At 43.3% G+C, this 138,254-nt stretch overlaps 2 protein-coding genes across 2 annotated transcripts; both read right to left on the reverse strand.

Annotated features, from left to right (window-relative positions):
- Positions 1–255: 255 nt before the first annotated feature.
- tmtopsa (teleost multiple tissue opsin a) lies at positions 256–68,438 on the reverse strand. The gene is made up of 4 exons (XM_071514426.1): positions 68,066–68,438; positions 59,003–59,331; positions 13,706–13,939; positions 256–543 (listed from the first exon to the last, which is right to left on the reverse strand). The coding sequence occupies exons 1-4, from the start codon at positions 68,436–68,438 to the stop codon at positions 256–258; spliced, it is 1,224 nt and encodes a 407-aa protein (XP_071370527.1).
- A 55,839-nt stretch (positions 68,439–124,277) lies between these two features.
- LOC139640252 (activated CDC42 kinase 1-like) lies at positions 124,278–136,202 on the reverse strand (the record flags this gene model as incomplete). The annotated part of the gene is made up of 14 exons (XM_071514439.1): positions 124,278–124,330; positions 125,137–125,267; positions 126,567–126,662; positions 128,905–130,125; positions 130,360–130,793; positions 131,713–131,804; positions 132,046–132,240; positions 132,492–132,586; positions 133,054–133,200; positions 133,406–133,532; positions 133,711–133,830; positions 134,231–134,394; positions 134,937–135,089; positions 135,933–136,202. Coding segments are annotated over 14 exons (3,252 nt in total), but the record flags the coding sequence as incomplete, so codon positions are not given.
- Positions 136,203–138,254: the final 2,052 nt, after the last annotated feature.

A 138,254-nucleotide genomic window follows, 5' to 3' on the forward strand; every position in this document is an offset into this window, starting at 1 on the left:
CTCTTTCCCTCCAGAGAGACAGAACCACAGACTACCGGCTTCTGCAGGTTTACCACCTCTGATTTCTGCTCATATAGTCCGGAGGCAGTCCAAGATTTCCCTTTGTAACCCGTCTATCACCTAGCTGGGGAAGAGCTGATGCAACGGCAGCACTAAATCCGCCAGGCTGCTGCTCTCTAAGCCTCAATAACGCCGCCTCTCTCATTATTAATGACTTCCTGGTTGGGGGCTTTGTGAATCCTTGGCTATAGCCAATCATGAGCCGTTATACTCGGCCACTAGTGACACCACGGCAGGTTTGTCGATGTCAGAGGAAGGGCCTTCGGTGGCGTCACCGTCTGCTGGGGTGTCCAGTTGGGGCACCGTGGTGGCCGGTTGGCCCAGGGAGGCCACCATAACCTGTAGGTTGTTGTCATTGGTGTGGCGGGGACCGGCGGCCGCCCCGCCCCGGACCGCCTTGGTGACGACCTTGGAGGAGCTCTTTAAGCTGGAGCCTCGCCGGGGAGCCTCGCAGCGCAGCAGGGCCTGGAAACATCTGTAGAACTGGAGCAAGCACAAGCACATTTGCAAAATTAGACCGTCACTTTACGGATGAAAGAGGAGCGAGGGGAGAGAGATCATGAATAGGACAGCAGAGGAGGAGTGCTGTAATCTGTTGGTGGACCTTGTTCCACAACAGAAAATAGTAACTCCATAACAGATATCACCTGATTTTGCCCAATCTAATGGTGTCTGACAAGCGATGTTCATTCAAGTTGCCCCATCTTGCAAGGGAAATTAATTTGCCACATAATTTGCTCCATCTAGCTCTCTTTCTCTCTGTCTCTTTCTTTCTCTACTGAAGCTCCTGGATAATTGCAAATAATTACATCTGATTGGAGCTCTCCTCTCTCTCTCCATCCCTGCCTCCCTCCCCCAGCACCACTCTATCGGCGGGGTTGTTGTGTTGTCTGCCTTTTCATGTAGAACAATATGCTGAGAGACACTAATTATTTATAAATTTCCCAAATGATATTAAATGTTCAACTAATTACATTCTCAATCATGAGTGGGGACCATTGCTGCATTTTCAATTGGATAAGTGATTTGCTAATGTGTTTCCAAAAAGAGCGGCTAGTTGATGGGACCTGCAGTCCCATCTCTTTCACCCACATATTCTCTCATGTGAATATACAACAGATGATTTTCATTTGTACATTTCAGAGTGTCATTTTTATGTCTCGAAGGGCTCTTTGCTTGTTCTAAATCTAAGAGTTTGGAGTTAAAGCTGCTATGTGCAGAACATTTGCTCAATTCTGAAATTAATTTTGATAGCAGTATATTGGCTGTGGAAAAATGAGACCGTCACAGAGAAAACTGGTTTATTCTGTGTCCACAGGTAGGATTTCTTGCAAAATGTGCAGGATGGACCAACCCGCATGGACTTACGGTGCAAAGGAGGACCCTCAACCAGACCAGGAAGAGGACTGCCTCACTTTGAATGAACAGCGTGAAGCTACTCAGAATGGCAGATGGTGGAACCCTTGAAAAAACACCACTCCCAACAGCTGTATCCTCTTCAATGAAATGCAAAATGAAGCCCTTGAAGGAGGAGGCAGAAAGTGCGAAGAGGAGAGTGACAGAGCCGAGTGGGACCGGGGAAGACCAGAGTGAACTTTGGATGGCCGTTCACTCTTTGGAGAGAGCTCCGCTAGAGGAAGGGGTTCAAGACTGAAGTGGCTTTCTTTCTACTGGTTAGTGATAACAATAAGTCTATTACCAAAGCTTTTTAATCAGTGCTTTCCAGAACACTGTGGCTCTGGGTTGTAGTCTATGCACAATTGCGTAGGTAGCATGGTTACTCAGTCAGCTATTAAGCTGTCTAACCTAATTATTTGGCACATCACAGCCAGGGAAAAAGGCAGTCGCTAAGTTCTCTCTTGCCTTAGACAATAGCAAGGTAGCATTAGCTGTTAGCTCGCTAACGTCACCATTAGCTAGGCCTATGAGTTGAAACAAATCCAGTATTTAAAAAAACTAGTAAACTAGTAAGCTGAATAGTAATGCCAGGCCTAGTTAGCTAGCATTAGCCTGTGAGCTAGCATTATCGTTTTCCATCAGTAGCAGCAACTAGCAAGTGGCGAGTCGTCTTTGTGACAGTGATGTAAAACACTGTCAATACTGCACTAAGGGACTCAAGGGGTTGCTAAAATCATCAAATTTAAAATTCTTGATTCAAATTCTTCTTCCCTTCATGACAAGCATGTCCTTTATACATTTTATCAAACTTGGAACATTCTTGTACAAATTCCTTCCACATAATCCATCACACCCACAAATATTGTATTCCAACCAGCTCCAGGAATCCTGCGTCAGAACACATCAAAACACTTTCTGGAAAAAAGGACAGGCGCTGTCTCCCAGGCGCAGAGGAAAAGCATTGAAATGTATACGGCAGCTGTCAAGGTAGAATAAATAGTGAATGGACCCCTGGATAAATTTTTCACTCCAAGAAACGGATTTGGAAGTCCCAGGATTCTGATCTCATGCAGATCTTCCTGTTTCACGCCAACCTCAACACAACTTAGAGTTCCTGTGTTGCCCAGCTCAAAGTCCAGGTATCCAGTCTTGTTGATAGACAGATAGAAAGATACTGAATAATTGAGGACACCGGGAGCAGGTTGAAAGCATAACAATGCAATCAGGGCATTTGGCTATAGTTTAAATTCTAGGCATTCCCACACACGCCCACACCGACAAAAACACATATGAACGCACACACACATGCACACACACACACAGACACAAGGACATTGTTTGAACAGAGACCACAAGTTAATTACCCTTCCCCAACTCCTGTCAGTGTGCACTCTGAAGTCGCCTCCCTTGAGTAAACGTAGTGTACTTAGTATACTTCACAAGTTTCATGTATACTTATAGTCTACTACATTTTCTCAGGAGATGCAAGAGACGATGAAACCCAAGTCCCCTTTCTCAGCCTGTCTCGTCGAAGTGGGGATACCGCGCTAATCAAACGCACACTTTGAAAGCATTTCAAAGCTGAACAAGGTTTAATACACACTGACAGATAATGAGAGAGAGGGAGACAAAGAGAAGATAGATAGATAGAGAGAGAGAGAGAGAGAGAGAGAGAAAGACAGTCGAGATAAGGTTGAAGATGAATAAGTAGAACGTGATGGGACCCAGCAAACATTTTGACATTGAACAGATGTTGATACAATGGCCTGTACCGATGTTGAAAACAAATATATAGTGCCAAATTGAAAGTAGAGAGGATGTCCCTAGTCGTCTATACAGCAGCTCCTACCTGCATCGTTTTGTTAAACAGGGAATCAGTGAAATCAGTTCAAAACAGTTTCCAAAGATGTTCTGATATGGTTTTGAAACTGTAAAAATTCTGTGCACGTTTGAATTGACGTTGAACTTGGCCACCTCCTGCGTGTCACTGTCCGTCAAATGCTTGCCGGGAGAGAGATGCCTCAGGTCATAACCCAAACTTCTCCTCCCAATGTAGCTATAAGAAATACACACATCAGCCCATAAGGTCGTCCAGGAGTCAAGGTTAGCAGGAGGTGTGAAGAAACAAGACGATCAACACTCCTCTGCGGTGCTGATGCACACTCCCTGCTCCCCTCAGCTGTCCAAACAACACACTGCGGAAGACTGGAAAGATGGAAGAGAGGGGGAGAGAGAGAGAGGGAGAGAGAGTAGACAAATGGTGGATGGAGGATGAAGTTGGTTAAGACATAGAGGCATCAAGACTAAGGTCGAGAGAGAGGCGGAGGGAGTGACAGATAAATGGATGAAGCATGACAGAGGGATGGAGAGAGAGGTTGGAGATGACTCTGGGAGGGTCATCTCAGACCGGTCACATCAGGTTTGGGTGATGCTTCCAGGATCTGGGCTGATGCTCTATGGGTTGTGGATGACGACAGGAGGGTCAAAGGTCATGCGTCATCTCAAACAATGAGGCATTCATCTATTTTTTAAAGCAGAGGCTGTCTGCCGGGATTCGGTATGTTTTTTTTTCTGCTTTTATGCGACTCTACACAATGAGACTTTCATCAGCATTTCAATCACGTTGGTTTTTTTTTCGCAAAGGGAGGCATCGCTTTTGTTTGTCATATAAAAGTCCAGCTCAATTTAACATAATTGCAGAATAGAGGGTCGGCAATTTTTCATATTCAATCAGTGGTTATGTATATCCAGACTGCAGAGTTGGGTCTAGATGCTGAAATGAAGAGGAACTACTCTTTTAATTGAGTTCTTTGTGACACTAATATTCAAAACTTTTGCAGCGTTGTCACCAGGGGCTTGAGAGTATTTTAATTGTCGACACTGAAGCACTTCAGTTATATCCAATTTAAGGGATCGAAATTAAGGGAGTCAATAGCAAGAAGCACTGAGCTTCCTTTACAGGCATCAGCAGTCAACCCGCTACTTTTTCATTTGACACTCATGCAACCTAATTTGATTTAATAAACTCCCCAATGTTATGAAGTATCTGCAGACCGCGGAGCATAATATAAAAATTAATAGGTCTGAGAGATTTACCCAGAAAAATAATGATTCTCACGCACGAACATGTGAACAGAATGACAATCATCTCTGCCCCCTTTGGGATTCCCTCACACATTCTCCATTTGGCGAAGACTGCACTGTGTGTGTGTGTGTGTGTGTGTGTGTGTGTGTGTGTGTGTGTATGTGTATATCAGTAATTTCCTCATGCTGCAGCCAATAGCTAGTACAGTCAAGTCCTACATACAGTGTATATTCTAGATTTCCTGCAGCATGGTCTAATTTCCCTGATGAGGAAAGCTATTGACACTAATCTCTTTCTAATAGATTGGTTGATTCCCGCAAACTTTACAGGCTTCAGCAAACACATCTATCCATGTTCCTGGAGTGGCTAAATGCCCGCGGGACAACAGACTGGTTGTGGTTCTGCTTGTCAGTCTGGTTAAATGGTCTCCTTCAAACCAAACATGAAGCTAGTGATTTTGCTGTTGGACTTGACAAAGCTTCGGTTGCAATCTTAGTTTGCATCACAGGTGCTGAAGATACATGTTTCATCAGCGTTATTTTGTTACTTTTAGCTAGGTGTATTTTGACACATAATATGGTGTTTTCCCACAGAATTGTTTTCCACAATTATTTCAGAAGGTACCAAAAGGTTTAGGTACCAGACCTGGGAAGAACATCCTGGGGAGTTTTCTTCTTCCCTTGGCCCCCTATTTTCTAAGCCTGAATCACAACTTTTCCATATGCACCATGCTGTGTTTGCAAGATTACACTGAAAGTAATGCATGTTGCATTAAAGTTAGTTGGCTCCTGTACTCATTGGGGAATTAAGCAAAAAGACCAATATATTTTACATAGTCTAGCTGCTACGCCTTATTTACACAGTCACCCATGTACATTGCAGTTAGGGCTCTATTTTCATGAATCAATGGCGCACGGTGCAAAGAATAGTCAGAGGTGCACAGCACGAGCACACAGGGTGTGACAACTGATTTTTGGTAATGTGGTGACCAGAGGCACATGGCGCACCTGCGGAGCAGTTGGATTAGGAGGAATACATTATCAGTAGGTGTGTTGGGCCTGGCTTCAATCATGACCAATCAAATTACCTGTTTTCCTTCCCTTTAAAAGCAGTGCGCTCTGTGCCACGGCACTCTGACAATTTGCTGATGGAACAGAACAGTCCAGATAACTGTGGATATATGGCACCTTAAATAAGCCACAGAAGGCTGATGATGTTAAATTAGCTTGGGAGAAGATAACACTTTTGGTTAACCTGTTGCTCTGGTCCAAGGAGAACCGTTGCCCAATGTAAATGATTCAATGATATTAGGCAAAGAGCGTAACAGAAGTTGCAGGGACCTCAGGGACAGTTTGGCTCCAGGAAGGAGCATCCACCAGCCAGTCCCTCAGATCTATATAGAATGCGGCTGCCTGCACAATCCGCACACTGACAGTTCTATGTTGGATGACAATCATTCACATCACAGCCACATGTGTATATAGTTCAATGAAAAATGTTATATCTTATTTTTTCCTGCTTGAGGAACTTATGTCAAAGTCAAATTGGCCTACATATCATCCACAAAAAGCTGTTTGTGAGCTTTTGAGTAGGATCTGTTCATGCACACATCGCAGGCGAGAAAAAAAAGACAAAAAAGCCACTTGGATGGCGCAAAGCCATGCCATCTGCCATGCACTGTCACAAAAAATAGAGCCCTTAATGTCAGTGTCCTCTGGAGCATGGGTGTGGGAGAGATCTGCAGTGATGGTTCCTGCTCTTCAGTAAGACAAGAGTTCTCACTGGTCTAAGAGGCTTGAACAAATGCTGCGGGGTTGGCTCAAACACAAGAGTGACAAGCAAAAAAGCTATTGAGGCATTCCGTGGCCTCAATAGCCTCAAATACTCATAGCAGTAGGAACAATAGTTAATTCAATACTACTACGACTATTAATTTAGCCCTTTATTGCTTCTAGTTCACTGAAAATGTTTGTACAATATGCATCTAGTCTGACAGATGAGTTACTACAAATAGATGGAAGCAGTGTAACAATAGTGCATACACTGTATTATGTTTATGCCAAGGGGTAAATTAAAATATGTGTTGTGGTGGGTAATATTTGATTTTCCAATTAAAAAGCCAATCACATAAAAATAATATAAGCCATTGCAACTATCAACTAAGTCTGCCTAAATGCCCCCAAAATTATGTCACAAATGCCTTTTCCATTTAGGTCAAGCCTTGATTGGAGTTCTGAAAACTAGTTTATAAACGGCAGAACCGCCCTGACTGTCCTGTCAGAAGATTAGTATGAAAATGAACACAATGATGACATTGTACCATAAAGTGGAAAAAATGCTGATCTCAAAGAGAGCATTGGTTACCAGCAATTATCTACCAGCATCATGACCTGAAAGACGATTAGGCGAGGACAGGAAATGATTGAGTTTATTCCCAACTGCACCCCCAGGATCCTTTTTTTTTATTAAGTAGCCTATAAAACAATATGAGCAGCACGACAGCATGTTGTAGCCCAAGTGATTCACTGACTCTACATCAGTCACCTACTTTGATGAATGCTATAAATGAGTGTGTTGGCCACAGCAGCCACAGCAACACATCTATGGGGGCTTGGTTTGTTCCCATTTTAATTTACCTGTGATGTAAAACACATACACATTAAATGTAGCCCATGCCTCTTAATGCTACAAATCAAATTAATTAAATTATATGAGGAGATGTGCTCTATTTAGTCTATTCTATACTCGTTTTGATAATGAAATTAAACAGCGGTTAGTTGTATAGTTGCCTGCCATACAGGCACTGTGATTGGTCAAGAGGCACTCCAACCAAAATGTTACTGTGTTTAGCATCATGGGTGCTTCATCACTACAAGTGTATTCATAAGCTTGAAGGGTTCTAGTCTAAAATGATATATATTCTGAGGGGAAAAAAAGATATTAGCTGAAGTTCATCATTTAATATCTCTAAGAAATAGCATCCGATCTGAAAAAGCATTTCAGCAAAAAAATAAATAAAAAGAAAGTACTTGAAAAAGCATTTCATTTTCATTGCCCACTATCCTTTGAAATGACTATAATTTGTCATTTTTAAAGGGTAGCAGTTAATTTAAAATTTTGTACTATCAATCATTGTGTAAGAGTATCAGTTTGTGAGAGTGTCATTTTTTCAAGTAGTGGACATTTCATTTTGGAACAAAACACTTCATCTATCCACTGTCCAGTACCAAATCCAGTATTAAAATATCAAGCAAAAAATGATACAACACTATAAAACAGCATCCCATCCTCTCTAATTGAGACACTGTAGATTCATCCTATTTGCCCAAATTGTTGTTATTATTTTGTTTGGGTATGGTCACTGGCAGGAAATCTTGTCTGCGCACAAAAAGTGACAAATCAACATTTAAGAGCGCTATCTTGCCAATTTTGTGATTTTGTGATTAAAGTTATTGCAAAGTTTGTGAATCACCAACTAGCACATGCAAACTTGGAGGATTGAGTGATGAAATAGTATATTGATTTATAATTTTTTTGACCAGTCCCATACCTTAAAATGTTCTCAGCATGATGGTCTGGATGTTCAATGATAATGAGACATTTCAAAGGTGAAAGTGATGAGGCACGGCTGAACATGATACCAGCCTCTGAGTTCACTGCTGACTGTCATGAACTCATTAGAGGTGCCTCCCATTTAATGCTGAAGCACTTGATCAATCAGATCGCATGGGAAGAGACTCTCAATTTGTGGAATTCTTAATTAAGCATGGTAATGGGTGAGGTAAGGTAAATGGGAAAAAATTCTGCTCCATTAACTCCATGTAAAATTTAAGGCTGTTTATTCCTCAGCCTTGGGGGAAACTAGCCGAAATCCACTGAGAGATGGCAAATGAACATGCAGTTTATGGGGCAACAATAATGTTTTATCAGTCCCGTTTGCCCTTTAAGTTCCCACACATTTATTTATTTTTTATTTGCGACCGTTTTTTTAGCAAGAATGTAATCTCAGCAGACAAAAAAAAAGTACACATTCAGTCCAGACTTACCCATAATGCCCAGCCTTGTGGGTCCTGCGGGCCGAGTTAGGCCTCCTCCGTTGGCTGTTACGTCCGCTGATCGTTGACGGGACAAACACACACCAGCTGCTACTTGTATCTGTACAGCATTTTTAGTCTTCAACTCGCCTCAACTCACAGTTTCCATAGTAACGGGCTGGGAGGAATTGAAGACTGAAAATGACATACAGGACATTTGGTGTCTCTCTCTCCCCCTTTTCTCTATCTCTCTCTCTCGCTCTGTCTCTCTCTCTCTCGCACTCACTGATGAGGACGATGATGAGTGGGCTAAAAAGGTCTCTGTAAGGTCAGTGGTTTGAGCAGGAGCGGAGTGTGAGACTGAAACAGGCAGGACAGGAGCGGAGGCCTTCGCACCTCCAGCGGACAGAGCCTGATCTGGAACGACCCAAAATTTCATGATGATTTCCAACTCCACAAGGAAACGCCCACTGTACCTCTGAGAGGAAAGTTAGAACTGCAAAGCAAAATATTCCACTTGACCGGCTTTAGGGACAATAACTTGATAAGATTTCCTCTCTCATATTTACAGTCCGCCTCTATACAGCCCATGAAATCCATTCGAATCTGAAGTGAATGTCTGTAAAGCCTTACGCAGCATTTTGTGCTTCACTTAATAGAACAGAAAGAGATGATACAGATTACATTGAGGAAAGAGTTTTAGAAAACTATCAGTCTGCCCATGCAGGTCCCAACAGGAATCCAAGAAGATACTTTCATTCTTCCTGAAAACACCCGTGCAAGTAAAACTATGATCATATCTTCTGTTCTTTTTTGTCATAATGATGAACAATGTTTCAAAGAAGAACAAAACATCTTAAATCTTAAGACTTACAATGTCTGAACTTGATAATGTCCTGAACAAAAAGTTTGAGACAGGAACTTGATAAGGAAAGTATATAAAGTTGAATTTGAAGAATTCATTTCCAAAATACAATATATCCATTTTGAAGTTCAACATCATTGCCTCTTAAAATATAAAGAGTCCCAGTCTGTAAAAGTACTGTATCATCATTTGTCAACCAAGGACATAAGTTGCCTACAGAACTATCCTTAAGAAAATGTGTGCTATTAATCATTTTGTAAGCTGTATCATTTTTTTTTTCAAATGCTGAAAAGAGATTACAGTTGAAAATTGTGTGATCAGCTGAAAAACTTCAGTAACATCAGTAAAAAGGACAGCAATATGTTAAAGTCAGAATTAATGCTGCGATAAGCCTACTCTTGATCATCTGGATGGCAGAAATATTGCATCTAAATGATGCTGCAGAGCATGAATAATTTCAGAAAGGGCACAAAGCAACAAGGCCATTAGTGGGGGTGAGTTGCAACATTTGTATCTTTATTCAATTGTTTGGAAGACATGTTTGTTTTTGGGGTTTTTTCTGTTGAAGGACCACCACAAGGTCACAAAGTGGAGTCCATTAATATTGTTTAACAGAGACCTCAGGCTGTATTATCCCACTTAAACCATGGCCATTTGCTAAAGATTAAAAATTTAGGAGTGTTTATCCTTTGTGGAGGTAAGCTGTTTACGTTTGTTGCTGCTGCACTTTTCTCTTTGCATTGCTTTGAGGATACTTAACCAATACTTCATAAGTTAACGTTTACCAAAACTTGCCCTCAGTCTACATATGATTGTCCTTCTGGGGCCAAACTGGGAATGCAAGATTTTCTTCTAAAATACCAGGAAGACTTTTTTTTTTTGGGGGGGGGGGGGGGGGGGGGGGGGGGGGGGGGGCAATTATTTCTTTCATTTGCTAGAATTGTATTGTTTTCTGTCTGAAGCTCCATCTTGGCTGATCTGCAGCTTTTGTCCATTAACTGCTGATATTCTTAGTACTGCCATTGTCATATCTGCAAAAGTACAAGTACTGGTTGCTAACAATTTAGCAATTTATCTCATTATTTCTGATTGAACCACAGGACTTTGCTGTGAATAGCCTAATGTTATTTTCAACAAAGAGAACCTTGGATCCATTTTGAGCATCGCTCTGGACACAAACCTCTGTCTTCGCTGCACCCGAAACTCCTAAATGAAAAGCCTCTGACAGAATGATTCAACAAAAAAACACTCTTGTTTCCATCGGTCTGTGGAAGGAATGAATTAAATAACAAACAAGCGAGATGTGCATGATATACATGACACTACTTCAAGGTCTGCCGTGATGAATTATTTGGATAAAAAGGCTTTGGGTCCCCCTGGTCTTGAATCAATTATTTGGTGTTATACAGTTGTGGCCAAAAATATAGGCACCCTTGCAATATTTCAAAACTCTCATTTTCTTTTAGAAATAAGTTGAAAGACGAAATATTTTGGTGTCCACATGTTTATTTCTTTGCTTTGTATTGGAGCAAAACAGAAAAACTGGAAAAAAATAATTAAATCTTCGCTTTTTCCTCAGAAGTCCTAAAATGGCCTGGACAATATTACTGGCGTGTTAGAAATCATCTGATTTCAGTCAGGTGCTTCTCATTTACTGTGGAATTGAACTCACCTGTGGTGACTTGCAGATGCCTACAATATAAAAAACACTAATTTAACCACTTAAAAATAGAAAAGAGCTCATACTGCTGTGTTGTGTCACTCTTTGTACAGCAATGAGCGTGGATAAAAGAAAGCAGACCAGAGAATTGTCTGAGCAGGTCAGACACAAAATTATAACCAAGCACAAACAATCTCAAGGCTACAAGTCCATCTCCTGAGACTTGGGAGTTCCTGTATCCACAGTGTGCAATGTAATTAGAAAGTTTAAGGCCCATGGAACTGTAGCCAACCTCCCAGGACGTGGCCGCAAAAGAAAACTTGATCGAAGATCACAGAGGAGGATTTCTAGAATGGTGGAGAAAGAACCTCAATCAACTGCCAAACACATTCAAGCTGACCTTCAGGCACAGGGTACAGTGGTTTCAACCCACACCATCCGTCGCCAACTCAATAAAAGAGGGCTGTATGGTAGGAAGCCCAGAAGGACCCCATTTCTGAAAGAGAGACACAAGAAAGCTAGACTGGATTTTGCCAGAACACACCTGGACAAGCCAAAGTCCTTCTGGGAGAATGTTCTGTGGACAGATGAGACCAAAGTACAACTTTTTGGTAGAGCACGTCACCTCTATGTTTACAGAAAACCAGGTGAAGCGTTCAAAGAGAAGTCAAACATGGAGGTGGTTCACTGATGTTTTGGGTTTGCTTTGCTGCTTCTGGCACTGGGTGCATTGAATTGCAGCGCTGTTGAAAGAAGTGTCAGAAAGTTGAGTCTTTGTCGAAGGTCATGGGTTTTCCAGCATGACAATGACCCAAAACACACTTCAAAAAGCACCAAGGACTGGATCAACAACTGTCCTGGAGTGGCCAGCAATGAGTCCAGATCTAAATCCCATTGAAAACCTGTGGAGAGATCTGAAAGTAGCTGCTGGGAGAAGGAACCCTTCCAATGTGCGAGAACTGGAGCAGTTTGCACAAGAAGAGTGGGCCAAATTGCCAGTAGAGAGTTGCCAGAAGCTAATACATGGTTATAGGAAGCGCTTGACCGAAGTTATTTTGAACAAAGGCTGTGCTACCAAATATTAAGTCTAGGGTGTCAGTAATTTTGTCAGTGCCATTTTTATTCATTTTTGGATTTACAAGGATGTATTAAGTTCTAATTCAAAAACAAGAGATTTGTAATATTGATCATGAAATTAAAATAATGCTTGAACCATTTTTTTTTGATCAGTTTCAAGTTTTTTCAGATAAAATTTTGAGTTATTTGAAGTAATTGCAAGGGTGCCTATATTTTTGGCCACAACTGTATGTTCGGAGATTTGGTACATCACATCCCAGCCGCTAGAGGCATAGCACGGGGAATGACTGATGAAACAAGTCTGATGTGAGGATCCGCTTCCCAAACCCAGTTGCCTCTGGGCTTTCATCCCGGCTCCCGTCTCTCTGGCCCTCCGGCCAAAAGAGCATGAGAAGGGCCTGCGCTGCATGGTGCTGGTTCAGTAGTCCACGGTCTACAAAGTCTGTCTCTCTTTTCCATTCAACATGTAACAGAGTTCTATTCAACAGCCATGCATTTATACCGCATTTCTCTTCACTGCAATGTTGAACTTTCAAGAGTGCGTGACCATGAATTTAATGAATAAGAGTGAGATAATAAGCGTTGCAGAGGCGTAATACTTTAGGCGGGTGCATAATCAAAATAAAACGTTCTGAATTTTAAGCTCAGCAGCTATAGTGGTCAAAGCAGAAGTGCTAATAGTAGTAGGAACAGCTCTAGTTGACCTTGAGAGGTTCTAATTGTTCATCTTCTGACTGGAAACTTAAAATGAAATATAATAAAGTAAAAAACAACTCACAAGCAATCCCAAAGTGATTTATCATCTTGTCTGAAGTGAGCCTGGTCCAAGGTTCATTTGGACCTAATTATCCAAGTTTCAAACAATGGATGCATTCAAGACATTGTGAATACCCCCTCTGGGTTTACAAGCAACACAGTAAAGTACCTGGAAATGGTTAGAATCACATGAATGGGAAGGTCTAGGTGATTACAACGTATATTAGATTTGTCCGGCCTGACCTGAAATATGCTGAAATGGAAACTTGGATAAAATAGAGGAAATATCAAGGCACTGCAATAGTAGACAGACTACTCTGTCTCTGTCTACTATTGCAGGGTTGACGTCACTCCATGGTTGATTATTGGACCTTGCCACATTTATAAGGACAAAAATCCATCAAACAATCATCATTTGATCATAAATTTTCCAAGTCCAAAATGTTGCACTGAATAAATGATCATTAATCAACTATTTCAGTGTGAAATTGCATTGCGTAGCTTTATTTTTTTTCTATGATCCTGCCACAAATAGCTGGATTCAGGTGTGCAAACCTCCTCTTTATTCATTCAGAGTCACATTCATCACGGTTCGTCACACATGCCAAGTACATGATTCAGATTATGCGCTGTCAAGGAGGCGGACACCGGAATAACAGCTGGTAGGACCGCCAAACACAGGCTCATCGCCCTTGTATCAAATCGCCTTGAAAACAGTGGAGAAGACTGTGACGCTGGAAGATAAAAGGCCCCGACCCTCCCTCTCTCACCTGTTTATTCATGAAGATGTAGATGACCGGGTTGATGAACGTGCTCGTCTTGGCCAGGATGGAGGGGATGATGCTGGCCTCGGGCGTCACCAGGCCCGGGGGCCCGAAGGTGGCCAGCAGGGCCATGATGCCGTACGGCAGCCAGCACATCAGGTAGCAGGTCACCATGATCACCACCATGAAGAGCACACGCTGCTCCCGCTTCCTGCTCATCGACGTGTTGATCCCACTCACCTGGGGGGGGGACATGGAGGCAAAAGACAGAGGGAGGGGGAAGAGGGGGGTGAGGAGAATTTGAAAGCTGGCATAATAGAATCTCCTGTGATGAGACGATGTGTTCAGAAATATCCACGTGTTTTAACCCAGCAATGTGGTCGGCTCCAAAAAGACTCCAAACCCGACCCGACTCCATGCAAGTCAATGGGACCACAACCCAACTTCTCACTCAAAATATAAAGTCAATAGATTTTTTCGACAAGAGGTTATGGTCTCGGGAGCTAATTTCACTTCTTCTAATGTGTGCACTTATGGGGATTTTCAAAATAATTGTGTCATTAACGGGATATAACGGTTATAAAACAGGGTTGTTTTCCTAGTGATTGACAGGTCGGCGATTATGGACCAATAGTAGACTCTCAGGCTCGCTTTGGCTGCACTGGCTCCAGAAAAAGTCAACATGGCGGCGCTCGTAAACCCAGTCTATTGGCTTCAACAAGGCCCTTCAGAAACCTATGGGTGACATCCATCTTTTTTTTTCTTGTACCGGAGCGAGCGAGCCATTAGAGGAGGAGGAGATGGGATGGTCGGAAATAAAATGCAGGAGATGAAAGAGAAGAGGAGAGGTCCTAGAGGTTGAAGAGGATGACAGAGAAATTGAAAGGGGTCCAGAGAGGTGGAGGGAGAGGCAGACGGAGAGAGGACGAGGCACAGAAACTCATCACAACATCTGCAGAAGTGTCCTCCTCAATCCAGAGTGAGGCACACGGGCAGAGGCAGCAGGAGGGGAAGATGACAGGCAACACAGAGAGCGCTCTGTTATCACTGATCACTTGATTTCCAGGGAAATCTTGTGCTCACACACGCACACTCACACACACACACACACACACACAGACAATCATTTTCTGGCAAACGCGCACACACATACACACACACACACACAGGCACGCAAACGATCCAGCGAACCCACAGATAAACATGGACGCACACATTCGCGTTCAACCACACACACACACACAATTTTGTCCTGACACACACACACATACACACACATACATGTGGACAGACACATGTACACACACATACAAACAAACACACACACACACACACGAATGCTGGGACAAACACACACACAAACATATACTATCACATTGTAAGACACACACAGATGCATGCATGCACACACACATGCACAGACACACACCCACACACACACACAAAATCACGTTCTAACAAAAACATACACATGAACATTGGCAGATGCAAGCACACACACACTAACATGGGCAAAGTATGCATGCATACACACAGATACAAACACAAAGATACACAAAATCATGTCCTGACAAACACACACATGAACATGGACAGATACAGGCATGCAACACGCGCACACACACACACACACACACACACACACACACACACACACACACACACACACACAATGGCATCCCTTTAGCTTGCTGTGTGAGTTAAATTTGCTCATTTTGTGGATGTTTTGTCAGTAAACAGTGTCAGTAGCTCCGTGTCTCAGTGGGGAGGCATGGCACTGCCGTCACCCGTTACACCCAGTACACACTCGGAAACTGTCGACATAAATGCTTGCGTGCGCACACACACACACACACACACACTAAGACACTCTCGACTCACAAACGCAGGTGCATGCACCCACCCCAGCACACTGACACGCACCTTCGCTCTCCACAAACATGAGCTGTCTCTATTTGTCTGTCTGCCTGATGGCCACATGTCGTCTGCTGTCGCTCAACCTCATCGCCATGGAGACAGACACTGACAGGGAGCCGCTTTCAAAAAAGGCTACAGCGGTGACATGAGGAAGAGGGGGGGGGGGGGGGGGGGGGGGGGGTGTTACTCTGACATGCACATAGATATACTGTGCAGATAGTCACACACACACACGAGTAACAGTGGAAAAACAACATAACTAAAACATTAAGAGAAGAAAACTTCATAGGTCGAGCCATCAATCATTACTCTCATGACAGCTAATCATGGAGAGAAGATTCTTCCTCCTGCTCTCTCTCTGTTTCTCTCCCCCCTCTCTCTCTCTCTCTGTCTCTCTCCATCTATCAATCTATCTTCCACATTTGCAGACACACACCCATACTGTAATATACACCTTATGCTTAAACATATACTACATACATATGCAGGTGTTTATGCACGCACTAAGGGTCTAGTAAATACGGCCCTCTGCATTATTCAGCTCACATTGTACCGAGAATGCGGCGAACTGACACATTACTGTAGATTCAAATGCTGTCACTCACACTGCGGCATTTGCATGAATATACACATTAATATATCACTCGGCTATCACATGACAGGCAGACTGTTTGTACTACTGCCACAATGCGATACACGGCATATAAATGGTTTTCCATTGTGACGGACTAATCAAGCCATGCCGCTGATTGACAGCCTCTTTACGTTTGGCTCATTTCCAATGGGACTCAGCTAATGGGAACTTAAGGCACACTTAGAGCAGTCTGGAGGGTTTGCTTGGACAGGTGAGGACAGCAGCATTCAAAAATGCCTGAAAATGTGGGTCTCAGTCCTCAGAACATGAAAAACCAGAAAACACAAAGTTTTATGAGTACATATTTTGGAAAGCCTAGCATAATAAAATGAACTGAGGGCAGTGAGCCAAACCACAGTCTGAACTGATGCTCATATTCAGCTATTTCTTCATGTGTTCTTAAGAAGGTGAATTACAGCCAACGAGTGTAGACAAGTCCATCATGCTTAGGTTTAGTTACAAGGGCTAGAATTGGATTTGTTTTGTCTTCCCTCCTGCCACCAATCTCTAACCTGGCGGTATGACAACATACCAAAATAAACCAATAAATGAGCTACTTGTGAGACCACTTGACTTTTATTTACCAGCCTTGGTTCACTTGTAATTGGGCAGCGTGACCCTAAATGAACCAAATACAAAAAACTTGGTCCTGGTTGGGTCCCAACAAAACAAACCGTGCGTGTGATCGCACCCTTAAAAGGTGCTTTGGGGTCAGCCGACCCCCGCCTGCAACAAAACGGACGGCGCCTGCCCCACACTCAGCAGTAAATGGGACAGCAGGGTGGCCCTGTGGTAAGGGTTAGAGAGGCCGTGCCAGAACATAGGAAGGAAATAGGTTTGATTCACACAACAACTGTTGTCTGTCCATAAATTGCCACGCATCCTGCCAAGAGTTGAGCGAGAGTTCAGGACCATCTGTACCATCCGAGCTCTCCTGACATGGTCGCTGAGCTGTCACTTGGCACGCTCGCTTGGATTTCTGTCTTTTTACAGTCCTCTCATATAAAGACGCTTATTCCTTGTTTAAACCTAAAGGTCACCAAGCATTTTGGCTCCATAAAAGTTTCAATTTCAGTTCCAGTTTGTTGCTCAGCTTCCATCACTTAGACTTTCTCACGTTGTCAGCTCTGGCAAATGGACGGCAAATGGTTTCAGTCTCAGCGCTGATTGGATAAATAAAGTGGCAGAGTTCACAGACAAATTGGGGAAATAGAGAGTAAGTGTTGAATGATTGCAATCAAAGGCTGGGAGGCTGGTGAAAAGAGCTGGCCTTACAGGGAATCTGTTTCAAATGCTAAGCAACAATCCCCAAAGCTGTATAATTAATAGTTGTGAGTCATGTCTGTATTCATTGTCGGTGGCAGAAATCAGTTCATGCAGCCTTTTGTCAAAATGTTGAAAACAAGCTCAGTAATGAGCATCAAAATAGCCGTAGGTTTTTGATTATGAACAACATGATAACACTAAATAGGCAGTTAGTGAACTGAAAACAATGGCCCCTTTCTTTTTAGTTCAATATCATGGAATAGAGCTGTAGATGATGGGCAGCGGTCCAAGAACGCTGCACAGAGGGAAGAAAGACGGGTGGGAGAGGTTTGTCAAGAGAAAGATCTTCACAGCCCGCACTGAATTAAGTGAATATCCCATGGCTAGAAGGCGCACTGTCTCCGCTGAAGCTCTGGCAGGCTGTCAGTCACTCACTCACACAGATCACTCAGCCAGAGATGCTGTGCTGCAGTGTTCAAATAAGTTTTGAACCAGACTCAAAGGCATCACCTGGAAATGAGATGAAGTTTGGGGTGTGGGTGCATGTCTTACAGTTTCCCTGTCTGTCTGTGCATGCATGTCTTTGATCTGCATGAGTTTGTACAGTAAATGTGCGTCTGTGTGTGAGTGTGTGCGTGCCAGGGTCAGAAATGAACATTGGCTTGGACAAAAAAATCCCTTGAAAGTTAATAAAATGCTTGTGAAATTAAAAGTGCCCTTTATTGCATTTCACCCTGTTCACATTTTATTTGTGGTGTCATCAAATCTTCTCGCATGAATGCGACCGCTGTCCCTTGTGGGCCACCGTAGATGATTTGTCGGAGTCTATGACCGTGGAATTCCTTCTGGTGCATTCTGGCTATTGTGGAACGGCTACAGTATACAGCCTGAAACGGTAGAAAATGTTGGCACCATGTAGCCAGCAGTAGAGGAAAATGCCGACCCCACACAAATCACTGCATCAAAAAAAACGAAAACAGCGAATACTGAAAGAAACTCAGCATTCAAAGGGCAGAATACAGACTGGTTGGGGACAGAGAGGGGGAAATGGCACCTTCCTCTTCTGTAAGGCTTACTGCCAGCTTCCAGCAATATAAACCAAGTGTGGGACGTGTGGTATATTATAAAATAAAACAAATCATAGTGGTACAAATGTAGTGTTTGTCTGCCAATATGCAATGCAAAGGTATTATTTCATACAGACAAAAATGGCTCTAAAAATCAGATCAAAGAGGCCAAAAATGTCGAAAAAATGCAATTATTGCACATGCACGCCCATGTGTGTGCCTGCATGAATATATGAAAGATGTGTATGAGAGTGACTGTGTGTGTGTTCCTTCCTTCATGCCTGTCTGAATGCTTTGAATTGCATGTGTGTTTTTTTTTTGTGTTTTTTTTTAAATCTGCTATATACAGGTCTTGCTGTCCCTCCAGATGACACAGAAATGGCACTAAGGGCCAACTATCAGCATGCGTCAACCTGTTGGCCCTTCCTGGGAAAAGAGAGTCTGTCAGTGGTCTTCTGCTGCCACACTGACATCTGTAATTTCCCTGTCCGCACACAAAGCCATCTATTTATTCTAATGGCGGCATGTCACATGTAAGAGGATGAATGACAGCGTGCGACGGGAGGGAGACAAGATAAATTGGACTGTATGCTATGTTGCATATGTGACTGCACTTATGAGGCGTTTTGAAAGTGCATTTTACGGTAGGCATTTAGCCGAGGCTCTTATGGAGAGCAACATAGAGGAGGAAGATGTGGAAGTGGGGATATGAGTCAGCGGAGAGAGGTGCACTTGAAGAGTTTTCAGCTTACGACAGAAAACGGGGAGTGACTCAGCCCGCTCTGACTGGACCAAGAAGGTCATTCCGCCACTGGGGAGGTGGGGAGGGAGGGAGAGCTAAGTAGCCGGACGTGGCAGAATGCAGGGTGCTGGACGGGGCGTAGGGGCCCGGGTCGTGGCCCTGGGGGGGGTACGGGGGGGGGTGCAGCTCCATTAGCCGCCTCGAACGCCAGCGTCAGGGTTTTGACACTGGAGGAAGGGTGGGAGAGGCACGACACGGGAGAATTCGGGGAGGTCGATCGAGCTGCCGGGCCGGGAAAGTTGGAAGTCCAGACGGGAGAGATGATTAAAGTTCAAGAGTCCCTGTTGAGGAAAGAGCTGATTTGACGGATGCTGTAGAGAGTAAAAACCTGCGGGGATCGGGTCTCGGCTTCATGACATTCACGTGATAGGTGCTTGTCTAGAATCACACCAAGACTCTTGCTGGTCTAGGCAGGATTGGGAGATATCCAAAATTGAATATCGCAATGCTGTCCCTCCAAAATATCGCGATATACGATATTATCGCAGAGGATTTTTTTTATTTTAAATTTTTTTTTTTAGGTTTTTTTCAGTTTTTTAATTGTTCTTTTTTTGTATTTCATTTTATTTCTTCTAAATTCCATTAAATTTCTAGGCTATACATTTGATCTTACTATCATAATATTGTGATATATGATATTATCAAATATTAATATTATCAAATATCAGCCCAAGCCAAGGCAGGAGTCTCTGAGGCCTCAGTGTTGATGGAGAGGTGTAGTAGAAGGCAGAATTTGCTAAGCCAAAAGAGCAGCACAGTCTTGTCACGTCCATTTGTTTTTGAGTACTGTGAGTTTGGTTTTCAGGCAGAGTGCACTCAATCTGCTGATAGATTCTCTTGATGGAGACAATGGGGAAGCGGAGATGGAGAAATCAAAGATGCAGCTGTTCTGCAGCCAGAGATCAAACCCTGGCTCTTGCTCATTCAGCGGACGATCAGAGATGGCTGAGCACATTCAGAGGGATACATGGATGGGGAATAGTGAAGTGAACAATTATATTGGACAAGCTAAATCAATCGCAGAAAACTAGCAAAGGGGATTTTTAAAAACTTGGTGACCTAAGTCAGATGCCTGGCCTACTTTTATCTACACTGCCCTGTGGAGTCATAAAACTTGGTTTACGAGGACCGGGTGCAAGGACAAACTAGGACACCAGGAAAGCTATATTAACAGGAAAATATTGCCTCTAAAACTGGCCTCTACAATTTACTGTATAGATTATGAGGAGCCTATTTGAGATTAACTACCATAATTTACACAAAAAGCTCACATCCATATCTTAATGACTCCGGAAAGTGCCATTGAAAGAAATTAATTCTATCTTATTCTCATGAAGTCATTATTTACAGAGAAGAGTGAAACTGTTATTGATGTCTTTTTCACACGAGCACAGAGGTGTTGGTGCACACCATTACCCAAACAAGATGGGTAAAAAACACATCAAAATACAGCTTAATAATAAATGCAGGGATACAAGTTTGGAAGTTTTGGAACAAACAAAAGCCGACATTATGCCAAATAAAAAAAAACAGGAAAGTTAACTTCCAAATCTGTTGATCAGATAGTATCTCTGCTCATATGGGATATGCTGTCATGGTTCAACAGCTAATTTTTCAGGTTTGAATTCTCCCAAAGCCAGACGGGCTTATTTAAAGGCATGTGTGTGAGGAGGAAAACAACAACAGCGTATTTCAAGGCATGCATGAAAAGCTAAAATTATGGGATTGGCTGAGTGGAACAGCATGCCCAGTTTGTTGTTGCATATATTTGTGTTGCCGTACTAGTCTTACCTGAGGCTGTATGACATACTGGTGGGATCAGTTGTTTTGTTTTTTTATTTTCCACATTCTTATCAAATAGTCCCATCAGTTTAACATTGGTGTATAGAGCTGTCCTTAGTTGCTCTTCAAGGATAAATAAACTGTCCGTGTGATTTCTTTCAAGTATTTTCAGATTTGAAACACAAAATTACTACCATCATTTGAGTTCTTCTAATGATTAAATCATTATTATGGTCCGAGCATCAAAAGACACACTGCTCATCTCTGTTTCCCCAAACACATATATGATACATATGATAACACACCACCTTTGCTGAAGGTTAGCTGTTTAACTTTCCCTAAGCCTGAATGAAGGATAGATGCAGAGGGTAAAGTGTGGGTGGGAGTTTTTTTTTTTGGGGGGGGGGAGAAACAGGGAGAGGCTCCAGCTGGGTTTCAGTGCAAGGCCAGCAGGAGTGTTTGTGTGTGTGTGTGTGTGTGTGTGTGTGTGTGTTGTGTGTGTGTGTGTGTGTGTGGTCCCCGGTGTGTAGGATAAGTCACCTACAGCATGTTCCAAACACACATCAAATCGGTCTGCGGGTGGATAGAGGAGACCGACTGAAGTATGCTGACGCTGTGCTCAGGGCAAGGCTGAAATAAATCAACACGACTCGCACTGTGTTTCCATTTCAGAAACCAGCCGCTCACTCAAGCACTGTACAGTCATTACACATCAGACTTTGTTTTCACTCGCTCATTCTCTCCTGCGTGCGTCTGTCTCTTTATCTCTCTCTCTCTCTCTCTCTCTATTTCTATTACTTTCACTCTGTCGTCCACTCTTCTAGTTTCATCCACAATTTCTCTTTCCTCTCCGGCCCCAGATGCTCCTTCTCATTTCCCTCTCTTTCTCTCCACAGCCTCTCTCTCTCTCTCACTCCAACTAGAGGATTTTCTGGCTTGTCTCCACCTCTGTCTTTTCTTCCCGCGTAAGCCCCCCCCCCCGCACTAATTTAGCATATTAAACACATAAATATCCATAACGGCACAGGGAAAAGCGGAGGGGAAACAAAACAATAACAACATTCAACACTGTGGCGTAACGCCGAAATAAATCTCCTTGTTCACGCTGCTTGCGAGGAACACAGAATTACACCACCACCTCTAAGTGTTGTTAATTAATCCATGTGATCAGTTCATTTGGAGTCTATAGACCGGCTAAATGGATTACGGGGGTTGTAACGGGGCCCCAGCCGCCGTGCCCCGCCCCGCCTGCTGACAATCCCCTCTGCTTTGGGAGGCTGGGGGGGGGGGGGTCGATACCTCCTGCGCCTTCCCCAGCTGCTGTCTGCCCTCCTCCCGGCCCGCGGCAACATCCAGACACCCTGGCTATTAGACTGGAAGATTGGTGGCCGGTGGGATAGAGAGAGCGGCCGAGAGCCAAAGAAACAGAGAGGGAGCGTAACAGAAAGGGAGCGGAGAGAGCAGAGATACGGTAGAGAGAGAGAGAGAGAGAGAGAGAGAGAGAGAGATACGCCATACGGGAGGATATGAGGGGAAGGAGTGGAGCGGCACGGCGGAGGGAGAAGAGAGAGGCGTGTTGGCGGGGAGAGAGACAGAGAGGGAGAGAGAGAGAGGAGTGAATTTTCCCATAAGGGGGTGAGATGCGGGAAGATTTATGGCTGATTTGTGTTGACTGTGACCCCGTGGGCCCAATCTATGTTAAATTGTGTGGCAAATCAGCGGGGAGAGAGAGTGAGGCGCTGTTGTGAAACATTCGGTAAGTTCTCCCTCTCTCCCCGCCTCCGTCTTTCTATCCCTATTTCGGGCGACTGCTGTGGGAGTCTGTCCGATGCTCGTAACGAGCAGGTGAGGCTTCTCGCTCGGCCAGCGTTGACCTGGCTGGCAGACAAGTGCGGAATCCACCTTAAAGGAATAGTTCACCCAAAAATGAAAATTCTGTCATCATCTACTCACCCTCATGCCAAATGAAACACAGGTGAAATTTGTTAGTCCATATAACACACAGGGAGGTTGGCAGCACAACTCGGTAGCAGCCTTCTCCAAAACAACTGAAGTCAATGGGGACCTGTTCTTTAGAGTTCCAAAACAAAAACAGCCAAACAATCACACTGTGAATAGAAAGACCTATATACCATTATTTGTTGCAAATCAATCAGCTGTAGTTGGCTCTAGTGGATCCAGAAACCAGGCTTCGACCAATATTGATTTTTGAAGGCCGATACCGATACCAATATTTTTGTGCTGATATTCAATTTCTTTCAATTTGACCATCTTCATGCCCTAAAATTACAAGGAATCAGTGTTTATCACAGAGTTTTATTCATGTCAGGGTGTAAATATACTGTAGGTCTTTTTGGAACTCTGAAGAACTGGTCCCCACTGACTTCATTTGTTTTGGAGAAGGCTGCTATGGAGTTGTGCTGGCAACCTCCCTGTGTGTTATATGGACAAACTTCACCTGTGTTTCAGCTGGCATGAGGGTGAGGAGATGATGACAGAATTTTCATTTTTGGATGAACTATTCCTTTAAGGGAGAAGCCCGTCGTCTAAGCGCACTTTGCTATACAAACCACCACAAGCCTCTCTTCCACTGTCTTCGTCATGAGCACGCCATGAGAGATGCTCCGCGAAAACGAACAACCTAAGCCAAATCACTTGAAGCGAGTTAGCATCTACCCCACTGGGGGAATTTTTTTTGTGAGAAAGCACTGTCAACACTTCTGCAAACTCCAGAGAGAGGCGAGCCGGAACAGCTTTGCAACACTGCCCCATTCCCCCCTCACTTAGAAAAGGAAAAGATTAGAACCAATTTTCCGAGCGCTGTTAGAGTCAATTCTAACTCCGTATCTCCTTCGATCTTTTATAGAAACTTTTTTTTTTTTTTCCATTTCCATGTCCGTAAGTCAGCTGCATCTAACTTTGAGATGCTGAGAGCCAAAAACTTATCTTGTGACTACTGGAGGTGAAAGTTAGCTGAAGAGCAGCAAAATAGAAAATTTGTGATTGTACTGTGGCACAGCAGTAATGCAGTAAAACTTCCTCTGGTCAGCTTTTTGCTTAATGTACTGCAGTGTTGGGGGCAAACTCTCTGAAACTACATTACAGTTCTTGTAACTCTGAGAAACATCACACTTATCAAAAACCGTGACCAATCAGTCAGAGCGTCTCAAGAACCACATAACTGATAGAGAGGGCTTTGTTTTTTTATTATATCTGATCATTTATTAAACACGAACATATCTCGTGTCACCATCGGAAAACCCAGATTTCTGACTTCCGACTGAAAATATTTCAACTTTTACAAAGACCTGCGGGGATCGTGAATGCAACTTATGAAATCAAAGTGAGCCATTTTGTTTCAGGCGTCGTTCCAATAGCTGGAAATTGAAAAGGCTAAAAAGCACAACCTTGTTGGTGTTCGGCATGAAAATCCCTTTGTGTTATTTCCCCGTCGGCGGGGCTTTTGACAGCCTGCGACTGTGCGTTGATATCAAAGCGTCAAGTCGATTCCCGGGCGCCAGAACACGGCGCGCGCCTCAGAACGCTACACCTCACCGATCTGAATCGCGCTTCTCTCCCTTCCATCATCTTCCCTCCGTTCTGCCAGGAGGGGAAGGGGGGATGGGGGGGGGGGGGGGGGACGATGGCAGTCAGAGAGACAAAGACGTCCCCGCTAATGCCGAGAGTCACATGAAAACGCGTCAGCCGTTTGCGAGAGCGACGTCTCGCCTCTGAAACGACTCACTCAAAGCGAAATGGCTCTTTGAGCTTATCGCCTCCAAAAAAAGATACAAAGACAAGAAACTGTACGCACCTCTAGTGACAGCTGGAAATGTGCTATATTGAGGCTTGTACATGCACATAAACAAACACACACACACACACAGAGTCTATTCACACAAACGTACACTTACAGACTCCCTTATACATTAAAATAGACACGCATACAGAGGTAGACAAGCAATCATAGTCAAACACAGACTTACTACATTCAAATCTGGGCACCCACCCAGACAGACAGACAGACCACACACACACACACACACACACGCAAACGCAGCAGCAGAAAGACACCAGCACTTTGACTGGCTTGTTTTGCCTCAGCACTCCGGCTCCCGAGTCGGCCCGGGTGTTCTGCCAGCGGAGTTGTTGGCTGCTAAACATGATTGATCGCGGGCTTTGTGTCTGCCGCATTAGTCCCGTACACCAGCCTCCCGTGGCCTGCCAAACACCGCGCCTGCCGGTCGCCCCGCCAAAGGGCCTCTCTCAGCAAGAATCCTCGACGCTCCGCCGAGCCCCTCTCCGCAAACAAACCCGCCGTCCTCCCGCCTCGCCTCGCCCCCCGCTCCAAATCCCTCTGTTCCCCCGCCTCGCCGCTCCGTCTCTCTCTGCCTCGCCGCCCCACGTCGAGGTGCCTCCTCCCGTCTGCGGGGTCGCGGCCGAGAGGAGGATGATTGTCGCTTTTATTGAATGAAGAGGGAGAGTCAAGTAAATCTGTCTCGCGCTGTGGGAATAAGCGTCGCCAGCTGCTTTCCGCAGACAAACAACTTGTGAAGAAGGGAATCGGGAGTCAAACCGAGGGTGAGGCTGAGGGGATTGAGAGGCGTTTGTGTGTGTGTGTGTGGGATGTGTATATATATGTGTACACTGAGGTGGGGTGTTGGGACTTTCATTTTCATTTGGTAGAACAACAGTCAGAGGATCTCAAAGGAAGAGTGGAGCAGTGTATGCGCAATTGGAAACTGACTTGTTGAATTGTGAAAGGCTTTTTTCACAGTTAGATTGCTTTTGGTGAAGTCTGGAGATCTTGCCTCTTGTTCTGCCTCTTGGAACTCTAAAGGTAGCCTTCTGCAGATTGGAAGAAAATCAGGGAAGCGATGGTCTCATCCAATCTCGGGAGTCTTCAAGTCTACTTCCAGAGTTCACCAGATGCTGAGAACAAACTCAGTGATATCCTTTGGCTGTTAAGACGAGTCCATACATTAAAAACGCCTGCTTTCGCCAACCTGACATGTTTGACATCATAGAACGCCTCACATCCCAATCAAATAGCGCCTGTCATTTCTTCCCCCAGTATGCACTTGTACATTCTGCAAACTGAAGAAGAGCCCACTAGAAAATAAATTGGATATAAAGGTGGAAATCTAAGGGGGAACTGTCACTTCGCCGAACTTAATTGAGTCCTTGAAGGCTCTCATTTATGTGGCAGGCTTTGCTAAAAGAGTCTGAGTGCTTTATTCCAAGTCATTTGATGAGTTAATCCCGGGTCAGAGTCGATAGCTGGCTGGCTCATTCAAACCCATTGAAACATGTAGCGACACTGAAACACTGGAGCACTGGAACATACAATCATGCGGCCATGAACACACTCACACTCACAATTGGATTGCAAACAAGAGCCTCACTGGTTAACTGAATAAACTAGACAAATTGCTCAGCCATTTTAAAGTGGCCATCCCCCTAATGGCATTGAGCCGCCAGTCTTGCATCTCTAATGTTGCCATTTGTGCTACTAATGGCATGTTTAAATGAGAAAAGAACTGGCATCACTGAGACAAAAATGAGACCTAGGATTTCTGGGAAGCTGACTTTTTAAAGATACAAGCTTTTTCTGGGACACTGCAGAGACGTCACTCTGGAATTTGGTACATCCACACACACGCACGCACACACACACATGCAGACACTCACAAATACACACATATACAGAAGTGTGGCAGCATCTTGCTGATAGTGCCCTCGGTGTGTTTTCAGAAGGAGTTTTCAAGGACTTCAGTTCAATGGTCCCGCACCCCTTAGTACCCAATTAACACAAACCCCTGATGTTTCCAGTGTCACAGCAACAAAACCAAAATAGCAGAAGGGCACTGAGACCATTAGGATATTACCTGAAGGTGGGAAATATATATTCTGTCAATGTGGCTGCAAAACACAGCACATGCTAAGAAGCATACTTTATGAGATAACTCATACAGATGTATCTATACCATTTCCCATAAAATATGACTCCCTCGCACACGCTCTCTCTCTCTCTCTCTCACACACACACACACACACACACAGTCACAGAGTACGACTGTTTGCTATGTCCTTGTGTTTCATCAATTAACGGTAGGGGGCTAACAGCCCATCACTCAGTATGTCCTGGAACTGCCTAAAACTCCAGCACACACACACATACAGTTACACACACACACACACACACACACACACACACACACACACACACACACACACACACACACACACCTTAACAGAAGGATTCCCCTCCCTAAGGTTTTAAACACATTCAGAATGCCATGATTATTATTGATTGTCCCAGTATGGCTCCAGTTTAATACATTGGGGGACATTAAATTCCAACAGCAAATGAATTACCTGCATGAATATTTCATCCAAAATAGTAGAAAATGCAATTAGCCAAAACTCAAAATGACAAATGTGAGGATTTACATTTTTTTTTCACCCTCTGTGTTACAAAAGATGTGTGATGTTAGAAGTTTTCAGTGGTGTGTATTTAATATTAATCATCTGTCTGTGTTTTGTTTTTTTAGCATTAGTAAAAAAATAAAAGATGAAGTGTGAGGATCCGGCAGAAATCAAATGAGAACCCTAGTGATGCAGGTTGCTGCACTCCAATCCCACCCTGAGGCTGAAGGCAAGGTTGCAGCCACATCTGGGGCTTTGCTCCAGCACAGCCTTCAAATATGAGCCAAACGTAGTGAGAGGGTAAACAATGCCACTGAAGCTCAAGGAACGGATCCAATGGGCCCAACTTGGAAATGTGAGAGATTCAAAGATAAATACAGAGAAAAACAGAAGTGTTGCCCAGGTGAGACTAAAGCCAGAAAATCACTTGGATGCAAGAAGAAGAAGAAAATCTGATAAAAAAAAAGAAAGAAAACAAGATACAAAACATAGAACTTTGCTTTACAAACTTGATGCTTACATAAAGAAATATGCACTCCTTTTGGGAATGTATCTCCAGCACACTAACCTCCCATTTCCATAAACATTCAGTATTTATTAGGGAGGGCCAGAGAACGAGCGAACACATGAAAATGGGTCAGGAGGAACCCAATCAAAGGCGATAATATGTGTGTGCGGCCGCTGCTCCATTTCCAATACAGAATTCTCAAGAGGTACGTTAGATTTATTTCCTCAGGAGAAAGACAGACGGGGCGGAGACAGGGCTAGCGGCACTATGATAGCGGCAGACAGCCATCCTCAATAAACCCATGGTATGGCGTAACTATGAAATATAGCAAAGAATGACTGCCATTTCAAGGAGCACAGCACCGTTCATCACTGCGCCGCTGAAAGAATGGGTGTCTGAGTCTCAGCCATCAATGAAATGCTGCTACACTCCACAGACAGATGGCTGCAGAGGCTGGCAGTGCCAGACCAGAGGCTGTCTCACATTCAAATGCTCCAATTAGGCCACAGCTTAGTAGGTTGAGAGACACGGAAATCACAATATGCGAGCAAACAGCAGAATAATGCACGCCATACAGACACAGCGGTGGCTTTTTTTTTTCACTTTTGCAAAACACCTTTATTGTGCTTTCCACTTTTTTTCCGTTCCACAAACACAACTAACAATGGCCACAAAACAAGGCACACAAAAACATTCAATTCCAATAAAGTCAACAGAATCTCAGCAACAAACAATCCCAAGGCAAAAAAAATCAAGCAGAAATTATAGACTGTTATCATATCATTACGTATCATTTTGTTGAACTTCTCTGTTATAGCCATTCCTTTAAGAACTATACCTGATAGGACCCGTTCTTGACAATCGTCTGCATGTGGCTTGAAGAGGCTCCATATGCAGCTGCTGGAAAGCCACAGCACTGCTAAACGCTGATATTGTCTTTTTACTTTTCATTTCATCATTCAGTGAGTGTTCTTTTTACAATCTGTGCCAGTTGTATTTTTCCCTTTTGTCGTGTATACAGACTGCTGACTGCTAGAATGTTGTTCTGCTGCTTCTGCCTCTGGTGCTAATGCTGATGACCTCTGTCCTAGACCTCGGCTGCCACGATCTGGCCGGATCCATGGCCAACGGATCCATGGCTCCACCTCCATCGTCTACTCTCGTCCTCGTGCGCTCTATTGTGAGGGATGTTAGGGTTAGAGGTACTTGCTGCTGACATGCTGCAGCAAGCACCTGTTGCAAGTTGCAAGTACCTGTTGCACCTGTTGTCGAACGCCAGCCGGAGTGCACTAACATCGTCGTCTACATAGGTTGGATTGGAACCAGAAAACAGCAGATAAGGTGTTAAAGGAGAACTTCAGACATCCTCTGGCGGGTCCTGATCTCGGGCCCAACTCCCACTTTAGGCCTTGGCTATATCCGTTTCACCAGACTCTTTCCTCTTCACGGCTGGCTCAAAATGGAGCGCAGGAACCTCCAACTGGATGTCATTGACAATTTCGATCTCTTTCGATTTGGAACCACCGTGATTACTACAAGAGAGATGGGTCCTAACCACGGTGGTGCGTGGATGCTCTTTTCAAACATGGACTGTGCTCTGATTGTGGACTCTCAATATTCAAGACATAACTGAGACAGTCCATGCACCCACAAGGTAACTAACCACCTCCTGTTATCTGAATAGCAGTAACATAGATCACAACAGTAATTCTGATCCATACTTTTTCTCACAGTCATATTGGTGCTTTAAGTTACCTTGTAAGGTCACATTTAGACTGTCACACACCATGTAAGGGGTCTGGACTGTCAAACGAAGACTCGTTCCTTGCATTACATTGTTTAGCCTCTTTAACCTCTTTATTGGCGCACTATCTATGAAAGATTCCCTTAGTCTGCTCCTGCCTTCAAGTCATGTGGGAAACACTGGGATTACGAATAGAATGCAAATGAATGAACCAACAAAGTGGTAAATATGACTCAGAAAGTAACTTTTAACTTAATCTTTACCTTGAAACTTTACAAAAAAACCTTAATAGAAAGCTTCTTGCCCTGATGACTTGATGAAGACCTTAGAGTCGAAACACGTTGGTTCTAAGTCATAAAGTCTAGATTCAAAGCTTTAAAGGATAAGGCTGGTGTTTTTTAATGCATTGCTTACCGTCAACAAATCCTATGAAAATAACTAAATCAACAACGCGTTTGCTCTACTCCTGTTACTTTCTGACTTCCCACGTACCATTTTTAGCCGTCAATCCGGAAGTCATTGGCTCCAATTGTAAGCTAAAAACCTTGAAATACAGCTCACAAAGACATAGTTTCAATTTTAAAAATCACTAACTGTTACCACGAAAAGTCAGGCTGTTATAATTATTACCAAATCAAATTCAAATGGGAACAAATTCTTCATTACGTCGGGGACTATTTTCGGTGCTACAGAACTACTTTCCTGAGATCGCAAACGTGTTTACAGCCGGCTTATTAAGTTGTTTGAGGAAAAAGTCGGCTGGCCCGGTGCATCGCAATGATGAAATATGCTGCCTAGAGCAACGGCATGGCTCTTTGACGTATTTTTAATTGTTTTTTTAATACAATGGCGTTCCATGGCTGCTGGGACATGGCTTGATTGGCAGTGTTGGGAATAACGCGTTACAAAGTAACTAAGCGTTACTGTAATTCCACTACTTTTGGCAGTAACTAGTATGTGTAACTAATTACTTTTTCAAATTAATAACGCAATTACAATTACTGAAATTTAAATGAGCTCATTACTCATTACTGGATTATCTGGTTCATGATCAACCGACTTTACGGTGGCGCAAGTGAATCAAAAGATTACCAACCTCCCTGGCGACTTTATTTCTCAAAAGCGACTAGGAACAAATCTGGTGACTTTTTGCAATGTTAATGTGTTGAATCCCAAAGCATTTGGCAATAAATTGGTATGGCTGATGTCGGTTTTCTCTACTTGCTTGTCTAATCCAGAGAGGTCTGATGATCACAGCGCGTGGCTCCCTCCCTCTGCTGAGAGCAGCGACTGTAGGATAGGGTCCACTTGTAATTGTTACCGGCGTACGCCGAAACTGGCCCGGGTGGGCGGAGTCAGCACTTATATTAAAACAGGCTACGTCGCAGCATGCATAACAAGTGCAGCATTATATATTGATATGCAAATTATCATATGACATCATCTGGCGACTTCTAGCGAATTTCTGAGCAGCCAATAGCTACTTTCCTTGGAAAAGAGTTGGCAACACTGCTACCGGTCCGATAACTTAGCCCACACAGTGTACTAATGCTTGATTTGAAGGCCTGTCGAGGCTACAATAAATACGCCTATCAAAACATATCTATTGTGTTTTATTGTTCCACTACTTACTTTTCATCATAGTGATAATGGGTACAATGATAGATCAAATTTGACAGTTGTCTTGTCCCACACTGTGCCACAGCAACACTAAAATAATATAGCTATGTGTAATAAGAGAATTGAAGCAGACATTTAAAAGTAACGCAAAAGTTACTTTCCCTAGTAACTAATTACTTTTATTATGCAGTAACTGGTAAAGTAATTCAATTACTTTTTGAGAGAAGTAACTAGTAACTGTAACTAATTACAAATTTTCAGTAACTTGCCCAACACTGTTCATTGGCTACATGGACGAGATTTGTTGGCAAAAGAAAATCATTGCTGATTTTGTTATTTTCATAGGATTTGTTGACGGTAAGCAATGCATTAAAAAACACCAGCCTTATCCTTTAAGCCTCTTCCCTCCTTATTGGATTTAGAGTGCCTGGACATTGTGGATAGAGTTCAAGACTTTACTTTCTACCCACTGGAGGTTCTCATTCTTAGTGCTAGTATCTCAGTGGTTTTCTACAGATCTGGGTCATTGAGCACCTATGAACCTAAGGACTTTACTTTTTTCTTAATCCACAATAGCACCAAGTGTTACTTCTTTCTGCCTGTGTCTGTCATTATTTTGACTCCTTCTGCTGGTAATGTGGTCTTGTGGCCTGATGAACGCATGTAAGCCTAGTACATTTGTTCTAGGTAAAAGTAATGCAATAAACTTAATTTCCAGTAAGGATCCCAACACTGCCATGGTGCAGTTAATATAAACAACCCTATCCATTTTAAGCATGCTCTGATTCCATTACCAGTGTTTCTCTATGCCCAGTACAACTGGCACTTCTTCACGTTACATTGTCAACCAACAAGACTTTCATGGTTAGTGATTTCACATGCACACACAAATTAGATTGTATTCTGCTCACTGAGACTTTGTTAGACAACTGATCAAATCATCACCCCCAATTGTTAACTTTTTCCACAGTGTAAGGCCAGAAGGAGGCGTAGCTGCTTTGTATGCAGACAAGCTTATCTGTAGGTCTGTCTCCTTTGGAGGCTTCTGAACTATTGAATACCTAGCCTTGGTTTTGAAATGTGTGTCTCCTGTTTTATTGCTCACTGTGCACCATCTTCCTAACTTTAAGAACGGTTTCTTAGATGAATTTTCCAAGTTGCTATCTAAACTTTCTACAGACTTTGATTGCATTGTAATTTCTAGTGTCTTTACTGATAGTCCCACTGACTCAGATACTAAACAATTTATCACTTTGCTTGAGATATTTGACCTCTCACAGCATGCCTCTGGGCCTAACCACAAAGGCTTGGTTATCTCCAAAGGTCTTGAAATCGCTGTAACTGCTATCCTGGACGTTGCAATCTCTGATCATATTTATGTGTTATTTGAAAATTGAAAATTGAAAGTATTATATTATTAAGTATTATGTTACATCATGCATCTATCATGAATTCCATGCATTTCTTTTGTACAACATAACAAGGAGAAAAAAAAACAAAAAAACAAAACAAAACAAGACCAACTAACAAAAAAAAGACAAAAAAATATAATAATAATAATAATAATAATAATAATAATAATAATAATAATAATGATGATGAAAAACAAAAAAACAAAAACACAGTCATATAGTCTATGATTTCATGATTGACAAGTTGGTGATATCATAGTACGTTGTCACTCCGCTAACCTTAGTACACAAGTTCAGCATTCTCTGTAGCCACTTTGTTCTCTCTATCCCTTATTATTGTACAGTACACTCTGTTCAAAATCTTAATTTGCACTAGTTTAGTTTTTAGTTCTCTGGACAGCTTTCTGATATTATGTAGTATGTTGGACCACTCTTCTTGTGTAAAACTTATTCCCAAATCTGCTTCCCATACAATTTTTAGTTCAGTCCTACTTCCATATACTTGTTGCAATAGGGTGGAGTAATATTTGGATGTTTCATGACTTTTCCCAAATACTTCAGCTAACTTTTTAGAAAAAGGTACCTCTTGTGGGCCAGACGCTGTACCGATTACTATGCAAGTTAGATGCTTAATTTGTACCTCCAAAACTCAGAGGGTGGAAGGTGAAATCTAGTCTGTAATTCCTCAAAAGTTAGAAGGCGATCACCATCATAAAGGTCCCCTAAGATCAAAATCCCTGCCTGAACCATTTTTGGCCATAGGAATAGTTTCTTATTGATTTTTAGTTTGGGGTTGTTCCATAGTACAGATTTTGAATTTGTATATGGATCAAAGTGGAAGAGATAGGCCATTTTCTTCCAGACCCATTGAAGATGTGAAATTATGGGATGGTTAGATACATCGGTTTGGCACTTTGTTGATAGGTAACTCATAGGGGGAGGAGGGTCACAGATTGCTCTTTCAAGGTCATCCCAAGGGGGAGCTCTCTCTGGGGGGAGAGACCATTGAGCTATGTGTCTCAAACAGAAGGCATAGTGATACAGCAGTAAATTAGGTATCCCCAGTCCCCCTGGTCCACTGGCCTCTGTAGCTTCCATAATTTTAACCTTTTTTATTATTCCACAATAGCTTGTTGCATAACCTTTAAAATGAGTTGAAGTAGTTTGATGTTATTTTAACTGGCAGCATCTGCAACAAATAATTGAATTTTGGGACCACTGTCATTTTCAAAAGATTTGCTTTACCCCATAGTAACAATCCTAGTAGTAGCCATCTGTCGATGTCACTCTCCAACTTCTTAATGAGAGGGTCCATATTTACCTTCACCAAATCTTTCAGAATTATTTTGGGAAAAGAGTTGTCGGACAGTATTGTGTGAGAGGAAGGGCCTCCGACTTGGTCCAGTTTACTTTATAACCTGATACTTGAGAGAATGATTCTATAACTCCAAGTAATGCTGGCAAGGATGTTTGCGGGTTTGTTACAAACAAAAGTATGTCGTCTGCATATAACATAATCTTGTGCCCGCCCCCACTACTGCAGATTCCTGGGAAGTCAGCTAGGCCTCTTATTGCTACCGCAAGTGGTTCCAGCGATACTGCAAATAATAAGGGTGATAGGGGGCAGCCTTGCCTTGTTCCTCTGTATAGCTCAAAGTGTGATGAAATAATGCCATTTGTTAGAACAGCTGCAGTGGGTGTACGGTAAATAATTTTAACCCATTTAATTAACCTATCCCCAAAACCAAACATTTTAAGGGTCAGAAATAAGTATTGCCACTCCACTCTATCATATGCTTTTTCAGCATCTAACGAAATTGCAGCCGAGGGTGTGTCAACATTGGACTGGTTCCACATGATGTTAATGAACCGTCTAACATTATCTGAGGAGTTGCGATTCTTCATAAAGCCAGACTGGTCGGAATGAACAACTGAGGTTACAACTTTTTCCATTCTATTGGCCAGTATTTTTGACAGGATTTTGGAATCAACATTCATTAATGATATGGGACGAAAATTCCTACAGTCAGAAGGGTCCTTCCCCTTCTTAGGTATCAGTGATATCAAAGCCTGCCATAGTGTTAAGGGGAGTGACCCACTGATCAAGGCTTCGTTATACATATCATAAAGTAGAGGCACTAACTCCATATGGAATTCTTTATAAAATTCAGAAGTAAATCCATCCAAACCGGGGGCTTTACCTGTCAGCAGTTCTTTAATTGCGTCTGTGATCTCCTGCATAGTCAATGGGCTATCCAACATTTCCTGTTGGTCCTTAGACAGAGATGGTAAGTTTGCTTTCTTTAAGAAGTGTAGTGTTACTTCATCAGCTACATGTACTTCTGAGTGATATAGTTTCTCATAATACTCCTTGAAGGCTTGGTTGATATGTACAGTTTCACACACTAGGTCACCCTCACTATTCCTAACCGCAGAGATCACACTGGCTGTTTCCTTCTGTTTAATATAGCTAGCAAGAAATTTTCCCGCCTTCTCTCCTTCTTCAAATTGCTTATGACGTGCTCTAAATAATAAATATTCTGCTTTTTGTGTCAAGATGATATTTAGTTCATATTTTAATTGTGTTAGGGTCCTCAAATCTGCAGGGCATAAAGTAGTCTTGAACATTGTCTCAACCTCTCTGCTTTTAGCTTCTAGTTCTGTCTGTTTTTTCATAGTAGCTTTTTTCTTATAGACATACTGAATTATGTGCCCTCGTAGGAAAGCCTTAGCCGTTTCCCAAAACAGGCCCCTAGATATTGCTGTGGTGTTGTTTGTCTCTTTGAACAAGGTTAGCTGGTCTCTTATTTGTTCTTTAAATTGGCAATCTAACAGAAGGCTCGAGTTGAGTTTCTACCTTGAGGACTTATTCACTTGCTGTAGGCCTGTGGGGTTTAACTTAAGAAATAGGAGCATGATCTGATATCATGTTTTTATAGTTCTTGAGAGCACAGATTTGATTACTTGCTTTGATGTAAGAAAAAAGTCTATTCTAGAAAAAGAGTTATGGGGTGCCGAATAGAAGGTGTAGTCTCTTGCTGTTGGGTTTAGAAGCCTCCAAATGTCTATTAAACCCATATCTTGACACAACCCACTCAGCGCTGACGCAGTCCTTGTTTGACGGACTACGGAAGGATTACTGCAATCAATTAAATCCAATGTAGAATTAAAATCTCCACCAATCACTGTAGGGTAATCACCCATCTCTGACAGTATGTTCACCAGCTTCCCTATGAAACCAGGGTCGTCCACAGTTCCCTAAGCATTTATATACTGTGTCCTTTGGCTTAGAATGGTACAAAACACACTCAACAAAAGAAAAAGCAAACAAACAAAACCAAAATACAAAACATCCCCTAAGCAACTCACCTGGAGTAGCATAAAGGGACAAAAAATAAACATTTTAGGTCCATTAACATGATTGGTGGCGCCCCTCCTCCCCACCGCCTTAATACAACCAAACCCACTTCTCCGATACTCCCATCTGCTCATTTAGTGTTCAGTCAAACAACATATAGTTTATTTACCCCAATATTAGATTAGTCCTTGTCCACTTATATGTCATGCCCGTTTTACCACAGCAGTTAGCTCTGCCAAAAATATATTCGACTACCTCACAAGATGATAACAACAAAAACAGCAACAACAACAAAAAAAAGTGGCAGGCCTAAAAAAGAGAGAGGCGCAATACAACTTAGTAAGCATTTGCGATCGGACCAAAGCGATTAAAAAACAAACAAAAAACAACTATCTTACGGGCCTGCTAATCGTTCAATTACATGGAAACATTGTACGTTTATGTCCTTCTGCAGTACAGTGAAGAGGTTACCTTGTAAAACGTTCAGTTTAGGATCGCTGGCTCAGCCGCCAGGGAGATAGGAGCTAGGATATGCGGAGATAGGATCTGCATCCTCAGTACTCCGAGGCTGTGCTGCTCCAGTTGTGCGCTGTTCTCGCGTATTGTTTCCATCCATCATCAGTGCAGGCTGTGCGGGATGTTGACTCTCCAGACTCATCAACAAGTCCTCTGCCTCTCGTAGGTCGCTGAAGAAGTGATGCTCAGTGGATAATTTATGTGTTATTTTTAAGTGTCTTTGCCTCCTGAGCTGTCCAAACACAGTCGAGAAGAGTGTTACAAGACCATGCAGTCATCCCCGGGCGCCAGACTTGTTTATCTGTAACTACACTAAGTTAACATTGCCCACAGTGTCATCTTGTGATACCATGGTGGATCATTTTAACTCTACTTTGAAGCAGATCAGTGCCAACATTGCCCCAATAAAAACAAAATCTCTGTCCGGGAAACAAAAAGCACCTTGGAGAAATGGGGAAAAAGTAGGCAAGTTTAAAAAACCTTGCAGGAAGGCTGAATGTAAATGGTGTAAGACCAAACTTCTATAAAGATACACTTAGTGACTACAATTTAGAAATTAAGACAATCAATTTTTCTCAAAGATTATATATGACAACAAAAACGACTTAATCCCTCACTCTCCATCTCAAGTGAACTCATCTCTGCCACAAAATGTGAAGAATTTGCTACTTCCTTTCATGACATCACACACATTAGACATAATATTAAAACTTCTTGCCATCATGACAGTTCTGATCTATCTCTTCCACTGCATCACTGTACCACTGAGGGCAACATGTATTGTTTCTCTAATTTCACTATGGTCAGCTCCAAAGATCTTGAAGAGGTAGTACAGCAGCTCAAATCATCCACCTGTTCTCTTTATCCACTCCACACAAAACCTTTTTAAATGTGTTTTTAACTGCCTTTTTAATGACATTTTGAAAATGTCAACGCCACCCTCGAGTTTGGTATTTTCCCCAGTTCTCATAAATCTGCGATTATCAAACCTCTGTTAAAGAAGAGCAGACTAGATGCATCCATAATTAACAATTACAGGCAAATCTCTAATCTTCCCTTCCTCAGTAAAATCCTTGAAAAGGTTGTTTACAAGCAAGTCCTTACTTATCTCTAAATAATCTGTATGATCTCTTCCAATCTGGTTTTCATGCCAATCACAGTCCCAAAACAGCACTTGTCAAAGCGGTAAATGACCTCGGAGTCAACAGTGATGCTCACAGGCTCTCTGTTTTAGTGTTGTTGCATTCGGTCATACCATCTTAATAACAAGGCTTAAAAATTGGGAAGGCCCCGTTGTGAATTGGTCTGCCTCATTCTTAACAAAGCAGAACATTTTCTCATGTCTCGTAAAGTTGATATAATAAGTTCTTGGCCCGGAGCTGTTCTACAGTTACATGCTCCCACTCGGTTCTGTTATGTGGAAAAACGATTTGCCATTCCTACGCAAACGACACAACACTCAACTTTATATCTCTTTATCCCCAGATAATCTTGCGAAAATCTCTGCGAAAAAACTGCTTGACTGCATTGATGACATTAACCGTTGGATGTCCCAAAACTTTCTGCAGCTCAATCAACAGACAGAAGTTCTGGTGCTATAGGTGCAAAAGCACATAGGAAATGTCTGCTTATCTACATTTCCTGTCTCTGAGAAACGGTGTTATTTTGGTTGACCTTAATTTTCAGTGTCATGTCAACATCATCTTCAGAACAGCTTTTTATCAGTTTAAAACTATTTCTAAGGTTAGACGTTTTGTGTCTCAGTCAGACTCATGCAGGCTGTGTGTGTGCATGTGTATGTGTGTGTGTGTGTGTGTGTGTCAGTAGTGTAGCCAGAAAAAAGACTGTGAGTGTGCATCAGAAAAACTGGGTGTGCCACATCTAATTTTCTCTACAACACAGAGTGGGCTAGACTGATGTGCACCTCCACAAAAATATAACCATCGATTACTCTCCATATAGGCTTGCCTACAACATAGCCATAATACAGTAGGCTATAAAAACTGCTTTAGTCATTGTACAGTCCATTCTTTGATTGTTATTTTAAATGTCACAGTGCAATCATTCTTTACATACTTATCAAATAAAACAAAATAGACCTACAATAGAACAGATAACTAGGCAAGACTACAATCTACACAGCATTCCCCCAAATTACATTTACGTGAAACTTTATTGGGACACAGCCTACCTGTGCAAGTTGACAGCTTAAAGGACAAGACGGCGTGGCTTGGTTTTAAATGACTCAATTATTTCATTAGACTCCAAAGTCTCTGTAAGTTCCCTTTCAAACGCCAGCAACGAGAGGCTATTTAGTCTTCCTGTGAGCATGGTTGCTCTGCAGCTGGATTTTATCCTGTTGACTGTTGAGAACAGGCGTCCCACGGAACAGCTTGTAACAGGCAATGTGATCAAAACACGAAGTAAACTGTTCATGTTGGGGAATGCGTCTTTATCACATGAGTCTAAGACTTCAATTAGGGACGGGTACGAGCGACTCCCATTCACCTTTCGTTTGATCAGTTGCCCAAATTCTGTTAGTTCAGGCCCTTCCACTCCAAGTCCATAATGCTTGCTTGGAGCCTGTAGTATTTCCCTCTGGCCAAACAAGTCTGACGTGGGCAGCAGGGAGGCAGCAGCCTTCATTATTCCGTAGGAGTCACACTGTCTGTCAAGAATCTAAATCCACAATGAATGCAAATCCATGTCACTCCTAATGGGCGCAGACCTGCCCACTGTAGAGGTCACATGCGAATCAGCAAACCTGGAAGGTAATTTCCCGTTACGAGCGCCCGCAGCGTCCCAGTTCTGCACATCATTTTTCTTCATGACGTCATCAGTAAGCCCGATGATTCTCTCAAATTCCCCACCCGAGTTATTCCTAAATGTATCAAAAGTTTCTTTGAGGCCCTCAATCATGTGGATGCAATCAGTCACCAAAACACATGGGGACTGTAGGCCTTTTGTCGCAAAATCACTGGCACTGAACAGCTTAGAAAATGCCACAAGGAGAAAGATGAATCTCTTGGTCTGCATTTGTAGCAAGAGAGACTCTGCGTCTATTTCGGTCTGGCCAGAGCCTTCTGCAAACTCACTCAGTGTTTCTAATATGACGTCATATAAAGTCAAAACTCGACTGACAGACTCAGATTTTGAACTCCATCTAATATCCGTGGAACGCACAAGCTCAAGACAGGGTCTGTCGGGGTGAAGCTCTTTTTGGATGTGTAGAAATCGTGCGCATCTGTTGGCTCCAGTCATGAAATGGTGCAGTGAATTTCAAACATCAAGAAAAGTGGCCACAGCAGGAGACACTTTCGAAGGTGTCGACAGCACGAGATTCAAGTGGTGCGAGTGGCAATGTAGATACACTGCATGGAGGAAAGATTTTTGAGCAGCCCTTGCACCCCAGCTTTCCCACCTGACATGACTGACGCCCCGTCAAAACTGAAACCCACACACAATTCAGGGTCCAGCTGCAGCGATTCCAGTACTTCCAAAATTTTGTTAGCGATGCCAGAAGATGTCATATCCTCTGTTGCAACAAATCCGACAGCTCTCTCTCTCTCAGATTGCCATTGTGAAAGTACCTCACACAGACAGCAATGAGTTCCTTCTTCGAGAGGTCTTTGTATTCGTCAGCAAAAATTGCATAGTAGGTGTCAGACTGTGCATGTGATTCCGCTTTGATTTTTCGTCGGAGAAGCGATGCTGCAGTTTCAAGGAGATCGTTTTGAATGTCAGGGCTCGTCATTTTTGCATTTCTTGGAAGCTCATCAAGGCTATTTCGGGGTCATATGCACAAATCAGTTGGTGTTGTATCCGCCGGTGCCGAAGGAGTCGCACTTGTTGAGGGGGAGGGTGATGGAGAAACATCCTCCTCAGCTGTTGTAGGCCTTGTGTCCGGCTGGTGGTTTTTTGAAGAAGTTAAACAGCGAGCTCTGTTTCATTTTGATAAACTAGCCTAGCGGCTCTATTCTAGCATTAGCTGCAGGCGTTGCATTGTTTACTTACACTGCTAGTTTCCCGTGATCCTCACTGAGGTCACAGGTCAACAGCTACTAAATTTGATTAGTAGGCAGGCTGTGCATGACGGTGGATGTTGGTTTTTTTTAATGAAAATAATTTAGAATTTATTTTAAAATTTAAAATTATTATAAGTATACCATAATAGCCTACGTTTCGAACAAAACGTTTTAGTAAGGCTATGACTAAAAATTCATTCTGCATCAGATTTTTGGGTGGCACAGGCACACCCTGGCACACCCGTGGCTACGCCATTGGTGTGTGTGTGTGTGTGTGTGCATGCGCATCTGTGTGCTCTGTTCTGTGTGTTGTGGGGGTTGTTTCATTTCATTCACCGTTTTCTATGTATTTTGGATTGTATATTTTATATTGTCACTGTTGTTTTTCCTGTTTATGAAATGTGCTATATAAATAAAACTGACTTGACTTAAATAAGTAGACTACTGAAAGAAAGGTGCCCATATTGTACAGAAATCAGTCATCCTACTTTTAGACCTGCGTGTTAGATCTTCTATTGTCATAACATTATGTATTATCTATGCCATCTAGATATTATGGGGAGTTTGTCATATTTTTCCTAGCATATTAAAGCAGTGGCAATTAAAAAAAAATAAATAAATAAAAAAATAAAAAATAAAAAACATCAAGAGTTATTCATAAAACTCACCTGCCTGTGAGTTTAGGGGCTGAAACGGTCACAGTTTATTCAACAATTACCGGATCAGTTTTATCCTTTTTGCTGCACCACCTCCCTCTTTTGATCATTTGCATGTTCCATAAGCATTTCATATAACACACTATGGCACAAAAATACCACCTGCTCTAGTCAGATGGCATATTTAGACTGACCCCATAAATCACACTTATGAATAAGAAAACACTCTCCTGTGACAGCCTCAGCCCATAATTTCACGCTAATCCTGCAGGTGAGTTTTATGAATAACCTTATGCATTCGCCAAAGAAATTTGCATTATGTGCCACTAGTTCTGCTGGGGAAAATGTTCACTTGCTGCACAGGCTGCGCACACAAGCTGGATAATCAGGGTGGCTTTAAAATATGTAATGCTTAAATAATATGTCGATTTTTATGATTGGCTGTCACATGGGCTGTCGCTGAGAATAAGTCAGTGGTGACGTACGTGCGTGTGTGTGTGTGTGTGTGTGTGTGTGTGTGTGTGTGTGTCATGGCGGTCAGAGTCCCAATAAATGTATGAATAAATCAAAAATACCAAGCTGCAGGTTTTGCACACTGCAGTGTTGTTACTGTGGAGTGCCTTGCACGTCACACTCATGAAAACAGTGAGAACTCTGCACAGCTGGTGCCACCTGCATTGTGCAAAAGTGTTTCTAATTGTAAAAAAAAATCTGAAAATATATAAGTATAATCTTCGGAAATGTCTTTAATGCTTGACTACTTTTTTGTATTTCTGGTAAGGAAACAAATGAATTAAAGTTAGTATAAATTAAAGAAATGCACAGAATTAGCATATATCATCTCAGTAAATCCTTTTGCTGACAGTTTTGATTCAAGCTTTGTGCCAAATACTGGAATTGCATTCACCCCTTGGTACGATAAATCAGTACTACTCTCATTGTCTTTGGAGGGCAGTGTTACTGGCAGTCCTCTCAGACAGATGTCTATAGCACCAACCTGTGGACAATACAACCACCATCTAGCAAGCAGACTGATAATTAGCATAAAGCTGGCACATTTTTATGAGGATCTACTTAGTAAGCCATTAGTGTTTCACAAGGCAGGGGTGCTATTTGATTTTCTTTAAAACATCACATTCTGCAGTAGCACTGATTGTACAGGGCCTTAGGGCTTTTCAAATGGCTGAGGTCTTAATTGAGGTCTTTCACCTAAATCTCCCAACGACTCTCAAGACCCTAGGCTGCTCTTAACTAGAAGGTACAAACTGTTGCAGTGTACAACTGCAGTTGTATGTTACATAATACAACAATTAAACCACCCTAGAACTTTCCTCGCGTGCCAAATGTCTCATTCTTCATGTCCCTCTTGTACGAGCCGTTGCACAAACCCCACGACAGCGCTAATCTGCTGTCAACATTTTCATTTTTTCCTCCCAGTTCCTCCATCCACAGCTACACAAGCTGATGAAGAGGCCCGGTGTTACCCCCGGACGGCACCCTGAGGACAAGCAGTGGCAGATGGATGTGGCATCAGAAGGTGTGATTCACTCGCTGTATTGCAGAGCACAGCGAGCTCACATGTCATACGCCACAATACTACAACTCTGACATTGCTGTAGGATTGATGCGCCACACTGAGAGCAGAAAACTGGATCCGACCCCAGGCTTGCAGTGGACTCACACCAAAGGTTTAACGTAAAAAATGAAATTCAGTAAAGTGTCAATACATTCTGTTTGGAACATAAATAAGTACAATGTGGCCAAGATTTGCATTGGATTTGAAGTGCAGTAACAGCCGGAGATGACACTGCATTTAGTGAACGTAAAATTACACATTTTTGTGCAAGATGGTGGTATATGTTGCATGGCGGCACATATAAACAAGATATTGGTGGGGAAATGTGTAAGTCATTAACAAAAAGTGTGGACTGAAAACAACCCCTGCCTATTAGAACAGGTGAGGGACTATTTTTTACTTGATGTAATGACAAAGGATATTGTGTCTGTAAACATGTTGGATTAATGCCATACTGCTAAATGCTGTAATTGTAAATTAACCAGCTCTCACTGTGAAAGGCAGCAGTGTCCAAAGGTCACACAAGCATACATGTTACAGTAGACATATGGAGGAGATAGGGATGTTCCTGAATCCAAATACCATATTCAGCAAAGCAAGAATATTGTGTTTTTAATGAACATTTGTTCCTTCTGATTTTGTCCAATACTATTCGGATGTTTTAATAGTATGCCTATAGTCATGGAGAAAACATATTCAACAGGAAATAACTTGACTGGCTTTTCTCAATTCAACTCAGATGAGAAGCATGAGAAGTTTGTTTGAGTTCCTCAGTCAGTCTGCCAGTGTTGTTGTTGCTGGCGGTCGCACACACAAAGCGGCAATAGAGAGAAAGAGAGACAGTGAGAGAGTTGCTTGTTTGCAAGCTTTTTGTTGGCTCCAGGAATAGTTTTATTATTTGGACTACTAATTCAGCATTAGTGAGGCCAGTTTGTCTTTTTCCCGGCGGGTCTGATCTGCTCAGCTGATAGGCTGTGCGAGACGGAGCTGGTTTCACTGGGAGTGCATGAAGACTCCCTGACTGTCCTCTGAGTCTGTTCAGCACTGCAGGGATCTGGTGTCTCTCCATCGCTCCACACTGCTTGACTTGACAAATTTGAGCAGATACAGGCTATTTCTCTGAGGGAAGCTTTGGATTTTTCTTCATTTTATGTCAGAAAATGCAAATTGAACAAAAAGTAGAAGGTAGATTTGTTTTCAATGCAAACTGACTAATTGAGGTAAACTCGACTGGAGCAGGAGGGAGGATGGGCGGTAGAGGAGGGAGGGGAGAGGGGGGCTAAGTGCGTTCATCTTCCTGTTTTCCTTAAAAACTTGCCTGGCTCATGGCTTTAAATACAGCTTTGTTCTGCTTTCATACCTCGTGAATTACTTGAACTACGTGATCGGTCATTGTAAAACCACGAGTGTAATGTTTTAATACCACAACAACAGCAATGGCAACAATTGTAAGGAAAAAAACATAAGAATTTGGTAAATTTTTAATCTTCTGGTCTAAACCCATTACCATTTTGTGGTTTATCTGAATGCAGAGTCTGGCAATGTGAAAGCAGGACATTCTGGTAATGGGGAACAAACAACACCTCATGTGTAAGAAGTGTTAAAGCTCCCCTGCTAGTTTACCAGATGTGTCCCACCCTGCTATCTGCGCTAATGAATAAGAAAATTTACATTTTAAATATGTTGTAATGCTGATATTATGAACAAAGGTGGCAAAATGTAACAAATTGGGGAATTTTCATAGACATGACTGGGAATAGGGGCAACTGTAAATGCTGATGCACACACCGAACAGAAGATTCACAGTTTGTTTTTACTCATTTGATCAATTGAAGCTGCCATGTTCTTTTTTGGTCTGAAAATCAGCTTCACCATTTGTCTGTTCATTGTGGTCGACACATCATGTGAGAACAAGCGCGCCTGTATCGAGGCCTATGAGCTGCCAGAGCCGTAATGCTGCATCTGCCTGGCTGCTGCAAAAAAGTGGAGGTCATCTCCTCACTTTGTCATTACAATAAATTTAATTATTGCTGTTGTGAAAGTTTTTTACCGTCACCTGGAAAGACAAGTGCGAAAACACCTAAGCTATCACATCAAGTGCACCCCCCCCACACACACACACACACGCTAAAAGTACCAATAAACAGACGGTGAGACAGTATGATGCACTTTGACAGGACAGGTTGGGCTGATAAAATAGCAGTTCAATTTCAAAACACTTGAGACTGTAGGTATCGTGATACAGTGTTTACAGCCAAAATAACTGAACAAAATGACTGTGCTATTATGTTTCATCATAGTTATTTCTGCGCTCTGGTGTCAAACGCGATGTGAATTACTGGATGCTTCTATGTGGCGTTTTGATGACGCCTGTTAAACCGTTATGTCTCATAACAGCAGACGGCTGGAGCTCACATGTTGGATCATTTGCCCAAGATGTGGGAGAATGGAGTTTGAATTATTGGGACAATAATACAGACAGCAAAACCTTCTCTTCAAATATAACATGGACAATATTTTCTCTCTCTCTCTCTCTCTCTCTCTGTCTGTCTAGACTTCATACAAGTGGATCAGTCTGATGGGTCAACTCATTGGTCAATGGTTAAACTTCACACCTACAGCTCCAAGATAGGCTATTTCTTTCTCCCATACTTACATCCCAGGTCATGTCAGGCTAGCAAATGTATGCTGATGCACTAAAATTGCCCCCTAAATTCCCCTGATGGGTCACTAGAGGTTTGTACTTCACTGATGAACACACACTGTTTTAAACTGGCTCAAGTTCTATACTGCAGTATCCGCGAAGATTACCAGTATGAATGATAACCTTGCTCAGGCTTTAGTAGAGGGTCAATAAAGGTTAATAAGGGAAGTTCACACAGGAGTTGGGATAAAGAGGGGTTATGGTATATTACTTCCATTTTTTAATACCAAGCACCTTAAATTACCCCCTATTACACTCTATCTATCTAGCTCCTTTGATATGAATTATTATTCAGCCATTATTCAGCTTTGCACTTCAGAAGAGAAACATTAGCTCTTTCAAATCGATTATAATCAGTTCTAATAACCAGAGGGAAATGAATGGCTCTGGGGCGACCATCAGATGAACACATCTCAATTATAAATTAAATTAAATAGTTAATTACACCCTCCCAATATGATATATCCTCCTGTTGGCTTTAAAAGGGGTCTCTCCACTCTGAGGAGGTTCCATAGTGCTGCCGCTTTTCAATGCTCGTTCACAAAAAGACATCACATGCTTTCATGGTAAATTACTGAAGCACAGTGTCATTTGTAATTTCTCTGCGCAAATAGAGTGTGAAGAAAAAGTGTAATTACATGTAAATTACAGATGCAGAACACCCAGTTCCACTGGTGCAACGTGGTGCAGAGGGGGAACGGACCCAGTCTGCTGTCAGGAAGTCTCAGAGCGCCGGGCCAAAACGGAAATGTTTCAGGTTGACAGGTTTGGCGGCTCTGCAAGTCTGAACATCTGTTGAACGTTGGCCATTGAACACTAGGATGAACTACTACCATTTATGTAACAAATATCAGTGAAAAGAACTACACAACTCCAATTTGATGGTCAGGATGTCAATGGTCTAATATGTGGTCAGTAAGAAAGGAAATAAGATTGAAGAAAAAAAAAAAAAAACATTGGCCTTTAATTTCATGGACAATGTTTCTTGTGAGTCACATGCTAGATTTGATTGTAGATTGGTTAGTTCCCTTGGGAAAACTGCATGAAAAGCTATTAGAAGTGTCAAGACGTGTCTCTCATATTGTCGCTGTCTGGTGAAAACCACGCAACTCCAACTTAGCTGATTTTAATGTTTTTACTTAAATTGAAGGATCACATGCTACAACCCTTGTGTTTAAGAAACCCTTTCAAAACCGGACAAAGTCTAAAAAGCGTGGCGGCCAAGCTGGAAACAAGGCTGTGTTTCTTAGTTCCTGAAAAGTTGATATTAGAGACAAGGTTTTCACCTGACAACAGCCATATGTTTTTGGATTGTATCTGCCAGGTCCATCACTTTATTGCGGCTCCAACAAAACAAGTGTATAGGTTAGAGAAATTAGATTAGCTCTCTAGATTGTGTGTAAAATGCAAAGGGAGTGTGAATAATGCAAAGGGAGCACTCAGCTGTAACGTGTATATGTGTGTGTGTGTGTGTGCGTGTGTGCTAAAAGTAATTTCCCCACTCATCACCTGGCCGCTTGTTCTCACATATTGGAATCTGTAGAGCTGAGTGCCTCAGTCTCCAATCAGTCACAGCAGACATCGTCACATTCACACAGTCACATACATGCACAGTCACAATTTCACTGCGTGTCACTGTGTCTCCATAGCTTGATGACATTTCTGCCCCATACATACACTGTAACACACATGTAGGTGCGCGCACACACACACACACACACATCAGTGCTTCCCCCAGAACTGTATCCTAGTCCGGGTGGAAAAGCCTCTAAAACCGCATTTAGACCACCATGGGACACTAAACCCCAAATGCATTTATTTTTCCTAGTAGTAGGTTAGCAGCTCCTTAAAATAGGGTGACACTCCCTCCCACACACAATGGTAGGGGAAACTCTGACATGCACACACACACACACACACATATGCAACTGCATGGAGCCAATTCTACAGCAATATTATCAAACCTAGGAAAACTCGAGCGCCCAGGAGAGGGCTTGGACGCTTGCGGCAATTAATCTCAATCTCAGCTGAGGCCAATTACTCCTGTTCATGCAATCATACGAAGTAAATGCTGTCAGAGAGAGGGAGAGAGAGAGAGACAGACGGACAGACAGAGAGTGAGAGTGAGATTTGGGGACCCAGTGGCCTGGTTGCAGAGGAGAGCCACAGGGAGCTGGATTCTGGGTCACTATTACACTGCAGCTGAAGGCTTTTCTGCCTTTTCCTCATAAGGACTGGAAGTTTTACACTTCACACAAGTTCAGCAAGCATACTTCTCTCCACACAGCCGCATCAACCTGACCGCGCTGCCTTGAAATGTTTTGGGTTTTTTTGTCGTACGGATGCATCCGCCGTAGACGTGTTATCGTTTTAGATGCTTTCGCGCTGTTGCCCAAACCCCAGGGAGTCATTGTCTGGGAAAACTCCTCTAATGCTATTGTCTTCCGTTTCTCTTGTCTCTGTCTCCTTTCTTCTCTCACTTTGCTCCCTGTTCTCCATCTCCGGCTCTTTTCCATCCCATTTTCACTTTCAGTACCATCTTGGATACCTGCTTTTCTCCATGTTTCCCCTTAGTTTGGATCTGAAGCAGCCTGGTCGTAACGCTCTCTTTTCTTGTTATTACTCTCATTTCTCTCAGAGAAAACATGAATAATTTTCTCTCAGCCAATGTTTCAGCTGCCCTCTCTCTTTCTGTTTGTGTGTGTGTATGTGTGTGAGCAAGTGGGGGTGTGTTGGTGGGTGGATGGATGGGTTGGTGTGGAGTGTACCTCTGCATGACTACTCATCAGAGGCTTGTGGGGAAGAGAGAGCTTGGCTGAGCGTGTGCACACATGTAAGGAGTGTGCATGAATGTATGAGCTTGCAAAGACTTTTCATGGCAATTCTGCTGTATTACATAATATAGAGTTCAATGTGACAAGGCAATGACGAGAAAGGAGGGGCTGACGTGACAATTATTTATACACCTTTTTCACATCAAAAAGAGCTGTCTATTAAGCTCAAAGCTAGTCATATGCCATGTTGAAAACGTATTTTCTCTTTTACCCCTTTCAACTTAACAGATAATGAAATGACCACAAGAAGAGGAGGTGGAAAATATCACTTGTCTCCTCTGCTCTGGCTGTTCAATATGCTTGACCTTTCTGCCAAAGGTTGTTGTTATCTCTTCACTTCTGACCAAGTCTCTAATGCCACTGAGATAAGGATATTATATTCAAGTATCAAGTCCTTCCACTGGCCACGGCTCTCCATCCATCCATAAAAACTTGAGTTGAAGGCCTGGTCTATGCAGCATCCATCCTGCCGTCCTCTCTCTCTCTCTCTCGGGTAATTATTAACAGGACAAATTGCCCCAGCACCAGCGGCGGCTGGATGTAGTGGATGAGTCTGTCTCAAGGCTTCAAGGCAGCAGGTCACAGAGCCGCTGTGCAGGAAGGACAGTCTGGACTCTATCTAGGTATAAATGAATGAGTTCCATTCCAAAATGAGACACCCACCTTTTTGTATTTGGTTTGTTTAGGTTCACAGTGTCCAATTGCAAGTGAACCAGGGCTTGCAGTTGTGTAACACAACTCGCATGGACTCACAAGTAGCTCTTTTATTAGTTTTTGTATCTTGCAAGGTTTAGGCGGCAGGTGGGGGTCAAAACAAATCCGATCCCAGTCTTTGTAACTTTAGCTCAGCATGATGGACTTGTCTGCGCCATTTGCCGCAATTTACCTTCCTCTGATGTTCAGACAAATTAAGACATGAAGAAATAGCTGAATATGAGCATCAGTCCAGACTGTGGTTTGCCCTCAGTTCACGTTGTTGCTAGATTGTCTAAGCATGAGTAATTGCTGGCTATCAGATGGTAACATCTGTCTCCTTTTACCCAGAAAATTGCACGTTTTGGGGTTGATTCCTGTAGCTGGTTCGGATCACTCTTAACAAACCACACCACAGTTGGCTATAGGAAGAGGATGGAGACCTGCATTTTCAGGTTATTTGGTGCTCACCCATCGAATAGCATCGTTCTCATCTCAAACAAACCAAACTCAAGAAGTTCCAGAATTTGAATAAACCACTCCAAACATGCTTGGTGTGAAACTGCCCTACGATTGCTGATACAAAACCAAAATTCATGATGGAATATTGAGGCTATAAACTATCTTAAAACCTTCACTGGCAAAATCCAAACATTCCAGGGGCAAGGTGCGATCATCTGTGTGTGTGAGAGAGAGAATGTGTGACTGATAATGGGAGAGAAAGACAACCAAGGTGAAGAAGATGGATGGTAATGGGACACTGAACGGAAAACAGAGAATCCAGGAGTATATGCAAAGGAGGCACACCTTGACACAGAGCTCAGAGAGAGAGAAAGAGAGAGAGAGAAGAGAGAGAGAGAGAGAGAGAGAGAGAGAGAGAGAGAGAGAGAGAGAGTAAGAGAGACTGGGGAACAGTGAAAGAGAGAGTGAGATAGAAAGAGCGTGAATTGAAACAGACACTGCAGAAAATGAAAAGAGCTGTTGCGCCGGCTGTGTGCTCGCACACATTCAGAAGAGTAAGCTCAATGACGGGGAGAATCACAGTGAGAATATGAGACTCTCTCACACACACACACACACACACACACACACACACACACACACACACACACACACACACACACACACACACAAAAAACACTCAAGATAAGCAAAACAGGAAATGGAGTGGCAATAGAGGTTTGGAGAGCAACGCGAATAGAGAGAATAAAAAACAAGTACAAAAAAGAGCAAAGACAGAGCAAGACACCAAGCGAGGACCAGCCACTTGTAGCCCACACACAGAAGGAACACCAGCTTCTTCCTGGAGTCAGTCCAAAGGAAGACTAATTGGTGTTTTAAGCATGCAGCCTACTCCGCAGTCTAGCAGTCTTGCCCTCCAGCATCTCCCCACTCCTCCGCCAGACTCATATCAAACAGAAATACTGGCCATTTTCATTCCAAGGCTTGCCAAGAAGTGTTTTCACAGCTGCGATACGTGTCGTTCTCTCTCTCATTCTCTTGTGTGTGTGTGTGTTTTGTGTATATGTGTGAGGGTGTGGGTAGACGTGGGATGCACTTTTCGAGGTGTTTTTGGTTACTTTTCCCTCTGTTTCATTGGGAGATGTTCCATCAAAGAACATCAAGGGCCCTATTTTTGTGAATCAAGGCGAATGCAGCCGTGGCGCACCTGTGGCACAGTTGTAAAAGGGGTCGGATAGGGAGTGGGAGGAATAAATTAGCGGGTAGGTGTGGTAGGGGCCGGCATCAATCACGGCCAATCAAATCAGCTCCTCTCATCCCCTTTAAAAGCAGCGCGCTCCCCGCCCCGGCGCGCTGACAGTTTCATAATGGATGATGAGAGTCCAGACCGGCTGCGCCTCTTCTCCCAAGAGGAAACTAATGTCGGAATCGCGAGGCACAAATATATGGCTTTCCAAATATGTTGCCAAGGGCAGATGATGTCCCTTTTTAAGTTGAATTTACAGCTAGCACCAGACTGAGATGATTGAAATCCCTGTCACCATGTTTTCCACGCATAATGACGTGCACTGACAGTTTTATGCTGGAGTGTGAAGCGCTCAGATTTTATTCTGCACTCAGATTATATTTGCATTAAGTGACACCAGTTAGTACATGTAGCCTATACAACTGTTATTAGCTATTCCCTGTGTATTGCACTGCATGTTTTCTGCCTGTACATTGAGTAGTGATTCCATGTGCATATAAGATGAAGACGAATTTCTAATAAAGTTTTGAATCTTTAATCTTGCATGTGCTTGCGTTATGTGGCGGTTGGGAACTGTAGTCTTTACTGGGCCACATTAAGGGGATTCTTACCAATATCTGCCATTCACAGCTGCTTGTAGAATGTAGAAGCCTTCCGTTTCGGTTGATGAAATCCCTACAGCCACCCGAAGGCGACGGGACAGGTGTGTGTGTTCCATCTGTAGACGTGCTGTACCTTTTCAAAGCTCTTTTCAAGTGTGCACACCTCATCCAAAGTGGGAGCCTTAATTAAACTTTGCAGAGCTACACAAACTTCTGCGGTGCTTTTGTAAACGTGACACAATGCCAGCGCTTACGCTAAGACGTGGTCTGAATAGGTAGAGGCGCAAGAGTAATTCTGTGATTCCAAAATTGCACTGCGTCACCCACTTTGTATTGACCCCCTCTAGTACATTCCCTGGCCCATTTTGGAGCCACGAGAGCCACGACATCACCGAACGAAAACCCCCAAAAATCTCTTTGTGTCTCATTCTCTCTCCCTTCCTCCTTTTCTCTCTCCTTTAATTTCTCTCCCTCATTCCCTCCCTCTCTCTCCCTCTCTACCTCTATAGCCTACAGGATGCTGAAGAAACATCGGAGCACTTGAGAGTATCGCTATATTTCCATGGGGACCTCTGAGTCAGATAATACATTCAGACCAAGGGTAAAGATGTTCAGACGAGAGAGCTGCTGCATGTCTAACCAAGGTCCCTTTGCACTGTGTGTGTGTGTGTGTGTGTGTGTGTGTGTGTGTGTGTGTGTGTGCTTGTACGTACGTGTGTGGGTGTGTATGTAATTTGGAGATCCTCTTTTTTGGTCTTCTAAATTATGTCAAAGCTCTGTTCTGAGATACTGTACGTGTTCTCCCAAGAAATGTCAAGATTAACTACAGATCCTCTTTTTTATTATTGTTGTTAATTAAGTGTTCATTGCTGTGTTGTTTCTGCACCAGAGAGCACCTGTCAATCAAACAGTGTGTCCACTACCGTGACGTCTTTTTCCTTGGATTTTCTGTTGATGCAGTTTGAGTTTCTCTTTTCTTTGTCTGTTCAGTCATGGTGGCTATCACTGCTCATGCTAACTACCCAGTTCTTCTCAACAAACCACTGCTGCTGCTCCTGGAAACATAAAACACATCACTTCCTGTGGGCAAGACCTACTAGACACCAGGGCCCTCATTTACGAAACGAACGTACGACAGAAAAATGGCCGTACGGTCATTTCCACGCAAAGCTCGGCATTTATCAATTTGGACGTGAGCGGAGGCTACGATCAAATCTCACGTCAAGTCTCAACTCGTGTACGCAAGTTTTCGAGTCAGCGTGGACTTGCGGTGCAGCATAGTAAATTTGGCTGAGTCGGAGAATTGTTATTAGACCATATATTTTGACTGGCATCTAAGCATATGCAGCCACATATGCATCACTTAAAAATATGTAGCCTTTACAAAATATTCTATTTTGTAAAGGCCTACATTGACTATGTGTCATACAGCCCATCCCTAACATAAATAGGTTTTCAAATTGTTTGCAATTAATGGGGTTAACAGTTTTCTGGTGTAAGATTAATTTCTCTTTCATTTTGAGATAGCCTACTTGTTTGAGGTCTGACCATTTTTTCTTCACCTAAATGTAAAGAATTGCGATACAAGCTATTATATTAGGCTACTATTATATATATATACATATATATATCTATAGGCTATACATATCACGGATGTATAAATTAAATATTCAAACCTCAGCTGGAGTTCGATTGTCGACGGCAACGCTGTTGACCGCAGCAGTGATTTCTTTCCATGCTGCATTTTTCCGACTTCCTTTGACTTCCTTCACTTTTCAGGCTGCCAAATAGAACTAATTGGTTCAATTGGACTTGTGACGTTAGAGTTTCTATTTCGAGGTCGGAGAAGTTTCTCTTCTTGGACGTATTACGCATCTCCATGTCGTAAACTCTGGGGGTGAGGCCTCTAAACCGAGAATATTTAGGGGCGTGATATTTAAATGACGATTGTTTTCAGTCGCCACATTTATCAACGCCCGATCATTCTTACGCTGTGATTGGCGAGATACGAACGTTTCATGAATCACACATGAACCCTGTCGTAAGATGATTTCTGCGCTTGGATCTGCGCTGGTTTCTACATTAGATTGATAAATGAGGGCCCAGGTGTTTAGAACAGCAAATGTGAAAGCTTTCATGAACTGGGTTAGGCTGCATCACTATTGGGTTATATCAATTGGCAATAGAGAGTAGCAAAACGTACATTTATTTATATGCAAATGTCAAGGATCATTACTTTAACTACCTCATGTTATCTGTTAAGCTGCACCTACTGTTCTGCGGCAGCAAAGCAAGCAATGAATGATTAGTTATCTAAGCTATTATCTGTATACAGGACACTTGTGCAAGCTATCTCTCATTAAGTGTGGTTTTATATTGGTTTTCATAGTATTGAATGATATGTCTACTGTCCTTTGGGGGTTTATTGCGCTCCCTGCAGAATCTCTCACATGCTGCTTAGATTCATTGGGGAGCATCCTCCAGAGCAGAGCCTTTTCCGCCAAATACAACTGTAGAACCATTTGTGCTATAAACAGTCCTTTGACGTAAGTGTCTCTGACTGCATGTCAGAACTGCATACTCCTCAGACCTACATTTCTTCTTCTTTGTGGCTGTTTGGGGTGGAAATGGAAATGGTGAAAACGGCAGGACCTTGCTTCCATTAATTTGATACATATCACTCGATTGTTTTCGGTTAATTTGTGCCCTCATTTTCATTACTGTGTGCGCTCAATTTCATACATTTTCATAATTTCAAATTAATTAATACGTGCCCACACATTTTTAAACCATGTCCTTGATTTAGCTCCTGCAGCAGGTTTCAAATGAATTTCACTCGCCATAATTTGTTGAATTTTCCTCTTGATATTTTATTGAATAAAAATATATTTAGTTGAATGAGGCTTTTGATAAGGTATAATGTATGTATTTGTTGACGAAATTCTACTCGGGAGATGAGTTATCAAGGTGACAACACTGCAGTGCAAGATCTTGGTGGTGATGCTGTTTCTATTTCTGCAAAAACCCAACACCTCTTTACCTTCCTCCCATATCTTACACAGAGACTACTGAAATGGCACAGAGTTCATCTTCAGCCTTTATACAAGGACGAAGCAATAAACAACAGAACAAAGCAGAGCTGTAGTGCTTGCGTCTGGTTTAAGATGTTCCCAGATGCAAGTGCCTGGGAAGGGAAAAAAAAAATATATATATAGGGGGCAAACTCACCTCTCTGGCAGCTTCTCTCCTCTGCACTGATAAACACCTCAATTTCCCATTACAAAGCTGGAGCAATAAAAAAAAAATAGATGACAACATTGACAGCCACTTACAAGCAAGCAGAGACAAGCTTTGCCTGTGTCTGTCTGCCTGCCTCTCTTTCCTTTTGTGTCCTTTTCTGTCTGTTTCTCTCTGTGAAACCCCCCCAGCAAGCAACTGATGGACACATACAGGAGGAGGGCAGAGTTCAGCGTCAAACAAGGACCCGATTTTCACAAGATGATATTATGGCACTGTAAAAAAAAATCATAGTAAAACAGCTTGGGAAACTGTTTTGAACTGATACGAGACAGATATTGAGGTTCTGACTTCACAAACGTTTTCGGAAACAGGTTTTGAGCGTCGGTGGAGGTCGTCGTTTCAACATCTATTCGACTTCAAAATGTTTGTTGGGACACAGGGCCCTTGCACCCTCACTACTCACACACATACCCACTTCCCCAACTTCCTTCCCCCCTCTACTTCTGATTGGTCGTTGGACACACAGTGGACACGATGAGGCGGTGGAGACAGTGGACGCCGACCCGGTCCAGGACCAATCTCTCTGCAGGTGGTCCAGTGCTGCAGATGAATTGATTTTCCCCCTTGTGGCTTGGCCCTGGGTGAGCGTCACTTTATTAGATTGGGGAATTGAATTGTTTCAGCTTGCGGCCTTTTATCGGACGAGGTTGCTCGACCACCTCTATCCGTTCCGGCGGGAGTTACCCCATGCGACCCGATGGGAGAACTGCCGCTACTGTACATAGCGTCGTCGGGGGGGGGGGGGGGTGGAACGGCCCCGGGCCAAGATAAAGAACGGACACGCGCACGTAATCCGCCACAAAAGAGGGAAGAAAGTGTAAGAGGAAGAGCGAAGCTGGCCGGATAATAGATATATTAGAGAAAGAGTTGGAAAGGGAGAGAGAGAGAGAGAGAGAATGAGAGAGGGAGACGGGGACAGGTAGACAAAGACAGAGAGAGAGAGAAAGGGAGCTGAAACGCTATTACCGCCCCTCGCCTGCCTCCTCTTCACCGTACAATGTGGGAGTGGGGGGGGGCATAAAAACAGATGAAGTAAGAAAGGAGACAAAGGAAAGAGAGACGGAAACACACAAGACCGCATCTACGGACACAAAAGACAGAGAATGAGATACCGAGGACAAGAGCGAACAGGACTCCCGACGAGGAGAAGATGAGAGAAAGAGAGAGACGGACTCGGGACGGAGGGGAGGAAACGAGGCCCTTGCCCTTCCTTGTCGCAAACGCGCAGAGATGACGGAAAGATAAAGAAAGAGGGAAAGAAAGACAGAGAAAGAAGTGAGAGAGGCTGACGCAAAGTGATAAACACAGGGAGGAAGGAGGAAGGAGAAAGCACAAAGCCTCCTCTTCCCTCTTCAAACAAAGAAAGAATGGGAGCATGTCTGTCTGTTATTAGATTGATGGAGGCGTTGATTGTTATTCATTCTTGCTCTCGGTTGTGTCAGTGTCATGCGCAGGCAGCCGAGTATTTACATGTATCAGAGAAGACATAATGCAAGCACGCTCTGTCTCTCACACACACACACACACACACACACACCAAGTCACACGACTCATTGTTTATCTGAAAAGACATGATGCTCACACAGTTTGAGTGAGCTGTAATCCTGGAAAAATTGCTCTGGGACTTGTTCTTGCAAACTCTATGTGAGTGTGTGTGCACGCGTGTGTGTGTGTGTGTGTGTGTGTGTGTGTGTGTGTGTGTGCGTGTTCTACGCCGTGTTTGAGCACTGCTTCCCTGGAGAGAGAGCACTGCCTCCCAGACTGTCTCCCCTCATATTCTCTCAGTCAGTCAGTCCGGGACAGAGTGTGAAAACCAAACATCAGTTACCTCACATACCACAGTTCATGGCCATGGGAAAAAGGAGCAATTCACTCAAAATACACTCTGGATGATCATTACATTGTCCTCACCTTACAGCGGAAACCCACCAATGTTTAATTCACACGGTTTGGGACAAGTCGCTGTTGATTTTGAGAAAAGGATCAAGATTCTCCTACAGCTACAAACAAGAGGGACAAGATTCATTTTGAGAGCCACTGTATACTGTAAGGTGTTTTGGATAAAAGCATCCACCATATGGTATATGCCATCAAAACACAAATCCTAGAGGTACTCCATTGACAAATGAATCCGAGGCTGACTTTATGGAGTGACAGTGACAGCACCCATGGTGATTTTACAGCGATACAGGCACAATTTATGGTTCAGAACCATACTATAATTAGCGCTGTTATAAAATAGTCATTTGAAAGGAGGGTCGTAAAGAAACATGCAATAAAGTCCACAGAATCAGCTGCCAGCACATTGTCAATGACACAGCTCCAGGTTTTAGAGCCTTGGTTCTCTGGTTTACAGCCTTGAGAGAGTTGTTCATTTTGAAAAATATTGCTTTAACTTGCCAGAGATCATTGGAATAACAGACTGAGCGAATTGCTTACAGTAAGAATAATTGGTTCCCCTCAGAGATATTTTAGCTTGTGACCTCAGTTACTCAGCAACAAAACTTGAAAACTTGAAAAGAAAGAATAAAGGTACACACAGACAAATATGCAGCTGCAGAAAGGATACAGTGTGAGATCTGTGAGCCTTAATTCACTGCAAAGGACGTCAGAGCAGCTGATCTGCGTTAGCTTTTTTAAGAACAGCTGGGGGATTCAGTAAAAATCAATAACATTTTATTAAATGATACATAAATGTGTTGTAATATAATCATGATGCGTACCACTATGCGAGCTGCACAATATTGACTGAAAAATCATATTGTGATGATTTATTTTTTTGTTCTGTTTATTGCAGTTGTGTTACATGGACACATAGTTTTTTTTTTACATCACGTTTTGCTTGAGCTTTTTCAATTTCTTTTTCTTATAAGATTTATTTGAATGAAATTTTTCATCCAACAAGACATGCAGGTTGATTTGTAGGCTGGGGATTCTGCACTGCACAAGAAGAGGCAAAACCTATACTTGTAATATAGGGGGAAAAAATGCTGTCTCTTGCGATGTGGAAATTGTAGTAGTCAATATTGTGGTTTTGATATGTTTTTTATTTAATTTGCCGCTCTACCTACCATCCAGGGGCATTGATGCAATTGAGTTGCGCTAGAGGTGTTGCTGCCACTTTTCAGAAGTTAAGAACTAAGGGGGCGGCCACACAGAGATTTTATATCCATCAAAAACTGATTGAGCCAATGTATTCTCTATGGGGCTGATAGGTTGACGGATGATGGAGAGAACGGAGGGCTGCTGTCTGTATTGTTTCATACATCAAAAGTTGAAACCATTTGAACTTTTTTCGGACCGCAGTATACGTATTTATCCGTTAAGTGTTCACTAGTCAGTCAAAGACGGCGAAGGTGGAGTTCGCCTTTCCTTTCGATTTTCAAAATGGAAGAGCAACTAATTTCACTTGTACACAGCTGCCCGGAGTTGTGTGACACCAACACAACCGCTTTTCAAGGCCAGACCAAGACATAATTAGAGCAGCGATTGGTTTTCAGGTTGATAGAAACCTGATGTTCCAATTGCTCATATCATTTCAGTTGGATAGCAAGCATAGCTATACTGAATGGCAATAGCGAAGAGCTTGCACTTGTCGAGATAATTTCTGTGTTTTGCATTCCAGTCGGACAGAGAACGGAGAGTAACCGATCCAAACACAAACTTGTATATCATGTGGCACCTGGATCATCTGGCATTAAATCAATGATAATTAATCAAGCTAATTTCTAGCTTGATGTATTATAATATCATTGTATTATAAAATTTCTTGGTGCATTGAAAGTTGCTTAGCAATAACAACCACCTGATTTCATTTTGAGACATTTGAGACCATTTGAGATCAATTACCATAAACAATGGGACCATTGCCAAGAAGATTGGCAGCCTCTACACTGCATTTTACATTTTGTGTAAAATATGCTGTATTGCTTTATGGCACAAAGGGAGATTGCTGACTGTATAGTTTCAAGTTCCTGCCTTAATGCATATTGGCTGTTATCAAGGGCGGTTATCGACTCTTATCCTTCATCCTCTTCGCCGCAGGACGCAATGGGGTTTCTGGGAAATGCGGTCTAAAATTTTGAGAAACACAAAAATGCTAAACGTGGGGCACCTTTAACTCCCTGCCCCGGCCCCCGCGTTGACTCACCTGATTGATGGCATACAGCAGCTTGCCATAGCAGAACACAATGACCAGGAATGGCACGATCAGGCAGAAGACGAACAGGCAGACGATGTAGGATATGTTATTCGCTGTGCGGGCCGTCCAGTCCACGGAGCAGGTGGTGCCGGGCCCCTCGGGGCCGTAGTGGCTCCAGCCGAAGAGCGGCGGCAGGGTCCAGACCAGCGAGTAGACCCAGGACACGGCGATGCCCAGGGAGACCTTGCGGTAGTTGGAGGAGTCGGCCTCGGTGGGAGCTATCATGGTGCTGTAGCGCTCGTAGGAGAGGACAGCCAGTGAGATCAGGGACACGATGCCTGGGACAGACACACACACACACACACACACGCACAGTGTTAATAGAAGGAGTCAAATACGTAAGCAAACTGCAAACAAAATAATATCATAGACAGCATGTGCAGGCGTGTGCTTCCCTTTTCATATGATGCCTACTGTGCTTTACACTTAATGGAGCCATCCAAAAAAGAAACATATACACTATCTGTCCAAATACTTATCTACTCCAGCAGGGGAAAAGGTGCACAGTCACCACAACAAAATGCTTCATAGCTCTCGCCCAGCTAAAACGGGCTTCATGCTTTACGGCTTCCAGGACAGGACGCCTATGATTTTCAAAATGATGGCCAAAGCGAAAGTGCAGCAAACGTGGAGGTGTGCAATCATCTAATATTTCAGTTTTGCGCGCCCGGGGTCTGCAGCGGATGCACACTGCAAATCATAAACAATAGCGGTTTCCTGTGGTGTCCCGGCTTGACAGAGTAGCGGCCTGGCGGAAGACAACTCAGACGCGAAGTCCTTTCACGTCATTTCTGTGACCGCTCAATAAACACACACACTGTCTCTCTCTCTTTACCCAGCATTTCAGAACCAGAACCGCAGGAGACGAGGGCCTCAGTGCTCACCCTGACCCCTCGGTCTTTTTATCCTGTTTGGTATTTACTTTGAAGCCAATATGATCAACGAGGCCGACCCTCACAGCCATTGATTTTCAATGGCAATGGAGTGGACCCGAACAGGACACTCGTTTAAAAAGGTGGTCCGGACCTTTCGCTGAGGTGCCACTGCCAGTGCCAGGACGGAAGGAAGGAAGGGAGGAAGGAAGGGAGGAAGGAAGGAAGGAAGGGAGGGGAAAAAGGGAGGGTGGAAGGGGAGATGATGAAATGCTAATGGTTTAAAAAGGCGGCCCGGACCTTTCGCTGAGGTGCCACTGCCACTGCCAGTGCCAGGACGGAAGGAAGGAAGGAAGGGAGGAAGGAAGGAAGGAAGGAAGGAAGGAAGGGAGAAGGAAGGAAAGGAGGGAGGGAGGGAGAAAGGGAGGGTGGGAGGGAGATGATGAAAGGAGGAAACATCGAGAGGAAACATGGACAGGGAGGAGGTAAAAAAGAGAAGGTCCAGGTGATTTGAAGAGGGGTAGAAAGGAAGAGAAAGAAGAAGAAGAAGGGAGCTGGAGAGAGAAGAAGAAAGCGGCAAATTTATGGGCTGTGACAGCGCTGATTGGAGACGACAGTTGTGCAGGACGGAATCAGAACGTGTGTGAGTCTGTGTGTGTGTGTGTGTGTGTGTGTGTGTTCGCACGCACATACATGTGCGCAAGAGAGAATTGACTATATTCATCCATGATAGCGGTGTCTGAACTATTATGGCTCAGCGCTTTATGATGGCTGTTGCCTCCAGACTTGCCACTCATGTTCCTTTGCCTGCACAAGGCGGTTTTTACTGCCTTCGCTCGCCCTTTCATACCAACCTGAGATGTTTTATGAGTTCTATCACCGCAACATTACAAGCTGTGACAAGGTAAAACACAGCTCCAGAGCTGTTACAACAACCCACTTATGTTTCTTGTGTGGTCTGGGATGACTGAGTCAGAGCAACCAATACCACACATAATTCATATATTTTGACAACAGGGGCTTTCAACCCAGCTCATTGCTGCTCTATCTCGTCCAGAACCTCATCTTCCCTGGCACTGCTATTCTCTGTCTGCAGCCTGCGAAGTTTAAAATGAGGGACAAAAATACGATGGGAGATGCCTCCTCACAGCAGATGGATTCTCTGGCTGAGCTAAAATCATCAACAACATCAAAATATCAATATATCGCAATACAAAAATGTGACAATACGTATCGTGGGGCAGAAAAATGAATCGTGATATTAGCTCCATTTTATTCTGCTGTAGTAATCACAAATGAGACGGCTTGACCATCACAATTTCACAAGCTCTCCATCATTTGCACTTTGTAATGACATTTTTTAATTGTTGTTTACATTCTAACAAGCCAATGCCATCGCTAGAAAGATTTGTGTCTCAGAAATAAACAATTCTGCACAGTCAGACTTTGTTGTCATTGAACTTTTATTTATGACATTGTATCGTGGTTGTATCGCATCGTGAACCCTATATGGCGTATCGAATTGTATCATAAGAAAAAGCATATCTTCCCATCCCTAGTGCAAAGGCCCCTAACTTTTTTACCTTCGGATCACCCTGATAGAAATAACTCTTGCCCCAGTGTAATCAAGTCCATGCAGTGAAAGCAGGATTAAGGAGCACTTTACTAAAAGATAGAAGATGGATGAATGATTCAATTATAACAGAGGTCTAATTTGAGTCTTTTACAGCAAAGTCTCATCCTGGACCCCGGGTCGGGAGCACGGGGGCTTAGTAAATCTCTCAGATGCCACACTGATAATGTCTCTGAATAAGTCTCCCATGCCCATTATCCAGTTTTGAGTGTGGAGCCAAATCAAATCAAATCACACTTTCTCAGAAAGTCTCCCTGCCATGACTCACATAGAGCGGCATCAAAATATGAAATCTAATATTCATAGTCATTGTGTTACTGACCAGCTGACGGCAACCTCGGGCACCTCAACTGTCCAAGTAAAAATCTTTTTTTTTGTTTTTTTTTATTGTGCAAACAGTTAACAGTACAAATAAGTCAAAGACATAAACAAAACAAACTTATACAAAACATACAAAAAGAGAGACAATGGTAAATCTGGTGGTTGGGCAGACATTGGGGGTTTATGCGTTTGTTATGTATGTTTACCTGCATATAAATATGCTAGTGAAAGTGGTACTGAGTGTCAGGATATTCATGTGTATGTGTGTGTAGGGGGGGATGCAAGGGGGGAGGGGGGGCCAGGTTGGCAAATGGAAAATGGCAATGCAAAATTAATGATTACAATAAGCGCTGGCCAGAAGATGAAACATCACATATTAGGCAGATATAATTTAAAGCAAGTGAGAGAAAACAAAAAAAGAGTAATAATACAAAAATAAATAAAATAAATAAATGCATACAATAAAAATAAAAATAAGTATGAGTATTTTTAAAGTATGTGTTGGTAAATTGGTTAGTTGAGTTGAGAGCACTAGTTCACAGGCAAGTTTAATGCATTAAGAAGAAGAGGGGTCCAGGTTGCTTCAAAGAGTGGAATTTGGTCTTGGAGAGAGGCTGAGAGCTTTTCCATTGAGATGTGTTCTGTAAGCAGGTTTAGCCAATGTGTTGTGTTGAGTTTATGTCTAGTTTTCCAGTTCATAAGTATGGTCTTCTTGGCAGTGGCTAAAGCAATAAGTATGGGTCTGGTGTTGTTGAGTGCTGGATTGATTCATTCAAGTAAAAATCTTGTTTAAAGTTGATTAAGATTTCTTTGCTTTTGATATGAAAACTAGGTTATGCTGGCTGGTCCTATCAGATGTGCCCAGCCCCTTGATGAAACCAGCTCCCTCCCTGGCTGCATAGTATGGACAAGGGATTCTTTATTCAAATCAACGCAACGTCACGGAGAAGGACACCCGCAAAACTTTTGGAACCGAACTTCACAGCATCTGAAATCAAACATCCCCCCTCCGTCTCCCCAGTCCCCCGGCAGGATCAAAGGCAGCGGCTAAATCTAATATCCACAAAATAAACGTCTTATGATCCGGTAATGTTTGAAAGAAAGCGCAGCAAAATCTCTTTCTTCTCTGTCTCTCTCTCTCTCTCGCTCGCTCACAAGTTCTGTCTTCTGTTTGTCTTTGAGAAAGTCTCACTCGTTTGATACTGTGTATCTCTAGGAAAAGACAGTTTGAATGAAAATGCGGGATCGAACGGAGCTGTGTTTGTTCTGTAAATCTCATGCGTCATTACCAGGTTCCTCAGCTCAGTGATCACAGGAGTCCTTCGCAGAACGACTGTTACGCAACGACTCTAAAAAAAAAAAAAAAAAACACGAAAACCTTGAATCATAAAAGAGCAGCATCCTGTGTACCAGGCTGAATATTCATACTAATAATGTGTTTCGTACCAGACGCCAATCATCCATAATGGACATTTTTGTCTGTGCTTTAATTCACTATTTATTACACAGGCTCATTAGCCGGCTCACTCGCTCTGACCTTTATGGGGGAGCAGCATTGTTCTGCTTTCTTTCTCACTGCTGAGGCTTTTTCTTACCTTCGTATCAAATTAACATCACTCAGGCCAGGTGAGCGTGTGTGTGTGTGTGTGTGTGTGTGTGTGTATGCGTTTCCTTTCCTCTGTACGGGTGCGTGCGCATCCATTTCTGCGCCCCTGTGTTTGAACTGGTGTGTGTGCGCGCAGTACGGAGCGGGGCAATCTAACTTCAGTATGCAGCCAGTGGGCCCGGCAGTCCAAGGTTAATCCAGTGACTGTGTGCACACAGTCCACCTGAGGCGGCCCGCAGTATGCAGGGACACGCAGGACTGATGGCAGGATATCAAATAAAGAGCGAGAGAGAAATCCTCCCTGCTCCTGCTCGGTATTAATGAAAGACAATAAAAGTTCAGGGAGATGGAGAAGAAAATGCAAAGAGGTGGGCGGGAGAGGTGAAGCGGCTAAATGGGCGCCAGGAGGCTGACAGCGACGCAAACTGTAAAAGAAAGAAAATAAAAAAATAACGTGTGTGTGTGTGTGTGTGTGTGTGTGTGTGTCTCCACGAATAGTCTTCAACTTGCGCTCTTGGCACAAAGTCAAAGCAATAGTTCCTCAATTGCTCAGTCACTCAAACAGCGGAGAAGTTGCGGGCTTAAAGTGCGAGGCCGCGTGCAAAATGTACAAATCCATGTGAAAGGGAGCGGGGGAAACGGCTTCCTAACAATGACCTAACAGCGTCTTCTGCCATCGACAGTAATGCCCTCTAATTTGAAGGAACATCGATCATCCTGAAAACCTCTATAGTGACTTGTTGAAGACAGACACAGCCACTTTGTCAACGCTGCGCCCGGCATTATTCATCTCAACAATCAATTTAACTTTTTCCTTCTCTGTCCCTCCCTCACGCGCTCTCATCTCTCCCTCGCTCTCTCTTTCTCTCTCTCTCAGTTTTTATGAGCCCATTGAGGAATTACTCATCCATAACCAATGGAAGCTCTAATGATGTCTGCAAGCCATCGTGCCGAACACACTCACTCACACACACACACACACACGCACGCACACAGCATTGTTCTTTTTCTGTCTCATTCGATCCATCTCTCTCTCTCTCTCTCTCTCTCTCTCATTCCCTCTCTCTCTCTCTCACTCACACTCGCTCTCGCTCTCTTTTTTTTGCTGTGTTTTTTATCTTGTAGATGCCAAAATCTTGTCAGACGAGTTTTAGTAAATTGGCTCCTTGCGGATGTCAGTGTGACACAGCTTCAGACAGCGCTTAATCTCGGCATGGCATTAGAGTTTGCGAGACATATTGGATAACCAAGTACAAGCCGAGTACATCCGAGTACACTGTGAAGCATGGGAGGCTTTCTCCATTCTCTCTGATAAGACTGAAATGCAGTTATCCTGTTTTGAAAGTGGCGAACCCATCCCGGAGGAAGTGGCAGTGCGCTGTGCCTCCTTTCAATTTAAAAGTTTGACAGATTCAAAGGGCTCTTTAGCCAAGGAAAAAACTCAATTTAGTTGAGTTGAGTTGAGCATATTGTAGGACATTTTCTAGCGACGGCACAAGGAAAGCAACTGGGCAGCCAGAGGGATGCTGGAGATAACAGACACAGTGAAATGGGGGCAAAAAAACAGCCTGATTGAATGCCCTGGAGGATCAATTTTGTCTCCTACAATGTATGGTAGTGTTTCCTTTATCTCTTCTCTGCCTACAATCACAGCATTTGAATACATTGTGCAAGTCCATCTCTCTCCCACTCTTAGTTAGATTTAAACTCAACTGGATTCACAACGAGGCAAGGAGCCCATTATCCTTCTGTAGATGAGGTACAAAGAAAAATCAAACACCTGTATTCCTTAGTTAGAGGTCTCACAGGTCTAACGGGTCTCACTGGGGCGCTGTGATTGCGGGTGGCTACCAAGGGGCGGTCCATGTAAAGCAAGGCATTAAACATCATGAGATCAGACACATTAATAAAGAGATGAGTGGAGGCACACTGAGGCGAGTGAGAGGGGGCTCTTTGTGCGCGCTTTATGAGCCCTTGATGTAAACTTCTGTAGTTACTGCCGCTAACTACAGACGTGCAGCGAGCAGCCAGTGTGCAGCTGTAAAGAGAGGGTGGAGAGCTGGCACGAAGCCCAATTTCACATCGCCGTATCCCTGTGTTTCTGAACAGCGCTACATATTTCAACATAGGGTTCCCCCCTGTGAAGAGCCATTCACAAAGCTGCCATCTTTTTTTCACAATGACCAACTTTTAGAGGGGAATTCTTGTTTAAAAGAAGGCGACTTTGGAATTCAGCCGCTCTGATTAATTGATGGGGGTTGTAGCACTTTTTCTAATATACAGTAGTAAACTAAGAAAAACTACATGAATACAAAGTTTTAAAAAATATATATTCTTTCAAGTCTAGAGTAGTGACGGATGTCAGTGTAGCTTTTACATCTATGAAAACACAGCCAGTTTTAACGCTGGTGATTTGATATGGAATGCATATGGTTTTAAGTTTCTGACAGCTGTGATCTTACCCCCATTCGACTATGGTGTTAGAGAAACAAGAATTTTGAGAGCTCAAGGATTTGACGGCTGAGTAGAAACCGCTCTGTGTTCTAAAACTACTTTTATCGCAACTAAATCTCTTCTCCAGAATTCTGTACGAATTACTCCGAGCAACTTTGAGGACATTTTTAGTGAGTGAACTCGCCATGATTCTTAGAACATACCCTTTGATTAGACAGTTAGGAGCTGCTCATATGATATACAACAATATAATTGTAATAAAGAGTAATAAAGACTGGGGAAATTTGTGTATCCAAAGCCCTCTGACTCAGTTGTTCTCATCAAAGGTTGTTTTGGTGGCTTGGAAAGCTTTTAAGGCAATTAGTGGGTAGAATGCCTGTTCATTAAGGAACTTTAAACAAGGCATGAGTCAGACCAAGGACTAAATGATGACAAAAGAGCATTTTTTATGTTTATATCATTAATCCTGCAGATCACTATACCCAGTCCTCGCCTGAGTGGAGTATCAAACAACTTTAATTCAAATAGGAAGACCAAAATACAGTGACTTTGAGTCCCTTACAAGGCACACAAAGCTCTGGGGTAATGATTATTATTCTTTTTCATCAGTAATGTAACTTTGATATGGCACCCCTTGCTTGTCCTAAGATGAACAGCCTTAGCACCCTACACAGGCAGCCCAGCCTGGCCTGGTTCCAGGCGGGTGCCTTATTCTCAGTTGCAACATTGTGCCCCATTTGCATCTATATCAGCACTCCTGAGGAGAGGTAGACATCAGCGTCCCCTTTCTCATTACACATTTCCCGTGGGTGATTTTATTCTGCAGCAAACGCAAGTGATGCATCTGCTACTCATGGACCGAGTCCCTGCCACAACAGTCCGAATATCTACCATAAGGCCAGGAGGAGCATTCAAATGAAACGCAGTGGATATTGAAGGCATCCTGGCCTCAGGCACAGCCACTCAACTCTACTGTAATAGGCTTTTAGCAAGCATCTAATAGGAGGCTGCACACTGCTTCATAGTCCAGCACCCAAATCACCCACTGATGTGTTTTATGACACGTTTTTAGAGTCCATATTGAAATGTGAACCAATGACCAAGCATTTGTAAGGGAGCACTATAGGCTACACCAGGGTGCATTCCTCAACTATTCCTGCAGCGCTCTGTACAGGCTACAGTGAAAATGCATGCTTATGCAGCTTTGGAAGTGGTTGGAAGCCATCCAGCAGATCCAGCAGCATATCATGCAGCCCCAGCCAGAGACAACCAGCGATACTGCACCGTCAAGAGCCAGACAATGCCAGTTTTTACAACTTACCCTAATTACCTGGACGAAAACTGCGCATCTGCCTGGGCAGGCATCATCAGCACTGTATGTGCGCCCTAATAAAGTCTATGATCCGGCAACATCTCTGAGAATGATACGCATAAAGTCATCACCGCCACCGTTGGTTTTTATTGCAGCACTTAAGTCGTTCTGAACAATGTTATGGCTTTTTCACCATCACAGAATAATAAGGCAATCTGCACTTTTACCAAGACCTATAGCGCGCTGATTTTACATATGATAGACTATTACTGAAACACGATGGTCACCCCCCCACCCCATCACACACACACACACACACACACACACACACACCACCAACACAAAAAAAAGAACATCAATTAAGCTACAACGGCTGGTAAATCATTAAAACATGCGAAGACATACACACCTGAGCCAGTATACGCCTAATAATAAGCTTGACATTTTCAGACCGTGTGCACATGAAATGACAAATGCACCAACTGGGAAAATAGGCTAAGCTGTTTTGAGGCTAAATCAAAGTTCGACATGACAATGAAGACGCACCATGCACTTCTAAACGATGGTTATGAGGGAGAGTAAACATATTCTTTTCAAAATTTCAATTTTCGACAACGGAAAACGAAAGCTTAAACAACACCTGATCTCACAAGCGCAGTGTGCTGGGAAGACTCCATAGCCTACATGCAGCGCACCGTCGGTCATGTTTTAACAAGCACATCTGAAACGAAAATAGCCATAACGCAAATGATACAAACACATTCACAACTTCCGCATTAACATCGCCTCACACATTCCCGCATTTTGCACTCACCGAACAGGGAATTCGCGAAGCCGTACCACACGCATCCCCCTTCTCCTATGAGCCATCTTCCCTGCGTGCTGGCCGCGAAGCTGAACGGAGTCCCCAGTACGCACACCAGCAGGTCGCTGATGGAAATGTTAATCAGGAGCAGGTTGATGGGCGACCGCAGCATCTTGTAGCGGCAGAACAGCACGAGCACGAGCAGGTTGTTCAGGAGTCCCAAAGTGCCGATGAAGCCCAAGCACACGGCCACGATCAGGTGCCCGGTCGGGCTGAGGGTGGTCCGGTACGAGCTGGCCCCCGGGTGCCCTTCCGCGGCTCCCGCACAAAGCGCGCTGTTGACCCCTGCGCAGCCGCTCAGGCTCACGTTGGACACGATCATTGTAGTCCGGTTTCACGGTGGCGGCGCACGGGGCGCACACGGTGCACTGAACGGGAGTTAATGTGTCGTTGACATTTTTTTACGTGTGTGTGAAAGAGAAGCCAGTGACACTTGTTGCTTCGGAAGAAAACTATTTCTAAGTGGAAAAGTAGAACGGAACAGAAATGTAGGCTAATGGAGTTGTTTGTTGGGAATGTCAGAACTTTGTTTCTCAGTTCAGGGGGGTGGGGGTGTTCGAAAATTAGGCGTTAAAAAAAAAAGTTTGGAGAGGCTTTGCTCCACCGTGTGGCAGTTTGCAATGCACGCGCGCACAGTCTCGCTCTCGCGCAGACGCTCCTGACTCTCATACAGACACCTTCCCTCTCTGTCCGTGTTTAAATTACTGTAGCCGGCTCTCTAGTAGGCTAGCTGACGTCTGGGCGGGGGGAGCGGAGCGCGTCGTGGCTCAGTGGGAACAGAACAGCCCGGAAATATACAGCGCGCGCCAGCCAGCTGATGATCATTTGGCTCGAGACAATAGTTTGGCGCGCGCTCTGGAGCCAACCGCTCGCCCAAAGTCCTATTCAAAGTTCCCCTCAAAGTCTCTCTCTCTCTCTCTCTCTCTCTCTCTCTCTCTCTCTCACTCACTCACTCACTCACACCCTCTATCTGGATACTTGTCTTTGATGTATCATATGTTATAGCGTCCAGTGTGCGGCTGTGGGATGCATGGCGCTGTCCGTGGTGCTGAAATCTTTACGGAGCGAATTACCAGTAGTGGCAGCTCCATTAATCAACTTTAACGATGAGCTGAGATTACTTGTTTGTTTATGTCTTGGTCTTTCGTGCAATCAAAATGCAATTTGAAAATTTAAAAAATGATTTATTAGTGGAAACATATGAGTAAAGCTCATAAACCAATAATATGTATTCTGCTTTAAGACTAACTGCCCGAGCTGCCACACTGCAGCTAACTGATTACCAAAATGCATTGAGTGTGGTAATGATGCCCACAGGTCAAACCACAAATTTAGACCTATTGGCCCTTTTGAGTTGTAAAACAATTTCATAGCCCACTGCCTAGGTGTGGTGAGTGCAGGACATTGCTCATTACTTGCTAAACAGGGAACACTCCAGAAATGTCTGCAGTACACCTAAGTTAAGCAGAATGAGATGAGCCTCTGCCTCATTGTCTGGATTTAGCTCCTGAATCACTCCCTTGGTAACTTTAATGGCCAGCAGATCATGCTGGTGAAGAGGCAATTTCATTGTGCTTTGACTAATAATGGGTTGGGCAGAGCCGCAAACTAAAATCAGGATGACATTGGACTGTGACAGATGTCCGAGCGTTTGGATATTTTTGCATGTAACCTCCTCTTGACCCAGAATGTCCAATGGCTGTTTCTGTTTTTGGTTGATTCAATCTGTTAAATTTAATTAGAGCGTTTCCATCTGTCAGCATTGAAAACATACTCCAGGGATGGCAGTTTCAGACTGAAATAATGAGGAACAGCAAATTGCTGAAACATGGCGAGTGTCAGGCATGTAACCTCATGCATGGTGTCCATAATTTGTACCGCGGGCAGAGGGATAATCCTTGTGTTCAGAGAGAGGGTGTCCAAAACAAACATAATATTAAGGCGACTAGACCAAGCCACTGTATTAATGTCTACTGTCTTATCCATAAAAAAAATGTATGTGGCTGATGAATAGTGTTACCCACTGTAGCCACTTTATTTTGGGGAAGGAACAGTTTTAAATGGAGGATATCCTCCTTCTGGTTTTTAAAGTGAGGTGATGGTAAGCAGAAAGTCTCTACATACAGATGCCTTAATGAACACATCCGAAAAGGGCAGTTAGTATGTGGCAGCATGGAAGGACAGCAGCGTAAGCCCCCTTCGGATCGTGTGTGTGTGTGAGTGTGTGTGTGTATGTGTCTGCCTCTGCCACCACTGCCCTCCTCTCTTGTACAGTACAAGACACCCACAAGTTGATCCACGAAACAGTGAACCACGGCCTCCCCCATGTAGTCCAAAATGTCAGCAATTAGTCGGTAATTAAAAGCAAATCCTTGTGGTCAAATGATGGCATTTGGTGTTACAGCAGTGTTCTTTATTATGCATGCCTCGTTCAAAACGTGCCCTCTGCAACACTTGACTTTGCACACTGAGGGGGAAAGTTACAGTACCGGATGGGAAGCCTACTCACCTCCTCCCTGGTTTGTACTTATCCAGTCGCCACCAAATAGCCCCCCTTGTCACTCTGTAACAAGGTAATTACCTATGAAAACTGCATAGCGACATTTACTCTTGACAGCATCTTGCCCATATACAGTCCTAATTGGGTTGAATTAAGACATTTGGGTTCTGTTGTGAATACCGCTCCTATTTAATCATCTCAGTGGGACTGGACAGTTGGTATTTAGGTGGATTTCTAGGTCAATGTGGTGGCTGGACTCTAAGGAATCGTCCTCGGAAGATAAAGAGCAACTGGTGTCAGAGGAAAGGTGCTGCCAGAATGACGTTTTATGGTTATTATCCCTTGTGTGTTGATTTATTATCTTTTGTAATTGTCATATTCACTCCATCATGCTTTTGATCTGCACCAATGCATGTTCTCAAGGCAGATCAGGTGTTGCATTCAGTACTAAATAATATGATTCCTAAACATGAAAGCAATAAATCCCCTAGTCACTTACATATAGACACTTGTTGTCAGTCTCTTCCAATTGACAGGGCTGATTCTACACACAGGCCCAGACTGAAAGTGACACAGATCCTGTCTCCACATACACACAGGGGTCCCAACTGGACCAACTTGCACTTAAAACCGTTGTTAGAGTTACAATTTAAACAATAATGAAAAAAGTTAGCAGCCAATTTGTAGCCATCTATTTTTTTTTTTATCCTAACAGATTGAAGTTGTCATTTATTCCACGTACTGCCGTCCCTGTTGTCCTGGACATTCAATTCACCCTTTCCATTGTTTCATTTTAATGTGCCTCATGTGTTTCTGTTTTTAATCGCTTTGTTTATTGTGATTATGTCTTGTGCTGTGTGCTTTGCTGCAGGCCAAATTTGCAATAGGGATCAAGATTTGAACCTGAACCTGAACTATATTAGAGTTAGTATTAAGTGGTTTGCGAACAAGACGAAAAATCAGGAAATCACTACAAACTCTTATGCATATGATTGGCCTAAGAGTGATGCTTGACAACCCTAGAGTTAGTTGACAGCTATGGATTTGGCATCCAATCAGATTTAATTATGTTTTTTCTGCTGGGGATATCATAAGACATCTCTTGGCTCCAAATGTTGTTGTGTCTCCCAGTTCTGTTGTGGTCACAAGACAAATCATGATGGTGGAAAAGCTTTAGTTTGGCTGCTGTTGATAGCTGCTGTGGTTTTGAAACAGTTTTGCTGTACATGTGCAAATAGCTCTACCCCTCTGCCTAGCCGGACAGTATCTACATCTCTCTGGTTTGTGGTTGCCAGGATGCTGGAGTCATGCAAAGCACAAAGCTGCCATTCTGTGTTGAGAGTGTTGCTTAGGGCAAGACTGTCTTTTAAGCTGCCACTCTGTGTTGAAAGACAGTCTTGCCCTAAGTAACACTCTCAACACAGAAATTAGTATATCTAAACTTTTTTACTGACTTAAAATTGAAAAATTGGAAAATTGATTTTAAAACATCACATGGCCAGTAAAGCTATATAGCTTCAATGGATTCAGAAGCAATCCATGAACACATGCCCCTGACATCAGATAGTCATGAAAGTCCAAGTATAACTATCCATGAAAAGCGGGCCAGGCCAGCTGGAGAGACCAGCTGGACGTCTGTGTTTTGGTGGACATCCTCCGCTTACAGGACACTGGGGTGACAACCAGCTTATTCTCTAGAAACAGAATGTACAGCACATGCACTATTCACACACACACATAACATAAAAAAAATGACGCCTACTTTTAAAACATGTGGTACTTTTGATGATTAACTTAAACTCATGGCTGATAAAATATGAACTCTTACAAATGGGGTTTAGCTATGTTTTTTTTTTTTCTCAATATGGATAGCGTTGTGGAAATGATCTATTCAACTGAATTCATATCTCTGCATAAACTTTCTGTAAATCCTCGCAATTTCCACTTTCCCGAATCTATCACCGTTTCACGTTATCAGGCCTGGGATCAGTACATTTGATTTGTTTATCCTGCCTTGCAGAAAGATTATGGCGGCCCTGGTACTTTGTTTGTGTTGACATTATGCCGGCCTCACGGGCTGCGCTACTCAAGGTAAAAGTGTCACCCAGTATAGGTGCCCTGCATTCAAATGATACACAAACAGAGTGTATAGATCTCTGTATGCAAGCGGTCCAACCGCCGCCATATTGTCAGCGACAGAAAACATGAGGACATCTCACGGAGTCAAGGAGAGGAAAAGAATGGAGAACAAAACAGGTAGCGGGGGGGGGGGGGGGGGGGGGGCAAAGAGAGGTCGAGGTCGAGAGACACACATGAGGAGGGAGAGAGAGAGAGAGAGAGAGAACAAGAGATGCAGACAGAGGCAAAAGAAAGAGAAAAGAGAAGGCGGGTGAAAGAGAAAGAGAGAGGAGAGAGAGAGAGGGAAAAAGAAGGAAGAGGTAAACAGATTTTGAGCAAAAGAGAAGAGAGAGAGAGCAAGAGATACAGAGAGGCAAAAGAAAACAAAAGAGAAGAGAAGGCGAGAGTGAGAGAGAGAGACAGAGCGTGAAGGACAGATGGAGAGTGAAGAGGTTCACTGCTGTGTCAAGAGTGCTGCAGAGTGTACACAAACTTTTTTGTTTTACAATTAATTTTCTACACTGAAACAATGTTTTATAGCCCCATCACATTTTTCTCTTTCTTCCACTCTCTCTCTCTCTCTCTCATGGCATCCCTCTCTCCTTCACCTCCTCCCCCCTCTCCTCCTCCTTCATCACTGCCGCTCTCCCCTCTGACATCGACCTTGGAAGAGTGGCCACCGCTGCTCTGCAACTTAATATGCCAGAGGCTCTAAGGAAAGCTCAGATGAAGTGCAATGCCATGGATCATATGGATTTACCGTCGACGGGGTCTAATACATGGGCCCCCGGTTTATCCGCACACGTATGTCACTGGAACCCCATGCTTTAAATGCCTGACACACGGCCTGCCATGACACGATACAGGAGAGGAGGGTACGTCTTGGATGATGGGTGGGGAGGGTTGGGAAGGAAAGGCCGTCTGGGAGTACGTAGTGAAAGGCCGGCGTTGGTTGTAATTCATGGTGTGGCGCGGCATCATGTGGGAGACAGACAGGTGTCAAATGAAGGCCTACACAGCTGGAAGCCCCTGAAAGTCTGTCCCCAAATGTTCAACTGCTCCAAAAGATGCTGGCGATCCAGAAGATGTCATCAAACACCCCATGAAACGACATCTTTACTTCCAGGACTTGGTGTATTTCCTGTTGAAACAGGACATTGGGGCGGAACATAATGCAGCGAGGGCTCATTCAAAAGTCTAATCCAATGGAATATGAGTCAGGGAAAAGCAGTTTTATTTGATGGGAGAGGTGCGGAGGGGCAGGATTGTTCAAAAACCTGATGGTATTATTGGTTAGAAATGGATATTTATGCCTACTAGTGCAGCATGAGGTCACCATGAAAGATCATGTGTTTTCCACGGAAGTAAGAGTAATGGGAGTTCATTTTATGGGGACATTAATAACTGGCATCTCTGCAAAGTCAATTGACGCTCATTCAAATCAATGGCAATTAATTTCCTCTTCTCCATTAGAAGCTCACACGTGTCTCAAGATCATATCAGTTAAGGAAGACAAGGACATAATGCGCCTGTCATGGTGCTAAACTCCATTGGCTTTATGTGACCTTGGTGAATTTATAGATTTGCCAGGAGAGTTACAGTCAACCCCAGTGCCGCCGCACAGAGCAGAGGAGAGGCAGCGGTGAATATATGACATATATATGGAGCAAAGGGAGTTAAGCCAGAGTGCTGACCCTTTCCTGCCATTAAAGTGCATCTCGCTCCCTGATGTGAAACTGTCCTGGCACGGTCACACCTGCCTGAGGCGTAAGCCCCTTAGGCGCCGCTCACAGGTTGACATTCTGACAGCGCAAACAAGTGGCACTTAGTCCGCGAGACTTTGTACACCTGCCTCAGCGGTCTCAATGGAAACGTCCCACATTTGGAATCAACATTTTCCACAAGGGCAGGTATCATGTTTAAGAGGATTTGGAGAGTGCGTTATGGGAGGCAGGGTGTACCTTATGTTATGTTCTGCTGATATGACTCTGCTCCCGCGTCCTTTTTGATCTTTTTTTGGGACGTTAAACTTGGAGAATGGAAACTGGCACAACTGCTTGGTTTGACAGTCCTGCAACTTGCTGGTTTTTGTTTGTGTCAACAAAAATAAGAGTTTTGGGAGGTGGCAGTCTTTATCTGGCTACATGCTTTATATTTGACAGTTTTATATGTAAAGGTGGTCAATCACCATCAATAGCCCAGGGTCTTTTAAGGGTGGCTGAAGTCTTGATTAATGCAAGGTCACAGTATTGACACACTGACTTCAAGCAACTGGTGAGTGATTGTCCACTCTCCACCCATACCTCGACACTAAAAAAGATGGCTCTCGAGAGGTTCTTTGTGAGCAAAATTAGGCTTTGTACAACCTTCACTAGTTGAAGTGCCACTAGAAAATCCAATTGGTTCTTTACTGCTAAATCACTGGTGGTCCAATATAGATTCAAACAGGTCATCCAGCTAGTTGAGGGGCTGCAGCTAATTTGCTAGTATTGCTTTGGCCCCTCTTTATGCCTGTGAACATTACAAAGTCATTCATTGTTACAATTTTACAATCTGTTGACAACAAAAATGTAAATGTTGACATGGCAAAGAACATGACAGGCTATGAAAAATGCAAAATACATGCTTAGATTTGGTTCATGTGCTGCCTAAAAATACTACAGTTTAAAATTACAATATGAGAGGGAATGAGCATATTCCCCATTTCTATGGCTATTCATGGTACTGTAATTGTCCCATGATAAACCATTAAGAGCTCTTCGAGTTACTGTAATGGTTTTGTTTAGAGCCATTATTGATTTTCTATGTATACTCTATATAAATGCATGGATACACATATGGTTTGTGAGTGATTATTTGATAGTTCTTAGAAGACTAAAAGACCAAATAGTCGGGTGGTGAAGCAGTCTTAGTGTATATCTTTGGAACAAAATTGTGGCGCCACCATCATACTCCCTAAATTTGAATTATATAGGAACAAAGAACCTAATCATCCCTCATTACCTAATTGGCTCTTTCAGTCCTCTACTCTCCACTGAGATGGCTGATGTGTGGTGAGCGTTCTGGCGCAAACTGGCTGCCGTGCATCACCCAGGTGGGTGCTACACATCGGTGGTGGATGAGTTGAGACCCCCCCCCCCCCCATCATATGTGAAGCGCTTTGAGTACCTAGAAAAGCGCTATATAAATGTAATCAATTATTATTATTATTATTATTTGGTTTTGACATAAGGTGATAGTTCTTTAAAGTACTGAAATTTTAATTTCAATGAAGCACTTCTTGGTGCTGTTTTAGCACCCTTTCTTTATATGGCCGATTGTCTTTGTCTTCATTTGGTTATTGATGACGTGAAAATGAGTTCAGCTGACAAAGGTTTATGGCAGTCAGTTCATGAGGGGGATTTTTGAAAAGGCTTTAATGATCGTCAGACTGACAGAGAACATAATGTACAGGTTCCTGGGGTACAAGCTGAATGGTTGATACTTAATATGTTTAAAAGCACTGATCTTTGGATTTTTTTTAGTATCTTATTCAGTTACACTGCAGCATTGTTGAGATTAGACTGTTGAAACCCACCTTGCTTAAATCCATGAGAACCTGCACACTTTCTCTGAATACTGACAAAATATAAGTTATGATGTTTACAAGCTCAAAAAATAGGCCACAAACTCTTCTACGTATTGTTAACATGGAAGGCAGGAGAGAGGGGGGCTGAGAGGGTGGAATCTTACAAGTACTTTGAAATAATAATTGTTCATTTCCCTTCCCTTTCCTTCGGGACACACATTCAGCACCATGTGAAGAGATTGAAGCTGAAATTGGGGTTATAATTTAGGAACAAGTCATGTTTCTCACTTGCGGCTAAAAAAGGCAGGGTGGTGTAGTCACTATGGAGACAGCCCTTCAACAGGTTCCTGTGATAGCAAGCATCCACCCTGCTGAAATGTCCTTTAGCAAGACAATTAATCCCTCTGTAGTTGACCTCTGACCACAGACATATTTCTTTGTTTCTTTTTCCGGGGATCAATAGAGTGTCACAAAATAGAGACTGGTCACCAACACTTTCATGCCAGCACCTGATAATGGTGATGTTATTTATGGAGGATCAGTGTACCTTTTATGCTCAGGTTGATTGACCTGCCAAGTCTACTCTTAGACTGAATTATTGGTATACTTTTATCTGTAAGGACAATCTGGCTCTGCTTCCTTCTACTTGTGTCCTTATATCTCTAGAAAACCTGGTGGAAATAATTGTCAAAGAGCCTGCTGTTGCCTTCTAGCCTATCCCTAGGGTCTCAACTGCAGCAGGCAAAAGGGCTTCCACGCACTGTGCTGCTTTTAATTCAAATTCAAATTGATTTAATGCTGAAACATTACTTCAACTTTCACTTTTTTCAGTTTAAGTTAAAATTATTGGTATGTTTACCTATTTATAAGCTCAGCCTTTAACCTACTGGACTATTGGAGTAATGCTACTGATAAGGGAGCTCCTGGATAATGTCATCCCCCCCCCAACACACACACACTCACACACACACACTCCTCTCTGTCCCATCTATTCTGCCTCCTTTCACTGTCTGATAAAGCAGAAGTACCATGAAAATCACCTTTAAAAGCACACTTACCCAAAAATGCTATGGGGATCCGGGGGCTTGATGCTTCCTCAGGGAGAAACTTCTGAAAATCTGCTTTTAAAAACTAAATTCTGATGAGTTTTGTGTAGTGGCATGTACATACCCTATCAAGGGAGAAAATGCAATATACATTTCTGACCTCTCACCGAGATTAATATCCCATCCATATAAGATCCAATCTAAACAATTACAGGTATAAAATGAAATGCAATATGAAATTAAAGTTTGAAGTACAGAATGGGCCCCTACCAATGCAGCAAGATAGTTTCCATTTCCATTTTCTATTTTCCATACAAGATCAGAAAGCACTCAATCAATTTCTGGATTATGTCACTTGGGTTATAAAATAGAGTTGGTATTCAGTAATTGAAATTCCCACTATCATCCACAAATTGCACTGTTCTATTAACAAGAGTCAATGCACAGCTCTATTTGCCCTTAAAGATTCCAGGTGAATCTGCACTAGCTGCTGAAAGTGAAGAGGCATTTTGAGAATCACTATTGATAATTTGGCATGATATTTAAAAACATGGCCTGTATTCAGACCAAACCTAATCCTACAGTTAACAAAGTTAGAATCCAGTGAGTGAAATAGATGTAGGCCTTGGTTAAAAATTGTGCTTACAAACCAGCTTGAATAGTTGCTTCTTCATTAATTTTGGCAATGGAAAGAAAGAAAGAAAGAAAGAAAGAAAGAAAGAAAGAAGCAAACAAACAAACAATTCAATAAATAAATAAAAAGTTCCTTCCTGGAAATAAATGTCAGATCCCCTCATTATTAGGCATTGGCATTGGCGGATGTAGCTGAATACATTTATTGTAAATAATGACCAATAAGGATTCCATTTGAAACTGATCCATTACTGCTCTCAATAGCTGACGAGGCACAAACCTACAGTATCATCCAGTCAGCGTGGAGCGCTGAGATTGGATCCCAGGCTGAACTCAGTGAGCAGTGAAAGAGAGCACTGCCCAATACGTGGGATTGCATCTTGGGAGTAGGCTAAGCAATCCTTCACTGACCTGTGTGTGTGTGTGTGTGTGTGTGTGTGTGTGTGTGTACGCGTGTGTGTGTGTGTGCACGCGCGTGTGTGTGTGTGTGTGTGTGTGTGTGTGTGTGAGAGAGACCAAGAGACAGAGAGAGAGAGAGAGAGAAAGAGAGATAGAGAGAGAGAATAATTACAAATATTATTGAATGTGACTTATATATCAGTTTTTTAATTATAAAATGATTTAAAAATAAATAAAACTATATTGAAATTTTGATTGGTGAGGAGTTTTTGTTCCAAAACAGAGTATGGGCCAGAAAGTGAGTTTTGAAACCCAGAAATCTCACCTGGTGAGGTAATCATTGAGTCATTGGTATTGGTCAACAACTCTGTTCAACTCCCACAGACAAATTATAGTAATTTTGTGCTATGGGACAGTAAAAATCTTACCTATTGCCACTTTAAAATCAACTGTGAAAATAAGAGGCAACTGGTGTAGAGAAGCCAAAGCGGGAGTAATATGATCACATGATGTGGGCTACCTAGTCTCCATCAATAACCTGGCAGCAGGAAGGGCGATGTGCCTGTGCTAAGTCAGCACTATACAGATCACAATTGTATGAGACAATCATATTTTCCATTTAAATGAAATGTTACTATTACAGAACCAGTGAATCGATGAAAATGCTGCCCAGCTCTCAATTTCTTATCGGGGATGTGTGTGTGTGTGCGTGTGTGTGTGTGTGTGTGTCTTCTGGCATGCATCCGTGAGCCTGTGTTTTAGTTGCACCCTCACGGGAGCGATGTCCCTCCTGAAACATCATCTTTTCATCTGACAGTCACTCTTTGTCAGTGGGAATCTGGGAGGCAAGTCAAACAATAATGCACCGTGAGAACCTTCAGTTTGCACCCGGGAAACATCACAGATCGACAGCGGCTCTCAAAGCCGCGAGCTGAGGAAGCAGAAATATGCGATGTATCAATGTGGGGCAATCACTCCTCGTTTTACCCGAGGGGGTCCCTTCGCCGTTTAATAAACACGTTCCAAGATGCTTATTTGGGAGTGTGAAATTACAGGGAGTGCTGTTGTGTTATTTGGCAGTGAAGGACTGAAGTGATTTGTCAAGGGAGTTGTGAATACAAACAGGTGCTGGGATGAATAGTCCTATGATGAGATAATAGAGGAGTAGTTGGCACAGCTCCATTGTTAAAGGCCAGCAAGGAAGCTAATCATCGAGGCAAGTGGTTTCAAAAAAGTCTGTCAAGATTTGTATCACATTATATTACACTCTTGTGATGAGAAATGTAGTTTCAGTCATGTAAAATTGCTCAAGGTGTAATGCGTTTCTCTGTAGTATATAATGTACATTTTTTGATTGTTTTGGAGAATTTACACAAACACATACACAATACATGCAGGATGCTACATACACACATTCCCCACCCACAACAGAGCCAGATAACACAAAAAGGTACATAGGGGAATATCATCATCGCTCCATTTTTTTTTTTTTTTACTTAACATTACTTATTTATCCAGGCAAGGTTTGCTGAGCACGTATGTTCTTTTTCAGCAATGCAGTACACACATCCACACCTGGGGGCTGTCCGGTCCAGCCAGTCTTCTATTCTATCGGCCACTGAGCAGCTCCACTGGAGCAGTTGGGGGTCAAGTGCCTCTCTGATTCATTTTCCATGCCCAGATTTTCCCAGCCGGTCAGGGAATTCAAACTCGGAGACCTTTCAGTCTCAGGCCCACTCGTCTGACCTTTGGGTTGCGTAACCATGGTGATATGTGCTACCATCTACATCGTATGCTATGCATTTTAAATGGCCCCTACTACAACTCTGCTTGAAGCCTAAGAAACCTGGCTGAATAAGTGAAAAGATCACATATGCAGAGGATTTAATATGCACCTGGCTACATGTATAATATGCATTATATACTACACCTCAACTTTTCAGAATACTCCTACAACCAGCACTGCTCCTGCTACTACTACTGATATTAATAATACTAATTATAACAAAAACAAAGCAACAGTAAACATTTCATCCGCCACCAATGATGCAGTCCCCCTCTGGGCCAATCAGTAACTAATGTCACCTTGTTGACCTGTAATTGTAATGCTCCCTTTGGAATTGTAATTTTTAAAGTGCCAGAATGTGAGATGCATCATTCCCTCAGGTTTTGTCAAGAAATCTGATCAGCGATGGTGGATGGAGGAATGAGGGAATGAGCGAATGAATGAGCGAATCCATAGGAACGGAGACCAATCCATAGTCCCACCACAATGAAATAAATAATAGAATAACTAGAAAATGTGCTCAGTAGACCTCACAGACCCCTGCCATGTCTGATAACACCCCGCAAGGAAGTTATGCACCTTTTGGTGATATGCCACGCCCACCACCACGCCCCCTTTTGGCCAATCGACATGAAAAGTTAATCAGTTCTTCCTTGGCCCATAACCAACCTTCATACCAAGATTTGTGCAAATCTGTGCTAATGCTTGTTAACGGATGCACGGACGGACGGAGGGACAGATGGAGAAACACATAGGCACGAAACGGACGGTGAAAACATTACCTCCTTGGCTGAAATAATAATAACTAGAAGAAGAAGAAGAAAAAGAAGGAAGCTAACATCATGCCTATGATAGATTTAAAGACTGAAAGGTGTCCAGTGTTAGTTCTGCTGCGGCATGACGATACTGTACCAACCCCTTGTTCAGAAGTCACCACCACAGTTGCTCCTCAAGTTAAATTCTCTTATGCTGCTGTTCAGCCAGATGGTAATAAAAGCAGCACTTTAGCTGCTTTGAATAAATTACATCCTGTTGGAGTCTGGCCACTGGTTTGCGACTTACGAAATATTTGGACGGCACATATGCTTACACAGTGTACAGTAGAAACCCCTTGAGGGTTGAGACTTGAGAAGCGCTGGGGTAAGCAGTCTCTACTGGTGGCAGTAGGGTCCGGTTGCACATGTTATGAGCTGCAGAGATTAGTTATGCAGGAATACTGAGTAGAGGAAAATGATTAAATTGCTGGAGGTTTGGTCCTGTAATGGTTTAGTTGTTGCTGTTCTTCTCCCTCTTCATTTCCCTTAGCATCTATTCGTCCTTTTGATTGCTCTCCCGTCCTCCACTTTCTCCCCTGCTCATCTCCTACCCTCCTTCCTCTCCACCTCCACCTCCCCTTCCATTTCCACGTTCCTCTCCTCCTCCCTCCCTCCTACTGTACACCCGCTTCCACCCATCAGCCTCCTCTTTCTCCTCTTCTTCCTTCTCCTTTTTGCTCGTGCTCCTCATCCGTCTCCCTTTCCCTCCTCGTGTTCATCACGCCTGATCCTCGGACCCGGTCAGCTCTGCGGAGTAATTTAGCAGCCGGTGAGTACTGGGCCAAATCTGTCACCACAGACACAGCGGCAGCAACACAAGTGATTTCCCACCGGGACCACAGACACTTCTAATCACATCCTCAGGGACACAAGGAGACAGAGGGAGAGGGTGAAGAATAACAGACAGATGGTGAAAAAGAGGGAGAAGAAGCCCATTAGGTAAACAGGCGGGGACACAACCCCTAATAGAATTGGGGAGCGTTCCGGTGAATTAATTAGGTGCCAAGCAGGAAGTGCGATAACCTCACAAGTCGAGCTTCCATCATGTTGAAGTTTGATTGGTGGAAAGGGTTTCCTCGGCTGCTCTTCTCCTCTAATTTTAGCGCCGTCTTGAAGAAAAAGTAGACATAATGGCTGCGTGTGAGGTCGCATTCAGGAAATGCGTTCAAAGTTGCTTCCCAAACTAGGCCAAACTCTTGCATTGTCTGTCTTCTCGTCTCATTGTCTTATTGTCTGTGTGAATAGAAACGCGCCTCCATGCATGGACCACAGCACACACTTGGATGTACAGCGCATGAATACACGGTGCACACAACCTGAATACATAAAAGGCAGCCGCGATATAACCTTGGCAGGTAACTTCCCTTGGGACCTCTAAGTAGTAGTTTGCCTACAGTATCTGTACAAGCTGATGGGTGGCTGGCTAGAAGACTGGAAGGCCCCAGCTGTGCGATGTCTCCTTCTTCTACTGTGATGTATGAAGGAGTAGACTGGAGCGACTCAAATTAACTTGCCCAATCAGCTGTGCCATGACAGATGACACAGTAGCGAGAGAGAGGTTGAAGCGTGTGTGTGTGTGTGTGAGAGTGTGTACATGTGCATGAATGTAAGTTATTCTGCACACATCCCTGAATGCGTGCATGTGCATGTACATATGTGTGTGTGTGTGTGTGTGTGTGTGTGTACCTGAAGGTGTGTGTGTGTGTGTGTTGACATGCTTTGATTGAAAGGGAAGGCGACCTCTCCTGTCAACCCACGCGTCTCGTTTAGAGGGAGACTTACGTCCACATTACACCCCCACATGTTCCTCCCTGATTAAGAGATGGCGGATGGAGAGATCGACGGAGAGATGACAGAGCGGACCCCGTGTTCATTATGTATCTGGCTCTGGCCGTGACAGCTCTGACGACTGATGGGGACGGACTGCAGGGAGCTCGGGGGGCTGGGTAAACTTTGCCACCGTAGGGCCTTCCTCGCACTGACTGCGTAATTATCGTGCTCATTCGGAAGATGGAGGGAATTGTTTCGCTGTCAGACCCGTCTTTGTTTGGCTTAAAAAAAACACCTGGGTCCTTTTCTCAAGCGAAACAAAGCATCAAATACCTTAAAAACGTACAGATGATGGGTTTCATTCCAAAACACTGTAATTCTGTTGAAAATGTTGAAGCTCATTTCTTAGCATTTCAAAAATAAAGATAAAAATGACAACCTCTTCAAAAAAGAAGCAGGTGTAAGATAGCTAATAGACAGATAGATAGATAGATAGATAGATAGATAGACTGATTCTTTATTGTCCATTTCTGAAATTTGCTTTGCCTTCACTGTAGTTGAGACAAAAAAAAAAAAAAAAAAATTCAATAGACATATAGATCAAAAAGTTTTTTAAATTTGCTGGACTTTTATTTTGGAATGACACTCTATATACACTGCATGTTTGATCTATAAGCATTCAAATGCTAAGCTTTCAGTTGTCAGTGCTACTCTTGGTAACCTTCCTAACTCTTTTGTGAGTAAAGAAAGAGCATGTGTGAGGAGTTTGTGAAAGGTGGTGCTAATGACACTATTACACTAAGCACCCCCACAGGTCTTGGAGGTTGCCATAGTGACCGCCGTGTTCCCTTCCTCGAGAGTGGTTTTTTTTTGTTGTCCTCTTCCTGCTGGGTGATTACTTTAGACGAGATTCAAGTCCATTATGTAAAACAGGACCTTGGTAACTTCAGATGAGAAAATTATAGTCTCAAGCGGCGATAAAAAAATCAACTCTCAGGCTGAAAACAAATCTCCCTCAACTACAGCAGAATCACTAACAACAATAACCTTGGACAACACTTTCTTACTTGTTTTAATTTAGGTTTCCAGAGTATAAGTGTATTCAAACTACTTTTGAAACTTATTCACATGAAGTCACACTTTATTATTATGCCAAAAGCTGATAAATACCCTGCAACTATGAAGTGAACTTACAGTAATGGGTCCAATAGTTTGTAGAGAAGTTTCAGTGGTGCAGTGTGTGTCTTTTCAGTGGTGTGTCTGTTTGTGTGTGTGTGCCTGAATGTGTGTGTATGCCAGTCAGGCAGGACCATGCTCTGCATCTGTAATGACTTAGCGGAGTGTGTGGAATGTGGATTAGAAAGGGAAAAGGTGAGGATCTGCTGAAGGCCAGAGGTCAGAGGTTAGACTGGGAGCCAGCACAAGAGGTGAAGGGTTTTCCCTACACTATGTGTGATGTGCATATACAACAGATTCAGTGGTGGAGAGTACAACACATACACAAACTTCATATTTTGAGTATTTAGAGCATGTCCACCTGTTAGCTTAATTACCACTGAAATAGGAATCATTGAAACAGTATACCTATCTGCACTTCCTAGTATATTCGCCTCTTAAAATACAACAATGCTTATGCTTACTTAATCACTGTGGGGAGATTCTCTTTTCTCTTGCTCCTTCAGTGGGGAATGGAACATTCCCCACTTGCCTGCTAACATGGAGCTTGGACTGTTGTTGGAAGTTTCTGCCGTTGACACCAAGCAGCCAAAACCATGGGTGAATTTTGAAGCCAATAAAAGTCAATGGGACCAACTTCTCACTAAAAATATTAAATCAATGCATTTTTCGACAAGAGGTTTTGGTCTCAGTAGCTAATTTCACTTCTTCTAATGTGTGTACTTGTGGGGATTTTTTGGGGGGGAATATAATTGTGACATTAACAGGATATAACAGATAGAAATGCAATGCTAATGAGACATTTTGGCTTACAGGCTACTATGACATTGAAAGGCAGCTATGTTGCAAAGTTGCAATGTAGCAAGTGGATCTATTCTTTGACAATAAATTGGTGAATGATATGGTTATCCTGATTATTCCAGGACTGTAGTAACTTCAACTACAACAGTTGCTGCAGATGCTGAATACCTAGCTTGGCGCCATGGGACTGTACAGCATCTGCACTCGTCTGTGTATTTGTTTCTGTACGAACAAGTGGAACAATTCAAAGTGAGTCCTCTTTCTGTCAAGTCTGTCTTCCTGGTTGTGACGGCGCATGGCGCATGGTGGGGCTTCATCTGTGTCTGTTCGGTATTTTGGTGACTTGCCATGAACTTGACTGCACCAAAGTGGGAGGAGAGGCATTGTATCCTTAATAGATTTCTCTGCAAGTGAGAACAATGTGTGGGACTCAAGTAGTGATCTGCCTGTGCCCTTCCCACGCACATGTCACTATACTGTAGGTATGCAAAAGCCTTTCAAGCAAATGTTACCATATTAAAATCTGAAGGCAACCATCCAAAATCAGTATGTAGCACGCTTTGCCGATATCCTGCCTTCACAATGGATTCAACGAATCAAAAGTGGGAAATGCTACATGGAAACAGAGCCCCCTGGAAACAACTGCTGTACTCAACTTAGACTGCAATTAAACTTTTACCGTATCCTGCGGGCAGGCACGCCAACACATCTGACTTAATACTTAATACTACTTAATACTTAATGCAACTTGATAAATGTCGCAAGCACAATTCCTGAAGTGGTTTGAGATTTTTGAGACTAGACCGATGAGTCAGCCGAGGTTGCCCCAAGAGTCGAATCTGGATTACCAAGAAGTCAAGAGGTGTCAGAGAGCTTGCCAGAGCCAGCCGCCAGTTGTGCTGCCTGAATTAGAACTTGCTCTCCTGGTTGCAAATCATGTTTTTTCCACTTGGTAGCCCGTGACCAGCTTGTTTCCCTTGGTCCTCGGATCTGTGATAATCCTTACACCCTAGTTATCCGCGATTCCATCATCTAATATCAGGTTTGAGACACTGGCTGAGGTTATTCCTGGGGTTAGGGCTACCAACGTAGAGGCTAATTTACGGGTGCTGGCAAGCTTTAGGACTAGACACAAGGTTAACGATAAGGCACACACCCCACACGCTATTTTTATTAACACTGTCATACATGTCAGCACCAGTGAAATCAGGATGAAACAATATGAGGTGACGAGTAACAGGGCTTGGACATGTGACCTCGCCCGAAAGAGTCAGCATCAATTAATTGTCTCTGGCCTCTTACCCATGAGGGGTAATGATGAGGTTTTCTTGCAAATTAGCCTCTCTCAACCTCTGACTGGCAAAGTTTTGTGAAGAGCAAGGAGCAGTTTTTTTTTTTTTTTAGATAAGAAGGTTAACCCAGCCTGCTAAAAGTGGACGGCCTTCACCCTGCTGGGCAAGGCGCTGCTATTTTGTCTAGGAATATAGATAGGTGTTTAAGTCAGGCATGACACATGTCTCCAGGGCATGCCGGGTCACAGGCTATTAAAAAGCATGCTGAGCATACATCTACCATCTGCTGGATTAGATAGCATATTAGATTGAGACTGTGTCCCTCCCTCGCCATGTCGTTCACCGTTCTCCTCACGCATCTACTGTTAATTCTAATAATTTAGTTGATATCACACTTTCTAGTAGCAGCATAGTCCAAGTTCAAAACTATTGCATATTGTATCCAATTCTGACTGTCAAATCATGTACTTGTCTATAACTAACCATAGCAACTTGATTGAAATTAGAGATACACATACCTAAATCTAGCCAATAACTCCAGCAGTAGTGAGCATCTGAGAATTGGCCTCATCAGTATTAGCTCAGTCTCAACTAAACCAATGCTGATAAATGACCCAATTAAGGAGTCATGATAGGTCTGTGTGAAACCTGGTTAAAGGCCAACGTTTTTCTACCTCTTCCCATCTAATTATCACACACATTCTTTTCATCCATGATTTCCACATTCACTTAAACAATGCCTTTGATCCTTTAGCATGGCCGTCTCAGCACGTATTGATACCTTTGGTTTTATTCAGTTTGTTCATGAACCCCTCCATTATCCACCCAGGCTGTCTGCGTAATCTCACGGTCAAATCGGTTTCCTTAGACACTTTTTCAAAGTTTGTTCAACCTTCATGCTTGACCCTCTCCCTACAAAAATTCTTGAAGAACTTTTTCCAATTTTAGGACCCCACTGCGTCTACTGGAATTGTGCCCTCTGCCTTTAAAACATCCTACTCACAAAAACAAACTTTGATCCAGAAGTTCTTCAGCACTATAGACCAATCTCAAACCTACCCTTTTTCTCCAAAATACTCAAAAGGATTGTAGCGAGACAACTTAATGATTACCTGCCCCAAAAACAATTGATTTTAAACGTTTCAATCCGGTTTTAGATCTTGTCATTCTGCCAAAACTGCACTGCACAAAAGTAATTTCCTGATTGCTATTGATTCTGATTCAACCTCAGTGCTATTACTACTTGACCTGAGCATAGCTTTTGATATGGGCGACCATAACATATTCTTTGATTGTCTTGAGAACTACATTGGTACTTCAGGATTGGTGCTTTTGTGGTTTAGGTTCCATTTATTAGAAAGAACACAATGTGTCTTCCATGACAATATGACCTCAGAGTATTATAATGTGGACTTTGTACCACAAGGCTCAGTTCTGGGCCCGTTGCTTTACTCTATTACATGCTACCTCTTGGTGATATCAAACATAATTTTGCCATTAATTTTCATTGTTATGTGGAAAATACTCAACTGTGTATACGCGTTACACCAAATGATCGCACCCAACTCCTGAACTTTGAGGCATGCTTAACCGAAATCAAACAATAGATGGCCCTCAACTTCCTGCTCCTCAATGCTGACAGAACAGAGATGCTGGTTATTGGACCAGTCAGACATGATATCGGTTCATGGATATACTCTAAAATGTTGCCCTTATTGTTAATCCTACGCTCTCATTCACACCACACATGAAAGATATTTCTAAAACTGTGTTTTTCCATCTATGCAATATCTATCTAAAATTTTACCTATATTAACAATGACAGATAGAGTTAGTAAATGTATCACCTTGACTTGACTACTTATTCAAAATCTCAAAATCACAAAATGCTGCTGCAGAACCTTGACCAAAGCAAAAGAATTTGACCACATAACACCTATCCTGTCCTTCCTACATTGTACTCAGTGTACAGTGTACTTTTTCAGTTTGTGTGACATAGCCCTATGACTAGGAGTGTAAACACGGAAGTGGAGGAGATTCACACATGACTGCACACGTGCAACCGTTTTTCAAAGACAAGTGGCTGTAGTGAAGATTTGCACTAAATAATAGCGAAGGAAATATCGGTCTAAGATGCTGGCTACCTATCTATCCCAGCAGTCAAAAAGAATACTGCAGGTAGAAGAGCTTTTTCTGTGCTCCCTTTCTTTGGAATGATCTTTCTGCTGCGATTAAAGAAAACTGTATAGATATCTTTAAATCTGGGCTTAAAACCTACAGTAATTTGGCCATGCGTAGTTTTGCACTGGGAGAAACAGTCTCTTCATACAGTTCATTCATACAGTCCTCTTCAGACAATGCCAACGTCCTCACACAGGATGACGTTTTTATGACCTTATGATGACAATGACGATGCTAACCGAGCTGGTATTGATGTCCCCACCCCAGATCCAGACATTCATTCAAGCCTTCATATTCTGTTTATTATGTGTATTTTGTGTTATGTTTCAATTGTTGTCAAGATTTAAAGGCATACTGAGCAGGCTTTTCCCCGTTGAAATAGCATAAACTCATCCAAAAACAATCATTACTTATGGCCCATTGGTCATATGTGACAGTGGATTTTATTATTTGTGAATGTTTGGGACATTTCAACCTGTTGGCAGTGGGTGTGTAACTGCTGCAGTGTAAATCACTGCTAAATCGTTTTCTAAAAGCCACGCTGGCTACAGTAGTGATCCCGAGCTCTAGCCTATTACAGAGTAATTGGAATTCTGGACAAAGCTAGTGTGTGTCGTGAGCTGGCAGCTAGCTACCATTGTTAGCGTAGCATAGTTTGTTGTAGTAGAAAAGCTGATATAGCCAGCTAAGCTAAGCGGCACCTACCGGTTCAACAGAAAATAGACCAACTCTGCATCGCTCTTCATCCCCATCCTCTCCTTCAGTCCTCGCCAACAGGTGAAAGCCGACCCCAGATTCATTTTTGTGCTGAAACAAGCTTGTCTGCTTGGTGTTTTGCCACAGTGTAGTTTGTTTTGTACTTTTTTACAGTTTTTTCTGGAAACCGCAGGGAGGAGGGGTCAACTCTGAAAGTTGTGTTTACGCCACGCCCAGCAAAATCCTACTCAGGATGCCTTTAATGTCTGTTAACCCACTTTTGGCACCTATATTGCATACGGACTATCCTGGATGGGGGTATGGGGTATCTCTCTGTATTCTGTTTTCTTCCATGTTTTTTAGGGTTAGGATTAGTTTTCCCATGTTCTTATTGAGTCTAAGGTTGGGGGTGGTGTTGTCATAATGTTTTCATAATGTGGCTATTGTGAGGCCCTTTGAGACTGTAACTGTGATTAATGCACATAAACTTGCCCTGACTTAAAGGGTAGTCTCCCTACTCAACATCAAGGAACATAGAATATGCATGTATGAGCATTTGCTCTCTGTGTACTCAGTTCCCACACCCTAACCCTAACCCTCCATCACAGGATAAGATCAGTACTACAGTATGATGTTAGTGTATGAAAGTAAGTAGATGCCCCATAGGCTGAATTATAGATGAATGGTTTCCCATGTGAAAGATCCATCTGACTATGACAACCACCATTACACCTTGTGTTCACACTACCTTGTCCACCGGGAGTGTGTGCCTGTGTGTAGGTGTGTTTTTCTTTTTCTTTCTAATAATAGTAATAATAAAAAATATCCAAAGAACACTATGTACAATATACAGAGTAATATTAAGTGACAAAATAACAGTGAGGGAGCAGAGAAGCTAGTTCAGTCAGGAACACTTTAGTCACAGATGAAACCATTAATTGCAACTAATGGCGGATATGGCCCTGCTCGAGCAGCTCCCTGCTTACCCGGCAAGCATGCTGAAGGTATAGCAGGGGCGCCATGCAAATCCCCCCATGGGAGTGGACGGAGCAGGGCCAGAGCAGCAATACTCAGTAGTGTTGACATTTAAGAGCCACCGTGGCTCGATTGCATAGACTATAACAGGTGGAGGCTGGGGAGGTGGAGGTAAAGCTTTACCAAGCAGCAGAGTGTGCAGCAGTTGTGAAGCAGGAATCAGTGTAGGAGGAGGCCATTTAAATAGACCGCCTTGTTATGAGAATGGATTATGATTGGTGTGTGTGGTGATCAGCTGGTAGATGACTAGCAACGCGTGACGTCCGTGCCCTGCCTGAACTAACGCGATGCTTCATTTCAGTCAGGAACACTTTAGTCACAGATGAAACCATTAATTGCAACTAATGGTAATACAGTTATATTTGGCGGATATGGCCCTGCTCGAGCAGCTCCCTGCTTACCCGGCAAGCATGCTGAAGGTATAGCAGGGGCGCCATGCAAATCCCCCAAACAGAACCATATGGCAAACATAACTGGTGCAGCCGATTCTTAGTAAGTTACCAGCTGATCAATAATGAAAGATCAATGTGTAGCAACAAGCTTGTTGCAGACCTCAAGCAGTGGCACCAGACGAGCCTACATTAAAGGATGCAAGCATGCATCCTGAAAGAGGCCATCCTACAGTTATGTGAAATATCTATGTGAGCAGCAAGCCTGCTGCAGACCTCAGCTATCACCTACTGCTTCTTGGGAGGGATGCAAGCATGCATCCCGTGTGAGGTCATACTACCTAAATCAAAGCAGTGAAACCCAGTCAACCACCTTATGCAGCATCTCTTATGTCATATGCAATTTATTGACGACAGCAATAGTATCAATTAGGCTATATGCACTCGCATATAGCCGCAAAAAATCCCCCAAAACAAAAAAATTGCTTCTCACTAAAATGAGCTGCATCGAACTATTGCAGACCCATGTAAAGCAACAAGCAATTGTAGTACAAGCTTACAATCCCAGCTAAGCAGCAGCATGTCAGCATTATGCTTAAATACACAGCAACACTGAATCGAAAATGGAGCTCGCCCAGCCAGCCATAATGATGCATGCTTGCACCATAATAAGAGCAAATATTCAATGCAAATACTCAGCTTAGGTGAAGTGGAGCAATGGGAACTACAACTCCCAGAATCCTTATCGGCGCCATGACGTCATTGTTTGCAATGAAATCCCATGGGAATGCCCTGGTCCGCGGTGGGGTCTAATGGCCGCTGACGCTGGCAGGAAAAGACCGGTTTCCAGGCTTGAAGCGGACATTCACGACCGAGTGAGAGCTGGATATAATGACCGGCCGTCGGCTCGAAGTAATCAGAGTTCGGACTCTCGCTCCTTTGTGAGAGTCGCGGCAGTGTCGCGGCAGGATGAGTCGCGCAAACGCCATTCTTTCCTTGACAATGCCTTCTTGAAGCGGTATTACAAGACTGTATTTTGCGAGATGGAAGCTCCGACAGCGGGTTTGGAGGCCGATGGTGCTGCCTCTAGAGATTCTTCATCTGACGAAAGTGAGACATCTTGAGCCCGAGAAATCAGCGCGACCGGCAGCAACTTGTAGCAGGTAGGAACAGCAACATGACCAGTAACAGCAGCAGTAGCATAAAGCTTTACCAAGCAGCAGAGTGTGCAGCAGTTGTGAAGCAGGAATCAGTGTAGGAAGAGGCCATTTAAATAGACCGCCTTGTTATGAGAATGGATTATGATTGGTGTGTGTGGTGATCAGCTGGTAGATGACTAGCAACGCGTGACGTCCGTGCCCTGCCTGAACTAACGCGATGCTTCATTTTTTTTTAAATGAAAAGCTACTGAATGGATCGGGAGGAGCTTTGAGTCAGTCCGAGTTTGACAACAAGCTTTAGAAAAGAGGTGAAAACAGCAACACAGCTGGCCCGCTGTGTGGATATTGGTTTATCTCTCCACATAGCACACGTTAGTTTCAGGATTGGTTATAAGGTCTGAAATCGCTTATTGCAGGTTTAAACTGTGTCTATTGTCGCCCTTGTGTTGTGACTTATGGGCCAGGTCATACGTTTTAAGATTTAATTTTCTTTACTGATGCTTAGGATTTGCAAACTCATTAATTATCAACTGGCTATTCATCAGTTTGATTTCAGTCATTTAATTACTGTCTTGCTAAACTCGTACACATTGCAAAGTAGCTTGTTTTTTACCATCTTGGTGTGAATTCAACTCATTTTACTTGAAAGGTTTCTGCTTAGTACAGCAGAAAATGATGTCACAATCTTTAAGATATATTTTAGGATTTCTCTGTTGTTGCTGAGTAGTAAAAATGGTATACATCAGTGGGAGGGGTTTTTCAACTTGCCAAGAAGACACTGGGCAACCTAAGACATTAGTTCAGCAATCATATATCGCTGAATATATCAAATCGATAGATTTGAATCAGTAAATGTGCAGTCCAATCTACCAACTCTGGAGTACAAATGATTGAACTGTAATTCACAAGTACACATATCTCATACGGTAAAGCCAGGCAACTTAGTCTTTCTTTTGTATTCCTTTTCTCTTCTTTTTTTCAAGCTGGAAGAGGGCACTACTACTGTATTCCCTGAGAGAGGATAAGGCCAGACATATCAGCTAACTGCTCTGTTTTGAATATAATAGGGACAGAGTAGGCGGTGCAGACATTTCCCTAGGTCATCAGAGAAGCACACGGCCATTCATCAAACTCCCTCTCCCTTACCATATCATGAAAATTCACCTGGAGAGAGAGAGAGGCGGGGGGGAGCGAGAGGGAAAGAGAGGGAGAGGAAGAAAGAGTGTGTGTGTGTGTGTTGGGGAGATCATACTGGAGGAGTCGCCGTTTTCACATAATGGTTTAACAGGCTGTTCAGATTTATAGATTCGGTTTTGTGACAACAGGGACAAGCAATAGCAGAACAGTAGTCCACAGCCATCTATCATCATACCTAATGCAAAACACCGGCAAACACACGATGGTTGCCAGCTAAGGGCAAAGGGATGAAGTGTAATCTATTAACCCTTATGCACTTTTCATGTTAATGCACCTCAGCTGGCCATCCCCCTCCCCCCCTTCCCCTTCTTCTCCTTTCTTTATCATTTCTTTTGGAAATCAATAACATCCTCCTTCATGTTTCATAGATTAGAGCCCTTTTGTCTTCTTCTTCTGTTCTGTCCCTGACAGGTTTGGTATTATTGATTGGGCTTTGGTTAGGATGGGGTGGTTTGTATGCAATGCATTCACCAGCAATCATTCAGATGGTCAGCAGACATTAGCTGTGACTTGTTTTTAGCATGCCTGTCAAAACAAGAGCAAAAAATACTTTGGCGAAGTTACACGCAGGCAGGACAAAAGGCGTGGAATCGATAGTACCGTTCAAAAGCAGGGGAGGGGGGCGAAAGGATCGAGAGTGAGTTGGACAGTTTGAATAGAGTAATCAACCCGGTCTTAGGACTTTAATGAGGATTTTTCAAAGTTTACTTGACAGCCTAAGCACAACGGCAAGGGAGTTGAGCATGAAACACTGAAAAAGAGGATAATTACACTTATTAAGCTATTACCCTGTCTTCGTTTTTTGACCTCATTCTTCGCTGAGATCCACACAGAAGAGATTGTTCAAAGAACGATTCAAAATAGCCGAGAACACCTCATTCCATTCATTTCAGCCTTCAGTGACCTGACTGAAAACCATGGCCAATGACTAGCACTCTTTTGTGTGAAACAGAATCAAAACACAGCCCATACAGTATACCTCAGGGAGTGTATAGCCGACTGGTGTGCATGCGCCAAAGTACAGTTGGGAACTGATGGTTGATTGAAACCAGACAGCTATAGGGACTTGTATATAGTTCGCTGGGAACGTGGTTCAAACCTCAATGCGCTCTCTCTCTCTTCCTCTCTCCCCCCCCCCCCCCCCCCCCTGAATACTGGAGGGAGTGTATGGTCCACTGGGCCATGAAGTACTCTCAGATATGAATGCGGCAAAAGGCCATTCCACTGATCACCGAAGGAACCGGGGTGGGAGAAAGAGAGGAGGAGGAATGAAGAACGAGGGATAGGAGAAGAAGTGTGACATGGACAGAGATAGACTTTATGGATTACCTTTCCTTAGGTTTAGCAAGACCACCTACACACACGGGCACACACACACACATACACATACATACAGGCCCTCTCCCAGAGCACCACTCTTCCCAATCAGGGGGAGGCGGGGGTCAGGATGATAACCTACCTTCAGCCCCCATTGCGCTGTTCCTTCACCTCACAACAGTGTGAAGCAGCAGAGAAAGTGAAATCGGTGATTATGGAAGCCAACACACTCGTCCTGCAGTGCCTGGACCAGATAGGGCTAATATATCCCCCCAGGGTGTGTGTGTGTGTGTGTGTGTGTGTGTGTGTGTGTGTGTGTGTGTGTGTGTGTGTGTGTGTGAATGGGTGAATGAAGGAAGGAAGGGTGGAAGGAAGGAACGAGGGATTTACTGTAAATATTCCATTTCATACAGAATAATTATGCGTGTGTGTGTGTGTGTGTGCAATCACTTGGACAGAAAATGAGGTAGAGCATGCTGCATAAATGAGGATCTGTGTGTGTGTGTGTGTGTGTGTGTGTGTGTGTGTGTGTGCGTGCAATCACTTGGACAGAGAATGAGGTAGAGCTCGCTGCCTGAATGAGGATCTATGCGTGTGTGTGTGTGTGTGTGTGAGGTGTCATTTGGATAGAGAATGATGTAGAGCTTGCTGCATAAATGAGGATCTGCGTGTGTGCGTGCGTGTGCGTGTGCGTGTGCGTGTGTGTGTGTGTGTGTGTGCATGTGATCACTTGGACAGACAATGAGGTAGAGCTTGCCATATGAATGAGGATGTGCGTGTGGTGTATGTGTGTGTGGTCACTTGGACATAGAATGAGGTAGAGCGTGCTGCATTAATGAGGTGAATTTGCGGGGAAAAGGCGCATAAGCTATTGGATTTGGCATCAGTCTATGTACATGGCAACAGTCCCTCCTCCTTCAGCTGGAGATGAGACATCAGATGTGCTTTTGGGGAAGTAATTTAATACCTCCTCAGCAGAAAATTGGCATGCTTAACAATGTTTGCCCTATCCCACTCCGGGACAAAACTTCAGCAGACTAGATGACAAAGTCCCAAAGTCAAAGATGGAGAGAAAAATTGGGTAGAGCCATGAATGGGGGGGGGGGTTTGGGGAGGGGGCTGTGCCTGAAGTCTATAATGAGTTTTTGTGTTTTAGATGTGTTGAGTTGGAGGTTGTTATCAAGCTTGGGCCACCTGCTCACAGTATCGGTCTTCGTTGTTGTTGGTTATGAGTCCGATTATGGTTGTGTCGTCTGCATATTTAAGAATGGTGACTGAGCTGTGGTGGGATGTGAAGTGGTTTGTGTAGAGGGAGAAGAGCCAGGGTGAGAGGACGCAACCCTGGGGGGGCGCCTGTGCTGAGGGTCAGAGGTCGAGATGAAAGGCTATTCATCTTAACCCTCTGTTGCCTTCTCCACAGGAAGCTCTGGATCCAGTGGCATATGTAGGGGTCAATATTCATGTCCAACAGTTTATTGAAGAGATTGACTGGGTTTATTGTATTGAAGGCCAAGCTGAAGTCGATGAATAGGATGCGGGCGTAGGCATTGGGTGATTCTAAGGGCCCTATTTAAACGATCCATCCAAGTGCATTTAGAACCAGGGTTTATTGTTGCTGTGGGGTTTCACTGTTTTGGTGGGGATGCACAGTTCCACACAAAAACAGTAGAGTCAAATAAAAAGGTAGAGAGTATCACTAAATTTGCTCGCAGGCTTTAAGCGCTTTGGGAACTCTTAACACCTTTTGTTCTAAATCTGGGTAAACATCTGTATTTAAAACTCAGGGGGGGGGTTTGTATATCTTTGGCTTCTTCCATCAATATTTGTGCACAGACACACAGTACGGGGGCTGTGAGATTATCTTTGAAAATTGTTGAGAAGTTATGTCATGGTGATTTATACAGAAACGGCAAAGCAAAATAAAAGCCCGCACAGTTCACGCACGTCAGGTTGTTCCAATTAAATGCGCCATTAATCAAGGAAAAACATTTGCAGAGACAAACACATCACAGTAACTGCCAGCGTAATGAAGAGCGAAGGTAATGCTGATGGAAAAGGTGAGAAAAAGAGGGAGGGGATAGAGAGAGAAAGAGAAAAAGAGAAAAAAAATGGATAGATTGCTAAAATATTAATATTTGACATTCCTCAGCCTGGATTCACAGTGGCATCTTTGTGTGTGTGAAGAGGTGACATATTGTGGAGATTGGGTGATGATGACATTCGCCGTGGAGACAGACCGCCTGTGCACACCGACTGTTGTTCTGGATGAGGGGCAGGCTGGCAGGACGGCTGCTGTCTGCTCAACACGTTTCAACACGTTTTCATGGAAATGAAAAGCCGCCCACCCTCACCTCTCAAAGGCAATGATGTAAATGGAGCTCCTCAGGTGTGTGTGTGTGTGTGAGAGAGAGAGAGAGAGATAGACAGGGAGAGATTAGCTGTGATAAGCACAGTGGCAATAGTTCTGGGAAGTATGCTCATTTAAAGCCACACTAGGCAATAAAGAAACTAAAGAGAAATAATTGTTGCCAATTACTTTGTTTTTGAATTGTTTTGTAATAACTTAATTACCTATTAACAATATCAAGGAGGGCAGCTGATAACAGAACTTTTTAAAATGCCATAAATTAGGCTGCATGAATGTGTGTGTGTGTGTGTGTGTGTGTGTGTGTGTGTGTGTGTGTGTGTATGCTTGAACTGTATGGGATAATGTTATTCCTTTTATTTGGGTTCAAACTGATATTCAGAGTTAAGTTCATTTCGGGCTGTTTGAAATTCACACACATTAAGTTTTCTTCACTGTAAGGAGATGAAGAAGGCTCTCACTGTTGCCATTAACTACAAGGCAAAAATAAAACCAAGAGAGTCAGATACACTGATGGATTGATCCAGCATACATGACACACCTCAGGGCAGCATGAGTTAGTAGAGCAGTTGAGATAACCAGCGAAGTAGAAGTAGTGAAGTCTTTGTGGCCCCTTTCAATGTGCCAGTAGAAACCCAATGTTGTCCTGGCGGTTTTTGTTCTGGTTTTCTTGCAGAACCGGCACATCACACAGCTGTGTGCTTTTGTTTCACACCATGAACAAACTCTGTGGTTTAAATATCCGAATTGGATGATTGACAATGAGAGCAACATGTTGCTGATCAGCTTCACACACACTTCTCACTGAAGGCAGCAGCTGATGAGGAGCATGAGGTTTTTTTTTTTTGTTTGTTTTGTTTTTTATAATGCACTCATTGGTGGGAAAAGGAATTAGATGCCCGTAATGGTCTACTGTCTATAAAAAATGTTTCATTATCATCAGCTTAATAAATACAAATTTGAGATCTTCCAGACCACTGCCCAAGACCAAGACAAGACCAAGACAAATTAGGTCCAAGACCAAGAAAAGACCGAAATCAAGGGATGCTGGTCTCAAGACCGGCACTGGATAACATCTCTCAGGTTTAACCTAAACTGGGATTGTTTTAATGCTTTTTATGTGTAATACTAAAAGATGATTCTAATTGTGTCATGCCTCAGGAACCTGTCCTCCCACTTTTAGCTCCTTCAACAAATAAGTTGGCACCGGCAGAGAAAACAAGGTAACAGCCAAGCTGGTAATATCTATGTTAATACATCTGCAGTGTGTTTCCCTTCGGCTACACCACTACTATACAGCATGTAGTCTGCACTGTATTATGGAGCATAGGATGAGTATGCAAGTATGCATCTTCAACATGGTGGAGTCCTATTTGGTGTAGTAGCTGGTTATGTCCTAATACTCCCTGAGTAGTGTGTGTGTGTGTGTGTGTTACTTTACAATAAACAATTCAAATACATTCTATTACAATGTAATACATGATATACAAAAGAGGTGTTTATCTCTTAATATACTGAAAATTGAGTTATTGAAAAAAACAGCAAATTAGGGCTAAAGTCAGTGTTGCCTCAAGCACAATATTGATCTTCTTTGCTGGAATTATGTCAGAATTTTCAGCTTGTCAAATATAATGGATAAGTGTTCTAAATTCTGACCCAGTTTCTATCTGGGAAGCAAGTGTCTTGTTAACCTTGAGGCAAAAAATCTTTGAAAAGACTCTGTAGCAGTTCCACTGAGTCGGTTAGACAGGAGCAGAGACTGAGGGGAGAGCACAATCAAATTATAGTCTTTATTTGTCCCTTTTGGCGGTCAGTCAACTTAGGCCAAACATAAACAGACTTCATGTGTAGAGGTTGCCGGAGTCGTACCGCATCTGGTGGACACTGGGCTTAAGACCTAAATCTCTTCTCCTGGGTGGAGGTGGTGAAGAGGTTCAGCCATCGTTGGGGAGTCCAGATTTCTCTGGACGGGACGCTGCTTTTTAGGAGACAGCTTTGTATTTCAGTCTTAAGTTTTGATTAATCAATTCCTGAAGATTTCCCGCCAGTGACTATACCCATCAGACATTTTGGGCAGCTCAGAAGAATCCACGGCATCTCATTTAAGAGATGGGATGGAATGCTTTTCTCTGTCGCAGCCCCACTTCGTCAATCAGGCCGATAACATGGGCGTATTTTTACATTAATATCTTGCCTTCTGCAGCTATTTTACCCTGTTTTTTTACCCACTTCCAGAAGCTCATTGTTCTTTCCTGGTTTGATATATTTGAGGACGCCCTCTAAGTGTGAAATGTGGCACAATCATTCAAGTGCGAATGCCCCTGCCCCGATCCAACATCACTCTAGATGAGGCAGTATAGCTTCCATACAACTCTGATGGAGGATAATAACTTCTAGCCACAAAGCCTCTTGGTGCATACAGCTCTCCAACATGTGAGTAGCTTCATAACACTGTTACTTTAAACAGTGCTGACATCGATACTAAACAGTAACCAAATACCAACCAGTGTACTAGGTTGTCTTTTCAATAAATAATGGTTTTGTGCAGGCCACACTAGGCCAAAATTGCTCATTTCACCTGAGTCGATACTGATGTCTTACAAGGGAAATTATTATGATTATTGGAGGATACAGGCAACTGAAGCAGACGCGTCTGACCCTCCAGTAGCAGAATGCCTTTGCCATGAATAATCTCACACACAGTCTGTATGTGTTCTGTGTTTCTGCCCATCCATCTACATTGATAACCAATGACATTGATCATCTCGCAGTCGATAGCAGCCATCTGGGTGAGAACGGGCCAGTAAAAGGGAACAGTTGCAACTTGGCATAAGGGCTTGATACATGTGTGTTGCAGGGAATGGGGAAATCAGATAACATGGTTCAGATGCATGTTTGTGCTGAATAGAGCCTCTGGGGAGCCAGATTGCTGTTAAGGGTTTTGATCCCTCTCCTTTTCTCTAACATGATGACCATGTGCATGATGGGATTCTGCAGCACTAATGACTGGGAGAGACATATTTGAATTCATATGCTTTTTGCGGAATGTCTTTTGGGCTCGCGTGAAAGTTCTTACAACTTGAAAACTTGAAAGAAGCCTAGAGTTGAGAGGGGGGGAAAAAAACTGTTTGAAGAAAGACCCATAGGCATGTGCTTGAGCGGAACAAATAGCTTAAAGTGGTGTATAACCAATATACAAGTAGTATGAGGCACCATATGGGAGTGAGAGGGGGGTTTGTCCAGTAAATGAAATGCAGAGGTGAGTGGAGCTCATTACTCACTGTCACGGAGCAAGTGACAAGTACATCAGGCCCAAAACACGGTATATATTTATAACAGCGACAGGAGCTTGAAGTTGATGTCCCATTTCATGTTTCTTCCACCCCTCTCCCCCACCCTGATCATGCTTTTCTCTCCGAACAGCTGGCACAGACGCACCCCAAGGATCCCACGAGCAAACGCTCCGACACAATGCCCTCTCTCTTCCCTCGTTCTCGCTCATTCTCGCCCTCCAAAACTCACACACACACACACACACACACGCAGGAGCCCGCCGCGGCACCCTTGTCTACCTGTCACAGACTGGGAACAATGTGTGCACTCCCCCCCCCCCCCCGAGCAAGTCCCATTCAAGCCCCTCTTTTAATTGGTCACAACTCTCCCCGTGGAATGGAAGCAGTGTCTTAACAGCTCGGTAATGGTTTACCATGGGAGCCAAGCGGTTAAACATACAGTCCGACCACGCCGCCGAGGAACGTTCCAGCACATACCTGAGACGTATGGCTTGGTCCCCTATGAATCCCCATTGTGGAGGCATCAGCGCATAACCACAGCCACCGGATAATGAATCTACGTTGTCAAGGCGTTCCCCGAGCATTCTTGTCTCTGGCTCAAAAGGACGGGAACGAGGGAGTTGTGGAGGTGATCTCTCGCCACTGGGGATCAAATTCAGTTTTGCTAATGGCTTTCTGCAGATGGCTTTAGCGTAATAGGTCAATCAACTGCACTCCTTTTATTTGTGCGGTACGTAGTCGTTGGATTACGTAATCCCAGAAACGTCAATAAAGAAGTCAATAGGAAAAAGATAATGGTTACATAGCGCTGTGACCTTTGGTCGGTGGGCTCGGCTCAGGCGAGGACTCTGATTGGAAGATGGAGAAGTGGTCGTCGAATGATCTGGTGGTGGATTCTGACATATAATAGATTAAATAAAAAACATTATCTTGTGTGTCAGCAGCATATTGTTGCTACTTGCAGGATCTATGCGGACACATACACTGTACGCAAGCACTTATGAATATAAACACACACACACACACACACACACACAAAAACATGCATGAGAGTGCTTCACCTCTTCTTATTCTCTTATTCCATTAATAGGGAGCACGGCCCCAAACATGCCACGCTCGGCAGAAACCACCCCACGCCTTCCTCTTATTTTCTCTCTTCTCATGTATCATCGGAGACAAACAAGTAAATAAATAATAGCGTTGGCGCCCCTCAGAACTAGGTTTAATTATCTGCAGCCATCTTAATGGGTGGGGATGGGTGGGGGGGGGTCCTAGCAAGTGGTGGGGTGACAACCCCTGTGCCTTGAACCTTATACAGACACACACACCAACACAGACACGCACATCTTGCAAACACAAAGCCATTCATCATGGTGTCAGAGGGAAGCCTGTGGGAAGGACTCATGGGTAAAAACCTCTCGCATTAGAATTCTATTTCACGTGTTTACTCTGCTCCCACTTGTCTGCGAGGCCTGGCCAGCGTTAGGTAAAAAGTGTGTGTGTGTGTGTGTGAGAGAGAGGATAAGAGGCCATTTGTGTGGGAGGCAGTGCAACATGATTAGGAGACAAGTGTGGTGTACATTAAAGTTAAATTCGCTGCTGGCTCCAGCTAGCTAACCTCCAAGCATCATTGTCTTCCGCGGAGAGCTTGGCGCAGCAAAACGTTCATTATAACGCTTTCACAGAATCATGACTGCATGGGCATAAGGGATCATTAACAATGTATATGTGTCCAGAGGGAGGCCGGGCCCTTAAAGGGATATAGGGGATTTAACTTTGGTATAGCATATATAATTTCAGCAGATGCTCCTATAAGTTCACCAGCTACTCTACATCAGGGCCCTCGATTGTCCGTGGTCAGCATCGCTGTTCCTGCCGGTTGCCAAGGTCCTAAATCACTGCTGTTCATTTTTGTGGCCTCGCCTAGAAGAATAATGAACTAATAAACTAACTACAGCAAACATTTCAATGGAATAGACAATGCTGAATAAAGGTATCGGTTTATTTTGATATCTGATGACAACATAACTGACAGTCCAGTGCAACAACGGTTTTAGTCGAATTACGCCTTGACGTAATTGCGCATAGTGACTGAAAAAAGTAGTTCCTCTACCAATAGCTACCTGTAACTTAAAAACAGTAACCGATCAGCCTATAGAAACAGAAACCTTTAAGGCAGAAAAAAGTACTTAATTGATTTCCCAACCAGTTGTCGGAACTATTACTTTAGGTGAGGCCCCAAAAACGGATGGAAGTGGATCAGGACAACTTATATTATATATTCTTTTAAGTGCATTTACATGTGGGTAAGGCTGCTGGTAATTAACCATGTTATACCAAAGTGAAATATCACTTTAAGAGAGACTAAATTATATCTCATGTAATATAGATACACTGAATGATATGTCAAGCTACAGAACAGTTTGCGTGGAAAATGTTCTCCAGGTGTTAAGAGTGATACTTTTAGTAACATGGACTCACCTTTTGTATCAGGAAATTCTTTCTCCACATACTGAAAAGTTATGGGATGATTAGTTGAATAAATGCAATGGAACAATGGAAGATGAACTGAGCATTATGCGCGATTCAGATTTACCCACAAACCCTTGCGTCAGGAGGAAATCCTCTTCCTATTTCAGGTGCTTTACAGCAGTGGGTTTTTATCATTTTTATTACAGCGTTCCCTGCTTATAGCCCGAGAGCACAGATTGTCTCAAATGGAAACGTGCCCTTACTGTATACTCATAAAAAAAAAAAAACAAAGCTAATAAAATCTTGTTGGTTTTTTTTTCCGGTGAGAAGAGCTGACTCCCTGTAATAAAAATGAAGTACGTCGTTGTGTGTATGATCCTTCGACGGTGAGCGATAATAAAAAAAAGTGTGTTTGTGATGGGGAAAGCTTATGGGAGGTGTCGGGCTGTGAAGGGTCGCCGCGGTTACACAGGTCAAGGAGAGATTTGTGGGAATGAAAAAACGGTGTAACGGCAAAGGCGGGATCAGCGCGGGAGTGGAAAACATACAACATCGCATGCTTTGTGTTCTCTGATGAGATGTGATAGTCCCCATGCAATGAAATTTAGTTTTCTTTGCACTTTTTATTTTTTTGTTTAATTATTCAATATTGTTTTTGTAACTTTGTTATTCATTTAAAGGCCTAATGCATCCCAGAGTTTCTCCTACCACTGAATAGGTGCAGTGGGTCACCTATTGCCATAAAAAGCTGCTAAACCACCTACAAGATTTTCATTATTGTTGTTTTCAGTGTTATAATTGTTTTCAGAGTTTTAGTGTCCCATGATGGCCTATTTGCTGTTTCAGAGGCTTTTCCACCCTGACATGAATAAAACTCTGTGATAAACACTGATTCCTTGTAATTTTAGGGCATGAAGATGGTCAAATTGAAAGAAATTGAATATCAGCACAAAAATATTGGTATCGGTATCGGCCTTCAAAAATCAATATTGGTCGAAGCCTGGTTTCTGGATCCACTAGCGGCACACATGCTTCTCCCAGGCGCTTCATCAATGTCACTCCCTTGTTTTTCTTTCTTTTTTTCTTTGTTTTTCTCTTTTTTTTCCTCCTCACACACCATATGTTTTCTGTGTAATCCTAATACCCCTAGTCCCTCCGTCACAGCAAGGACAAATGCACTGGAGCAAGTGACACCGGTGTTTAGACGTTTACCATGCGGCTTAGCACCACCACCTGAGCAGCGGGTGAAAAATCTGTCCCTCGGCACTACGAACACACACACACACACACACACACACACACACACACACACACACACACACACACACACACATTTACTCACACAAGTGCATGCAGGCTCAGGGTCAAGCAGGCATGTACTTGGAAAAGATCTATTGTTTCATAAGATCTGCTGTTTCTAAACAGCAGAGCAGAACAGGAACAAACCACATGGAATAACAGCAGTGTTTGAATGTGAATATGCACCTTGAGACCACTGTGCATTTCTAAGGTAAGTGAGCAACTGAAGAAGTACAGTGCTGACATCACTTTCTACTTAAAGGAATAGTTCACCCAAAAATGAATGAATGAATTCTGTCATCATCTGCTCACCCTCATGCCAAATGAAACACAGGTGAAATTTGTTAGTCCATATAACACACAGGGAGGTTGGCAGCACAACTTGGTAGCAGCCTTCTCCAAAACAACTGAAGTCAATGGGGACCTGTTCTTTAGAGTTCCAAAACAAAAACAGCCAAACAATCACACTGTGAATAGAAAGACCTATATACCATTATTTGTTGCAAATCAATCAGCTGTAGTTGGCTCTAGTGGATCCAGAAACCAGGCTTCGACCAATATTGATTTTTGAAGGCCGATACTGATACCAATATTTTTGTGCTGATATTCAATTTCTTTCAATTTGACCATCTTCATGCCCTAAAATTACAAGGAATCAGTGTTTATCACAGAGTTTTATTCATGTCAGGGTGTAAATATACTGTAGGTCTTTTTGGAACTCTGAAGAACTGGTCCCCACTGACTTCATTTGTTTTGGAGAAGGCTGCTATGGAGTTGTGCTGGCAGCCTCCCTGTGTGTTATATGGACAAACTTCACCTGTGTTTCAACTGGCATGAGGGTGAGGAGATGATGACAGAATTTTCATTTTTGGGTGAACTATTCCTTTAATCCTCAGTCTGCACAAGGCAACTGAAAAATATCTTTCTCCCTCTGGCAAATACCTACACCCCTCTTCACACACAGCTATTCACCATTTCTATGATTATTTTTTAATCGATTAATCATTTAACCTATAAAATGTCAAAAATAATGACAAATTACCAGAAGTTAGCAGAGCCCAAAGTGATTATTAAAATTGCTTACATAGTCTGATCAGCAGCCAAAAAACTCCAAAGTATTCATTTAATAATGATATGAAACGGAGAAAAGCAAGCAAAAAAAAACATTTGTGAAGCTGAAACCAGCAAATGTTTGGTATGTGTACTTGATAAATGATTGAAATGAATTAACCGATTAATCGATTAACAAAATTATAATCAATTCATTTTCTGTCAGTCGACTAATCAATTAATCGACTAATCGTTTCAGCACTATATGGGACCATGCCTTGCTCAAGGTCACTTCACCAGTTATGGTGGTTATTGTAGGTGTGATGTCATCCAGTCACATCTGTTGTTAACCAGCCAGTTCAGGGTTTGTGTTCGGTGCTGAGAAAGTTCAATCTCAGACAGTCTTTATCATTATGCCCTGAGTCATTAGTGACCAGGTTTCTGTCGAAGGTGACAGCGTGCTTTAGCTCTTGATGCAAAAGGTGACTTATCTCCTCCACATGGTGAACTATTTAATGGGAAACGAGTGAGCTATCTCTTTCAAAGCGCTGATCTTTCACGGGTCAAATGGAAGCCTTTCATGTCAGGGCTGGGACGCAAAGGCCAGCGAGGAGACGAGCACCATCAGACAAACATTTCAGTCATCTTTATTTACTTCTTCCCGTACTCCCGTTTTATTTTCCTTCAAAGTCGGCGAGCGGCAAAAAGTGACATTTGCATTTGAAGCGATATCAAAAACGGAAAGGATTAATTTTCAAAGGTGCAAAGGTTGGATCTGATGATTACGAATCAAATATGCGCATAAGCACGCTTGCCGATGTGTGAAAACACACACACACACACACATACACACACACTGAGGAATTAATACATGGCCTTGCATCAATGCTCTGGGGACATTCTCTCTCTTCCTTCTTCCCCAGGGTGGATCTCTCCATAGCTTCCTCAGCTGCCAAATATAGAAATAATTCATTTATCATTTCCAAAAACAGCACAGTAACAATGAGGAACAATAGTGTGGCAGCAAAAAGGCAGACAATGCTATCTGTATGGAGTCTTTTCTGTTTTTTGGGGGGTCTGGAACTCAGTCTTTCATATCTTGAAAAAGAATGACTATAAGTGACTGTGACTGTAATTTTGCCTCCCTACAAACTCTTTTCATACTCAACCGTCTAATTGTACGGTTGAAAAATAACCCAATCAATCTGTACGTTGTTTAACTGCCTTTTTTTGAATGCCTTTCTGTATTACCTTTTGTTTTTGCGGCCCTCGTCATCTCAGCCATTTTTTTTTCTGGCATCTGTTCTTCTCTCCCACTTTCTTACTCATTTCCTGTCTCATTACTGTTTCTTGTGTTCGGCTGCAGATGCACTCGAAAGATTTGATTTTGAAAACACATTGAAGCACACATTGTTCTCAGCGTTTTTTGTGAGTAGCACACACGTAACGATATGACTGAGTTTATCCTAATCTCACAGGAGCACAGGAACCGCATTGCTCTAATATGCATTAATATGCACTGAAAAAATGTATGAAAAACAAACACTAGAGGAGAATTTATCTGGAGAGGCTGAGTCAACGTGGGCAGTACAGTTCACAGTGAGAGCTTCATCAGAAAAAAAAGGTATTGTTAGCTGGGATAGTAACTTGCATTTATTGTCGGACATTAGTTCTCAACGTTTTTAATTATCACTGATATAACTTTTTAATGGAACTTATGTCTCACCTCACTGTAAACTCTCACATAGAAATGAGATAAATGCACGATGGGGAACTTATGAGAGGGAAACAAAGGAGGGGAGGGGAGATGAGAGGGGAGGAGAGGAGGAAAGAAAGAGGAGAGGAGGGGGGAGGAGAGGGGAGAGAGGAGGAGAAGAGAGGAGAGGGGAAGAGAGGAGGAAGGAAAGAAGAGAGAAGGAGAGGAGAGGGGAGGAGGAGAGGAGAGGTGTATTCCCTTAAGAGAGGAGAGGCCCCATTAGTTCACAACCAGCCCTATTAATCTACTCTCTGCTACAGCCACACATACACGTGTGTGTGTGTGTGTGTGTGTGTGTGTGTGTGCACATACACATGCATAAATAAACACACTGCTCACATAGAGGGGAAGGAAAGGTTATGAAATGTTGCATACACACGTTTAAGGTAATGACTACAAATCGGTTTAATAGATGACTTGTCTCAGATTTTGCTTAACCAGGATTCAAAGAAATTCCAGAACTATCCATGGGGTTTTGAAGTCATGTCTTTTACTTTTTTTTTTAGAATTTGTTTACAGATATACATCAAAGTGTGATATACAGGATATTAAAACACAGGATATAAAAAAACAAAAATATGCCTTAATACAGTAAGTGGAGAAGATGAGATGCTGTAGCAATCTCTCGGTTGCAACCACACACACATACACGCATATAAACGTGTCACGCACACACACCAGCAGTCATGATGGTTGAGGTGGTGCTGATGTTTCTGATGGTGAACGATGAGGAGGAGGAGGAAGATGGCAGAGTCAGCAGCCAGTTGTAGGAGGGAAACAAAGGAGAAACAAGTCAGAGAGAGAGAGAGGGAGGGAGAGGAGGGAGGAGAGAGAGAAAAAGTCAAATGTGTTCGGGAAAGAGCAGACACAGATTGAAGAAAACTCATTTTGACTTGTCTCGGCCTCGACATCGATTTCAACCGGTCTAAGTGAGAAGAATCAAATAAAAAAAAAAAAAAAGATTCCCAAGAGCATGGTAGAAAAGAAAATGAAACCTGCCACCTGGACATTTTGACAATATAAAAAAAAAAAGAAGTTGCAGAAAAAGTTCACACAAGATTCCCCCGCAAAAAAATGTCGGAGAGAAGTCAAACTAATGAAATATATATCTGAAAAAACTGAACTCGAGGTGTTTGTGTGATTGTGTTTGCGCTAATACGTTTTTCATCGCGAGAAGCTCAAATTCCCGCCCAATTCCCCCCCCCCCCCCCCCCAGCTCCTCTCTCTCCGCTCTCATCGCTCTGGTGCATTTCTCCCGTCGCCCGCTCCTCCTTCTCTCCTGTCAGTTCTGCTCAGTGTTTTACCTGGCAGCCCCGGGCATCCCTGACGGCTATTCACAGCACTAATGGGGCATGGAGAGAGAGAGAGAGAGGGAGGGAGAGAGAGAGAAAGAGAGAGAGAGAGGTTTAGAGAGTACAGTGGCGAAGAAGAGAGAGATCGATACCGGACCCCAGTGGAGTGAAGTGTCATACTGGGGCACATGGCGGGTGATAGGTGGGAGTTCTGGCCGTTTTCCTCCAGTGTGTGAAACAGCTGATTGACCTCATCATGGCTGAAATCAAACGTCCCTAATGTGCACCTGCGTTTTATACCTGTCTTCCATTAGGAGACAACGAACAATCCACCTTTACCTTTGGCTTCCCCAGCACTCTGTAGACACTGCCTCTGTAAAGGATTATTTTTTTGTCATCAATAGTAGAAAAAGAGCAAATAACAAGCATAAATGCAGAAAAAGGTCCACACTGACAGTTTATGTGTGTGTTAGAAATGACTGTGACTTTTTAAGACAGCCAATATTTGAAATAGCGCTCTGGCAACAATGTGAAGTAAACTGTGATAAAGCGCGGCGGGGGCAAACACAAAGAAAACTGCTGCATCAGTCCCCGAAGATTGTTCTCGGGCTGCTTCCATTGCAAGAAGTTCCCCAAAGAGAGCGATTGTTTGAGAAAGTCAAATTATGTTTTCCTTTCAGATGAGCAAGGGGCGGCCTGGCAGCCAGTCAGCGCACAGACAGTTTTACAGTGTTGTTACAATGTGTCTATTCTGTTCGCTTCTGCCGGAGTGAATTGGAGAGAGAGAAATGGCTGCTGTGGCCGCTGCAGTGCAAATACACAATGGGGACTTCTGTGACGGCTACCGCTCTGTATGGGTGTTGCCTTAGTAGAGGTAATATAGTAATATATAGTAGGGATATGGGACGATATATATCGAAATTCAATATATCGTGATACAAAAATGTAACGATACGTATGGTGGGGCAGAAAAATGAATCGTGATATTAGCTCTGTTTTATTCTGCTGTGGTAATCACAGATGAGACGGCTTGCCAGTCACAATTTAACAAGTTCTCCATCCAAATTATATTATTTGATCTTTGTAATGACATATTTAAATTGGTGTTTACATTCTAGAAAGATTTGTGGCTCAGAAATAAACATAATTCTGCACAGTCAGACTTTGTTGTCATTGAACTTTTATTTATTACATCGTATCGTGGTTGTAAGTCCATATCGCGTATTGAATTGAATCGTGTGATAAGCATATCATCCCATCCCTAAGTAATAGTAATATCTAGCAGTGATAATGTCATGTTTTTTCTGTGTTATCCTGGTGTGGTCAGATGACGTATTGGCAGAACTAACTAGGAATACATAACTGGAATATGAGATGAATTGATTCATTGTTATAATTCTCAAGTACACTGACTGCATCAAGTTTGATCATTTGTGTGACAAAACTGACCCATCTGTGAGTTGCACCCATCTTATTAAAATGAACCACTGCAGCTGCATTCTGTCTCATTTGCTCACATTTTCTTCCATCATGGATTTGACTGTGCATGTAAAACATTTACAGTGAAGCATACTGAATGTGAACTGCTGTCCGTTCTGCTGCTCTTATCTGTAAGGACTCTGAAAGAAATCAGCTTTCTCTGGCTACTTTTAATGGAACTTTCACAATCCTAGTGCTAAAAGGTAGGACATTGGGTCTGGGTCTTTAGGTTGCACAGTTCTGTTCTCTTCAGTACTTCTTCTCTTCTTCTGTTCAGGACAAAAATAAATGAACGAGGCACTGACCAGATGGTGGTGCAGAAGCAGGCCAGGCCAGATGAGCTGCAGTGGTCAGGCAAGATGTTTTATTAGCTTTGTTCTCTTTTTTTTGTCTCCTATTCATTCCAGTAAAGGTGTTAGCGTGTAAAGGAAATGGCCTAAAAAGTCGATCCATTGGGGTGATAAAGGATCACCAAGCAGGAGGAGGCAGTTTAATGAGGGCGATATTGGTCATTATTGGTTAATAGAGGTAGCCTTCGAAAAAGAACGGCTCATATCAGCAGCATGCCATGTTTATCAGCATCTGGGATTGATTGGGCGCGCATGTGTGTGTGTCTGTGTGTGTGTGCACTCATATGTATGCAATAAATGTGCTTTCCAAGGCAAAACACTGAAATGAAAACATCTATAACGCAGTCGATGTATTGGCAAACCTACAGTGTGACGCAGAGCAGACGGTCACCTCAGATTGATCAGATTAGACAGGCAGAAACACACACACTCAAATATAAACACAGACGTTAGTGCGCTGGCGAGAGCGTGATTTAAAATGCATAGATGCAACTGGTTTGTTATTCCCTCTCACTTAGTACACAGAGACTGAATTATGCTGGTATCTTTTTTATTTACATATGAAGCAACTGAAGGCAAAATTCAATGTTGCAGTTTAAGTTATAAGAAAAAAAAAATGAAGAAATGTTTTTTTCAAATCGTATTATGAAGAGCTACCTTAACCTGAGATTTCTGTTAATGCCAGTTACTGGTCTGGTAGTCTTGAACACTCACAGGAAGAGTGTGAGAAATGCTTAATTTACTTCACCAAGAAAATTGAGAACAGAGAAATCAGATTACACCTGACCACTGCCTGAATGTTATTCAGGAAATGAGCACTCTCATACAAAATACTTATCATATCCCCTGGATATAATACCAGCTAGACTCCTAAAAGGGGTCACAGCCATATCCGGGGGTCTTATCCAGCCTCTTCTTAAAAAGCAGAGATCTGACCCATCCATGAGTAATTATAGAGCTATTTCTAAACTCCCCTTTCTGTCTGACGTATTAGAGATAGCTACTTATAAACAGCTAACAGATTACATGAACACAAATTAATAATAATTAATTAAGATTAATACATTTTAAATTAAATACAAAGGAGCCTTGAAACGCTGAATGATTGTCTAGTAGATATTAAATCTTTCTTCAACTTAATGCTGATGGATGTGAAGGTGTTTTTGGTCCACAAATACAACATTTTCAAATTCATGACAATCTTGCCAAAATGGCAACTAATACACTATATAAGAAGAAATTCTCAATCAATAGAGAATATAGAAAATTGGCACAGTTATCAACCTGTCGAATACTGCATCTTAAAATATAGTCTGGTTTTTGCTTTATTATTGGAAGAAACTAACATGCATGCATGCACACACACACACTTATACACTTCTCCACTACACTGTTGTGCTGTGTTGTGTCTGGATGTTGCTGTTTTGTGTTATCCATTGTGGTTTTTTATGTTATTACTTTAACCTCTTTGCTTGTTTACTTCATTGATCTCAGTGTCTGTGTAAAGTGTATTGCAACACAGATTGCATTTGATTGCATCACATGGATCTCTATGAATGTCTGACACCCATCAAGGGCACATTTTGGATCATTTATTGTTCGCGTTTAGAACCTTAATCCTGACATTCGTGGAAGGTAACTGACAGCCGATCACCAACTCATCATCATGGACACAGTATGCTGGAACCTAACACTGGAGTGGGAAAAGGTGGAGTAGAACCAGACTGTGGAGGACAAGAGGATGTTAGGATACGTTTGATTATTGAACCAGAATTGGACATTGAGCTTCTTCATTGCTGGAAATACATCCTGTATTAATCAAGCAGAGGATGTTCTCATCTCGTTTGAGGACGTCGGTTATGGTGAACCCGGGATCTTGAACAAATGAGCCATTGATCATCGAGGGTGATGAGCAAGCACTTTCCCTCAGAAGTCATTCCTCATCTCTGCAGTGTTGAGTGTTCATCTCCTTGTTGTTGACAGACAGCCATGGTATGAGATGACCCACCTCTGTACAGTGTGTACTCATCTTTGCTGGAGATGAGATATTGTCCATCCAGCTGATGAAGTGTCCGGTAGTAAAGACATTGTGTGTGGAGGAATTGGAGAGAGCGCAGAGACCTATTTCGTGAAGTTAGTGGTCAGGCAGTGAGTTAAGATGCTGGTTGGCAAAGTGCCTGAGTCCTCCAGGTGAGAGTCGGTCAGGCCCTGCAGCATTCCTGATGTGTTGCCACTGAAAGGGTTGTTGCCTTAGCGTTGTTAGACCTCAACATGAAGAGACGCAGGAATCGGAACTATCAGCCGCGCCCATACGAAGGCTTCCCAGTTTGCAGTCTCAGAGCTTTTCGATCGCCTCTGGGCTCCACCTCTGGATCGTGGCACAGATTGGTTTGGCTGCATTTAATTTCTGTTGGCACAATCTGAATAACCGCATGGTCAGACCTGCCTCGGGCAGAATGCACCCTTCACATGGAAGTAAAAATGATCCAATATTTTCTCCTCACGGGCTGAGCAGCTCCACCGTTCCTTACACTGTTTTTGGTGAGTTCATCCCTCAGGTTACAGCGGTACAAGTCACCCAGAATGAAGATTGCAGAGTTGGGATGTCCAATTCTGTAATGTGTCCCACTGATAAGCATTCCATTTCATCACTCTTTTTGCCTGGGGTGGGATGTCGACGCCAGCTAAAATTATGGAGTAAAATGTTCTGGGTGAGTAGAACAGCTTGCAAGCTAAAGACTAGTGATTCCCCAATACTGCATCTCGATGGAGGGAAAGACACAGAATTCACAAGTAGCACAAATACTAAAGCAAATACAAGACAAGAGCACCAAACCCTGACATGACTGTGACAGACTGTGCCTGACAGCCAGGCACAGTCCCAACTAAAGTTACAGAAACTAATTAAACCCCTTTATGGAAGATCAGGTTTACTGAAGGATTCCAGCTGTAAACCAGCCACCGTACTTTAGAACTCCTTAGCCTAAAAACAACTTGTGGTTGAGAAGAAAGTGCGCTTCAAGATTTCTGTGAACAATTTGAACGGGAACTAGCAGAATTTTTAAAGATTAATAGACAGTCAGTAGATGATGCTAGGTATCTCTGGGACTCAATAAAAGGCTTTATAAGAAATAATGCAATTTCATACTCCTCTAGATTGAATAAAGAGCAATTTCAAAGAATACATGAATTAGAAACTTCAATATCTGAGCTAATTTATAACACATTGTAATAATGACATAATAACATAATAACAATATGGAATAAAGACTGCTCTGAATCATCTATAGACTGGGCTCGAGTCTGAAAGAATGCCTCGCGTTCTTCACAAAATCCAAATCATAAACTAACAAACTGAACTTCATATATCAAACTTATTTGACACCAAAGCGGCGTTTTAGGATGAATATAACTACTTCTCCAAACTGCACCCTATGTGATTTGAATCAAATGGGGACATTTTTACATATCATGTGGGAGTGGAGGAGGGAAGTTATTTGTTCCCAAGTTTTTGGGAACAAATAACAAAACGTCTCTCTGAAACACTTGGTTTAGAGATCGATTGCTCCCCAGAACGTATGCTCTTGAATGATGATTCCGGGCAGAATTTTAACCATACTCAAAGACAGCTGTGGCTGTCAGCATGCACTGTTGCTAAAAAGGAATTTTAATAGGAAATATCCTGCATGTATACAGGTAGTGGAATTTAGAGAAAGACCCATGGGGATGGGGTAGGTCAGGGTTAAGGAGCGATCAAAGGTGCAGGTGTATGCTTTCTGTTACTTTTCTGTATCTTGTACTGTCTTAGTTATAATGGCATGGCTTTATTGCGACTAAAACGTTAAGTTATGAATTTATTACGGAAAAAAAGTATGTATTTTATTTGCTTTTTTATTTCCTGTTTTATTTATTTACCTGTCTATCAATGCCCTGGTATACCTATATGTTATGTTATTGACAGAGGTTACTTGTTGATGTACACCTGCAAACCTTGTGGAAACTAAAAAAAAAAAAAAAAATTGGTCACAAAAAAAAAGAAAGTGCGCTTCAGTCTTACAGGTTATATATATATATATATATATATATATAGGAAGGAAGGGAAGAAGGAAGGAGGGAATTATTTAAATGTCCGTTCCTTACAGAATAATGCTAGTGTGTGTGTGTGTGGCTGAGTGATTGTGTACAATAAGACAACAATCCAGCATCAACAAAGTGAGGAATAGGACGGAGGGAAGTACAAAATGCTAGTGTATGGGGGATGGAGGAGGTGTGTGTGTGGAGTAGGTGTGTGTGTCTGTGTGTGTGTGGGGGGGGGGGGGGGGGAGCCCTGAAAGTGTAAAGATGAAGGAGGCAGGGGATGAACAAGTACACACAAATTCAGTCCCCAAACAAACAAATCAGTTTGCTCACCTGCCTCTGTTGGCAGACGCCGCAGAATGCAACAGCCAACACTGGAATACAAACGATGCTAAAATATTCTAACATCAGTGTTTCAATTTGATTTATCACTCAGGTGACTGAACATGATTCTTCTGTTGTCAGATGGCTCTATTTCACCAATAGAGCACCAATTTTACTGTTGAGGGATCTGCAACTTATACAAGACGGTGAGTTGGTACAAAACACTGCCACTTGTCTCTCCAGTGTTCAGAATACTGACATTCAAAATTATTTAAAGGTGCAGTGTGTAGCATTTTAAACATCAGTATATCATCGTCAACAAATGAGATCATGGTGGAGACGATTGGTAGCTTCTATCTAATGCCAGTGGTGTTGTCAGTGCTAGTGTTTCTCAAAATGAGACACAGTTCCTATAAACCCTGCTGCTTTCTGTCACAAAGGTTTTCTCTTTGGTTCTACTGAAGAGGATAAACATGTTGGAAGTGATTTTTCTTTGCCGTTCACTCCTTCCACCATCTGCCATTGCCAGAAACTCTGAAAGCTTTGGCTGTGTTTCTCTTTCTGTCTTGTGCCATAAAGCAATCCAGGAGGTTGAATCCATGAAGTCTGACCCAGTGGCACATAATGTAAAATTCAATGTTGAGGCTGCCAATCTTGAAACCGGAGGTCATTAGAGGCGATGGGGTCTACCTGCATGTCCCAGCATTGTCTCTCTCTGCTTTGGCTGATGGACTGGAGACCCGGTGCACCCTAGAGACCTGGACCCACAGCCCTACTGTAAGTGGGAGCTTACACCCAGGCACCCTGGCACCCAGACCACCAAAGGCCCAGACGGAAGAGTCTCACCCTCACTGCCCAGAAGGAGGAAACAAGCGGACAGAGAGGCCGGCACACAATTTGTCTCCTCCCGTCTTCCCCAAGCCTCATAATAATTGGAACTTTATTTTTGCACTGCAGCCTTGACTTGGCTCCTCTGTGCTGGATCACAACAGACCTGAGGGTTCACCACCAGTGTTGGGTTCATTACTCCAAAAAAAACAAAAAACATTTGAATTTGGTTTTTGTGTGAATGATCAAGGAACAAAACAGCGTTAATGTCCAATGTTCTTATCATTATTTCTCTCAATTAAATCAAATTGGTTGACTAACTTCCATGCAGAGAAAACAATTTTTTTCTGCCATTTTCACATCTAAACTAGAGGGCAAAGATGAACTATGATTAAAACAAATGAGGGGATGGGGGTGGGATAAAACATTTGGGACGATTCAACTTCAATATCTAGGGGGATGATAACAAAAGCATAGCAGCCATTTTTTTGATTGGCAACTGTAATATTCCCACTGAGACCGAACACTACTCATTACAGGGGAAAATAAGTATTACCGCAACCTGTTTTTTGAGTTATGCCTTGCCACCCGTCACTCTTTCCCATGCAAGTCGATGCTCACAGAAAAAGACAACCAGCCTCAGAGGAACCGTGTTGTCATGGATGGAGGATCAAAACCAGATAGACAGGAGGTCTTGCAGGACTGGATAGCGAGGACTCTGAACCTGAAGCTGAATAACCAGCACAATGTTACATAATGTAGATAATTGCCCACTAAGAGCCTAAAATCTGGATGTACAAACGTTGCTGTGAGTCTAACTACATGCCTCAGGTGTTCTGCAGGTCCAGTGGTCTCAGGTAAATGCCCCAGTGGCACTGTGCACACTGTGAGAGTGTGTTAATGTGTGTGTGTGTGTGGTGTGTCTGCCTGTGCACCCATGCCTCAATGCTTCATTTGAATAGTGTCTTGGGTGTTTCTGTACATTCTGTTCACTGTGGGAAGGTACTCACTGTGCCAGCCTCACTGCAACACAAATTTCCCATAAGGAATGTGAACCTGCGCTGATTCACATCGGCATCATCGTCAGCACTGACATCTTCCCCAAACTCCCACTCTTCCTCCCCCTGTCCTCCTCCTCCTCTTCCTCCGAGTCTCTTCCACCGCTTATTTTCCTCCCATCTCCTCTTTCCTATTTCCCCCCCCCACCATCTACTCCTCTTCCTTTTTCCACGCTCCCCCTATCTCCTCCTCCTCCTCCTCAATTCCCCAACTTTTGAAGGAAAAAAAAAGAAGCCCTTATCTTATTTCCTATTTCTCCTCCTTACATCCTACCTTCACTCTCCTCCTCCCCTCTTCCTCTTATCTTCGCTCTCCTCCTCTCCTCCTCACCTCCTCCTATCTTCGCTCTCCGTTCGTTGGATATAATTTTTAATGGTGAGCAGCAGCTGTATCCCGTGCCGACGAAAATGTGTGGCGCTATCACGCAAATAGCGATGTGATTTAACACTGATAAACATCTGAACGAAAAGCGATAAGGCAGCGGCTAAGGTTTTGATAAGGGAGAATGATGGCAACTAGTTTATAACTCTGTTTTCTTTCTTTTCTTAATCAGTCTGGAGTGAAAAGGCATTCTGAAGCTGCTGTGTCATTTCAGCACTCCACAGAAAACGACTGACACCACACACATTGAAATATTTGCTATAAAGTGAGTGTGTTTGTGCTCCTGCGGCTGTTTGTCTCTCAAATATGGCTGAACGAAGTGTAATCCTATGGGGCTGGATGTTGAGGGAAACAATACAAATTCCAATACAGACACTTTATTTGGATACAGCCCAAACTGTATTTTTCTGAATGAAAGCACATTCCATTATGCAATGGAGTAAATATTGTTTTCTGTATAACATTTGAGCATGCCATTATCTGTCGAAAATAAAATACATTTAGAAAAGAAACTCTATTTTATATAGAGAATAATATGTAATATCACTCCCATAAACGAGTAGAAAACTTGAGAATGTTCAACTGGAATCCAACTTTGAAGTGTTTTTATATGTGTACTTTATTGATACCTTTTGCTTTAGTCTTATCAGTTGGCTAAACTGAAATCTTGCTTATTCAGCTGGGTATTGCACTGACAGTTGTATAGCCGATGAAATCAGATGAAAACACATCTCTAAAATGCCAACTTCTCAGGAACGAAGACACGCAGCCTTCATTTTAGATTAATATCCATGCATTTTTTTTTTTAAATCTACATATGATGAATTTTGATTAGGGATCATTTCTGGTTAATTTCCTGGCTCACCAGCAGCAACATGGGTTTCAGTTGGTGAAGGTGCAGCCACATAGACCTCTCCAAAATCACATAAACCCCTCTTATATATATGTTTGCCTGTTTCACTTTGACATAAATGCTTCAACCAGTAGCCATATTTACATGCACATCAAAAAAATGCACCCAGCTCATCTTTGTATGTGGAGGTGGAAGGGAACTGTAGTCTGTGGGCTACATTAATGAATGATTCTTAACCAAAATCTGCTTGTAGGATGTTTTCCTTTCAGTTGATGAAATCCCTCCAGCCATGCGAAGGCTGGCAGGACAGGTGTGTGACTTCCATCTGCAGCCTCTCATTTGAGGGATGGAGTGCGCATTTTCAAAGTGCTGTGTAATTGTGCATGCCTCATGCAAGGGAACCTCGATTTAATCTTGAGCAACTAGCGCCACGCTCTTGCAAAATAGGCACACAAACTTATTTCCAGCGCTTTTGGGCACACCGACTGTCTGGCTATAACTCTGTATTCTGCACTGCTTCAAAGTTTAGCTCACTGTCATCATCAGGTCCATTTATTTTAAAGTTCTTTCTCTTCTGTACATCTCTGAACTCCCTCAGCACCGCCCGCTCCCACCAGTCCTCACTCATGCAAAAACATCAGATGCATCCATTGCACTAGTCGCCTCCTTCTTTCCGATGTTTTTTTTACCAAAAGTAGCACCTGAAACGTGCCATTTTATAATTCCAATAGAGATAGGTCAATGTCAGTGATAAACAACATGATGCGGTAGCGCAGAATCACGGCTGCAATTGTTTAGATAATCTGATAGAGGCCCGCACTCAATTCACAAAAAGGGGGCTTGGAGGGTGACGAAACTCGCATGTAACCCAGTCGTGTAAAACATAAATTTAAATTAAAAATATGAAAATCGCCCCAAATAAGACGGCGGATGAGAACCGCTACCTTTAGGCTTCCTCTGAGCCACTCGCGCTGCACATTTCACGCGTGCGTAGGTTTCCGTAGCTACATTACGGGTGGCTATGCATGTGCATCCGCGCTCTCAGAAATCCAATTACATCCATGAGTGGAGGTAGGTCGATGGAACATGCACATAATGTACCGATATGACACTCGGACCGCGTGGCGCGCCGTGGCTCTCAAAACATTTCGCGTAGCAATAACACGGGTGACGCCCGCTCCGTTCGTGTCTCATTATGCCGACGAGATAGGACACGGCTCACGGCGGCTCCGTATACGATCACATCATGTTACGTTTTAAGTGCATACTTAAGGGAGATTAAAGGGAGTATATTCTAATGCTTCGGGTTGATGAGGGAGGTGCTTCTATATGGGCTTGGGGGCTTTTATTTTGCTAAAAAAAGGAAATGAACACTTATAGGAAGAAGTCTGGAGAGTGTTGAGGAGGAGTTTAGCGATCAAGTGGGAGTTCATTAGTGACTAAGGGCGAGATGATTCGATAATGATCCGCGAGCACGCAGAGACGCAGAACAAAGGGCCGCCTCTCGCCCGCGGGCGCAATGATTCATTGATATTTTCCACGTGACGCTTCATTATCGCGTCCCCGCACTCTCCCAGACACAACTTTCTCCCTCTCTCTCCGTCACTCTCTCTCAATTACTCAAGCGGCCTTATGTAAGCGGAGTGTATCCTTTCCCTACACATTATTGATCTAGAGAGGACTGTACATACCGTACCGCTCCAAGGCCCAGAGAGGGGGGGGGGCCGAGCGACCGAGCGCAAAGGGAGAGAGGGGCGAGGGAGAGGGGAGACAAAGAAAGGGGAGAAGGGAGAAAAACAGGACGTACGTAGAGAATTTATTAGTTTGCTGGTTTAAAGTGCTTCATAAACACTGCAGGATAGAGACGGGCTATAGAAACGATGTTTACTGTTGTTGTTTGTTATAATGATAGAGGTCGTAAGGGAGGAGGACAGGGAGGTAAAAATGAAGGAAAGGAGAGGAAGGGAGTGAGAAGATGGGGAGAGACTGAACGAGATCCTTGTAGCCAAGTACTGTGCTTAAGTACAATTTTGAGGTACTGGCACTTTAATCGAGTATTTCCATTTTGTGAGACTTTATACTTTTACTCCACTACATTTATCTGACATCTGTAGTTACTGGTTACTTTGCAGAATAAGGTTTTACATGCAAAACATACAAAGCTCATAAAATTTGCGAGTACTTCTTACAGGTTAATGCATCAATAAGGGCCTGTTCTTCGAAATGATTACATTCACTTTTGATACTTAAGTACATTTTACTGCTAATACTTCTATCTTCTTCTAGCTTTTGAATGCAGGACTTTCACGTTTAAGGGAGTATTTTTCCATCATGGTGTTGCTACTTTTACTCCAGTACAGGATCTGAGTACTGTAGTGCAGACTGTGCAGCACAAGGCCACTTCCTCCCTCCTCGGTCCACAAGACAATCACCCAGCCACCTCCTCACATCTCTGCTTCCATTCACCTCTCTCTCTTTTTTCCCCCTTTTCCAACTCTCCTCTTCTCTCACTTCTCAAACGTCTCTTCTGTTTCATCTCCCTTCCCCTCCCCCCAACTCCTCCTCCTCTGCTGTCATCACTCTCTCTTTCTCCACTCGGTCTGCCAGCCAATCCGTCGCGCTGTGAAGGTTTATACTGTATGCCTGTGCGGTTCCGAGGTAAAGCTTCACGTCGGGAGAATAAAGGAGGCGGTGAAGAAGGGGGAAAAAGACAGTCCTGGGGAAAAAATATATATATTTCCTTTAAAAAAAAAAAAAAAAAAGACAGCAAAGAGAGGTATTGAAATTGCATATTATAAAGCAAGAATTCTACACACACACACACACACACACATGCAGAAGGGTTTCTCTCCCAGATGGCACAAGGTGCACTCTTTTGTGCACCCCAGCACTTCTCCTTTGTCTTGCTCCCTCTTTATTCGCCCCTTCTGTTTTGTGCAAACCAAAATAATTTCTCTGGGGGGCTCGCTGCTGTCCGGCCCCAAAACAACTGGAACAAACAGACGTTAATAATTTGCCCGGGGACTGAGTAATGATACTGTGCACAGACACAAACACACGTCCACATATCCCAAAGATGAATGGACGGCCTGTTGGGTCGCTCATTAGTAAGCAGAAGTTCAGCAGCCCCAACAGTAGGGAGAGGGAGAGGGAGAGGGAGAGAGAGAGAGAGGGGGTTAGACAGAGAGAGAGAGAGACAGAGAGAGGGAGAGAGAGACAGAGAGTTAGACAGAGAGAGAGAGAGGGTTAGACAGAGAGATGGTTAGACAGAGAGAGAGAGAGAGAGAGAGAGAAAGAGGGTTAGACAGAGAGAGAGAAAGAGGGTTAGACAGAGAGAGGGTTAGACAGAGAGAGAGAGAGAGGGTTAAACAGAGAGAGGGTTAGACAGAGAGAGAGAGAGGGAGAGAGAGACAGAGAGTTAGACAGAGAGAGAGAGAGGGTTAGACAGAGAGAGGGTTAGACAGAGAGGGAGAGAGAGAGAGACAGAGAGAGTTAGACAGAGAGAGAGAGAGGATTAGACAGAGAGAGGGTTAGACAGAGAGAGAGAGAGAGAGAGAAAGGGTTAGAGAGAGAGAGAAAGAGGGTTAGACAGAGAGAGAGACAGAGAGCGAGAGAGAAGGGTGCAAGTAGGAGGGAGAGGAACATAATCATAGATAATGTGGTCCAAATGCTGTGTGTGTGTGTGTGTGTGTGTGTGCGTGTGTGTGTGTGTGAGACTGAACAAGAGAGATAGAGAAAGAAAGGAGAACTCCTGCAGTTCTTTGCCGTCTTTCAAGATTTCTACCAAGCAAGCCGCATTGTCCAATTTATTCGGTAATAAAGTTTTATCCACTATTGACTCGGAGACATTTTAAAATTATCATTAGGATTCCTGCCGCATCATCAATAAACAAATTAGTCGGTTATATGCTCATTTAATTCTCGCTACACTGGAAACAATTCATGCACTGTGAACCGCAAAGTGCTTGGTGTTGCAACAGGGTAAGAGGGTCAATTCATATCGGGATTGCCGGGATCGATACGGTCAACACATACAAGGTCTGGGGTCTATTTTCTCCCAGGGATCAAGGCCTCACATTGTCACAGTGAAAGTCAATGATCATAACAAACACTGCCTAATTGATTCAGATTGATCTGTCACACCACACACACACACACACACACACACTTCAAGGCCACGAGGGCTGGCGGAAAGATAGTGGGTTGGATGAAAGCATGCAGGCAATTTAGAGAGAACACAATGAGCGCACGAACCCAGGAACCAATCAAAGGACACCAGACATGATGGGACAAAACCTTGAGGATAGCTATAACCTTACAAAGGCTTTACTGTACAGCACAGATCAAAATTTGCATTCATTTCATTCCACTTATGTAACAGTCTGTATCAGCGTTATGAAAAGTACTGAACTCCATATCCGGCCTGATCGAAGGTAATTCAAAGGTGACAGGGAAGAGATCCACAAACGGCAAGAAAGAGGTAAAAAATAATTAATTCTTTAATAAAAAATACATTTATAAATTCGGCAGCATGAACTTCTCTCGAACAATTCCGTCAACCCGGGAAGAGGGAAACAATGGAAACCAAATATACAATAGCCATTTAAAATAAAACACTTTCTGGGAAGCAAATACATACAAATGAAAAAAAATAAAAATAAGTGGGGCAAGTTGGATTGAACGACAAACAACAGCAAAACCATATAAACCGTGGAACTTAAAAATGAGGAGGGTTTCTGAAGAGACGGAAATGGCGAACAGAGACTTTAAAAGAACTTAACAAGAGTTTTAGAACATCAGAGTTTCAACACCAGAACAGGAGAACGTTGCTTTGGGTCGATCATAACACCACAAGGTTCACTTCAGTCCTTCTAATACATCTACAGCAGCTTGGTATAAACAAAAACAACAACAACACATCAACAGACTGGGGAGACAAACTGCGTCACCAAACACTTCACACTGAAAACACTTTTAAGTGACGGTAACTGAAGACGGGCATCGTTTTCTTTTCTGTGCGTTTGAATTACTGGGTTACATCACCACGACACAGCGATGAAAGCGCCATTTTCACGACCGGATGCCACCGACTGATGCACGGACTAAGAGGTTACGGGTTCTACAGCAGCCATATTGCACACAGGAGGAAGCTTTACTGAGGCCGCGGGCCAAAATCACAAACGTGCATCCTTTATAAGCATATTCTTTAGGCCTCTTACCCCTTAATTACCCCTCTTTTTCTCTGGAGGGAAGCATTATAGGCATCGTGCGTGTCGTACATAGATTGCCTGTCCCGAGTATTAACTTATTTCCATTCGTTGTTTACATAAAAGCTCATTTTAAAAAGGAAAAGTATGTGGAATGCCTTCTATTTCCCTGTGCATCTGAACTAAAATGGGCAAAAAAAAAAGCAATACAGGCCCAAAGAAACTGACGCAACAGCATTAACAAAAGCTTTGTTGTCTTTGTTGACAAAGTATTGACCATTCATGGCTGCGGGCTCAACTGTGACAATACACAGTCAAGAAACGTACTGTCGCACGGTGAGTACACCCGCAGCTGACGTTTCTCCCCCACCATAAATTATTGCCCCCGAATGTGCTGACCGGTATATCACAGTTGTGGTTTTAAGTGATGATTATGGGGCAGGATCTGCGCCTTGGGGTAGATTTCACTACGTTGCTGTTATTAAGTGGCGGTGCAGTCGAGGCGCACGCACAAAACAGCGAGCTGGCAGCAGTTTTCAGCTGATGCGCGGGAGTTCTGTGTGCGGGCAAAGTGCTTAGAGGGAAGGAATGAGGAGAGGGTGCTGCATCTGGGGCGGAGGAAGTTTCCACTGAGGGTGGGTGGCCCATATATGGCAATATTCATAGATGGGTTTTCAGTTCAAAGGGGTACACAATGAAATAATTCCTAAAAAATGGCCTATAGCTTGACCAGTAAGTCAGTTCTACTTACTGGTAAATTCTAATACCTTCCTTTCTCGCTGAACATAATGTTCAGAACAACACAGAGAGAAATCTGAAAAAAAAATTATAGACCAATATTTTGTGCATGCAGTTTTTGCCGCAAATATATAAACTTCAACTTCTTTTTATAAAGTCTGCATATACAGTTTTGTATATGCATAACAATTCTCAGTTTTATCTCTTCTATAAATCAAATAGAGATCTGTAGGTAATATAAAAAAAAAAGAAAAGAGGAGAACTTATCTGAATCTGAATCCCTCAACAACTTCCCTCAACAAACTCCCCAAAAATGCATCATATACGAATGGCCGACCCTCTGAAAGTCGCCGGTGAGCTTCTTGACAGTGGGGGAGAGTCTAGATGGATATACAGATATACAATATTTCACTTTAGCACAGCATTTCACTTCCCTCTGTAGGCTTTCAGCAGCAGTCAATCTCCAATATTATATCCCCAGCCCTCAATATCAATAACTGTCAACAGGCAAAATTACTTCTTGCACAATATGGCCCTGGACACCGAATGAAATAATATTAGTTGTCTACTTTGTTGTGTTTTTGTAGACGTGGTAGAGGTGTGATTTGTAGACGAGGTTTTCAGAACATTGGGGAGTGATGGCTCCAATACTGGAGCTCGGCTTTTAACGAACTACAGAGAGACAGTATTTAGGTTTAATTATGAAACTGCTCCGCTCAGGTGAAACGGTCACGACACTTGGCACATCCTGACATTTGTTGGAAGCGGTGCGCTGAATTATACTGTGACCACTTGGCAAAGAGTGGACTTTTGAACAAAGTGCTGCCATCTTGTGCCGTGGGCTTCGACTCCTCGCCTCTTGGGATTCACTTCCCACCTGATTCTTCAATGTCGTTAACAACAGAAAGGGGGAAAGTATCTCCCTGCAGTTGGTCGACAGTGTAACTGTGGCAGTGGCAATACTGTGAGTGAGTCTGACAGGTGGAGTATGACAGCACCCAGAATCTGCGACCCTGTAGGGATCGGTTAGGGTGACGTGTTGCGGTGAGCTCCTTCAGTGAAGCGATAAGAACAAGGTAGGAAACTGGTAGGAACAGGTTGACTAAATGGCCCTGAACGCAGAAGTACGGAGTGTCCTTTTGCCCTGCAACGATTTTGAGAGATGGTGGAGTGTGCATATCATCTGCAGTTTCTTATCAAGTGCAACTAGCTCGTAACTTCCAGACCAGGGTCAAAATATGAATCAAGTTTAACTCAAGTCTTTTTTTGCCCCAGGCTAAATTCCTATATCCATGACGAGTATGAACGGAGCCATGATGTACTTTGTTATTTTATCCCAGTTCGTTAAAAATGTGCTCGATTCTTCCCGTACTCGAATCGCAATCATCTGACTGGATGTGCGTCTGGAGAGTCAAAATAGAAGGGACAGGAGCAGCTTCCGCCTCTCTGATGACATTTTGCTTAGGATGAGGTTCAGTTGAGAAAGCAGCAGCTGGAGATGTCTGTCACCGTCTGCAATATGAGGAAGATTTACATTAGACTGAGAAAATCATGAGCTAGAATCCCAGGAATCAGCCTAGAATCAGCCTAAATCAACTTGGGTGTACTTTTGGATTGTCTTGCAAGAGATACTTCCACTTTTGAGGATTTTAAAGCGAGGTACACCTTAAGTAGTTTATATATTCAAAACCATTTCCAAAAATAGATTTTTCTTCTATAGATCTACAGTGCAGTTCAGCATAGTAAAGAATAAAAACTTTTTCAGCCTAGCTGCCAAATGTGAGATTTAGCCTCACCCAACTCTCATTAAAGGAGCACAGCAGCATTATTGTTTCTCATTGCATCATAGCCGCCTGTCTCCTTGCTGTTTACGTCTGCTATTTACTTTTTCAGTTAACTTCCAGTAATTCATATTTGGAGGAGGGGGCAATTTCTAGCAGTTGAGGCCGGAGATGGCAAAGCTGACCTTATATCAGCATTTCAGGGCTTATTGATTGAATTCAATTTCTTGAAACAACGCCCAACCAAGTATTCAACAAGCATTATTTATTGTCACAATGACAGATAGCTTCAAGATGACAAAGATGCCAAAGATGCAAGATTAAATATCTGGAAAGTTTTAGATGCACATTGGAGACACTGGGAGCTATAAAGAGTGTCAATGTTAAATCAAAGATTCTGTCGAGGCAATCGAGGCAACTTCAGGGCCAGATGGATAGTCATTAAAAAATGTATGATCCAATAAAACTGAAAGTTTTTGTGTGGGGAGCCATGACCTTAAAGTTTAGGAAACACTAAAATACACAATAACATATTACCTCTGCCTGGTTGTGGAACCATAGTTATCCAGCATCTGCGTGCTGGCCACCTCCAGGTTCCAGTCACACATCTCCAGCAGCTTCAGACACTCTGTTCTGCTCTTCAGACCCAGGCAGAACAGCTGCTCCACCTGCAGAGACACAAGGAGCCAGGGAGGGGTGGAGGAGAGACATCAGTGAAACAAAGAAGGGAGCAAAGAAGTATTGAAGTGTATCCAAAGAAGTGTATCCAGTGTTGCATGGACTATTTGATTCATCAAGATGTTTTTTCAGTTTATAATTGACTGTTTAGGGTGGAGATTTATTTTTCTGTTAAGCCTCACTCACTTCCGGATTTATACAAATATAGATACAAATACCAGCTGTAGCATCTCCACACCCCTATTCTAGATGACTTTACATCTGGCCTGCTTGCACAGTCTGATCTGTGTTTATACATGATCCTGCACATATTCTGGACATATTTCTGTGTTACCTGCAGTGCACACTCTTGGTAAAACAGTAGTCCATCTGTAAATCTGGTAATATGAATATGTAACGAAGTGCATTTGCATAACTTGCATATATGTTCTTGCACTGGACTGTAAATTTGCAAGTCTGTGAACTACAAACATCTCTAAATGTGTAAATCAGTCAATAGCCATCTTACCTAGCATTATTTTCAGCCAATCATTAGGACTCTTTTATTCTATTTGTATTTAGTTTGCTGCTGCAATGACCCAAAGTTCCCTTGAGGATCAACAAAGTTCAGCTCATCATATCCTGGCATGATGCTTTAAATGACTGCATCTGTACATAGCTATTTCCTTTAAAACCGGTGAAAGGTAATTACAGGAAAGAACTCAAGGCCCAACCAGCCATACAGTGTATCTCTAAGGACCCGTGCGCAGTGCAGCAGTATCTCACATTGTGTACCACTGAAGGCTCTGGTTCCCTTTTAATAATACTTATCTTGAGGCACTGCAACGTTATCGCCCAACTCTTAGGGCCCTTATTTTGACGAAGCGAAACAATAAACTTCTCTTGATGCCCTTACCTTGAGCTGGCGCAGCGGCACTTTTTTTTTCCAGGCAGTCCGCTACAGTTGTGTAATATCTCTTTTTTGTATTTTACGACCATGAGAAAGCAAAAGGGCTGCAGAAATATAGCGCTTTGCTTTCGCTTTTTATTCTTTTTATTATTTGTCTGTTTCTTCACATGTGACTTTCTTTTAATTAATGTCTGGCATGTTTATTGTTTATCAACTAATAGCTGTGTTTTTGTTTATACGGTGCTGAATAAAAACGGCAATATAAATCAGTGACGTTTATTATTGTTATAATTAGAAGAATCATAGTGCGGACAGCCCACACTGGAAATTTTACACCCGGGTTTGATAGTTGCCTGCGGTGCATAGGTTTTCTCAATGGAGTGCGTCTGAATGCTGTTACCTTGAGGTAATGCACGGCTTTCTGGACATTCCAGTTGTGGTTCTGGAGGGCAGTTTGGCACTCCTCTATCGTCACGCCATGAACCGCCTCCTGCACCTGCACGACACAACATCCACCACAGCGTCCGCATGGGTCAGTGTGTGTCTCGGCAAACGTCCAACAACACCTTGATTCCCCATGACTACCATTCCTCACTCCCGTTTATGGACCTCATTTCTGCCAACGTAAACATCAGCCTTCCTAGAACTACCCCCATGAGCACTACACACACACACTCAAACACACACACGCATGCACGCATGCACACACTGCTGAGTCCTTTCCCAGATGATGAAATCATCTGCATCAACTGAACATTAATCCTTTGAATACATACCACTTCTAAAACTGATTATCAAATAAAAATATTCTCATACTTGAACAGATTTGTTTTTTTCAGACTTGACAATGATTTAATCGGAGCTCTGCTGTTTACATTTAGCTACATCTGAAATAGCCGATGCTCAGGATCTGAGCGCCGCATTTTAAGCGTCTTTGTATTTGAACAGACTTTTCAAACAATCCCCTGTCTCTTCACAGACTGGAAAATGATATTTGTCTCAGTTCCAGTAATTACCTTTATCTAAATCCATCTTAAGCTTACTCTAATATCGACAGTGATATTGTAAGATAACACTGACACATTGTTCCTGAGTGTGATGAGGCTTTACACTGAACACAGCCAGTTGTAGATGACTAATCATCTTAGTGTGGCTTAATTTCCCAATGTGGGATCAGTTAAGTAATATTACTACCACTATTATTCCTCCTCCTGCTTATGTATGTGCATATGTGTGTCTTGCATTGAATTCCTCTGCCCTATACTGTATGTGGGGTCCCATATGTCTTCTGTGCCCAGTGTGTCAGTAAGCACTGCAGTCATGGATCTCAGCATCCGCTACCAAATGCCACATTCCTGATCGATGTAGAGCCTTGGGTGAATCGCAGATTGTGATTCCAATTCAATAGGTTGAATCAAAGTCAGAATCGACTGGCCAGCACCAAGGAGCCAATCAAAACTGCAATTTGCGTCTTTGAAATTCAAATTTCATCAAAATGAACATGGCCTTTGTCTCAAAAGAACATTGGCATGTTTCCGAGTAAGTAAGTAAGTAAGTTCTGAGAAGTTGTCACGTTCTTGTGTCTTTTCGCTGAGAGAAAATGAAAAAGTCTTTGAATGCTACTAAATGGTTTGCACTGAATAGATATTCAGATGGAACTTCCTATTTAACCTTCACACAGATAATTAGTCTAATTCATTGGCTTTCACAAGTGTGCTCCCAGTCTTGAAATTATGTTTTCCTGTTACACATCAATCATAATTTGGTTGTAATATTGAATTCCATTTGACTGAGGAAGTATTCAATACACTTATAAAGTACAGTTGGGTGCAGTTAAAAATGCTGTGAATGTGTCACACACATTGTAAATGGCTCACTCTTTCACTCTGGCTCAGACACAGACATGCACACGTGCACAAACACACACACAAACACACACACACTTCTTCCTAAGAGATATGACCTAGGTGGGCAACTAACAACACAAAAATTACGTTATGTTGCCCCCTGGTGTTCAATAAAGGTAACTGTAATATACAACAGAATGTTTTTCAAATGTTACCAACTGCACCTACAGTAATTGAGATATAAATTCAAGTCTCAACAAAAGGAGTCAAATAAAGCACAAGTCATATATGCACTGTACTGTGCTAAGTAGCAGTTATCCGGACTTAAGTCTTTCTTTGGGACATGACAATTAAATTATCCCATAAGGCAGTAAGCTTGGCTTTTAACAAACCAGTTATTGTGGTCAGCTATCATCCTCACAGTCTTCTCCTCCAGCTGATCCTGCAGAATAACCCTGTTCATTGCCTTGGGCTCATATTTTAGCTCTGTGATAACAACATCATCTTGTGCTAATAGCCACATGCTCTCTTAGATTGATTACACACTCGAGCGGTGGGAAATTAAGAAAGGATGGCTTTGTCTGGATTAACGGCAATAGAATTTGTTCTAATTTACAAAAAGCAATCAAAGTAGAAATAAGGATGGAAATAATAGACTTCAAAAAGCACCACGCTGCATGGGTTTGACACCCATCATCAGAGAGAAAGAATGCAAAATGAACACTTTAAATCACTAAAGTAGTCAATAATGATGTCTTTCATCACCCAATATTGACTTAAAAGGTAATGTACCAATACATTTTAAGTAAGAAGTTTTCATCAGCCAAACATTGAAAAAGACAAGCAATTAAAATAACTACCCCCAAGCTAATTGTTAAGCGCTGTGCTCACCATTTTGACCCTGTCAGATGTGTTCCCTGCTCCCTCTGTCCTGGTGCAAGAAGCCAGCACTCCTGGTGCAGCTAGCGCCTCTGAACAGACCCGGGGCAGACTGACTGACGTCTTCATCCCTGACCGCGTCCCGCCCAGATTGCTGTTATTGTTGGAGGAGAAGTTAGCCTTCAGCTCGCCCGGCTGGACCAGCCCCTGTCCCTGGGCGTGTCCCTGGAGAGTCTGGCTGTTGACCACCATGGGTCTGACTGTAGCAGTGTTGGCATGTCGTATGTGCCTTTCCTCTCCGCCGCTGACAGGTAAGCTCTCGGCCTCCCTGAAGAAGCGGTCGTAGCGGTCAAGGTATGGCGGCCTTTCGGGCAGGAGGTAATAGTGGGTGTTACTGACTTTGCGCCCGTCACGGACGATGGGGAGGATACAGGGGCCCTTGCCGGCTGGGTCCTTCCCCTGTGCCTGGGCTTGGATCACTTTGGGCGCAGCATATTTAGGATCTGAGGCAAAGCTGTGTGTAGTTGGCATGAGTTTAGCCGGAGAGGTGGAGAGGTAGGAGCCATAGGCATGTGCAGAGGACGTGCAGGGGGCGAGGGGAGCTGGCATGGCGTTGGGGCTGACAGAGTATGCTCTCTGCTGGGGAGAGCCCACCACGAGGCCCATGGGGCTCGGGGTCCTGGAGCCAGGCTGGGACAAAGGGTCCCTGGGAGGGATCTGAGGCGGTCGGTCCTGGTCTGTGCCTGAAACGTCCTCTATGGTGCCAGTTGGTGTCGGGGATAGGGAGAGGTCCCCCGACCAGCGAACAGATGTGTAGTCGCCCCTTTTTATGGGGCGAGGGGGAATGGGGACACGGGGAGGGATCTGGGGCTTGTCCTCAGTCAAGGAGAGGACAATCTGCCGGTGCACGTCCTGCGTCTGGGGAGATGAGGCCAAGGTCTGGGACGGGGAGGTTGGCCGAGGAGCACCTCCAGTCGGCACGTTGAGCCTTCTCATGCACTCTTGCTGGAGCTCTTGGAAGATCTCGGCGGACTGGGAGAAAGACGAGGAGGGGACCTGGCTCTGCTTGCTGGGGAGGAAGAGGTTGTCCTCCAGGCCCGGTCTGTCTGGACCCCTGGAGACAGGCGCCTCACCCTCCAACTTCTGTCCAGAGGGGGGAGGCTCGTTTGGGTAATAGACATCACTCTGTTCCTCTTCCTGCTGCACCTGCTCCATACTGTTGATAGAGCTCACCTAATTTAGAGACAGAAAATTACTTTACTTGCATTGAAACATGCTCAAATTCACATATTGCCCATCTGAACATATTTTACAACTTCAGTACAACCACTATGGTTATGGTACTGCAACCGGGTGATAGCAGAGGAGCAGATAAACATTCCATTTCCCGTCTCGGGGATATATTCAGGTATGGTCGCACGAAATTTTGATGTAATGTAATATGTGTTCTATCACCTCCTACCGTACCTCCATATCGTCTTCGTCTTGGGCCACGTCGTCATAAGCCGGGGGCGGGGGTAGCGGTCGGGCATCCCAGTCCACCACCGGCGTGGGGTGGAGGGGGCGGGGCAACGATCGAGACGGACTCTGAGGTGGAGTCCGGTCCAGAATATTCTCCGCTTCCAAAGCAAGCTTAGCCAGTAAGGGGATCTGGATTTCAACTACAGGGGAAGGGGAAGGCGTAGGCGGGGGGAACTCCTCCCCAAAGTCTATGAGTGACACTTCACTGTTGGGGGTGTGGCCCGAGCCCGAAGTCCGGCCACCTCCCTGTTTGGAGGCGGAGACCCACGCGGCGGGTTTCAGTTTGAGGCCTTTGACGGAACCCGGTTTTCGTAGCGATAACCTCTTGAGTCCTGTAGAGGTCACATCCTCATCCTCAGTTACAGGATCATAGCACGGTTCTGGAGACACAAACGCACAATATTTTAACACTTCCTTTAGTTGTTTGATGCTGGAATAGTTCAGAGAGTGATGGCGACAAGGCACTTTATGAGCGCATTAGTCCAAAAACACCAAACGACAAGACACATGCCAATCTTCTCCAAAAACCCTCCAGGTTCAAAGTTAGTCCTATAATCCACAGCACGGACACTGCACACCTGTTAGAGGGACGGAGGGCTGGGAGAGTGGGAGATGGAGGAGCGATGATGCTAGGAAGTGAGAAATAAAAACAGGCCACAGAATCACTGCGACAGGCAACGGACGGAGGTCAGGAAAAAACAGAACGTGGGGAGAGAGGGATGAGAAGAGAGAGATGTACCTTTGAGGAGTGGAGCTAGGAGAGAACAGAGAGGGCAGGAGCAATGGGTGAGGAGCTGCTGAGAGAGACCACACTTACTCTTGACCAACACCGCTGGCTGAGGGGGGCGGGGAGGGGGATCCTCTGGAAATTAAAATAAAAAAATACCACCACCGCAGCGGGAGAGAGAAACGGAGAGAAATAAAAAAGCAAATGAGAGCAGCAAAGAGAGCAAATGATTAGGAAAAAAAGGAAAAAGGAGCAAAAGTCAGATTGCATATGAAATAAAAGCTTTGCAAGCAAGAACCGGAAACAAAGAAAAGCAAGCAGTTCTGGTAGTCCTTCCTCCAGTGTAATATCTACACTGACCCAACCATGAGTATTAAAGTGAAGCCATTATTCGGCTCATAATACATGGCCATGACTAAAGGAGAACTGATCAATGGTGCTAACTGAGCAAACTCAGCGATGGTGGATATCTCACTGGTCCCAGAAGAGTGGCCGTTGTTTTTGTCAATCAAATGGGTCATGGGTCAACTGGGACATGGTGTAAAGTCTTTATTAACAGGTCTGCTACTCACTTTTAGATCGACCTGGTAGCTGGGTGGCCCGAGTACCACTGAGGTCTAAACCAAGAACGTCAGGAGGATCCATAGGATTGCCTAGGTACAAACTGGGGGGAGAGAAAGAGAGAGAGAGAGACTTAAATAATCATTATACTGACTAACCATTAGCCTGCTGTTATACTGCTACAATGACCTGGTAGAAATGTATAATAAAGTGCTACTGCCATCTATTGGTGAGTGTTTAACACTCCTATTCCTCTAATCCAGCAAAACCTAATCCGATGGAGTTTACCAGCCAAATTTTACTGTTTGTAAGAAAGTTAAGAATAAATAAAGGCCGGTCCTTACTCGTCGATCCTGTCAGCGAAACCCCAGCAGCGATGAGGGTCAGTGTCTCCGTGGCCCGTGTGGATAAAGCTGTTCTTGAGTGGCCGGCTGATGTCATGGGCCGACAGACCTGCGACCGATGTCACCACGTTCCTGGGGAACTGACCCACCTTCTGCGTACGCTTGTTCTGACCACGCCACCAGTAGTTCTCCGCCCTAGAAGATGTAGAGATCGAGAGGATAAAAGTTACATAATACTTTATAAATCAAATGATTAAATGTTTTTGTATTGGAAATCTTACCTCATTTTGTAAAAGTAGCTACTTTTTTGTGGTTGTTTGATTCAAATGGTGGATATCATGTAAATCAACAGTGAGGTGGGCAGACTGGTTTGGTACATCAACCAGATTAGGATCTAGGCTTCCTGTTCAAATAAATCTCTCATTAACAACCATAAGAACACCCACCTCCCCTCAATGATGGTGATGATATCATTGATCTGGATCAGGAGTTTGTCCGGCTCGTCAAAGTCCTGGAGGGCACACATGTCCGTGGGCATGGTCTGAAAAGGACACACACACAGACACACACAGACACACACAACTATATGTGAGACACTACACCAATTTCAGCACAGACATACCGAGGCAAATTTTTGCTTTGAGTGAACTGGTATGCGAGGGCCATGTTACCAGCTGGTCTGTTCTGATGATATGTAATTGCAGTTGATGGCCTCTGGTGAGTTTCTCCTTTGGAATAGATCCACTAGGTGGAGCTGTTAGTCCATTTATGCAAAGATGGATTGCTAGGGTAATTCTCTGTGCAGTAAAGGTGTCCAAGTTGCCCATGAACTTGATTTTGCATCATGGGCTTTGCATGGGAATGGAGGGGTTAAGACTCATTAAGTTCACACAGCATCTTTTATGGTTACAAACAAGGCTACTGGAACCTGTGCTGAAGCGAAACACATTTGGATTGAAAACCCTGGACAGAAACCTGCCTGCCTGTCCAAAGCGACTGCTTCCCTACCTCGAGCAGGAACTCTCGCAGGGCGACGAAGGTGGGTCTGTCATCTGATTTCTGAGCCCAGCACTGCAGCATGACATTATAAATGTCCTGGGGACAGTCCTCCGGCTTAGGGAGACGCTCGCCTTCCTTATCAATCTTATGCAGAATCTGAGACACATTTTTTTCCACAAAAGAAAAAATGGAGTGACAAAAGAGGGTTACTGAAGAGTAAGTGGATCTGTAAGAGTGTGACCAGTTTTGTGATCATTTTTGAATGTGAGCTGTGTTAATGTAGGTACAATGCACTTGTGTGTAGATATATGTATATACTGTATATCTTTCTCTGTGTCTGTGTGTGTGTGTGTGTGTGTACCTGGCTCCCGTTCAGGCCCAGCCAAGGCTCCTGGCCGTGTGTGAACATCTCCCAGAGGGTGACTCCAAACATCCATGTGTCTGTAGCATGGGAGAACGTTCTGGTCTTCAGACTCTCTGGGGCACACCTACAGCAGGAAGAACAACAAACTATAACCTGGGTCACCCATGAAACCAATCATCTACCTGTCTGTCCAAGGGTAATCCCCCTCTTTGGCCAAGGGGAATGTATTTAGCCTCTCAACAGGGCTACTCTCAAAAGAGACACAAAAGAGATTAAAAGAAAAATAAGACACATCGACCCACCATGCGAAGGGGACCTTGCGGTGCTCCTGCATGACGTAGTGCTCGTGGTTGTTAGGCAGAGCCCTCATCAGGCCAAAGTCTCCGATCTTGACTCTGTGGGCTGATGCCAGGAGGATGTTCCTGAAGAGATTGGGTCCGATTTTTAACACTTTTATGTACATTTTTAAACAAAACTCACATGCTTGTGACGGAATTGTGGGGAATTCTAAAAAGAGATTAAATAAGTTTAGTTTAGAAAGTATTCTGAGCTCTAGTTGTCTGCTAGACAAGTCTGCTAGACAAGAATCAACCAATGATGGCAAGCAAAGAGGGTTGTCCCCCAGGTTCATCCAGCCAATCAGTGGCTCATTTTGCTTCTGTGCCAAGTCCCCAAAAAACAGCCTGTGCTGTAGATTTCTGAGTGGAGGAGAAGTGCTGCAATATAAATTATTAAAAATACCCCTTCTTTAAAAAGGCTTCTGACTCCCTACAGAACTTAGTGAGAGATTAGGTCGGCCTTAAAAAGCCTTCTGGGGCCTACCTGGCTGCCAGGTCCCTGTGGATGAACCTCCTCTGCTCCAGGTAGGCCATACCACAGGCCACCTGCACGGCATACTGGCACAGTGTATGGATCAACACCGGACCCTGAGGACGCACACAGCGCAGACGCTCCAGCAGAGAACCCAGAGGAGCCAGCTCTGTTACCTACAGCACAAGGAGAGACACGGAGGGAGAGGGAGAGTGGATGAAAAGAGTAGACGTGGGTAGAAAGAAAGAAGTAAAGAAGAGATAGAGAAAGAGACTTTGGCAAGAGCTGAATAACAACATGACCCAAACACAATGGGGCCACGCAAATCCAAAATAGACCGGAGGAAACGACCAGAAGGTTACACTGAGAAGAAAAGGACAAGGCAGAAATGTCAGCTTATTTTAGTCCTCCATCTACTTGCTTCCCTCCCTTCCTCTCTCCTTTCCCTCCTCCATCACTCTCTCTGGTCTTGACAAAAGGCCCTGAGATGTCTGACCTGATTTTAACAGACCGCAAAGGCAAGAAGCAAGCTGAGAGTGCTTGAATGCGGCATTTGCACTGTGTGGGTGTGTGTATGTGTATAAGTGTGTGTGGGAAGTGTCAGCGACAAAGTAAGGAGAAAGCAAGTATACTAGTGACTGATGTGTGCACCTGCGCATGTATTAATGGGTCTATACATATCCCTCTGTATGTGTTTACGTTTGTGTGTGTCCACTACCATCTTCATGGGGTGTGTGAGCACCACACCATAGAGGCGAATGAGGTTCTGGTGGTCCAGGGAGTGCATGGCGTTGACCTCACAGATGAAGTCGTCCAGAGCGTCCGGCTGGCTCAGCACGTCCGTCTTCAGACACTTCACAGCTACGTTCAGCTGGAAAGAAGAAGGATTTCAGATGAGTGTGTGACAATACATACTATCTCCAGGCTTGCAGCATGGCGTTGTTGATCAGTGACGCTGAAAGGCACAAATGACCCTAGAGACTGTAGGCACTAAGATGAAACCATATCCACTCAAGCAAAACTCTACTTTAGTGAGGGCATTTTTGTCCAGTCCCTTACACCCCTTAGGTGAAAGTCTCTAAGGCTGTATTCACACTATTCAGCTTTTTTCAAACTCACAGTGCCTTTTTTTACTCGTGTCTTTTAAGGCAGAGTGAAACACTTTATCAAATTGATAGAAGTTCAAGTTTTTACAGCAGCGCACATGACTTGGACCACATTTTTGGGGGCCGACCAATCACAACAAAGAGGTGGGCTTTGACACGTAGGCAGCTGACAGCAACAACAACCAGCATGAAAATGGAGAAAGCACTTGCATAATAGTTGGTTGAATAGTTGGTAGTAGTTGTTGGCAAATTCTCAGAAACTCTGATTGTAAAGATGAAATCACACTGGCTGCGTTGTGTGTGTGTTGTTTCTGATAAGAGTTTAAGAGTTGTTTTGCTGATAGTGGCAGCTACTGCAGCTATTTTGAAACAAAGTGTGCGTCATGCACCCTACTTTCTCATATTACTGTATCAGCGCAAAATGTGGACGACAAAAAAAGTGGAATAGTGTGAACATGCACCAAGTATTTGATATACAGTATATCTCCACCATGTGAAAAAAAGGTTCCTTTTCCTCTGGGTTTATGGTTTTAAATTAATGTTTTCCTGTTGGTTAGAAAACAAAATCAATCTGTTGGGCACAGCGCCAAAATGTAAGGCCGCCTCACCACTTTTCCTGAGGGCGTGAGCCACTCTCCTCTCTTGACCACGCCGAAGGAGCCGTCCCCCAGCTTCTCGAACAGCGCCAGGTCCTTCTCCGAGATGAGGCAGGTCAAGGCCTGCTGCTGCCCGTCCTGCGGAGCGCCGCCGCCGGGCTGCGGGGCCAGGACACACTCCCCCAGGCCCAGGGGAGGGGTGGGGGACAGCTTCCGGAAGGAGGAGGCCGGCTGGCCCTGCTGTGGGAAGTCTCCGCCATCCGGGCGCTTTCCACTGAACACCTAGGGAGGGACAGAGGGAGAGAGAATGAAGCTGGCTGTGCAAGGGGCCAAGAAAATGAAACTGGGCACTGACCATAGGCTTTCTGTGACTAATGCATTTGCTTGCCGTGTAAGCATGTGAACCCTAATATAGGACATCCCAACTGTGTGTAGCTGCTCAGTGGGTGAAAAATACTTTCATGGAGGCCCACATTTGGCCTGCGGGACCCACAGTGTTTTATCTTACAGCTTTTATTAGTCATTGAGCTATCTGCTGGGCCACTTTGTACACAGAAGACACTGGGCTGTCTCTGGAGAGGGTGAGGGGGAGGGGGGGGGGTGAAGGAAGAGGCCACATACTCATTTACCATTCAGAATTCTCTATCTCCCTCTTTCCCCCTTCCTTTCTCCTTTCTGTCTCTATCAGTCTGAGAAAACTCTCTCTTACTCTGACTCTCTCTATTTGAATTTCTGTATCTATCTCTCTCTTGCTCTCCCTCTCCCTCCTTTCTCTCTCTGTTCAGTCCTTACTGTACCTCACACACCCCAATTCATTCTTTTCCACTCCTCCTCCTCCTTCCATCTTTAACATGATACAGTGAGTTTCTTCATCCTGTCTGCTTCCTTCCTTTCCTCTTTTACACCCGTGCATGCGTGCCTAGGCCTGTGTGTGTGTGTGTGTGTGTGTGTGTGTGAGGTGTGTGTGTGGAGGGGAAGCAGAGTCCGATTATGGCCAGCGCCCAGCGGTCGGACCACTTGGCCAGAGGTACCACCACACACAGATATACACACACACAAAAGCATAACTACAGCCAGAAGCTCTTCTGAACAGACTAAATGCAAAATATATGCGCTGATGAATGAATGCACAACACACGGATTAATGGCTTTGCACAAAGACACATAGCTATGCAGTAAGTAAGCAACTATGCATATATACAAACAAGCACACATGCACACACACACACTTATCAGCAGAGGGGAAAGAGAGAGAGAGAGAGACTTCCTGCCTCTTGGCTTAAGCGCTGACAACACGGCAGGAATTACTTAGCTGTTCGGAAGCAGTCATTAGGAAGCACTATTAGATTAGGCTAACTGACCTGAATGTTTCTGTGTGTGTGTGTGTGTGTGTGTGTGTGTGTGTGTGAGTGCATAAGAGCATTCCATTCACCTCAATGTGAACCATATAATGCGCGTGCTGTGCAGAGCCATTGAAGGGGAACCTTTGTTTAGAAGTCCTAGAATTGACTGTGAGGATATCTAGAGAATATGGACGCAGACAGACCGATGCTGCTGTCAGATATTGAGGCTGATACTAAGCTAAAATAATGGTAATAGTACCAGAGAATATCCCTAATAGTAAAATCCAACACCAAGACTCATGTATAACATGTCAGAAACCAAAGCAAAGAAACTTAATTTCTACTTTTTCATATCTCTCTAATGGAGTACATCATTTTTTTTAATGCAGTAAAGTAATGTGCTGTATTGTTCAATAAAAGTAAAGGAACGGATCTGAATTCAGTATTGGCTGATGCACAAAGGTCAATCCTGAGAATTGCTGTCGGCAGTGAAAAAGAGGTGTCGGAGGATCTCCAGTGCCATACATATTTGACCTGACAGATATAAACAGTAGCGAGCGGTGTGTGGTTTCACCAGACGTGACATAATGCTGCAGACCTTTTTAAAAACACCACATCTCTGCGGTCAGTGTGCGTGTCTGTCTGTGTGTTTGTCCCGGTGGTAAGTGGGTCTCAAATAGGAGGCCCGACATTCAAAAGATTCTGAAGATGGCAGAGCAGAGCAGCACACACACACACACACACACACACACACGCGGGGGGCTGAGGAAGCAGATTACTCTGGCTGAGGATGGTGCCAGAGGCGGAAACAGACAGGTGTAATTATAGAAAGCCACCGCGGTCCTCTGGGCTCCACTACTTCCACTGACAGCAGCCAGCACACACACGCATACACACACGCGCACACACACACACACTGAGTATTGGCAGGCTTCTCCTCAGTATTCCTTTACCAAAACATCCTCTGAGCCTTAGTGTGTGTGTGTGTATA

The sequence above is a fragment of the Centroberyx affinis genome, unplaced genomic scaffold (assembly GCF_046629955.1).
Source record: "Centroberyx affinis isolate AG114_WGS23_722 - 3 ecotype Tasmania unplaced genomic scaffold, CSIRO-AGI_Caff_v1 ptg000286l_1, whole genome shotgun sequence".
Classification (NCBI taxonomy): Eukaryota; Metazoa; Chordata; class Actinopteri; order Beryciformes; family Berycidae; genus Centroberyx; species Centroberyx affinis.

Excerpts from the sequence above, each read along its gene's own strand:
- tmtopsa (XM_071514426.1), bottom strand. The coding sequence starts at position 68,438 with ATGATCGTGTCCAACGTGAGCCTGAGCGGCTGCGCAGGGGTCAACAGC. Across the intron at positions 59,332-68,065 it reads CTTCGCGAATTCCCTGTTCG|GCATCGTGTCCCTGATCTCA; the intron begins GTGAGTGCAAAA and ends TGTCTGTCCCAG. Across the intron at positions 13,940-59,002 it reads TGCTGTATGCCATCAATCAG|GTGAGTGGGATCAACACGTC; the intron begins GTGAGTCAACGC and ends TCCCCCCCCCAG.